The sequence below is a fragment of the Vicugna pacos genome, chromosome 35 (genome assembly GCF_048564905.1).
Source record: "Vicugna pacos chromosome 35, VicPac4, whole genome shotgun sequence".
NCBI lineage: Eukaryota > Metazoa > Chordata > Mammalia > Artiodactyla > Camelidae > Vicugna > Vicugna pacos.
Window position 1 is genome coordinate 18,733,144 of NC_133021.1, and position 144,179 is coordinate 18,877,322.

General features: G+C 39.0%; 2 protein-coding genes and 1 long non-coding RNA gene across 17 annotated transcripts; 2 read left to right on the forward strand and 1 right to left on the reverse strand.

The window, feature by feature from the left end:
• Positions 1-5,009: 5,009 nt before the first annotated feature.
• WAC (WW domain containing adaptor with coiled-coil) lies at positions 5,010-81,162 on the reverse strand. Of its 15 annotated transcripts, none has more exons than XM_072955270.1 (14): positions 81,028-81,156; positions 79,982-80,018; positions 78,265-78,460; positions 37,709-37,815; positions 31,698-31,813; positions 31,036-31,148; positions 26,497-26,805; positions 15,896-16,141; positions 14,354-14,476; positions 13,324-13,472; positions 12,246-12,364; positions 10,626-10,812; positions 9,745-9,872; positions 5,010-8,160 (listed from the first exon to the last, which is right to left on the reverse strand). In XM_072955270.1, the coding sequence occupies exons 3-14, from the start codon at positions 78,401-78,403 to the stop codon at positions 8,091-8,093; spliced, it is 1,806 nt and encodes a 601-aa protein (XP_072811371.1). In that variant the 5' UTR covers positions 78,404-78,460; positions 79,982-80,018; positions 81,028-81,156; the 3' UTR covers positions 5,010-8,090. The 15 variants fall into 15 exon arrangements, with proteins under 15 accessions (XP_072811371.1, XP_072811372.1, XP_072811367.1 ...); XM_072955271.1 differs by having other exon boundaries at positions 78,265-78,477; positions 79,981-80,018; XM_072955266.1 differs by lacking the exon at positions 81,028-81,156 and adding an exon at positions 80,451-80,936.
• Positions 80,494-89,594, forward strand: LOC116277113 (uncharacterized). The gene is made up of 4 exons (XM_072954977.1): positions 80,494-80,504; positions 80,967-81,582; positions 86,075-86,186; positions 88,794-89,594. The coding sequence occupies exons 1-4, from the start codon at positions 80,494-80,496 to the stop codon at positions 88,847-88,849; spliced, it is 795 nt and encodes a 264-aa protein (XP_072811078.1). The 3' UTR covers positions 88,850-89,594.
• A 33,900-nt stretch (positions 89,595-123,494) lies between these two features.
• LOC140691558 (uncharacterized) lies at positions 123,495-137,752 on the forward strand. Its single transcript, XR_012067289.1, has 3 exons — positions 123,495-123,875; positions 136,469-136,604; positions 137,419-137,752. It is a non-coding gene; the product is annotated as an uncharacterized lncRNA (long non-coding RNA).
• Positions 137,753-144,179: the final 6,427 nt, after the last annotated feature.

Genomic DNA, 144,179 nt, shown 5'->3' on the forward strand with positions numbered 1-144,179 from the left:
AATTTCACTTAACGTAACAGCCTCAAGATTCATTCATGTTGTCACAAGTGGCAAGATTTCCTTGTTTTTTACAGCTGGATGATATTCCACAATATTCCACATTTTCTTTATCCGTTCATCTATGGATGGACACTCAGGTTTATTCCACGTTTTGGCTGTTGTGAATAATGCTGCAGTGAACAGGGGAGTGCAGAGAGTTATCTTCAAAATAGTGACTTCCTTTCCTTCAGATATATTTCCACAACTGGGATTGCTGGGTCGTAGGGTAGTTCTAGTTTTAAGTTTTTGAGGAATCTCCATCCTGTTTTCCATCATGGCTGCACCAATTTACATTCCCCTCAACAGTGGCAAAGAGTCCCTTTTTTGCACATCCTCGCCAAAACTTATCATCTGTCTTTTTGATGACAGTCATTCTAACAGGTGTGAAGATAGCTCACTGTGGTTTTTTTGATTTGCATTTCCCTGGTAATTAGTGACATTGAACACCTTTTCATGCACTTTATGCAGGTCTTCTTTAGAAAAATGTCTATTCAGGTCCTTTGCTCATTTAAAAAATTTTTTAATTTAATTTATTGTTTTTGTTTATTTGTTTCAGGGGGAAGTAATTAGGTTTCTTTTTTTTTTTTTATTTTAACGGAGGTACTTGGGGTTGAACCCAGGACCTCATGCATGCTAGGCATGTGCTCTACCACTGAGCTCTACCCTCCCCACCGCTTTGCTCATTTTTCAATTGGATTTTTTCTCCCTGAGTTGTAGGCTCATACACTTTGCATATTAACCTCTTGTCAGATACGATTTGCAAATATTTTCTCCCATTCCACAGTTGTCTTTTCATTTTGTTTCCTTTGCTGTGCAGAAGCTTTTTAGTTCCATGTAGTTTCTTTCACTTGTTGATTTTTGCTTTTGTTGCCTGTGCTTTTGGTATTATATCCAAAAAAAATCATTGCCAAGACCAACGTCAAGGCGTTTTTCCTCTACGTTTTCTTCTAGGAGTTTTATGGTTTCAGGTCTTACATTTACATTTTAAATCTATTTCAAGTTCATTTTTGTGGGTGGGGTAAAAATAGGGGTCCAATTTCATTATTTTGCTTGTGAATATCCAGTTTTCCCAATACCATTTATTGAAGGCATCATTTATATCTTATTAATTTAATTGCCATAGGATGTTAAAATCTTTATTTCTATTTTAATTTCAAAGTAACAAAGTTTTTAATGTTTGCATATTAAATTTGTAATTAGCTCTTACTGAATTTTTTCTTTAAGGTTTTTGTTTTCCAGATGCACATCACTGAAAATAATCAAAATCTGCCCGCCTCCTAACCCAAATTTACAGGTCACTTCCTTTCCTGTCTAGTTCCATTGGCCAGTATTTCCCAGACAGTACTGAAGGTAACAGAGATGTCTTTTATTGTTGCTGACATTGTACAGGGCCACGCCTGGTGTTTTGTCATTGAGCATGATGTGGTGCTGAACGTGATATGCTTTCCTATTCTTTCCTCATGTCTCAGCTCAATGGTCATGTCTTAAGGGATCTAAACCCCTCACCTCCCTCCCTTGGGGGTCTCTAATTTATTACCTTGTTTTGTTTTCGTCATAGCAATTATTTCTGTATTGATTATGCATTTTGCATCGAATTCTGAATTTTCTGTGCATTTACTTTTTCAAAATGTTTGTGATCGTTTTGCCTGCACTTCAACATGTGCTTCCCCAGAGCACTGACCTGCCTGGTATATAGCACTTTCTATTTGACCCACTTCCTGTTTTCTCCCTGCTGGGGGGAAAAAAAAAAGAATGCGTTTCTATTTCCTCCCACCGCCTCACCACCTCCCATCTCACTGCCTCGAGTGCCCCACAGCCCCCCACTGGAGCCGCGTGGCTAAATTGCTTCCCTGCCGTCAGCAGTGCATCCCCTACCTTCTCCCTTCATCTCTTGGTTGCATTTGGTCCATTACTGTTTTCTTCAAGGTCTCGGGCACTTGTGTGTTTGGGGGTGTCTACTGTCTTTGTATTTGAATGACTAAATATAACATTGGGTCACAATGCATTTTCTTAGACATTTTTTAGAACTTCAGAGACAGTGCGGTAAACTTTCATTAGGGAATGTTGCTAACTTGGCAGACTTTCTGGTTGCTTGTTCGGTTGGTGAGCTCAGAGGCCATGCTGGTTATTTGCTGGTTAGCTCTCAGGTCAGTTTCCCCCTCACTTGGCGTCTCAGGGTGGCAGAGAACGTGCCAAGCTCTCCTTCCCTCCTGCTCCCGGGGACACTCTGCCCATGTGGGCAGGCCTGGAAGTGGAGGTGGTGGGGCCTGCGTTTCTCCCTCTGCCTCAGTTGGCACCTTAATGGGTGGGTCGTCTTTTCCTTGGACCCAGCTCCCTGGAGAGAAGCTGCTCCCTGGAGGGAAGCTGCCCCTCTGTCTGTTCCCCAGACTCCCTGCCTGGCTGTTTCATCAGCCTGCCTGGCTTTACCCACCAGTTTCAAATTCTCTCCTTTTGAGATTCATTGGGTGACTTCTACTTTCTGACTGGCCCCTAATTCAGGGCTGATTAGATGTACTAAATGACATCAAAATCTTCTATCTTCTTTTCTCTCCAGCCATCAACTTTTAAAGGTTATAGAACAGGTTTGTGCCTCTTTCATTGATGTTTGTGGAGGAATGTTTTGGTTCTTCAAATGCTCTGGTTTCACTAGGCACTGGGGGTTATTTCAGCTCTCTTACCCTGTAGTGCCACTGTCAGTATTTTACAGTGTCTCGGAAACACTTGTGCACGTGAAACAGGTAGAGATGCAGCCCGAGACCCTGCATCGGCATTTTAAAAATTAGAGCTTCTTCAACCATGGTAATTTTTCCTGCTTATCACTAACAGTTTGAGCTCATAAAGATGATAAAATGTCAAGGCATCCAAATGGAAAAAAAAGTGAAATTAAATGGCCTGTTGACTTGAAATTTCAGAGTGACTCTCTTCAAGTTCTCTTCTTTAATCACTAATTTCTTTAAAGAAAAATGAACACATTACGCATAAATACTAAATTGGGCAATCCTCAGAGCAAATATTTAAAATGTAACTTCACTCATACATGCAAAACTATGTTGAGCACACACTAGGTGCTGGTTTTTCTAGGTGACAGGAAGCCACAATACACAAAAGAAACAAAAATTACTGCCCTTGCATTCTGCCCTTTTCATCCAAGGTAATAACCCTGGACTACCTAAACAGAGTAAGGACACTTGTGATCTTAACACACCCACATAGACTGATCAAAGTGGGCAATTAGACAGAATACATGTTAGAAAAGGAACAAGATGCCTGTTTATGAAGTACATACACGAGCATCGAGTGTCTGTCTAATCTTCAGTCTTCCTACCTGGTCACAAAAGCAGGGAATTCTCACATCCCAGCCATTTTCCTTTCGGAATGGATGTGTATTAAGTTCTTTATCGTGCGACACATCTTAGAACATGACATCTTTTCTGCCCACACTGGTCCTAAAGGTCAGGACGATCTGGTTGGATGTCAAGGCATCATCTGAATCAAAGATACAGGCCTACCAAAGCTTCCTACCTCATGAAACCAGGACCCAGACCCCAACCCCCGCGCCTCCACATCATGCCCTGCAGAAACGGGGCCAGCTCCTGCTGCCATCACCCCAAGCTTATCCCATCAGTGTAGCATCTTGCTCCTCACTACTAACATATAGTCAGAGGAGGCTCTAATTACTACTAGTTGTTGATTAATCTTGCTTAGAGAGATCACATTTCATAACGTTACCAATGAAAATGTGTTTGGAGTTAGGTTTTGGAAACCAATAGTCAATTGCAACAATTTCTTAAGAAAAAAGAAGGAAAAAAAAGCTAGTTGCTGTTTCTTTCCTATCTTTCCAAGGGAAGACTAAAACCAAAACTTGGAAGAAAACACTTTCAGTAACCCTTGTAAATTGTCTTATATTCTGTCCACAGCCCTATAACGTTCATAATTCATTAAACAAATACTTCTGGAGTACTCACTACATGTCAGATACTGTTCTTGTGAAGGAAACTTGAGTACAGGAATAGTGATGCTCTCGTTTATGGGAGGTCACATTTATGGGAAAAGGCCTCTGAGAATGAATGGCCAGCAAGCTGGACAGTCTCTTAGAACAGAACTTTCCAGGCAGAGAAAATGCAAAAACCCCGAAAACGGACGGCAGTGAGCAAGGGAGAAACCAGCGGACGAGATGAGACCGTGGTGATGTTCAGAGCCTTGAACGCGCAAAGCCACGGCAGGAGCTCTGGGTTTTGTTCTGAGTGTGAAACCACTGAACAGGTTAAAATGCATGTGCCATGTGGGGCGGGGGCAGGGGCAGACCAGAGCAGAAGCAAAGAGAAAGGTCAGGCGGCAGTGGCAGCACCGGGTTCGAGGACTGAGGGCGGGGCTGGAGAGGGAAACGTGGTGGTACGGAGCTCTCAGGCCCAAAACGTTGTGAAGGCAGAGCTCGGGGGTCTTGATAATGGATCAAACACAGGGTGTTACAGAAAAAATGGTTGGGGCTTGAGCGACTGGGGGAACCACGGCGCCAGCTACTGAAAATGGGAGCGTGGGAGAGGAGGTCTCAAGCACGATCCGGAGTCCTCTTCTTCAGAGGACCTGCCGTGCCGAGGCAAGTTACACTAAGCCGTTGGGAGCGCAAGGAAGAGGGCAGGGCCGGAGGCAGGCCGGGTGAAACCGACCTCAGAGTGGGGTCCTCGAGGCCCAGGGCCTGGCCAGCGAGCTGCGCAGGCTGCACTCCAGGGCGCTGCCAGCGGGCAGGGTCAGGAGGAAGGGGCACAGCAAATTAGAACAGGATCTCAGAATCCCGACTTGAAGTCAGATTTTTTCATTAGAATCACAATTAAGAAATTATGTGAAACACGACAGGATGCGACGGCTATCAAAATTCCTGGGGCAAAACCTGGCATTTTAAGTGTTCTTCCTCAAATGCAGAAAGCTATGCACTCGTTCAAAACAGACTGTTCTGAAATAACTGCACAAAATAGACAAAAAGCATTTATTACTTTTTAGTGTCATTTGTACACTCCAGTACAAATACAAGAATATAGCCGTATTTACAGGTATTGAAAAGAAATCCGTATATTCAAACCCCACATCTAAATACAGTAGCTTTAAGTCCTGAACTACAATAGTTCTGGTTTGCAGTGAATTATTTCGCACCCTGTCTCCTCCCCTTTGAAATACTCCCTTGTAAGGCTGTGTTTAAACAGAACAGACTGTTTCTGAAATGGGTTAACAATTCTTTGCAAAGTTTTAAGCACCTCCTTTCCAATATTTTACAAGTGTGAAGCAGATATATAAAATTTGGAAGATAAAATCATTCATTTGGGCTATTAAAAGCAGCATGATGTCTTTAAAAAGAGCTGACCTATGGAGTTTTCAGTGTGCTTAACATCTGGAGTTACAGTCCAAGTTTTAAAATTAAAAGTTAGCCACACTAGTTAAACAGAAAACAAAGGGGGAAAAGGTAGCTGGCTCTGCAGGGTTATTAAGACTTCCTAACAGACCCACCTTCACAAAAAACTTCATCACAGTAAGAGTTTTTAAGGTTTGCATGTAACACTACGACTGTCCCTTCTAAAACGCAGAAGTAAAAACCCTGAGGTTTCCTAGGGGCTTTTTATATTTCTGTTTTCAAACTATCTGAACCAAGGTGCCCACCAAAATGAGATAATGGCAACAGGACAACTAGACAAATAATATTTTTTAATATTATGCCTATTTTGGCTACTTCAAGAAGGCTGGTAGCTGGACACCATGTCTGTACTAAAGTGCAGTATTTAAAATAATTCACTACAGAATAAGTGAATCAAATATTTTAAAAAATCATTTCCACTAAATTTTTAATTTTGTTTAAAAATTCACCAGGAAATTTCAAATTAGGCATCTTTTATATTATATATGTGTGTGAGCACTTAGGGATGTAGACATTTTTTAAAGTCAAAAGAATAAGGTGGTAGTCAATCAACAATTAGCAACACAAATCATATTTACCTTAAAACCGCAAGTCCAGTTGCCATCTGATCAGGAGACTGCCCACTACATCAACAATTGCTCACTTCTTTCCAGAAAAGATACAGGACTACATTGACCAGCATTCCTAATGTAACACAGTTCTTCGCAGTTTCATTTACACGCACTAATCAAGTCCAGCAAGTACCAACAATCTCACAGGCGTTAACATTTCATGGCGATATAATTTATGACATTTGTCTTTTCTTACATTTTAGAAGTATCCTCAAGTTACAATGTAAACCAGTTCCCAGTATGATTTTCGTTCTTAATTATGCTGGAACATTTTTGTATTTTAGAAAATATCACCCACACTATCACTTACAGTTTATCTTTTTTAATTTATTGAAAACTTTGAGCGTTATCTTCTATATTTTAAATATGCTTAAAGCACAAGAGCAATTCTCAGAATGTTAGCATGCGAGGGTGTGGTAACAACGTCAAACATCACAACATAAGCCCTTGGTGCTGGCAGTTCTGAAAGCACATGAATACATCTGCCTCCACAGGGGAAAAAAAGGCTCTAAATTGGTAAGATTTTGAAATTACAAGATTTTTCTGCATAAAGAAACCCTTGTGATTTGACTTAATAAACTGGCAGTGTCATGCTAAGGCCATGTGATTAATATTTTAGCAAAGGGGAAAAAAAAAAGCCAAGGTAATTTTATAGTAGCAATAGTTTCTTTTTTTATTTTAATATACTTTAGGAAACAATATACAAAGCTGAGCTTTCCCACCATTTCCAGATAACAGCAGGTAGCTCCAATTACACAAATTGAGCGTTTTGTGATGGCTAAGAACAGCAGTCAGCACCAGACTTGAACAGTTAGCTACAACACAAACATCCTTCAAAATGAAATGTCATAATAGCAAGACAGGTAAACCAGGGCTTAACAAATGACAACCACTTGGGAAGTGACTTAATCATTCTTGTTGAATTTCGTACTTCATTAAATATTCTTATACACAATTTCCTGTTTATAGGTTTTAAACAAAACCTCCCTTTAGGAATTATTTCAATTAAGTATAAATGTTCAACAAGAATAGTTCTGATAAAGAAAACCCAGGTAGTTCAAATTCTAATATGCACTGACCAAAGGAAAAGAAAAATAACAATTTTTGTTTGTTTTAACATGTTTATTACAACAGATACAATTCACATCCGACTAGCTTTGTTTCCTCTTTCCCCTCCCACAACCATGTTCATTGGGCCATTTCCTTATATTTGAGCAATCCATGTACTTTCAGCACACATGCCCAGCAGTACTTTTAAGTCCATTCTTACAGGGTGCAAATGGATTTCAATAATTTATACAAACAAGTGGGTTATGCTCAATCACTGCAATTTTAAGCTACTGTACACAGGAATGGAAAGGTTATAGAAAAGTGCCATAGCAACAGTGCCTTCAGAAAGGAGGAAAAGAGGAGCCTTAAAAAATGGATAAAATCAGATCAAGGATTTCAGAGGGAAATGGAACACACGGGAAATGAAAAACATTTCTCTGCAAAACAAATGGAGAAGCACTGCTCTTGATCATCAGGTGCAAGTGTGGGAACAGGTGTTTCATGATATTGTGTCCACTGCCCGTATGGTTCACAATTGTATCCTCAGACACAGATCGCCTGGCGCTTGCACTGAATTTTTGAAAATGCAAGATTTCTGAATGATAAATTAACCCCCCAAATTTTTTTTTTAAAAAAGCTAATTTTGCAGACAGGTTTACATGTAAAAGGCTAGGTATTTAGCCACCTCAGCATTGATTAGTTTCGGATGTCTAAGCTCTGTTACACATGGCTTCCCATGGCTTCACTCTACAAAACATATTTACAACGTGAAGAATACATCTACAAGAAATCTACATTTCAAGGGTTTTACAAATCAACCTTGTATCTTTCCCCTGAATTGAATCTCACAAGACTCCCGTCCCCTTGTCATTTCTTTTGCCCAGCTTAACGGTCCAAAGTCTACTTAAATGCAGCTCAAAAATGTTAAGATTGGGCAATAGATTTACAGTTCCTGTACTCAATACCATGTGCAATTATTCACATCTTCACACCATGAAGGAATTCTGATTTTTTAGCTTTTCGAGTTCCTTAATTTGTTGTCTCAAAAATAGTATCCTGAAAAATAAAAGAGGGCATTAGAACCCATGTGGTCGTTACAAATGTTACGGAAAAAACAAACTTTTAACTATAAAAATCTCTTTACAAAGAAAATGAGTAACTACTAGTTAAGACGAAGTAAGTTGACTGGTTAGTCTACAGCCAAGACAAAATAACCACGGGAATACATAACATGTGTTAGTATCAGGATGACAGAAGTCAGAGTGCTTCCTAGCTTTCTAACAACTCCCAGAAATCTCAATGTAATGACTGACTTAAAATGTAGCTGTTGACTGTATCATCACACACGCGAAAGCGGCAGTTATTAAACAGGATAAGCTTACACTGCATGTTTTCTGGATCACAATACAGAATTAACTAGCCTAGGACTAACTAGGTGCAAGAGGCCAATCATTTCTGAAGAACAATTCTCAACATAAATAGGTTCAAAACAAACGTTTACAAACAAACAAAAACAAAGCAGAATCAAAGTCCAATTGGCATGTGTATTTAAAATAAATAAAACACACCCCACAGCTAACTAGATTTCCATAAACTTCCTAAATTCGATCCTCTTCTGTGACTTATGACATTTATTGCCCATACTGGTGAATGAGGCATAATCTCGAATGAGGCATAACAGCTTGACATTCGACTGCGGGTAGTCACACGTGACATGTGACTGTGGTATGTGGGATACATGACTGTTTCAGTAAGTGGCAGTAAAGAACAGTGAAATTCCCTGAAAGTCAAACCATCTGTCTAGCAAGCCAGAATCAAGTTTGGTGTATGTTAGAACTACTTTCAGAGCAATCCTAGAGTAAAAGAAATATTCCCAGTTGATATTCAGAAAGTACCTCCAGGTATTTTAGCAGTTGAAAGGTTAGATGAAAACTCAGTTTTCCTAGTTTAATATAAAGCCCAACTTGGTGTTTACTAAATGTCTGTGGTTTCATAACTAGACATGAGATGTCACTATATGTCAATACAGGCAGGACGTGAAGCGCTGCCCTCCTGTCCCTGGGTCTGTGACAGGCACTATTTGTCACGATGCAGACGTCCCAGTCCAGTAGGACACTAGTAGGACCCTACATGAAGAAACAAGAGACAGAGCTTAGGCGGAAACAACTCAAGAGAGCGGATATACATCATTAAACTTCCTGTACTCAGTTCTAAATGTAACTTCCAAGGGATCTACTGCAGACGCAGGACAATGCAAACGGTGACCCGAAATTCCAACTGAAGTGTGTCTCAGCACCAGGGGCCACTCTCAGCTGAAGGGGGACTCTCTGTAATCTGTTGTTATCAACATCTCACTTTTTAAATAAAACGTTACTGGTACCTTAAAGTGTCACAATGTAAGAAAGCAGTCTAATGAAGCATTTACCACCGGTGAAGAGAAATAAAATCTAGGTGTCATTACCATTCACCAGGAATGTTATTAAATTATGAAAACATAGTTTACACTACTATGTAATCTGATATAATATAGCAAAGAGAACTTCCAATTTCAGAAATGAAATCTGATTGATGTTCTTCAGTCCAATTTAGGATATATAACACTAAAAGACATTACAAATTTTATTTCAGTGGAAAACGTACCTTTGTTCTCGCAAAGTTGCTTGAATTTCACATACTCGGACTAAAGATCTTAAGTTTTTTAATTCAGTACAAATTTCTGACATATGAACGCTTCCCATGTTATGGGCTTCTTCTCGCAATCTTGATGCCTATAATTAAAGAAATGAAAATCACATCGAAGTCGTAGAACCAATGGCAGTAGCTGGAAATGTCCTAAGGTCCCTCATCCCAAAGCAAAAATATTTCCTAACTTTTAGTAGCTAGTCTAGTGCGAGAGTCGTAAGATGACTAGTGCTGCTGGCCCCTGAACAGCACAGGTTTGAACTGTGCCAGGCCCACTTACACACACTTCTTTCAATAATAAATATTACCGCACTACACGATCCACGGCTGGCTGGATTCGAGGATGAGAAGTGTGGGTATGGATTTTCAACTGTGCAGAGGGCCGGGCCTCCCAGCCCCTCAGGTGTTCAAGGGCAGCTGCACTAGCATGGCCACAGCTACCAGAGCGGCTGCTGAGAGGAAAAGACACGGGCTCTGAGCCGTCGTCACTGCAGCTGGGTGACCTGGTATAGCCTACTTGGTCTTAAGGGCCTCATTAGTGAGGGGGAAAACGCAGTCTGCACTGGTCACAAGCTCTAGGAAGCGGGGAAAATAAAGCACTCAGCATGGAGCTCAGCACTGTGGACCTGACAACGGGGGCTCTATGTGAAACCACAAAAAGTCACCTCATAAATACCCCGTGAGCACCTACCAAATAAACTGACTACAGACAATCTAATCAGAAATTAGGTGTTTTAAATATAGCTTGAGTTCAATGGTCCAGATGAGATTTTTCTCAAAGCAGAATTCAGCTGCCAGTCATTCAAAGGTGAGACATCTGCTGAGATCACGTAACACACCTGCTTCTCCGCATGATCCGCAGGCCATCCTTGGACATGTTTTATGAGATTCTCATTAAAGTGTGCTGCGAGCGTGGGTGTTAACGCGCACGCAGGCCGGGCGGATGAATTCTGGGGCACCACTGCGGCATTTGATGCATTACTACTAGAAGTATGATTTGGACCAGGTGACGGACTTCTCTGGCTACTAGAAGAGAAAACAAATGAATGAGTAGTATGTTTAAAAAGTGGTTTCCAGGTATCCTAGAAATTGTCTGATACCTTTTATTAAAGATATCTAAATTCCTAAGAAAAATTTGTTACTTTAACATCAAACAAACAGAACCTAAAACCCAAAGTATATTTATACCAATGTACTCCTAGCACACTATGGGGGTTAAGAGCCCTTTAACACAAATGTCAGAGTTGAATTTAAAGTATCAGTGCTCTCCCAAATCTGACAGCAGAACTTGCTGACTTTGTATGCTACAAACACTAAGAAGAAACGGTCACATTTTTAACAGCTGTGGACATAAGGCGCATCTATTTTATCTTAAATACATGAAGATATGGAGGGGAAGAAATACATTGCCTTTGACTCTTTAATACCAGAACAAAGTACTGAATCAGAGGGTGAAATGATGCGAAGCAAAATAAGACCAAAAAAGCAACACTCTAGAGACTGGGTATCTTCTCCTAAAGCTGTGTGCTCTGGGCTGGGGTTTCAGGACTTGGTGGTGAGAACCAAAATTTAATCACCCAAGTTGATTTCCTACCTGCTTCACACCAGACTTGGCTCTGAATGAATTTCAGTTATTTCCAAAAACTAAGTCTCCCAAAGGATGAAGCTTTCATCACTGAGGATATTTAAAGTAATACTGCAGCCTCTAAAGACAGTTTAAAAGAAGACTTTCCCAAAAGTGTTCTGAGCAATGGCAACATTGCTGGAGTTAGGCAGACAGCTTCCCAAAGTGATTATTTTGAAGGGAACAACTCTCATTTGGATGTATATGTTCTGAAATGCTTGTTTAAAAAACAATAAAAACAACAGTTGAATTATTTTGCCACCTCACAGCAAGAAACAAAAATGCAAAAATCAATCAATGAAAATCATTTAAAGTTGTATTTGTTAATTCACAAAGAAAAGTCACAACATAGTAGAGCTTTGTCTGACAGGTAAACTGTACAGGGCCAGAGCTGAAGCTATCAGGAAAGCCTGACAGACACAGACACACACGGACACACACACCAGCTGGAAAATACTGGCCTAGATTTTAGCCGTGAGATTTTCGGCTTCATCAATACACTCAAACCTAAAACTGCTATGAGAAAGTTAACAATAATGAAGTAGTGTAAGACAAGTATCACACACTGTTACCTCTCATCACATTCCACCAAGTAAAATTCTACAGAAAGAGCTACCTTTTCCAAAATAACCCAAGATTCACTATTAGAGACAGTCTACTTACTGTAGTAAGATCTGCCTTTGTAAATTTTATAATACAGAAAGCTAAGGATATCCATGGATTCTTCCCAAGATCAAGTTCTACTACACACATTTATTTATAATATGCAAACACTATGGCAACATGCCACATTAAGGAAAAAACAATGCTGTTTCAATATACAGCCTGAACTTACTTTGAACGCTGAAGACTTCGAGGAGAGACAGGTTCATGACCCTGCTGCTTGTCAGCAGTGATGGGCTGCTGTGTGGCCGACTGCGACACTGGTCCTTGCTTAACTACCGGAGTACTAACCTGAAATGTCAAAATCCGGTAAGACAGGCTCCTACCACACAGGAAAGAAGCACGGGAACTAGACAGAAGCAAAAGTTCTACCAATGAAACTTTTCGATTATTTCTATTCGGTGATTTTTAAGATAACATGAGTCGTCCTAACTGCTCCATAGTAAGATTAGTGTTAGTGACACAGTCACATTTAATCATGTAAACTATGTATGTTTAGAGTTAAAAAAAATTTACTACTTGTCCATATCAACTTCCAAGTTACTCAAGTTTCACTGGCAGCATGCTACAAAACAAAGAACACATATGACTGAGATTTATGAATTTGCAAGCAAGACTCAAAGGTTGTAATACAAAATATAACAGCAACATTGTAAGGTCCAGTTCATAGTCCAATAAGAATAGAGGCCATCAATTTTCCGTGCTCTGATGAGCCACCCATGTTAAGATTTTGCTTGGACAAACACAGGCAACATAACCTTAATAAAATGGGTTCTGCATTCAGAAAGACCTAGGTCTCAAATATTGACTCTATCACCAAAATCAGATTTAATAGGAGGTTTTATTTTCTGTATCTATTAAATGAGGCAAAGGGTAGTTGATGTAAAAGTTAATATAATTTATATAAAGCTCTTAGCACGGCAATTGACTCATTTCTATAATAAAAGTACAGGGAAACTGGAAAACATGCTCTCTCACATCTTTCAGAGTCTGAAAATTCCACAAATAGTAAGACTCAATTAGTATACCCTTCTCTATCCACAGGCCAGTAGAGAACAGAGTCAATGCACAGAAGTGGCTCAAATGCAATCCCTCCTCTATTCCCTCAATGAACATGCATCTAATCTCACTCACCTGTCATTCACTCCACCACTACCTCATTCTCAAAAGAGAGCTTTCTCTCCAGTACATATTCTAAAACATCATGAAATCTGTGTTACCCAAAAGTAGCTTTCCTCAAAGGGGCGTACCTTTGGCTGTGATGAAACAGGAGGAGTACTGATCAGAGGTTTGATGGGGACTGTGTTGGTCTGAGGTGTGCTTATTCTTGGAGACACATACGATCTTGGGGATGACGCATCAGACGTTAAAGACATTGGAGACTGATTAGATGGCTGGGCTGTAAATGAGTAAAAGAAATAAAAAGCCTCGGTAACATATGTGGGGAGATCTCTGTATCTCTCCACGTGCCCCACACCCCAAAGAGAGTGCTTGTCTGAAAGTTCTAACCAAGCTGCTCAGTGGGTCCGCACTGACTAGACGTGCCGTCAGAGATAAGCACGCTCAGTGCGGTCCCCTGTCCCCCCAAGTCTGAACATATTCTCACATGGGAGGCATCCTCTCACCATCCTTACTTCCTCTTTCTTATTCTTGTAATATGCGATCATATGCGATCTTGTAATATGTAATCATGAGACTAGCCAAGGGCTGGCAGCGTCTTTTCACTCCACACTTCAGAGGGAGACCAGGTACTGCTGGCTCAACCGATCAGCCTGCTGAACTGGGGCTGGCGGAGAAGTCAAGTGGCCCTTTCATTTCCCTTTTGCTCCGAGGTGTATCCTTCCCCATTGGATACCATCACGGGGAAGAGGGCTAACTCAAGGAAGGACTCTAGCATTTCTACAGCCTCAAGCCAAAAACCATCTGACACCAACTTGAATCAAACTTCAACTCTTAAAAGATATCCAATGATTCACAAAGATTGAGGGCATGTCATAGTTTACTTCAGCTTTGGAGTAAAATGTCTCATTAACAACTTAAATGCTGAATTACATCTATACTACAGTATAGATTTGATGGCAATGGTGAAAAGATAAATGTCCAAAGCTTGCTTCATCTAAAAAGATAAAGACAAATACTCCTGTGTACAGCAGTGTTATAGAATCGAACAAAATAAAATCATTACTATAGCTAATCTCTTCAAAGACTAACAACATTTGCTCTGGATCCCACCCGCCCCCCCATCAATACCATTCTAGAGTTATCTAAGAAAATAAATACCTTGTGTAGAGAGCTGAGCAGCCTGAGAAATCAGAGAAGTTAAGTTGAAAGCAGATGGTCCAGCAGTGAGAAACTTATGAATTATAGACTGCAACGAGGCTTGTGTCACAGCTGCTGTAAGAACTGTAAACACATTAGATCTTAAATTCAAATGAAAACACAGTGGCTTAAGTAACAATTTGAAATTTCAGAAAGAACCCAGAAAAAAACTGGAGTGTTTCAAACTAGAACTCTCAAAAAAAGTCTAGAAGACAGGAGTAATACAGTGAGTCTAGAGCTGTGAAAGGCCCTCACGAGGCAGAGGAAGAGAAATTTAATAGGCTTATAATAAAACAGTAGTTTCCCTTACACTAAAATTTAGGTATTCAGTTAAAGAATACTCCTCTATGACTTTTAACACAGCTAAAGAGTATTCACTTGAATTTCTGATTACACCACAAACCTACCCATATACAGGGAGGGTGTTCAGCACATTACTTGAAAGTAACTGGATTAAGAGCAGCCATTTCAGCCTACTGCTTTATTGTGTAAGCTCAACACTCACACCCTACATCAACACCCACCCCCAACAATCTTCCAAATGCGGGTATTAAAAAGCTGGGTACTCTGGAGTACCATGTATTTCTGAAAATAAGCTCTTTTACTACTGAGACTTTCTTAGGCTATTGTTTCTTCAAACTGTAAAAGCCCCATTTTTTTCTAGTAAAATGTTTACCTATCAAACAAGAGAATAGCATGGTTATTTTTAAAGAATTAAATAAAAATACAGAAATGAAGAGAAGAAGAAGAATGGAAGGGTAATGACCAACTAGCCTGAGATAGCTCCATTTTTAGCATAAAAGAAGGACTTAACCTCGTGACACTACTATTAAATACATGATGTGAAAATGCACAAAAATAGAAAACTTCTCCATGTTCATGAGAGCTAATGTTTGGATCTGAATGGTTTACAAATTATAACTACATCCACTTTACTCAGACTTCTCTGAGGTAGCTGCCTACATACTTTAGTAGCATACTGAAAAGCAAAGTTGGAATCAACAACACAATTAACTAGGAAAAATAGCATAATGTTATCCCTTCTCAAAAATTTTTAAGTATTTTAAGAACAATCTCAATTCCTACTCTTAGTAATTAGCATATTTTAATATTCCAAATAATTATTTAGCAACAGACAGGAAGTTTTTTAAAATATGCTAGAAATCAAGTGTTTTTGTATCAGTTTAAGCAAATATTCTTTTTTCTGTTATTACTTGAAAAAAAAATAATTCACCATACACATTAAGCTGACAGAACAGTTATCTCCAGTAACTACCATGTACGCAGCAAGTCTTGAAAAACATACAGGAAATCCAAGTACCGCTAATTCAATTACAATACCAAAGGCCCTAAGCTACAGGGGATATAAATTCCAAAACATGAAGTTCAAATTTGACTTTTTAAAATGAAACAAAGACCATTCCTAAGTTGGGTTTTTTACTAATTACACAATTTTGCACAATGCAAATGAACTGTTTTGAAGTTGTTACCATAAAAATTTACCTTCATTTATTTTGGATATGTCCACATTAGAATTATTAAGTTGCAGCGTGGCTTGCAAAGCAGGAAGCAACTGTCTAAGAAGATTTGGGTCCTGAAGTAATGGAGGTATTGGTGACTGTGGAACAGGAGAAACAGGGATTGCTGAAGCAGATGTTGGAGGTGCAGATGTGGGGTTCAGTCCAGAGGCAGAAGATGTGGAAGGAGTTGTGCAAGAGTGTGATACAGATTTGTCTCCTGATGTAGATTCTAAATAAAAAGGAGATAATAAGGCTGAAAAACATTACTTGTATTGAGGAAACTGGAACCAATGTCAAATAAGCAACGTCCACGTGCAGGCACCTAACTTAAGCCATCCCACCTCATGTTTACACAGCAGTGCACAGAGAGACTCGGGAAGCACCTGGCTGACCACAATAACAAGGCAGATAATTTAAACCCTGATTTTACAGATTGGAAAACTGAACAAAAAAGATTCATATCAATTGCCTGAAGTCACAAAACCTGGTAATAAAGCAGTGATTCAACCATCCATGTCTGAGTCTCAAAGTACCATACTCTTATTTATTTATTTATTTACCACACTCTGCCTCAAACACATGTACAGGCATTCCTTGTTTACTGCAGTTCACCTTTATTACATTTCTCAGTTACAGCCTTGTTTTCCCCACCAACAAGCTGAAGGTTTGCCGCAACCCTGTATTGGGCAAGTCTATCCATGCCAGTTTTCCAACAGCATTATTTTATAATTGAAGTATACACACGGTTGTTTTACTCATAATGCTACTGGACACTTAAAAGACTACTATATAGTATAAACATAACTTTTATATGCACTGGAAAACCAAAACATTCATACCACCCCGTTTTATTGCTATAATCGCTTTATTGTGGTAGTTTGGATGGACCTGAACCCACAGTATCTCCAAGGTGTGCCTGTATTAACTACATGTTCAAATAACATTCCATTAGGATAAACAGCACAAAACTGAGTTTCTATGTATCATAAAATAACTTATGGTGAAGTTAAGACCACAGTTAACAGTCTACTTAAATATGACAAAGGCCTTGACACAATCAGGATAAGCACCATGGTGAGCAACCCCAGAATGGATTAAATGTGATAAATAAGAGGAAACTCCTATTCTGAACTTTTATACTCAACAGCTGGGTTAGAATTAACATACTTCCATTCTGGAATTAAATTTAATATAAGGCAATAAACTATATTCCTATTATTTAAAGATTATTAGCACTAAAATGGATCTTTTTAATAGTAAAAAAATTTTCACAAAATTCCACCCTCAGTGTTTAAAAATTTAAAAATGTAAAACATGCGTGAAAATATTATTTGAAAGTTGTTATTGCAAATTATTTATATAGACTTAATGTAATTCAAATTAAAGTCCCAAGAGCATTTTTGGTAGCATTTGACAAACCGATTTTATAACTTATTTCGAAGTGGTATGAGCTAGTAAGACCCACGAAATTCTTAAAGAAAAAGAACAGTTAGTGCCATGCCAGATATAAAAATTTAACATTTTAAGTAAAATCAATTTAAGGCAGATTAAACTTTTACATGTATTTATGTTAAGTCTTTAGAACTAATGGAAACATAAGAAAATAAAATTAACATGAGGATGCAGAAAATTACAGAGTAAAACAACTACATTCAGGGTATCAGTAACGAAACATTTTAAGGAACTCTTATAAATCAAAAAACACAAACTATACAATAGAAAAATGAACAAAAACCATGAAATAAAAAGAATTCACAGAAGAAACATTAATGGCTTAGAAAAGATAAGTTATGCTCAACTTCACTGACAATCAGGAAAATGCAAACTAAAATCAACAGAGTATGCTTTTATGGTCACCTGATTGCCAAAAATTTCAGTCTAACCATGCTAAATGTTGATAAGGAGTAATGGAAACACTTAAAACATCTCAGATAGAGACTAAACTTATAACCACAATGGAAAACAACTTGGCATTACCTAGAAAAAGTGGATGTACACACACTTCACAACCCAGTCATTCTCCTTAGGTGTATACCCTCAGAGAAACTCTGATGTATGTAAATTAGGAGAAATCTTCAAGATGTAATTCTTATAATAGTATTACATTTGTTTTTTAATTCAAGATATTTATAGTCATTCAGCCAAGATTGTAAGACTAGGCATGAACACTTACTAAAGTATGTTTAATTTCCCGTACGTACCCATTTCTTGAAGACTTTCAAGCTCACATACATGTTTATATAACTGAAATAAGACTGCTACTATGATGTAGAAAAGTTTCAGGAACACCACATCTAAATATTATATTGCTTCCAAAGAACTGTGTATCTTCACTTCCAGTTCTAGGAACTAAACGTTCATAATCTCCTCAGCCCCAAAGAACCCGGGAATTACTAGCAAGCTCAGTGCAGAAGAACTCCTCTGCCGGCCTTTTCACAGTGCTACTGCGATGGTCAGTTAGGGGCAACAGCTCTCTAAAACACAGACCTCACAGCTGCTTTACGTGCATTTCAAGGATGGGTTGATCTCTTATGATCCACTCAGAAGGTCTAAGACATTTCCATTTTTGTAAGGCAAGATACTTTAATTGTGCAAGACACGCATTTTAAAGGAGGGCCTGTCAGTCTAGCAGACTGTCTATCACACTCAGCTCTGCTGTTTTGGATCCATGGACCAGTATAAAGGAACGTGAAGGAAGTCAGATTTTCCTTGTGAACACCTGCTGTCAGTTATTACATTTATGAGGCAATTATAGACGAAAGTAGCAGTCTTCTCCTGATCATACACTCCTTAAGGTTCAGTTTAGGGAATAAACGGTTTAGGGGCATCTTAATGATGTTTAGAATGAAACAGCCCCCTGCAGGAACAATTAAATCAGTACTTTTATCCCTCTGAAATGACCCTTTTGTTACTTTTACTGTGGTTTTCTGTCTTTAATGACAGGAGTTGGAGAAAGTTTAACTTGTTTTCAAATTTGTTTTGGTGCTGCTAAATCTATCCAGAGATTTACAAAACTAACACAGGCTTGAAAATTGTTCAGTGTTGCCCTTTAAATTCAAGAAAAGGAAAGCACTCCATAACAGAACACTAATACGTATCACCATAAAGAAATAAAACAACAATGCAAATAAATCTGCTTATTCACTCTGATGATAGGCTTCTTTGGCAGTTTTGTGAGAGGAGAGTGATGAACAGTAAGGAAACCAGCTGATACTACTTAATACTTATGGGGACCTGGAGCAAGTAATATCTCTAAAGGCTAGACTTTCTCTCTCAAAAGGTTTGATGTGTTTAGGAGAATGTGATCATTCAATTCTTAAGTCTGATCCAATTAGATAAAGAATTATTTAAACTCAGATTTTGTCTGTAAATGTCTGAGGTGTTTAAGAGAACAAAATAAACTCAAAAGCAAAATCTGGATCTTTGAAAATAAAGACAAATAAATTTGAGTAAGAGGACTGATGTAGTGTTTTGCATTACAAAGCCATTTCAAAAGGCTCTTGCTTTTTAGTATCAGCCTCTAGTCTCACTCTTTTAAGTGCAAACTTTCCCAAGCATTCAAGTAACCTAGGTCACTTTAAAGCGTATTTTTTCAGTTTTTGGCAAAAAAAAAAAAAAAAAACGAACAACGCTGTGTAACTTTAGCTCTAGTTACTTTGTGTGTGTGCGCCTATGATTTTTAAAGGAGATCTGGTGATCTCTTCCTGAGGAGTTTTAAGCTGAACTGAACCAAGTCACTTTCCTACCTGACATTTCCATGACTCACAGATCTCTAACCAGTTCTTTTAAGGCATCAAGTATGTTATCTTCCAGTTTTAATTTAAATTGTGTTTATTAACTTTGATAAAACCCTTTTCTCTCCCTTTATGCTTGTAATTATGAATCATTCGTTTGTATTTTCAATTTTAACCAGTAGGGGGAGCAACCTACCAGAGACTAGACCTCACACAGAAATGTTACTATAATCTAATTTTTCAGGACTTAAGGTAATACCACCGACCTCTTCTAATTATAGGCAGCCTTTCCAAATACCCAAGGACAGCATAACCCGAAGCCAAAAGTGTCTGACCTACACTTCCCTGAACACCAAACGACTCCTCCTCACCTGCAGTAAGATCTGAAAAGGCACTGCACTTCCAGCGTAAACGGTACTCACTGCGTCTCTAAACATTAACTCCCTACAGTCTTCTGACAGCTGCTGAAATAACACTGCCAACAGGACATGCGAAAAACGCTCAAAGCACTGATGCGACAGTGTCAGTAGCCCGCTTGTTCCACTTTGTATCAGTGACCTAACACAGGAAGGCACATGGAGAAATCAGAAAGGAAAACAAAACATGCAAGTGTAGTAGGAAGAGAGAAAAAAAAGAAAAACCCTAAGACAGCCAAGTGACAAAACCTGGTATGGAATTTAGGGCTTTCATTTCATTTATTTTATAATTCATGCTTTTAAATCATGTGTCTAGAACGTTTCCTATGCATTTAAAATGTACTTAAAAGTAAATACAGCTTTGATGTTCCATAACATAAAGAAGTTATATTTTTGCAACTTGCTTTTTCACCTGGGAAAACCTTCATGCTAACATATACAAAGCATAAGCCTATTTAAAAACGTAACAGATCTCACTGGAGCAAGCTCTGCAATAACCAGCTTACACCTTCCCACCAACCCGTGCTGCTCTGCCTTCCACTGGAAACTGTCACTAACCTTAAGAGCAAAAACAAACCTCGTTTTAATTTCCAGTACTGTCTCAGTAGTCTTTCTTTTGAATCGTAAAATATATAAAATTTACCATTTTGACCACTGGTGTACAGTTCAGTAGCAATAAGTACATTCAACCATCACCACCATCCACCCTCCAGAACACTCATCTTTCCAAACAGAAACTCTCCACCGCATTATTAAACAATAGCTCCCCATCTCCCAAGCCCCTCAGTAAGCACTAATTTGCGTCTCTGTGAATTGGCTCATTCTAGGTACCTCCTGTAAGTGGAACTGTACACTATTTGTCCTTCTATGTCACTTAGCATAACTTTTGTTTCACTTAGCATAAAATTTTCAAGCCCCACCCACGCTGCAGCACGCATCAGAACGTCATTCCTTTCTAAGGCTGAGTACTGCTGCATGGTATGTACCACACTTTATTCTTTACCTGCTGCTGGACATGGGGACTGTTTCCGCCATTTGGCTACTGAATAGTGCTGCTGTGAACACTGGTATATAAATACTTGTTTGATTCTCTGGCTTTCAATTCTTTTGACTATATACTTAGGCATGGAACTGCTGGATTCTATGGTTAATTTTATGCTTCACTTTTTGAGGAACTGCCAAAGTGTTCCACAGCAGCTGTGTTATTTCACATTCCTACCAGCAACGTGCAAGGGTTCCAATTTCTCCATGGCCTCAAAAACACTTTTTTGTTTTTTTTTTAAATAATAGTCATCCTACTAAGTGCGGAGTGATATTTCACTGTGGTTCTGATTTGATGACTAGTGGCGTTCAACACCTTTTCATGTGCTTATTTGCCATCAGAATGCGTTCTCTGGAAAAATGTCTATTCAATTCCATTGCTCATTTTTGAACTTGGCTGTCTCATTTTGTTGTGGAGTTATATACAGTCTGGATATTAATCCCTTATCAGATTATCACAGAAATATTTCCTCCCACTCATGGGTTGTCTTTTCACTCTAGAGTGTCCTTGGATGCACAGAAGGTCTCAATTTTGATGAAGTCCAATCCATTTTTTTCTTCTGTTGCCTGTGCTTTTGGCGTCACATCAAAGAAATCACTAAACAAATCCAATGTCATGAAGATTTTCACTTGTTTTATTTTTTAGCTCTTTTTCGAGTTTTATAATTTCTAGCTCCTACGTTAAGGCCTTCGTTCCATTTTGAGTTAATTTTTCTAACTGTTCTAAGGCAAGGCTGGCAGTGAGAAATTCCTCTTCTGTAATTGCCTGTTCACATCCTTTGCTCATTTTTCTATTAGATTGTCTTTTTCATATTGCTTTGATGAATTCTTGATGTACCCTTAATACACTATTATTTACGTATGTTGCAAATGCTTTCTCCCAATTTGATATATTTTTCAACCTTTGTTTACTGTATCTGTCATACAGAAGTTTTAAATGTCTTATGCGGCCAGATTTGCCAACCTTGTTTTTTTTTAAAGGCAATGTGTTTTGGTCCTGATTAAAAAGGTCCCCCTCACTCCTCAAGTTATAAACAATATTTTCTAATGTCCTTTCATCACTATTCCCCATGCCCCACTGATCAAAACGCCATTTTTATTAAGTTGAAGTGTAATTGACCAAATCAGACTTAATTCCTCCACTAATGTTTTCAGTTAGTCAACAAATATTTGAGTACCTTTATGGCCAATTGGTCTAACTGTACATGAATGTTGAGTAATTCTTAAAGTAGTTTTAAAGCAGCAGAGGACTGAATGCGGCCCACTTACAGCCAGCTTCTACGTGGGCTATAACAGACCACCACTACTGTCTCAACACACATGGGAAAGTCTTCAGGTTCACTTATATTCCACCCCGGCTACAAATGCCATCAAAACACAAAAAGGAAGTTTGTTCCAAGTGAGGAACTCATACCTCATGTGAGTGACTAATCCTCCCTCCCATTAGATTAAGACTTTAAAACCAGCACGTAACTAAGTGACGCTTTTAGGCATGCTAATTTTCTGAGCCCTGGCCTGAGGTCACTGACAGGCCTGCTTCTGTGGCTACTTATTTTTCAAATTAACTTATGCTAATAAATCATAACTCTTAAATATTAAATAAGAAACTTAAAGTCATTAAACTCTTCTAACTCTGGCATTTACTTGGCCAAAGCAAAAAACAAGGACCCACATCTCCTGTCTATTCTGTCATTTTCCAAATCTGGAAAAGAAGGCAGAGTTAGAACCAGTTTAGAATGCTCAATGAGGTGGCAACTGACTAAAATCAGTTTTAGACTTTTATTTTCTAGCACATCAGTTTCTCTGTACTTTGTTACACAGCCGTCCAAGGAAGAAATCTTGCCAACAGATGTTCAAATGCTACCATAACAAACAGATATAAATGTGAAAGGAGGTACCTAACACCCTTGTTTCAGCCCTACTAACATCAGAACTATCTCCTGCAAGACCACAGAGCGCCATAGCTTCTCCACATTTCTGTCCCTCAAGTAAGCCCAGACTGACTGACCTTATTAGGTTCCTTTCATCAAAAGACAAACTGGCATCAAAAAGACCTAAATCTATTGCTGGTATCCTTTAATTAGATGCACAACACATGTAACATTCTTCTTTTTCTCCAAATACGTTTTTTAAACCATGACCAATGCAGGTGCTTCTCCAATCCTCAACACACTCATTATCATTCTTTCAGTTATTTATCCACTTATGACAATTACTTACTGACTGCCTGTTATTTGTAAAGTACCAGGAATAAAGCAGTGGTTAAGACGAACATCCTGCTCTTGCATTATTTAACACAGCATCATACTGCTGAGATCCTTAAACTCAGCTTAGCTATACTATCAGCACTTTAGACCAAGAGACCTCTCTTATTTGAAACATCAACCTCTTAATATAAATTATTGAAGGAAAAGCCAACAAGGAAATCACTATGTTGATAAGAAGAGTCAATAGGCAGCTTAACTTAAATACAGATTCTCCACTGATGAAAAAAATGTATTTCAAATTAATGGATGATTCACAAATTTAGACTAACTGGAAAACAATCTGAAAAGATCCAAATTGTTATACAATTTACTTAAGGAAACAATACTGCCTTCAATTCACATATAAGGGGAAATGCTTACTATTTCCCATATATATACATAAGGTAATTCTAAGGTAATAGAGTTTCTTCCTGTAAGTTTAAAATTATTATATATAAAATTTTCACATAAAGTTTGTGACCAGCAAACATACTTCGTAGAATTTAAACTTGAATCACCCCATGATATGTGCCGTCTTTCATTGTGTACAGTTTTATGGATAGAACATGGATTTTGGAGAAGCTCCATCTTAAACCATGTGTTCAAGCTTTAGCAATGTTCAGGCTAGTCATATAATAGACAATACTTGCCTTCACAATGTTGTTTTAAGGAATAAACTAAAAATGTATGCAAAACACTTTGCATCAAACCTGGTACACAGTTAATTTTTAATTATGTGAAGTCTGTCAGGAACGGTGCTTCAAGCTTGCAAGGGGGTGGGGGATGTGAACAACGTACCAAATGCAATAAATACAATGTCTAACACTATACAGGATAGTCTAACTGAAGGAACTAAAATTATCAAGTGGTAAGTACTACAACAGACAAACACAAAGTGTTTGAGAAACACAGATTAGGAGAGGTTAACTGACACTGAGAACTCAAGAGATCAAAGCTGACTCTTAAAGAGTACTGAGTTCAACAGGATGGGAATGGAGGAAAGAACATGTCCTTTTCAGCAAAGGCTAAAAAAATGAAAGAGCATAACATGACCTAAAAAATGTACAAATTGGCAGCAGATGAATTATTGGGAATGTTAAGAGTGAAATATCAAGCTAGTAAGACTGACTGCAACTAGACTGTCAAGTGTCAATGGACAACAGAAAACCATTAGAAAATTTTAAGCAAGGAAATGTAACAATCACATCTTAATTTCATTATGATTCCGCACTAAGGGGACAGACTGGCTGGAAGGCAGCAGAGCAGTAATCACAAGAGTGTTTCAAGAGAGATGGCCTGAGTCTCAGTAACTAGAGAAAGGATACACACAAGACTGACGAGGAAGAAACCAAGGTTTGCTGATGGATGGGGAGACGTAGGTGGCCAAGAATGCTGAAGAGCATGGAAGAGTTATGGGGACAGTGTTGTCACTGAGAACCTAAGAACTGTGGGGAAAGGACACACTGTACTCTAGGGAGATGTAACAAAATACCAAATTGCTTAGAGAGGGAAACAGATACATGTGAGACAGAAATAAAGATTTGGGAGTCACTTATGTAGACAAGGTAGTCACAAGAATCACTGTCCAGCAAAAGAGAACACACTAAGCAAGACAAAGGAACAAAACACAGTGAAGACTGAACTCTACTGCTATCTGAAGGGCAGGAAGAGACGAGAACCAGGAAACAGAAGAGCAGCAGCATCCCAGAGGTTAGGGAGGAAGACTCCAGAAAGGAGGTAAGAGCTAAAAGGCGTTTGTTAAATGAGCAAGAGGTGAAATGAGATAAAGACCAAAGACCTTTTAAAAGGCTGAAGAATGTTTTCGAAACTGACACGGCTTTTTAAAATAAATTTTTCTGTAACCAAATAATCAAAATTAGCAGAACTGAAAAACCGTAACACCCTTTAGAAAGTACTACTATACTAACAATGCATTTTCTCTCTCAAGTACTCTCTTTTGTAAATTTAATTCTGCATCATGGTAAAGATGACTTGTACAATGCATTTTCTCTCTCAAGTATTCCCTTTTGTAAATTTAATTCTGCATCATGGTAAAGATGACTTGTACATATGAATTTTGGCACAAACCATCTATGAGGACTTTGACAACATTTGGGGTAACCTGCACTATATGATAAAAATATGGTTTACTAATGTGTTAACAACTGCCATCGGGGAAATTCAAATGACATGCATAAAAGGAGAAGAAATTAGAAGCAAAAAAAAAAAAAAAAAAAAAACCTCTGTCAACAAATTAAATCAATATGAACTAGTCAGACAATAGCCCCAAAATTTAAGGACTCATCAGGTCCATGAAACATCTCCTAAACCCAGAGGACATAAAAATTCCTCAATATTTACTGATGCTACTTTGCTAATTAGGTCTGCTAATGGGTATACAAAAATATATTTATTTATTGCCTTTTGATTTCTCTAGTTTCTTAAAACAGTGTAAGTCTGAGACTGGGAGTAGTCTATTCAAATACGCTTCTCCCATCACCCAGTTTCATCTCTGAAGTAGTAGTTGTCACAATTTTTCTTTTAACATTTTTGAACATTCTATGGTTATTAGCACAAAGCAGGATAAATTTTGTAACCCAAATTGTGTTTAACTTCTGCTCTTCAGACTCAAGTCCTAATTCAGACATAAAGACTCCTTATCTTGTAGTCCATATCTTGTGGTCCATAACTCAATTTTCTAATTCACAAACTGAAACCAACAGTTGCATGCTATGTGGAAATAACAAGTTTTAAAATGTCTCTGTTTATATTAATTTTTAATAGAAAATTGAGACAATTTCCTAAACTAAACCATTAAGACAATTATCACAAAAACCAAAAATTACCTTATACAAACATGATGGGACAGTCATTTAATATAAGTTATTTAAACCATTGCTGCTATATTAAGCACTTGACTTCAAATTGTCAAAGGCAAAAAAACAGTTCTGAGGCTTCAAAATTAAAAATTAAAAGAAAAAACTAAATATGGCTAATTCTAGATCTAAATCTATGCAGTAACATTCTGAAAGGCTTTTAAAAAGAATTTATAATTAAGAGTCTTATTTAAGCTAACGGAAATAATGTAATATCATCAGAAACTCAGAAACTACAGTTCAACGTGCAGCATCTAGTAATAAGGCATACCTTTTCTTTCTGTTTTCTGTGCAGGGACAGAAGATGTGGGTGTAGGCAGTTTTGATAAAGTAGATGCTCCATTAGCATCAAATGATTTCTTTGGCTGGTGATCAGACTGTAGCGTAAATGGACTAGAAGGAACAGTGCTTGGGGTAGCAGTTGGATGAACCACTGGTTTGATGGGGTGCTGTACTGGCGTAGAACTACTGTGAGTCTCTGCTCTTGGCAGTCTGTAGTCTCTGTCATTGTGTCTGCTTGTTTGAGACAAAATATTCTGTGGGAGCAAACTACTGGCATCACTGGAATGCTTGTCTTCCACTTTAGTTCAGAGTTCGGAAAAAGAGATGTTGGAATGACGGAAGGGGGAAGAAAAAAGATTACGTTAGAATCCTGTCTTTAACATCAGCTAATTTAGCAACATACTTGCATCTTTTTATAAAACTGCAAGCCCAGTTAGTGTCTGCAGTTTTACTGCTAGCATATAAATATCTAAATATTGGAAGATGAATTTTAGCTTAACTATAAATATTAATCTATACTCAGATTTCAAATGGGCTACTAGTTTGGGGGGATTCTTTAGAACCACACGATAGTTCAAATGAAACATTTTTTAAAAGATCAATATATGGAGTTATAACATTTTACTCAAAAAAAATTTTTTTTAACTAGAAAAAGTAGATGGTCCATTCTTTTAAAATACGGATCTCAGTTCTAATAATTGACCCACAGTGGTTCAACTGCAAAGAAACAGCTTTATTAGCCTGACTTTTTTAAATACTAAAGTAGCTAATTAGTGGGCTCTGAAGTAGTTGCTACAAGGGCTTAAATGACCTTACTTCGGGATGGCTAAACTTATAAGGAACTCCGCATTCAGTAAGTAAATCAATTCAAAATTTTAATAATGCTAACAAATACCAGAGGTTAGCTATAAAATCAAGCTATAGATAATGCCATCTGAAAACAGAAGCCCTACATTTGCAGCAAAGTCAGAAAAATCTACCTGGTATCATCAGTTATATTAAAAACAGATCCTCTTCCAATCTAAAGCCACAAAAATATTTTAAATTCAAAAGTACTTTTGCTTACGCAAAGAGTACAAAAGAAGGAAAATTTCAACAATCACAGTAACAAAATTTATGGTTATCAAAAAAATCTTTAGCCTAAATTAAATACTCTTATCAGTAACTAAAGGATTCAAGCAACTTCCAAGGAGAAAAACATCTTAAGATCTTAGGCATACGATACATAATGGCAGTATTACCAGAGGATGCCCTCCCTGTTGAATACTGTGTCGTTTTTTCCAATTCCCGGTTCCTCCAAGTCTAGAGACCATGACAGCACAAAGAAGGACAATTGCTTAAACTGCAAGTCAGTTTTCAAGTCATCAATGCACAACTTCTACATGTTACATCCAAACGAAAGGTACTGGGTACTGCTGAAAATTTTCAGTCAAATCAAAACAAGGCCTCTTTTGACTTAATGACTTAATTAATGAAATTCAGTGCTACAAACAATGAACATGTTATCTTAACAGAAAATGAACACACAGGCTGAGCTATCACAGCAGTTACAAACACCTGCCACGTGATACTAACTTACCACTAAACTATCAACCTGCATGCACATAAAACTGGAAAAAAAAATTTCTTCTAGAGTTTCTTCCTAAAGGGAATACTATCACAATAGAAGTTTTTAGGGACAGATAGATAACAATATTATCCCCCAATCCACCAACTCTGTCACTTCATTACCTAGCACTTTTATTTCCTCACCAAGAAAACTCCCAGTTCTGTATGACTACAGGCAAAATGTATCAAGTAAATGCGTTCAGATGAAAATTAAAGACACTCCTAGCGTGTGCAAGCCTTGGGAAAAAAAAATCGGCAGGAGCATTACAGCAAATGAGAAGCTACAGTCGCAACAGCTTCTATTACTCACAACTGGAGACAGAATACAGTGAACAAAAGCAGTGAGTATCTGCACACCCCTTACAATAAGAACATTTAGCAAGTGTCTGGAGACATTTCTGGTTGTCACAACTGGGGAGTGGAGGGGTGTGCTACTGGGATCTGTACGTAGAGGCCAGGTATGGTGCTTGACATCCTACAGCACAGGACAGAATCCCACTAGAATTACCTAACCCAGACTGTCATTAGTGTCACTCTTGAGGGACCACAAGTTAAAGCTTTTCTAACGACAGAGCAATCACTCTGGGGCACAGATTAAAGATAATAAAAATCATCAACAGTACAATTATTTCAGCACAATTACAGCAGCCCAGTAATATCAAATTTAAAATTTATCCATACAATTTCAATGTCAAATTGTGGATGAATTATTTGCTACACTGCCCACCCCCCAAAAAAACCTCAAACATACAAAAACACTCAAAGTTTTTCTACCTTTATCTCTTTATATATAATATCTTCCCAATCATCCCCTCCACACATACACAGACATACTTCCTTTATCGGCTGTTAGGAAAGCTTTAAGCCCTAACCTACACGAACACAATGTACTGGACATATAAGGGAAAACTCTGCCAGCATTTTCTGGATAGACAGAGTTAAGCACTTAAATGGCTTACTGACCGTTACTACCACACTAAATACAGCTCAGCTGACCAGTTAAAAGCAGCAGCCATACAGCTACAGCTAAAGCCCTTTCTCCAACATTACTTAAACAGTGTAATATATGATTACATTTCAACACAAACACAGACACTGACTCTTCATTTACACTTTCAGGAATTTATTAGCTAAGGAAGTCATCAGGTAAGTGAGCAAAGAGAGGAGTAACAGCACTGTTTACAGCAGGAAAAAGCTAAAAACCACCCCAGTATCCATGGATAGAGGATTATTTTTAAATGAGGGTACATTCAAAAAATGGAACACCATGCAATGATATAACAAATGTTGAATTATAAAATGACAAGGAAACATATCCTTGAAATATTATTGAGCACAAAAGGTTAAATACAGTAACAGATAATCTGATTTTTGGTGTAAAATACATACATACGTAACTTTTATACACATTTATATGTAGCTAGAAAAAAGTGTATGTTCCCAAGTGCTCCTGAGTCAGAGATGAAAATACTTCCCCCTCTACTTTTAATAACATGCCTGACTTCTGAAATCATAAAGGGGGGGAAAAATGATTTCACTTCTGAAAGAAAAAAAAATGCACGCAGATAATTTAAAAACACAACTCTGATTTTATTTCCTTAAAGATGGTTTATTAAACAGACAGAAACAGTATTTTCACTTCCATTGACATTTCTATCAGATCTCTAATTACTCCAAGAGAGGATGAGTGACTTAAATGATAGGTTATTTTGGAAAAAATGTACATACTAGCCTCTACAATTTTTCCTCTCTGGGAATCATCAGCCACTATGTAGAGAGGTCTGACCCAATAACTAAAAATATTACTTTTACACCCATTTAGTCACTCTTCCTTGATACCCACAATTTGTTCAGGAGGGCCACAAGCTAGGTACTTTTTTTTTTTTTAACCTGGAAAGGAAAATCTCTCTTTTTTTTAGTTATTTGCCAAAGGCACAGTAACTTACAACCCAAGTTTTCTTTCTCAAAATATAATATTCTTAACTTCCTAACTTTGATACTTTAAATCATTATTATTTCCTAAGAATTAAGTACAATTTCACTAATATAAAAAGTAAAATGTTCCAAGGAATACATTTGAAACTTTCAGTCCTGCAGAACTAATTTTTCCTATCAAAAATTCAGTATCCTCTGCTGGCACCAAGTATATCTTCTACTTCTTTGTTCTGAGCTACAGAAGGAGAGTTCAAACAGTTAAGTCTAAGAATTCCCAAAACACATCATCAAATTCTCAAAATTTCAAAATTGATAGTCTAAGAACTCTAAGTGGCATTTAAATTTTATGCTGAGCAAGGGAAGCCACTGGGACTAGAATATGTTTAGTGAAATCTTCAAAGTTTAAATTTTACTTGAATTAAAAAATAAATGTATGCTACCCATATTGCCCCACTTGAACAAAATCTGACCACAAAAGAACATTAAGGTATGCCCACAGGGTAGAGATAATACACAGATCTATGATCATGGTGAAATCCACTTCCAAACAGAAGGATAAATAAGTTCTCACTGGTAACACAAAACACCAACAGGTACTTTATGTCACTTTCTGTATATATCTGTGCTTCAATTATTAGATTGAAACCCAGGGAGTTTTGTAGTGTCCAGTTTAACTGTGGGTAAGGAGGGAGCTATTTTACAAAGAAGTCAATCCACAACATGAAATTTTATTTTTTAACCAACTCATTGGCATTACAGCCATTTTATGTAGTGATGACTACATACCTGTGTACCATTCATACTGTGTACTCTCCCTTTTCCTTTTCAAGAAACAAAATAATGTAGGTTAAGAGGACAGATCCAACGTGATAGAAACTTTTGATTCTATTTATTTTAGTTTACATATATAAATGGCTATGCGCATAAATACATAAAGTAAATGAATCAAACATTATACTGGTTCAAAGAAAAAATTAACACTTACTTCCGCTGGCAAACCCACTAGTGGCTGTTGCTTGCATCACCTCTCTTCTGTAATCCCGATCTTTTGGGAAGCTATTAACTGCCATCTTGTTTGCTTCTTTTTGTCTCTGTTCTCTAAAAATAAAAAATAAACCCATAAAAATTACAACAAGGACAATGAATCTACATTTAACACTTCTGGCCAAATACTCAAAAAAATGGTATATGGAAAATAAAAGTAGTATCATTTAACTGGTGTGGAACATAGGATACAGCAAACAACATTAATGTTTCCCACTGGTGGCAGTATTATACCAATTACTTATATACCATTAACCCTACAATCCAAACCCTAATAATACTTCTACATGTATGAAGGAAAAATATTCCTACAAGAATTATAAAGTACAAACTGTAAGATGTATAAGCGTAGATCAATATAAAGTTTTTAATTAAATATACTGACTGTTCACAAGGCCCTTCTGGACAGTTGCTTATCTGTCCTAGTTTTTTTGTTTTTTAAGGTAAAGGGAAATTATGGAAAACACAGACAATGGGTCAACTACTGCAATTAAAGAGGAGTGATGAGCATCACACTAAAATACTTAAACTTATTAGAATGTTAAGCAGAATCCAAATGTAGAATCAAAAGAAATTCTGTTCAATTAGATTAAGAGCAAATACCTTTCAAGCCACTCTTTTGGTTTTTCCCATTGTGAAACTTCTGTTCGACAATTGTAGTAGTATTTTTTCCCAGAAGAGCTAATATGCTCAGACCAGTCATCTGCAGAATCATAAGGCTTAAAAATACATTTTTAGAAATTAGAAAATGTTAATACCATCACTTGATATGAAATATCAAGAATGTCAATGGTTTTCAAAGCATAGATATGGAAGGAGACTTAGAGGCGCCCTGAAGAAAGATCTAATTACCTGCATATACATCTCGGGAGAACTTAAGTCTATGAAAACCTTCAAGGATAACAATGGAAAACCTCATAAAATATTAATGAGTAGTTTATTAGACACAGGAAGACAGATGTGAAGTTAATGTCATCCTGACTTCAGAAAAGCATTACAGAAGCTCCCCATGATCACAGTTGTAACTGCTGACTGGTTTGATGGGATGAGAGCGCATCTTTAAGGCACGACAGTAATCACATATAGTGTAACTGACAACAACCTGCACGTATTCACTGTTACTCAGTTAAAAAGAAAAGAAAAAAAAGCACACAGGAAAACTTTAATGTAAACACAAAGCTAATTAAAAGTTATGAACTTGTTTCACCTTCAAAAATCCATGAGATGGTCAAGTATTAACTAAATCTTGTCTCACATAATACACTGGGTCAGCAGTTTCACTCATTCTCCCGTAACTAAAACTGGTCTAGCTTCCGAAAGTTCTCAGGTACAGTTTCTTGCTGGGAATTTTACAGGGCACTGTAAAATTACAATGAAATCAGAAAGGCCCAATTCTCATGGAACTAATCTCAGTAAATATAATGTTTAAGTGCCTGCACCAGCTCCAAGAAATCTGGTAGAACCCCAAGCATACGTCTAGATAAATTTCCCTTTTTTCAAAGGAGATTTGAGATTAAAATGAAATAAGGATATCCTCTGGCAGCCCATCCTTCTTCTGGGTTCACCATGGTGCACAGGGACACGATCTTAAAGCTTGAGGAAAGGAACTCTGATGCACTGCCAACTCAGCTTTAACCTTACCACGCAGGAACGCACTGAGAGAACTTACTAGTTGTCCATAGATCACAAAACTAATTAATGGTAGAAGAAAATGATCAAACCCCAGATTTCCAGGTATCTATTATTTGCATTAAATCAGCACCAATTTGGGGGAATGTCATAATAATATTGAGGATAGCTGAATGAGAAACTCTGCTCTCAGGTTTATGTTTCAAAATAATGAAGATAATGGAAATCAGCCCTGTGCTTCCAAACCTCTAAAAAAAAAAAAATTGGTGGAGTTAATTCTCAATTCCTCTAGCTTCCAGAAGGAGGCTTCACCAAACTAAAAGAACCCAATCACAAAAAGCCAAATTCAAAAGGTTATTCAACACCAACCACCCTCTATTCCTTGTTATGCAAGCTGAGCCCCTCTATGGATGTATCTAGAAGATTTGGTTTGTTGGGCAAGTGATTACACAGGATCACTACTTTGGTCTGAAGAGGCAGAAGGAGCTCTGAGGTAGGTGGACAGAAGATACCAGAGTAGATCAAAGTGCTCCAAACCAGTGCTCTTCAAAGTGATGGTTGTGTGAACTATGACCTGCCCTGGAGGAGACAAGGAGCTTGCATCAGAGAATCTATCAACACACGGCTCCCCTAGCCAAAGGTCTTGCTTTAAAACACAAACACACACCACAGCTCAATTAAACAGTGTCTTTCATGACAGTTAACTTTCATTCTGGCACAACCTCCAGGTCAGTTAAAAGTTCACAGACCAGAACCTTGAAGATCATGGGGTCTACCGAATTCTAGGTTAGGACAAGTTAATGTCTTACTTAACAAAATCTGCTCCAGAGTACAGCCTTACAACCATATACTAGTAACAACTTTATCTTCTCCACCCTACCTCTATCCTCAAAAGGAAAAGAGTTAAGGAAAAAAAGAAACTTTCACAGGGTAATTTTTAAAATGCTGATATGCAACAGCAGGTGTTAAATTTTTTTCCCATTGCATTTTTCTCTGCTTTACTGAGGGATAACTGACAAAACTGTAAGATAAAGTGCACACAGTAATGATCTTCTTAAAACTTTTAATTTTATTATTATTATTTTTAATGGAGGTATTGGGGATTGAACCGAGAACCTTGTGTGTGCTCAGCATGCACCTTACCACCGAGCTGTTACTCCCAAGCACACAGTGATGATCTGATATCTATACATTGTGAAAGGGATCTGCTCATCCAGTTAATTAACACAACCGTCTCTGTCACCTCAGTTTTCTTTTTTTGTGAGAACATTTAAGTTCTACTCTCTCAGCAAATTTCAATTAAACAAGACAGTGTTATCAACCATGTTACCATGTTATATATTAGATTCTCAGGTTTCTTGACTTTAAAGAAAGAGTATCTAAAATTAAGAATTAAACAAAAGGCCTGCAAACATTTCAAATTTTCTAAATTAGCCTTGTCGTAGTTGCCAACATGCGCTCTAAGGTTCAATAAATGCCATCCAGGAACCCCTGAGGGACCCTGATATCATTCACAGAATCAAAACTATTTTCATAATAATACTAAGACAATTTTGCCTTTTTCCTCCTCAGTCCATCACAAGAACACAGTGGAGTTTTCCCAGAGGCCACAGAAGAGATCCGAAAGATTAAATGTAGAACAGCTATGAAATTCTAGGCATCTTATCCCATTAAAGGCAGGCATTAAAAGATGTTCGATGTCTATTTTTTTTTCAGAAAGTTTAATAAAATTATTAGCTATGTCGACATGTAATAGCTTTATGATTTTTTAATAAATTATTTTTCCCCAAACTTGGGTTTTAATTTAAAAATTTTGTTTTATTTTATTTTCATTTTGGGGGGCAGGGAGGTAATTAGGTTTCCTTTTTTTTTTTTAGAGGAATTACCAGGGATTGAACCCAGGACCTTGTGTATGCTAAGCATGCACTCTACTACTTGAGCTATACTTCCCCCTTCAGTTTTCAGTTTCAATACGGTAAACATTGATGATAGAGTCCACATAAACAAAAGCTCTCAATTTTTATGACTAGAGAGGTCTTGAGGCTAAAAAGTATGACAATGGCTCTCTAAAACAGCATAAATAGTTACTGAAGCACCAGTCTGCTCTTCCAATTCAAAATGTCTTTTATGACTCTTAGAATGATCCTGGTTTCTTCTTAAATTAAAAAGCATCTTCCTATTTACTTTCTCTCCAAAATAGAGTCCCAACACTTCTTCTCAAAGTTAAACTATGAAAAACAAAGTGTTAATCTCAGAATTTAATTAAAAACTGTTAATAAAGAATAGTTCATTTAATAACAACAAAGATGGAATTCACTGTAACAAAGAATTCTGTGGAGTTCTAAGAGTTCTCTGATTAAGCAGAGTATCTTCAGGTAAGATTGGTTGGTTACAGAGAATAGATTCTAAGAGTCTCAAAACCTCTGGAAGATATTTAATAACAAGAGGAGTTGGAGTATAAATGCAAAGTAATCTAGGACTGAATTTAAAGCACTTCCAGCAAATATAAATTGGTGAACAGTACTTACAAGGGAAGATTCTAATTAACATATCTTTAAATGGAAATAAAAATATTTTTCTAAATAAAGAGCTTCTTTGAATAAAGAGGTCTCTTAAAATCACAAATATGCATAACATAGTCTAAAGCAGCCTACGTGGTGTCTCTAAGTCCTATCATGATTTAGATTCAGAAAGAGGAGGCATTCAACAAGGCCTCGATATTTACCATGAACTAGGTTCTGTGTTAAACACACAATGAATGTTCACCACAGAACTTAGCAGGGAACTACATATGAATGTCTTAATCTACTACAGAAAAAATAAGATAATTTCAACTTGACTTTCAACAGTTAACTTGATAAATGTAAATCATCCATATAACCAAATGTCTGTGTACAGAACTCCAAATAATACCGCTACTGATTTTCAAAGACAGATTTAAAACTTCAAAAGCACAAAGAGAAAACTAAAATCCACTTAAAAAAACTGTATTCCATTTTAACCTGGTTTTTAAGATGTGTTGACCTGAGTTACCTAATACTGATCTCTTTTTTCATGATAAAAATATTTTGTTTTACTCTACTACTCAAAAACTTCCATTAGAAATGACTTTAAAACAAAGAATAAGTCAGTTTATAAGTAACCTTCAGAAATGTTCAAAACCCAACATCTTGGTAAGATTAAATTTACAGTTTGTAAAAATGTCATGCCCACTGGGTGTATTATAATGAAAAAGATCACTATTTGAAGGTTAATTATATACCTAGAGTTGGAATCTACATAAAGGGTAACCTTGATTCTGAAACACATAACATTTAATCCATCTTCAGATTCTCTTCACATGGTGAAATCCCCTAACACCCTTTAGAATTTGGATCTTTCAAGCTTTATCTGATGGCTATTATTCATTCTTTCCGATTTTATTATGTTGATCCATTTCTTGAAAATCAAAATAATCAGAAACAGTTTTACTTGAATATGGAATTTTTTCTTCAAAACAATGTCCACATGGCCTGCCTCTGTCCTAATAGCAAATATCAAATCTGAATTTGCAGTGATTAAGTGCTACTTTGTTAAATTAATGGGGCCATTTTTCATACAAATAGAGATGCTCACTGTAAAATTCTGAGTTTAGGTCTTAGTGAACACAATTTAGCATCGAATAGTGTGATGATAACACCTGTGAAGGTTTATCAAGCTGCTCAGTCTCAACACCACTCTTCTATACTCTCTCTGTTCTGTGTTGCTGGGATAATGCAAATCATATTCTATTTAGCCAGCTGGCTTCCTGTTAAAATCTGCCAATACTGGTCATTAGAGGAAGACTAGGAGGCAGGAGAAAAGAGAAGCCTTGCAGCCACAGCTCATTCCAATTTCTAGCTCTCCACCCAGAATCAGAACCAGCTTATTTCATCAAACCTCTAGAGGTACTATCACCAACTCTGCAGGGCTTCTCTTCTGAGCTATTAGGTTCTGATAACCCTGACCTCTTCCTTCTGCTCCCCAGACCTCAGGGGTCATCACTATACATGTGTTACCTCAATGTTTCTTTCCGTTTTTTCAGTCCACAATACCCGTTAATATATCTGCTTAATCAATCCTGTATTTGAAACTCTGTGCTAAAGTAACTAGTATGACTTCTGTTTTCCTAAATGAACCCTCATTAATACAATATTTGAAACTATTCTAATTCATTTTTATGAAAATCACCAATGTCTCAATTTTCTACGGAAATGTACTACCCACAATGACTCAACAAGGGACAAAAAAAAACAAATCCCAAAGACCTTTCAATACTGACTAAGGTAGATGATCACCCGAATAACCAAGGCAGTATCTGCTGGATTCAACCTACACTTCTACAGCCTTCTGATGCTCTTCCTTCCTATGTTTTCCACACTGCCCTCCTATGCTTCTTAAATTACAGATACGGCACTTGACCAATTATATCCTTCAGTAGCTCTCCCGTCTTTATATAAAATTAATATTCCCCGGAAAGCTACGGAACTCTGATCTGGCCCCACTTATCTCTGTAACCTGAGCTGCTGCCATTCTTTCACTTTCAAAATCCATGCTCTCGCAACACACGATGCTGTTTCACTTTGCAGGTGCTAATCCTTTCTAGGCTACACAATTCCAGACCTCTTCAACTGGGTGAGTTATATTCAATCTGTTGGCTAGCATCACATATACTTTAATACTTCCGTAATCCAAGCTGGAAGGGTGCTCCCAAACCAACATTAACATGCACTGTTTAAGTTAAACCACAAATTTCACAATCTGAAGTTCTCTGTATAACTATCACACTGGTAAATTTTGTTCTATGCAGGAATGCTGATAATCACAAGATGGCATCTTCTGACTATCAGTTCTACTAATAATGCATTTGAACTAATGAGCCAGCCTTAAGAAATGATCAACTTTGATTAAAAATTGTTTTTTGCAATATATTCCAAAAAAACAATCAGGCATGTTTGGATACTTACTGCATCTGAAGTTTTGCTTGGATTATTGCTTGGATTAGAAGAATGTGAATTTGAACTATGAAGAGCACTGTGGTTGTGTGAATTTTCTTGTGGAGAGTAACTGGTCCCTTAAAAAAATAAAAAGCAAAGTAAATTATAAGTAAGTCATACACAAGTTCAAATAAATCTTTCACCTTTTACTAAGAAAAAGAATATATACACATTCCTACAAAAGTATTTGTGAGCCTAAAGAACATACACTAGATGTGGCTTAAAGAACACACACTAAATACATGGCTGATGGCCTATGGAACGATGTTATTTATATACAGATGAGCAAACCCTCATCCTTACCATTTCTGGCAACTTCAGGTTTAAAAAATATATATATTTCTATTAGAGAAATACAAACACAACGTACACAGAGAAAAGGCAAAAAAATTCAACTGAAAACTAAGTCACAATTATCCAGCACATTTTAGCAATTATTTTTCAACTTAGTTTCCACAACTTGATTTTTTTTTTTTAACAATTTTGCCAGATTTCAACAAAAACTGTCAGATTTTCAAGAAGATTCAGGGAAGGTGCTTGCTCTCAAGATTATGAAGGTGACATTAAACCTCCTAACAGGACCAACTTCTCTAGAAATTGCTTAAAAGTAACTCATAAGTTTTATGAGTGATCTACACATCTCAGAGACCAGAGATGATAGTTTTTATTGTGTTAAGAAAAGACAAGATATAAAAATCCAGACTTCATTAATGATACAAGAAGGGTCCACCACAAGAGTCTAATTATTAGTTATCTGAATTTCATTCTATGTATTTATTTTTCAGCATGAAGGTAACAGAATTCAACTCCCCACTCCATTTCCACCCCCCAAAAATGAGCTGGCCAGTGGTATGGAGGCTACACTACAATGAACACAAATGAACGGTGGGAAGAGCAATTTAGATGGTAAAGTGATCCCGGGCATTAATTAGCAGTCAGAACCACAGCTGTCACAGTAGAAATGAGTAAGAATTAACTATTTTAATCAACAGGAAAAACTGCAGGCCTACTTCTGTTTTACTGGGCTTTGCTTTACTGCACTTCAGTTAAGAGTTTATCAATTGAAGGTTTGTGGCAACCTTGAGTTAAGCAAGTCTACTGATGTCATTTTTTTCAACAGCATTTGCTCACTTTGTGTCTGTCATATTTTGAGAATACTTCCAATATTTCAACCTTTTTCATTATTACTGTATTTGTTCTAGCAATCTTTGGTGAGTGATCTTTGATTTACTACTGTAACTGTTCAGAGGCGCTACAAATCACAGCCGTGTAAGAGTACGTGTAACTGATGCACGCGTGTGTTCCATGGCTCTACCATCTCTCTCTCCCTCTCCTCGGGCCTTCCTCTTCCAAGAGACGCAATAGTGAAATCAGGCCAATTAATAACCTTACAATAACCCTACTCTAAGTGCTCAAGGGAAAGGAAGAGTTGCATGATTCTCATTTTAAACAAAAGGCTAGAAATGATTAAGCTTCGTGAGGAAGGCATGTAGGCAGAAAGGTAGGTCTCCTGCAGTTAGCCAAGCTGTGAATGCAAGGGAAAAGTTCTCGAAGAAAAATGAAAAGCGCTACTCCAGTGAACACACAAACGGTAAGCGAGCAAAACCACCTTACTGCTGACACAGAGAAGGTTCCAGTGAGCTGGACAGAAGACAAGCCAGCAACAACACTGCCCTAAGCCAAAGCCTGATTCAGAGCAAGCCCCTGACTCTCTTCATTTCTATGAAGGCTGAGAGAGGTGAGGAAACTGTGGAAGACAAGCCTGAAGTGAGCAGAGGCTGGTTCACAAGGTTTAAGGAAAGAGAATGTCCTCATGACACGAAGCAGCCAGAGCTGATACAGGAGCTGCAGCAGGTTCCCCATCCGGCTGGGCTCATTCACAAAGGTGCTCACTGACGACAGACTATCAATGCAGGGGAAGCACCGCCACTTTCAGAGAGAGGGGAAGCCAAAGCTTCCAAAGACAGGCTGACTCTCTCAGGGGCTAAAGCAGCTGGTGACCTGAAGTTGAAGCCAATGCTCATTCACCATTCTGAAAATCCTAGGGCCCTTAAGAATGATGCTAAATCTACTCTGTCTGTGCTCTCAAAATGAAACAAAGTCTGGATGACAGCATATCTCTTTACAACATGATTTACTGAGTATTTTTTAAAGCTCACCACTGACGCCTACTGCTAAGAAAAAAGATTCCTTTCAAAATATTACTGCTCACTGACAATATACCTGGTCACCCAAGAGCTCTGATGAAGATGTACAAGATGACTGTTGTCTTCATGTCTGTTAATACGTGTATTCTGTAGCCCATGGATCGAAGAACAGCGTCAACTTTTCAGATCTTTAAGAAATACACTTCATAAGGCTTACAGCTGCCATACACAGTGTGTCCTCTGATGCATCTGAGTCAAGTGAACTGAAAACCTTCTGAGAAGGACTCACCATTCTAGGTGCCATTAAGAACACTCATGATTCATGGGAAGAGATCAAAATATCAACATTAACAGGAATTTGGAAGAAGCTGATTCCAACACTCAGGGGTGACTTTGAGGGGTTTAAGACTTCAGCAGAGGAAGTAAGTGCAGGTGTGGTGGACACAGCAAGAGAACCAGAAGAGGAGCAGCTGAAAACCCATGGTAAAACTAACAGATGAGGAGCTGCTTCTCATCAATGAGTAAAGAGGTCTCCTGAGATGGAAGCTACTCCTGGTGAAGATACTGTGAAGACTGTTGAAATGACAACAAAGGGTTCAGAATATCACATAAACTCAGCTGATAAGGCAGCAGCAGGGTTTGAGAGAAATGATTCCAATTCTGAAAGAAGTTTTACTGTGGGTAAAATGCTATCAGACAGCACTGCAAGCTACTACAGAAAAATGGTTTGTGAAAGGAAGAGCCAACCAGTGCAGCAAACTTCCTTGTAGTCTTGTTTTAAGAAACTGCCGTAGCCAATCCGACCTTCAGCACCCTGATCAGTCAGCAGCTGGCAACATCGAGGCAAGACTTTCCACCAGCAAAAAGATTAGGGCTCCTGAAGGCTCAAATGATCAGCTATTTTTTTTTTAGAAATAAAACATTTTAAAATTACAGTACGTACAGTGTTTTAGGCATAATGCTATCGCATACTTAACAGACTACATATAGTGTGAAGAGATTTCATGTGCACTGGAAAACTAAGAAACTTGGGACTCGCTCTACTGCAATCAATATTCACTTCATTGCAATGATCTGGGACCAACCTGCAATCTCTCCAAGCTATGCCTGTAAGTGGATGAGAAAGGTGAACCAGGGCAGAGGATGAGTGTAAGGTTTTATACATCCAAGTGGAAATGGTCAGCAGAGAATTCAGAAGTGGAGCTGGAGGTCTCTTCCATTAGAGGTGAAAGCGAGGGGACTCTTGCCTTCGCCATGCACATAATAAACAAGGAGTATGAGCTCAGAGTAAAATGACAGCATGGCAAGGGGGACGGCAGTGACCAGGATTTAACCTTGGATAGGATCCATCCTGTAGGGGACACCAGAAGCAGATTCAGAGACCCAGTAAAGCTAATGATATGACAAAAGAGGGTTAGTTACTAAGCACCTAGCAAAATGTAGGTGACACGAGAGAGGAAATTTCCCAACAAAGCTGCTGTCTGAGATGCCTGGTTTCTTTATCTGTTTGTTTTAAAATTTATCTTGCTGGATGGTATGTATTCATGTAGAACACCCTAAACATGTTTTTAATCCAGTAGTAATAAATTCTTCAGTAAACATGGTAAGAATAAACACCATCCAGAAGAAATCAGGAAAAGCTCAGTGTGCAAGGACGGCAGGCCTGTGACTGCCATCCTGAGCAAAGCCTGCTTGCACAAGTCATCCTTGGCTGGCACAGTTACTGTTCAGGAGGGTTCGCACAACAAAAACTGGTAAGAGTGGCTCACTGTGCCAAAGTAGTTTGTGCAGACAATATGGTTTATGGTGAACACTTGCTTTCCTACTGAGAATCCATACTTTTCGGTACAAACTAGGCAGAGGTGCCTACTTAAGAATTCAAATCCACTTAAAATCTTGGGTACTTAAATCTCTAATAGCTTCCCTGGTAGGCAGCATTTCACAAGCGTTACAACTCACCGCTGGATGAACAAAGCGTGTGCTGTGTGACTACTGGGGCAAGACCCTCAGCGGCCTGTACCTGGTGTCCTCAAGACCTCGCCCCGGAGGCCCTCTGCCTCTGCCGACTGTACCCGGTATTCTTTCCCGGTTAAGTCACAGCCGTGATAATGACTATACATTGGGTCCTGTGCCTCCTCTTAAGAAAATCACCAAACGTAGGGGGTGGTCTGAGGACCCCAACACACTTAGATACAAAGAAAAATTAATACTCCTCTCAGATCCATGCCAAAATTTGCACGTTTCAGATGAAACTCGTAACACTGTTTTTAAAAATCAGCTTTACAGAAAAATACAAAGAAAGGGAGCTACTGATATGGACTACTAGAATACCATATTTATACAGTACAAGTTGAGATTTCTATGGAAATATCCATAATTTTGTTGGCAATAATAAAGAAAAGGCCAATCTCATTGACTGAAATGATCCTCAGAGTAATCCATTAAGAAGCGTGGGTTAGACGTCCTGACGTTTATTTGCATACACTCTTGAGCAAGATGTAAGTCTATAAAATGAAAGTGCCACTCTAAAGATTTGTCAAAGATATGACAGAAGAGTACCCTGTAAGCGTGATGTGTATTAGAAATGATGTGTATTGCTCTCTCATGAGGTAAAGACACAGACTTCACTTTAGTGTTATTCTTCATATCAATGAAAATTCAAAAGTTGACAAGCACTCAATTAATTAAGCTCTTAACCTCTGAAAGTGATGTCTTCTACCAGCCTGATAGATGTTATCAGGTAACTTTTAGGTCTACTATGTGTGTTTTCAGAGGGCATAGCCTAATAATTAAAAATCTTAAGTATCAAGGCACACTAGCCTAAGACTTTAAAATCAAGAGAAAACTGAATCAGTTGTTAAGAAGTCACTTTCAGAAACAGAAGCTTTATGAATAGGAACTAGATTCCACATTCTATGAAACAGATGTATCTAGAACATAGCAAAACTAATGGCAGTAACTTAAAAGGAGTGAGAAGCAAGATTAAGACACATATTTTAGTGAAAGACTAAGAATAAACTGACATTCTTAAACAGAACCCGAAACTAAGTAAGACAGGAAGCATGATAAAGTAGACAACAGATCCTTAGATTCCAGCCAGAGGGATGCACTTAAGAACTGAAGGCAGGGCTTATTTGCTTCTGCATAACATGACTGTGACAACCTGAACAAGGCTAACTCTCTACTTAAAAAGCTACAATTTATATTACCTTCCAAAGCGTTTGGGGAGGGGGCAGGGTATCTCATTGAGGCCTTTAATTTCTCCAAGTAGTTCTTTCCAAACTAAAGTTAACATGTAAACAGAAAAGCAAGGTCAGAGTAATTAATGACTGTGGTTATGATTTTTCATCGCCATACCTGTAAGTGCTACAAAGCAGTATTTTCTTTGAAATCGCCTATTTTACCTTAAAAACTCACATAAACTTTTATATCCTACCCGATGATGAATTTGTACATTTTGGGATAAGAACAGTAGTACTTTTTAAATTAGTAATACAGTGTAGAGTCTGCGGCTGAAAGAGTAAGCGATGTGTAGATGGTAACATATCCAAGAAAAGTAGAGCCATGCATAAAACCTGAACTCAGACTTTTCAAAGCTAACTCCAGAGATGACTCAAGTACATAAAGACAAGTAAGATCTATGCTGCTGCTCAGTAGTCTCATGGATGCTGTCTGGCACAACAAAGCAACAGATGCAAAAGCTGTTTCCGTGGTCTGGTGCCCTTTATGCTTTCTGTACATTACCAAGAAGGAGGCTTGCTACTTGAAGGAAAAAGAAAATACCTCTCTGAGAAAGTACAATTTGTGGGTAAGTGTGATAAAACTGGTTTTAAGTAATATACTTTTAAATCAACCTTAAGAAATTAAAGTTAAGACTGATGAAGCAAGTTTTCAAGGAAGACTTCTAAGAAAGAGATACTACTGAGAATTACTTGGTTTTGTTTTGGTTTTTTTTTTTGAAGGGGGTGGAAAACGGGATGTTACATTTATGCTTGCAACCTGATCAACCTAAAAAGTGAGCCAAGTTCTCCTGCCCAGAGTATGAACCCAAGGCAGGCATGAAACGGAGATGTGACAACATGACTGGATGCTAGTATCAGACCAGAATACAAGGATCAGCCAACTACAGCCTGCTTGGTGCCTGTTTCTTTTCTACCAATGAAGCATTACCAGGACACAGGTGCAGCCAGCCATCTGAGTATTATCTATAGCTACCTTTGCTCTTTTAATTGTGGCAATGTCTGTGTGGCCTGTAAGACTAAAATATCTATTATCTAGCCCTTTAATAAAGAAAAAGTCTGCCGACTCCTGGACTAGGCTAAGACGGGCAGTTAATACAACAACGCAAGATGCTGACCTTTTCCCTGACAGAATCTTCAGTATTTAAAAAGAATAATCCCTCCTTTGTCATCCTCTAAAACTTCAGAAGTTAGGTCTTAAGAATAAGAAGGATGTAACCTACAATCTGAAAATAGATGAAGCCCTAAGAGAACACTATGGGAAATGGGCCAAAAATGTAGCAAAACACACCTGGCTCAGCCAGAAATAAGCATTAAGAAATTAGACTGCCCTCCCATTTAGGAAAGGAAACTTGGAAAGTGGGAATTATATACAATTCTACATAACCAAACAAGCCTGGGAAATGCAGCTTTTCTAAAGGTGAAACAAAGTTTCCACTCTGTTCAAGGGCAAAACATTATGGCATTTGTGTCCTTATTCAGAACATGACAACCACTAGAATTCCCTACCAAATCCTCATATTTCAAAATTAAATCTTAAAATGCCTTCTCCAAAAAACTGGAAAGAACAAGTTAAGAAATACCTATACATCAAAGATTTCAAGTACATCTATCACCCCCAAACTGCTATCCAAACTAATACAAGCAGATAATAGGTATGACTGAAGAAGGTTCAGCAGTGGACCTCAAACTTCAGAATACTAAAAAATGTAACTTCAAAGCTGAATTTCAGAGAGATTGTGATTCATATTATAAGGGATGGGACCCCAAGACATGAATGTTTAACAGGCACCCTCTCCCAAGATGGTTTTGGTGTGGTCAGTATCCGGATCACACTTTATTCCAAGTGTTTTATTGCCTTCCACTGTCTTTGGTCCTCCTCTCATCACTTCAAATCAGAGACCACAAACATTTAAAAATAAGGGAATCACACAAAGAAAGTCATATATCTGTAATGGGTGTTTCTGCCATAACATAATAAATGTCTTCCTGAAAAATCTTAAATTCTGCAAAACTGCACACTAAAAATAACAGGGTAGGAATAAATCACTCAAAATTATGCAACTTTATCATAACCAGAGCAACAACAAAAACTCGAACAGCACAGGCAAGCAGCTCAGTATAGTTGCAGACTGCATAAGAGGATATTTAAAAAGCAAAAAAGACATTAGGGTAGAAACGTGGCTTGCTGGGGCTGAGAACATGGATGTGAAATTCTAAGCACTGAACATACAATCAAAACGGACAGAGAAGAGAGTGCAACTTGCCACAGAGAGGGAGCCACACACGGCGAGGGGAGCACGCCTGAATTTTCTTTAGGGGTCTTGCCTGTTCAGCTAGGTGAGGGCTTTTTCCTTTCTATTTGCAGGTTACAACCCTGGCTCCTGCTATTCTGATCCACCTTGCCTAGAAAAACAAATTTCACATATGAACCAACACAACTTCAGTTTATACTATGCCATTCTCCAATTTACCAACTGCTCATGAGCTACCTGGTGGTGAAAAGCAAAAGCTGTAGCTAACCAGACTTTGTCTCCGGGGGAGGGGGAACCGGCAAGATGATGGGTCAACAATGGGCTTGCACCAGTCAGTTCCCTGTAGCCAAGTTACTCCCAGTATCCGAACGACAGCCACTAGCCACATAGAGTTACTAAGCACCTGAAACGTGGCGACTCTGAATTAAGATTTGTCGTATGTGTAAAATACATACTGGATTCAAAAACTTAGTACAAAAGGGTGTAAAATAGCACATTAATATCTTTATATTGATTACATAATGAACTACTTTTTATATATACTGGGTTAAATACTATAATAAAATTAATTCCAGATATTGGCTACTAGAAAATTTAGAACTGCACACGTGGCTCACTGGACAGCAGTGCTCCATGTGAAGGTGCATACTGACACCTAGCGAGGGGGGCCAGGCATGCCTACTGTGGATAAGACATTTCTCAAAAAACTGTTCCATATCTGAAAAAAACATCAGCTTATAATTAGCTGAGCACCTAGAGCCTGATTCTGCTTAATACAACCTGGTCAACTTTCTAGGAATACAACTGTTGCACAAACTACTGTACTCATTTTTGTTTTGAACTTTCACCAAGATGTTTACCACTCAGGAAAACTTCATCACCAACAATGTCATACAGTACACCTGCACTTGTATCTGTTACAAATGCTATCAAGGCGATTCCTTTAAGACAGGACCAGAAATAATTAAACTAGTAGAGATAAATAAAAGATGCTGCTCTCACTTTCACGAATTAAGACTTGTAAGACCAGTACTGCTATCCTGTACGTCCATCCCAAATGAATATGTTAAGTATCTTCAGCACAGTGATGCAAAACTACTCTGAAAATTACATAGAACATTATTTCCTTTGGAGCTAATTTCTTTCCTACCCTTACGTGCATAGGTAGCGTATAATATTTATGTTTATCTACAGGATAAATGTGGGGAGTCTACAAAACACTCGAGAAGGTGCACGTGCAACAAGTAAGGTGAGCTGAGCTGGATCCCTTCCTCACATCAGAAACAAAACTTCAAAATGAAGTTTTTATAGGTATAAATCATCACCAAAAGTACAAGCAAGAAAAAAGAAAAACTTTGTGCTTCAAAGGACACCATCAAGAAATAAAGCAACCCACAGGATGGGAGAACACATCTGCCAATCATATCAAAGGACTTTTATCTGGTTCTACTAGTATGAACTCTTACAACCCCTCCCCCCAAAAAGACAGATTTTAAAAGAGCAAAACATCCTAACAAACATTTCTCCAAAGACATACAAATGGCCAAACGGCACATGAAAAGATGCTCAACAACATTAGCCAATGAGGAGAAATGCAAATTAAACCTGCAATGAGATACCACGTCACACCCATTAGGACAGTTATAGTCAAAAAGACTATATAACAAGTCTGATGAGGATGCAGAGAAACTGGAAACCACCTCTGCTGCTGTGAATGCAAAACTCAGCTGCTTTGGAAAACAGCCTGGCAGTTCCTAAAAAGGTTAAACAGAGAATTACTGAATGACTCAGCAATTCTACTCCCAGGTGTACATCCAAGAGAAAATGAAAGCATGTGTCCACGAATGTTCCTAACACCCTATTCTTAACAGCCGATGGATGGAAACAAACCCCGTGTCCCACGACTGATTGACAGACGAATGAAACATGGCATACCTATAACTACAGAACGTTATTCAGCAATAAAAAGGAACAAGTATTGCTACATGTCATAACAGGACAAACTCTGAAAATATTACGCTAAGTGAAATAAGCCAGACACAGGGCTACATATTGTAGGATCCTACTTACATAAAACTTTCTTAAATAGGCCAATTTATAGAGACAGAAAAGGAAAGAAAATGGTTGCACAGAGCTAGGGCCAAACGTGGGGTGGGGAGCAGTACCAGCTATAGAGCTTCTATTTGGATGATAAAAATACACAAAATCTGACTCTGGTGATGGCTGCACAACTGTGAATGGGCGAGCTGTATGGTATGTACCGATTACACAGCAATAAAACCGTTACCAACAAAGTCTACCACACCTTATGCGTGACTCTTACTTGTCTAGGTTGGACAGAAGTCCATAATTCATCACTTCTCATACTCTAATCCTATGAGAAGCTTTGAATAAAAAATGTTGCATGGTCATGTGAATCTGGAAAAAGCTGTACCTGATATTATTACAGAAAATTTAAATGTACTATTAAGGCTCTCAGAATTATTGTTAGTGAATCAACTTCAAACTGGGGGAGATGGGGTTAAGTAGTGATACATGATATAACATGGATGAATAACATACCTATTTATATGAAATGTCCACAATGGGACAATCTTATCAAGACCAGAAAGCAGATCAGCCGTCTGGGAGTGGGCAGGAAAACGGGGAGTGACTGCTAAGAGGCATGGGGCTTTAGGGGAGGAGGGTGATAACTGCATGGTATGTGAATTATATCTCAATTGTTAAAAATAGCCTTTAAAATATTTCATACAGGTGGGGAGGTTGGGTTTAACCTCCACACATTTCACTTAATGAAATGAGAACCACTCATTCATGAAAAGTACTCAATCAGGCAATATAGGCTTCAGTCTAGATTTTGCCTCTACCTTACCAAATAAAAATGAGGAGGTCATCTAATTTCTACAGTTACCGCCACTTGTCAAATCAGGTGCTGGCTGACTGTGCGGCCCTGCAAAAATCCCAACTATACCTGAGATGCTGTATTTACAAGTGTTACGAACTCCTAACCTCTGCCATCTGACTTCACCAGCAGATTAACGGAGATTTTTGAGTAAGATTTTTATCCTCCCTTCTACTAGCTCTTGGTGAGGGCTAAATTAACAAAGTAACAATAAAAGCCTAGAGCTTTCACATCAAATTGCATATGCCTTCAATTCAGTGCCTTACACTTCTATTTGCCTAAAAAAGTTATCAACACATGACTCAACTCTTCAGTGATCTGAGGCCCTTGGTTAATACCACAAAGAGTAAACAGGCAATGAGCATTACAGGGCTATGGAGAATTAATTCCGGACGAAGGATCTCCTCGTTCTTACTGACCCCAGGAGAAATTTGCTGAGCTCACCATATTCTAACTGCTCTCCCACTTCATTCTTACTTCCATTTCAAAACACTCTACAGAATAGTCAAAGGTATCTTTTAAACATGTATCTCAGATTATGACCTGTATTTTGAAGTTTAATGAGTACAGAGGAAAGCCATTCAAATGCCCTGCTCACCACACTTTCGCTATACTGGCCTCTTTCAGTTCTCTGAATGCATGCCCAGTTCTGGATCCTTCGTACATTCCACCTCCTCACCTCCAACTCCCACTTTCTGTCTGCCCAATTCTTGGCCATCCTTCAGGTTTCACCTTAAATGCCTAGTCCTCAGAAAAGCCACCCCTGACCCCTCACGATCTAAAACAAGCCCCTATCACAGCACACCCCTCTCCTTAACAGCTGTTTTTATGCAGTGTAATCAGACTACAGCTCACACTGCTCCCTGTTTTCTTGTTTTTTAATTAGCTGAGTGGCTAGTCTAAGGACAGAACGCATTCCTTTGAGAGAAACAGAATACAGGTTAGTATGAAAAATAACAAGTGGTTTTAGTTATAGTTATCAAATTATCATTAAGATTCTAAAAGAGTCAGCAGGAGACAATGCAGCTGAAAGACTATCCCTCTCCCAAGTTGATGCCTTTAGAGATACAGCTCAGCAGCCAAGGAGAAAGAGGCAGGCTCTGGCATGCCTACAGGTCTCTCTCCTGATTCTAATCAACTGAGCAAGAAGCGGCAGAGTTTGACTTTGGAAGACTCATGGTGCCCCTCAATCTAACAAAGGATGAAAAATGAACAAAGGAATCAAGTATGTGCAATGTCCTGTATGCTTCATAAACTTAGACTCTCAGTTACATTAAGATAGTAAGAGAAACTATAAAGATCTAGGAGATGTAACTGGGTACAATGAAACGGGAGAGTAAACTTCAGCCAAGAGAAACAGCACGAGCAGTGCACACAGGAGGGAAGCACAGAACGACAAGGGTTCAGCAAGCAGTGAGTACAGCCAGTCTGATAGGAACATGAGGTTCCCCAGGATAAGATGAAAGGGGTGCAAAGATAAAGGCATCAAGGGCCTTGGAAATCACATAAGGTAAAAATAGATTTTATCTTCAGGACAAAGAATTCTCACAATAAATAATTAAAAACCTGTTCTTTGCTTCTGAGGTTTTTGGGGGTTTTTTTGGTGCTTTTCAACAGTAGTGGGTGCATCATGAAAAAGCAGATTAAAAATATGTATCTGAAAGGATAACATAAAAGACTAAAGAGGATTCTTTCTAGAAATATGGTTATCTAGTATTTCCCAACTTCAAGCCACAGAATTTCTTCCTTATATGGCTGGCCCTCACCCTTCAGGCGCCAATTCACAAGTTACCCCTAAAAAAGCCTCTCCCTGACCACCTCCTAGGACATATGCCTCCCTCCCTCCGTCATGACCATTTCAAATCATCATTTACTTCCTTTAGAGAACAAATCACAATATGAAATTATCCTTTTTGTCTACTTCATATTGTTATGTCTCCTGTACTAGGGGAGAAACTCCCCAAGCAGAGGAACCTTGCCTGTCCTCCATGCAGTAATTCCTGCAACTACAACAGTGCCTGAGTTCGTCAACAGACTCTACAATAAACAAATGAATGGAAGCCCAATACCTAAAACTGGAGCTGTTTTTGCAATGGTGGTAGTGGGAGGTGAACACTAACTAGCCTTAGCCTGGTCACGTTCTTGGAAACTCTAGGATCCATAAAGTATTTAAAAATGAATGACGGAGATAATCTGCAGAGATTAGTTGTCAGAAGGCTTAGAAGTAGTAACAAATTCTATTTGTCTGTTAACTAACATGACACAGCAAAGGTTTAAGACACTCATTACCTGAAACACACACTGAAAATGTTTAGCTTAATATTTATTTAAAAATTTACCCTCGACTTTACTACCTGTACAACATAAAGAATTGGAAAAGTGCTTTTCCCAAAATTATGAGGTATCAGAAAGTAAAAAGGCAGCATATTACAGCAGAGTTACCTCAAGGAAAACAAAGTTTTCTCTCATAGCTAAGTCATTTTTAGTATTGCTCTTGTGTCTCTTACCAGAGACAGGTGCACATGGACAGCATTTATTCTAAACTTATCTGGTTTTGTGCTGAGTCATCCTGCTTTGTATAGAGACAGGACTGCAGCCTGAGATAAGGTGCCAGTGACCTAACATTGGAAACCTGTGCCTAGGTGTTCCCCAACTGTGAAACGGTTGTCTATTACAAGGAAAAGTAAACACTGCCATACCACCTAAATCAGTTTTAGAAACATTTAAGCGGCATATGCAAAATACTATGAAGTATTTTAAAAATAGGAACAGAAGCTCAGAATGATTAGAGGGAGAAGCTGCAACAGATAGATGAGATTTGCTGATAATGTTTAACCTACGTAACAACATGCCCTGGACAAAGACTACTACATTATCTCTTCACTCTCTCCTCGGCCCCAATCTTCCTGTTCCTCACCACCCTCCTTAGCCAATAACAGCTCTAGCCAGACTTATATAGGTTTACTGAGGAACTGTTTCAAACTTTGAAAGAAAAAGTATATCATCTGTTCCAGAATCAATCACAAAAGTAACCAACTGGAAAATGCTGACAAAGATCACAAGAATCATACAGCAACAGCAGAATTAAGAGGATCCGCAACTACACAAACACCTCAGTCCAGGAATGTACAACAGTTTGAATGTTAATAGTCTTGCATGAATATATATCTTGAATGTTAATTTGTATAAAATACGCTGTCAACAGATAGTGAGCACATTTGATTTTAATGACTTCTAACAAAGCATTAACTAGCTGTAGGAACAGATGGGTATTTCCTTAACATGAAAAAGATAAGCTTCAACTAGGAATGACCTTTACATAATGATCATCTTATCACCAAGCAATCCCAGTTGAGTCTTCTACTAAATCAGCAGCTATCGAAAACCATTAGGAAAAGAAAACTGTAACCTCATAGGCTCTTTTTTTTACATGTACATATATAATGTACCCCAAGATAGAATCACACTACTTTGCATGTGGGTTTTGCTACTTAATATCCAGTAACACCTTTACTACATGTGGTTCTACATCATCATTTTTAATGACAACTTTATACTCCACATTGCATGCATATATCATAATAAATCAGAGGAACATTTATGTTCTCTATTTACCATTTATCTAGGTGTTGGAATTCCCACCCATACCAAAACAGAACCAGCAATATCTAAAGTGAAAAAGAACCATGGGGGATGGGAAGGTGTAGCTCAGTGATAGAGAACATGGCTTAGTATGCAAGAGACCCTGGGTTCAATCCCCAGTACCTCCATTAAAAATAAGTAAATAAACCTAATTACCTCCCCCCACCTCCAAAAAAAAACCAAAAAATAAATCAAGTAAAATATTAAACAAAGAAGAACCATGTAAAAGTCACCTTAAGAGACTGTTTCCAAATTTTAAAAGCCATTAATTAAGTGACTGGAAAAATCTATTTTAACAAATAATTAAATGATTCAGACACTGTAACAATTTGATAATGGAAATCACATTAAAAGCAGATTTTCAGAAAGATGACAGCATAAGAATGTTTCTACATGTGCCCTCCACAAAACCTATCAAAATTAACTTTAAAAAAATCCAACAAATGACTAGTCACAACCCAAAAAAATGGTCCTGACAAATGATTTCAAAACACAATCAAATCCATACTCAAGTACAGAAAAGTATGAAAAGCCAATATCCAGCGCCTCTGAAGTCTGTCAGGACACGTACTTTAGAATGACGGCAGACAGCTGAGAGGAGAAGACCACAGGAATCAGAAGAGAGCCCCACCGCCCTAACCGTCTGGACCCACAGACAGACCTCCGCAAAGAGAAATAATCAAAGACAGAGAAGCTCAGAGAAAACAGAATGAACTGCTACTTTCCCACAATACCACTCTCCTCCTAATAGACACCACCCTTACCTCTTCCCCTGATCTGGACTCGGTTTGTGAATAACCAACTTCTAAACATACAATTAAAATAGTGTCCAACAATCAAAGAATCTAATCACACATTACATATATACATACATATATATATATATATATATATATGCTTAAAACTCAACAGTATGATTTCATCAAACTAAGTACATAGAGACCACCCCACAGAGAGCCTGTGCAGAGCCAGAGTGGTAGTATATAATAAATGGACCAATACTTCAGGAAGTCTCAGGAAACCAGTAACCTCTTAGACAAATTCTGTTCTATCTCAGAGAACATAAATTCTATGAAACAAAACAAAAAAGAGATAAAAGAATACAGAGGAGGAAGGTGGAATAAGTAAGATGAGGAACTCAGTGAAAAAATGAAACCAAACAAAAACCACAGTGGAAGTAATAAAAGAATCAACACGGCTGAAAGCAACATCAACCGTAAGGAACATAACCTGAGAAATATCACAAAATACACTGGAGGCAAAAGGACAGCATTTAGAGATTAGATGACAGTTATGAAAGACGAAGCAAACCTATGTAGAACTAGAGACCCTAAAGAAGAGAACAGAAAACAGGGAGGGCCCCCAAGAGTATAATAAAAGAAAGTTTTCCTGAAATAAAGGAAGACCTCAATCTGGAGATTGAAGGCAGCTCACCATGCACCAAGAAAAAATAACAAAGAACCAATAAAAACTGACACATATCCTCACATCTTGGTGAAGCTTCTGAATTTTAAGCATAAAGACAGAATTCTTTAAAGCATCTAGGCAGCAGAAGCATGTCACTTATAAAATAAAGAGGGGTTGACCTCAGACTTCACAGAAACACTAAATGCCAGAAGACAATGAAGTCATGTCTTACGCTAAGAGAAAAAAAATGGATGTGACCCAGAGAATTATTTTTCCAACCATTTGAATAACAACAGTAAGAGGACATTCTCAAATATTCAAGAATTCAAAAATTACAGTTATACATATTGTGATTCTATTTATGTAACATACTCTGTGTTTTGACGACGGCAGTACAGCAGGCACGGTACTTTGCTATAAATGTCAGTCTAGATTGTGTCATTGCTTTTTGAATAATTTTTAAATGTCTTAAAAATAAAGTGGCAGCAAAATGGACTTCTGTGAAAATATCTAAGACCTCAAGAGCTTGACAAGTTAAAAATAAATTACTTTAGGGCACTATATTCAGTATCTTGTGTAAAATATAACAGAAAAAATATGAAAAGGAATATATGAATGAAACATGCTGTATACCAGAAATTGACACAACATTGTAAACTATACTTCAATTAAAAATAACGAACTACTTTAAATATACTTAAATATAAATTAAGTATAATATAAGCAAAAACGAACAAATAGCTTATTTGTTCCTCTGAATATAATGACCAAATATGAAAGTACAGGTTACCTAGAAGAGTTGCTTATATTATTATCTGAGCAAAAGCAAAGTCAATCTGGTACACTGACTATCACTCCACGTGAGATAAATATTAAAACATTAGCCCCAGTAATTAAACACCTCCCCTTAAAAAAATTCAGATATTTGTGTAGTGACTTAAAGAAGAATGTGATTAGAGAGAGGACAACAGATGAAGATTAAATTCCGGCAACATTAATAGTCTGATGATGGATGAAAAGAAGACGTTTCTACTAGCAATAGTCATTAAAGAGTTAAGCAGCGATTATACTCAGGCATTTGTAACAGAAATGAAAAGTTATTCCACACAAATCTGTACATGAGCGTACAACCATATTAGTAATAGCCCCTAACTGGAAACAACCCAAACGTCCTTCAATAATGAAGGGTTAAACAAAGCGAGGCGAGTCTGACCACAGCCTGCTGCTCAGCAAGAGAACAGAAACACGTGTCTGACACACAGTCCCTCGGTTCTCAAGGGAATCATGCTGAGTGAAAAACCAGTCAATCTCAAAAACTTACATACTGGGATTCTGTTTATAGAACATTCTTGAAATGACAAAATTATACAGACTGAGAACAGACTGGTGGTTGCTAGGGGTTAGGCAAGAGTGGAAAGAGGGAGGTGGCCATAAAAGAGCAGCACAAGGAACCGTGTCCAGCTGCTGCTCTGCGCCTCGTCGCTGGCACCAGTGATCTACTCACGTGATAAAACTGCACGGAAAACACACATGCACGAGTGCATGTAAAATTGGTGAAATCTGAACAGTCAGTAGATTGTGTTAACATCATGTTCCGGGTTGTGACAGTATACTGTAGTTGCCCAATATATATATATATATTTTTTTTTTTTTTTAAAGCAGCCAGCCAAAACCAAATAGCTGGGATTTAAACCCAAGTGTGACTGCTCCTATTCTCCTGCCTGCCAATGAGTACAGGTGGCGTGGCCGTGTTCATTGCCCCTAATCATAAAGTCATTCCTCCTGGAGGTGCTCTTTCGTCACTGCTCCTCACTCTCCCTACTATGTTTCATCACTTCCTACTTACTTGTCTCACCTCCATGGCTTTTCTCTCATTTCATCACCACGGAATCAGTTAGCATCAAAACTTTCTTCAAATGTATCATTCTGCCTTCTGGAGACAACCCCAGTATCAGCCAATCGTGTCAATATGAACTCCACACAACACCTCTTTCCCATTGCTCTTGTTCCTTAAGTTTTCTTTTGAGGTTTTCAAAACACTTCCAGATTTGATGCCATTTCAGAAAGTCTCTATTAAAATAATGCTTTACTAAAATTCTCCTTAAAAATACAAGTCTTGTGGTTGCTATTATTAAACTGCCATAGGCTTGAAAAAGTTAAAGTAACCAAAAAGACTCACGTCAAGGCTCACTGTAAAATTCCCAAACCTGTTTACTGCTGTAAAATATAGCATTTTAAGAGTTAAATTTTAAGAAATATTTTCAAAAGAAAAAAAAGAGTGCCACATTTAACACCCCTCTCCCCCTTTTTAACTGCAAAATCTCACTTGTTTTATCTCCTAAAACACAATCACTATGGTTTGGCTATTAGTCAAAATTGAGGATAGAATTATTAGGTATTACTAAACATCCCAAGTACAGGGGAACAGTCAGATTATTTGAAAAGAACAATGCTGAAAAAATATGGTTCTTTGTGTCTAAATCCAAATAGGTTTTTACTCAAATAGTACCATACAACCAGAAAAAAAGACCCAAAATAACATTTTTTGATTACCTTGTACATGGCAGGAATTGTTACATATTTCAAAGCACATTATTCCATTTAGTCCTCAAGCAAATCTTTGACGGGACAGAAAAAATGTCTATCTTATAGTGCTAAAGACAAAAAAATTTTTAAATAATGAGCCCAAGGCTACAGAGGTAATATGTGAAAGACAAACATGGGTTAGAATTCTTGCCCTAATGCTAATTTTATATTATTTTCATTGTACCACAATGCCATTAATGCACCATGATTTACGTGTAAGCGGCATTTGGTACAGGATAGCCAATACTTAATTAGTTTAACCCCCTCAAATAAGGGATAGACAGAAATGCCTAATTGTTGACAATTTAATTAATTTTTCCTATCTTTCTGATCTCCTGAAAGTATATTCTTAAATTATTTCAAATTCAGAAACAACTATTAACCACAACAATATCCGCTCATTAAATCACCGTATTATTCAGCATCTACTCTGTTCCAGGACAACATGTACCAGACCAAAAAGCATGCTGTAAATGGTCAGATTACTCTTATTTTCAATTAATGTCATTGCCCTTAAGAAACTGGGAGAAAAAACATTTAGAAAATGTTAGAAAAAGAACTTATCTCAAATGTGTACAGCACATCCTTTATCACCATCAGCTCCCAGTTCCTGGCTCTCTGCTCCACCCCCACCTCCCATCCTTAACTCCCTTACCCCACTGAAGCCGTAATAGTTCACCCACCATCCCACCGAATGAAAAAAACTAAGTTCCATAACCCCTTTCCCCTCTTAAGGTCAAAGCCCATTAAAATACACACATCCACACACCCTAATGTAAATTGTTTTAAACTATTCTTTTTTAAAATACCATTTAAAAGTGAACTTTTCTTTTCTGGTATAGTTTTTGTGAAAAGAAAATCTATAAAGGTGTCTTTAAGAAACACAAAATCAAGCTAAAACAGTCAAATTCATGGAATAACAAATGTCAAAATAAGGACAATTACCTGAAACTAATCCCTCCTATGTTTAACTTAAAAAATGGTACCACAGTGATCTCTCCAGCTGTAATTTAAAAAATGGCAAATAATAATCTGTATATATACTATAGTAGTGTGTGTGTGTGTATATATACACATTTATCATCAATAAACTCTTAATAACGTCACCCATTAATCTGTACACTAAATCTCAACACTGATCCAGCAACTGCGCCTCAGCAATTTTTTCCTTTACTGGATGGTTCCATCAGCCTTACCAACATGCTTCAATGCCTCCCATCTTTTAACAGAAAAAAAAAGAAGTCTTTCCTTTAACCAGCCATAGTTTTGTTCTGCATTCCCCTCTTATAGTAAAATTCCTCTATAAAGAGTTTGTTGGTCATTCTTCACTCCCTATTCTCTTAAGGCCACTTCCATCAGGTCTTCGTTTCCCCAAGTTCACTGGAAACTGCTCTCAACAAGGTCACCGCGCTCATTCTCAGTTCTCACAATATCCAACCTGCCAGCTGACTGAGACACAAGGGGTCACACACATTCTGGAAACACTTTCTTCATTTAGCTTCCAGAAAATCTCTCTCCATTCTCTTCTACTCCACTGGCTGCTCCTCCTCAATCTCCTTCGCTCATCCCTCAGGTTCCTGATTCCTCAAGAGCATGAGTATCACAGGACCAGTCCGCAGTCGTCCCTGTATCTCTGTCTATAGCAGGGGTGGGCAAACTCCTGGCTGGTCAAATCTGACCACATTTCTTTACACAATGTCTACAGCTGCATTTGCACTACATCAGTAGAACTGAGTATTTGCAAGAGACTACACGGCTGAAACTATTTACTATCTAGCCTGTAACAGGAAGTCTGCAGACCACTGGTCTTGACTCATTTCTACAGCATGTCAGTGAAATCTAGCCTCATGGTTTTAAATTCACCCTATGTGCTCATGACTCCAGCCCAACTTCTTCCTTAAATTTCAGACTCACAGCCCATCCACCTACTCCACATCTCCACCTGGTGCCTAAACCAGACTCAGATACAAGACAACCACAAAACATAAAATTCTCAATTCTCCCCACACCCCAAACCTTTTGTTCCAGTCTTCTACATCTCAGTAAATGACAATTTCAGCTTACAAACATTTATGCTAAAAATCCTGGAGTCATTCTTAACTTTCAGTTCATCAGTTGATTCTTTCAAAACACATCCAGAATAACACTACTTGTATTGTACCACCCCAATCCAACCACCACTGCAGCTCATTTTCAATTAATGCAATAGTGTCTCATGTGATCCTGCTTCTCTTAGTCACAAAGATTAAGTCACTCCATATCTTACAATGGCTCTTCATCTTACTCAAAGTAGAAGTCTAAATCCTTTCCAAAGCCTACAGAGTCCTACATGATCTGGCACTTGCTACCTCTCTGAGGTCATCTTTCATCACTTCCCCACTCTAAAAACACCAACAGCTACACCTTGTTCTTCAAACACACAAACACGTTCTCACCAGAAGACCTCAACACTTACTGTCCTGGAATATACTTCCTTCCTCCTATATTCATATGCCTACCTTCCTCGTTTCTACATAACACCCTCTCCCTACTCCCAACATTTCTGTATAGCAACCCCTACATTCCAAGATTATCTTATTTCCTCTTATTTGTCTCTGTTTTTCTGTAAGGCAGCACTTTTCTAACTCCTTAGTTTATTATCTATCTCTCCCCAGAGTGTCAGTTTCTTGAGGGCATATTTAACTATCCTTAATATATAGAGAGCCTGGCACACAGTAGGTGCTCAATACATTTACGTGGGCTTATCAGTATCTCAAGGAAAATATCAAGCTCCTCCTGATGGCTTTTTACACAGTCCATTTGTTGTATCAACAAATTCATCTTAGTTGATTTGTACCAATGCACTGTTACACATTCTTCATGCTATGATTTTCTGACATCATCTAACCTTTCACTTCTAGACAACCTTTGACTTTTTAGGTTCCTGCCAATCAAATCAACTAAAAAGCCTATGGTGTATAAAAATTATGTTCCACTCTTTACTCCCCAGGACAGCCTCATCTTGGGATTCCCTGAACTCCTTGAGTTCACCAGATTTTACTGATGTTAAAGCAAATTCAGTATTATTTTACTTGCTTTCATTAATATCAGCAATTGTAGTCTTTGATACAATAAAGTGCAATAATATCCAAGGACAAGAATGGAAAACTATGAATTTATCTAGGTTAGTTCGCTTACATAAAACTTCTTACAATTTATGTTTATAAAAGTAGACTGTTGCACATAACATCGAAGAACAAAGTGGCAGCAGGAAAAAAAATGAAAAATAATTTCACAGAGGCAAAGTTTCATCTCTAAAGGCAGAGCTTGCTAAATATCACATACTTTATGTATGTAATGATAATGTATAACATTAATACAGTTTTATAATACTGTTGTTATACTGCCTCTGTATGTAGTTTTTAGGGACACTGAAAATGCATTAAATTATGCCTAAGAGTTTATTAGTCAATAATCCAGGGACTCAATTTATAAACACCTCAGGCTATACTGTCACCACCTGTTTTTATAAGAAAAAACTGTTTCAAGTTAAATAATCTTGACTTAAGCAAGCAGCCTTTTCAGAAATGTAATAACCAAAGTATGCAATTACCAGTCTCAAGTGTTTAGGACAACTTCCATCTTGAGACTGTTACATAGTAAATATATATAAAAGTGACAAAGTTTTCATTTAACAAAACTATTACTAATTACTAGTAGGCAGGAAACAGTCTTCCTCAACCCCAAATAATCCAGTCGAATCCAGGTTAAAAGCTGAGTGCTAATGTAAAACAGTTCACAATTACTGTAGCAAATACTTCAAGTTTTCTGATGCAACCAAAACACTAAGATAAAAGACATTTCCCTAGAAAGCAGGGGTTTGTAAAAATCTTTAAATACTGTATATATGTTTCTGTTGTTTAATCTAAGGGTATTTCCAAAGTTCTCAAGTGTGAGACACCAGAGACATGATGTCACTAAGAATTAGAAAGTATGTGAGTGCTGACAACTCCAATGGGATCCTATTCAGTCACAAAATTTGTCACACTTGCTTCCGGAAAAAAAAAATGAATGAATACTTCTGTACACTTAAAGGGCCCATGTTCTCTTATAGTATCAAAGTTTTTTAAGTTACAGTTTTCTAAAATTTTTATTTAAATTAAAATATTTTTAAGGTTTAAAAAATGTAAGCTTATCCTAGACTTTCTGCCACTAGCCATGTCGTAGGATTCCACTATAACTCCATTTATATAGAGCACAAAGCAGTGGTTGTCAAGCTTTTATGTGCACCAACATGACTTTGGGAGCATGTTAAGTATGCAGACATCCAAGTCTCATCACCCAGGGTTCCAACTCAAGTAGGGCTGAGTGGCATTTTAAACACCAAGTGAGTCTGGGGCAAGTGGTCCATGAATCACATTTACAAAACAACGGCACGTGTTTCTGACCATGAAAGAAAAAAAAAAGCCAGAATGTTTCTGTAAAATATAATGAATATAGATTTCTGTGAAATATACTGAAGTACGTTCTAACAAGACAAATACTATAGGCAGTATATTTTATAGTTTATGTTCACTTTGGGTTCAAAAAAAAAAAACCCCTCTGTAGACTTCAAATGACTGCAGTGGATTTAGTCTGTAGTTTAGGTATTTAGTCCTCCTAAGGGAGACAAGATTCACGAGAAACCAAGCATCCAAACAATCTGGTGCTGCCCTGGGTAAGAACAGAGAACCACAGATGTCCTTCTGATCACTCCATATCAATTCATTCAATATGTTATCACTCTAGCAATTACTCTTAATCACACATTTTTATCTATCATTTTCAGACTAGCTCAAGGATGGAAGGCAGGCGAGGTAACCAGCAGGAAGGCAGACAGGCCATGACGCGGGAACGTACCTGCAGTGCTCAAGGAACGACGAGAAAGTCGGTGTGGGAAAGCTCACCAAGAGCAGAGCAGCGTCTAGAGACAGAAGGTCAGGGTGGTGACAGTGCAGGGAGTTACAAATCACATGGCCTGTGGGCCACTGTTAAGGACATCTGAGAGCGTTTTGAGCAAAGCAGGAACTTGATATGACTGCTGCACCAAGAATAAACTGAAGACTTGGAAGGCAGGAAAGCAGAAAGACCGGTCAGGAGGCTCCAGATTATTGGTCTGACCAACTGGGAAGCTACAGTTTCTACTGCACAAAATTCGACGACTGGGAAAAGCAGGCTGGAGAGGGGAAAATGAGAGCAGCTCAGTTTTGGACACTACAATATAATCACCCTAAATAAAGTGTTTTATGGGATAACACGTGTGCTAGCCAACCCAGACTGGGGACTGGAAGGTTAGAGAAGCAACCTGTAAACTGAAGCCTGAAAAACAGGAAGGAATCCAGGAGGCAGAAGGAGAGAGAGTCATCTAGAAAGCAAGCCTGTGTGAAGTATCCATGTGGGACAGAACTCCTACTATTTTCAAAGAACTGAAACATACAGAAGAGCTAGAAAAATAGAGATGTAGCAACTTGTCCACTGAAACTTTTGTTTCTATCTTAAGGGCAATTGGAAGGCACTGAAAGATTTTTACATGAAGAATGAGCAAATGTGCTTTTCTTGGAAGACAATTATGACTGCAGTGTAGATAACGAGCTTGGGAGAGGAAGGGACAGTTATGCCACCCCTTTAATTCAGGCAAAATAGGATCATGATCTGAGCTAGAAAAAAATGAACAGATTCGAGGTCTACTTCAGAGCCAAGACCTAAAAGACTCAGTAAGTAGATACTGGGGATACAGGAGAATAACAGCATTAAGTCAGAAGTTAAGCAAACTAAAGGAAACCAAGATGCAAAAAGAATCTAAGTTCACACAACCAGTAAGTGGACAACCAGGATCTCGCCCAAACCTCAATGCTTTTTCCATCACACAGCTACAGAGACCTACACAGCACCACAAATATTTAATCATGCTAGACTATTTGCATTCTGAAAAATCCATTTTCACCAGAAGTAAATTGCCAAATTTAGGTACTAACATTTACACTCTAGTTATATACTTTAAACTTTAGACCAGTAAGGACTCTTCCCTCCATCTTAACTGGCACTCTGTAACTGCATGACACCTGTTTTATAATTCGTAAGTACCTCATCTATTAAAGTAAAAATCAGAAAAGGCTATATATTCAAAATACAAAGAATACACAAGAATTTCTGGAATATGAAACTAGTATTTCTTTCATATTTAAAAGTAAACCCACCAGAAACTGGTATTTGACCAACAGGTTAAGCCTAAAATATTTAATACTCAGTATTTTGAGTCAAAAACGATTATTTCCTGACAAAGCAAACATTTGCAATTGGTGGGCAACTTAAGACTTAATATTAGGCACTGCATTGACAAAGTTACAAACTAAACCATTTTTATATGAACAAAATTAATTTTTACAGCATATACAATACATACAATGAAACCATTATGAGTTCTGTTCGTAATATCCTGAAAAATTTCAACCTTATTTCTCAATTTAAACTTAATGAATACAGAAGAAACTATAATGCTGCTCTATCCTCTGTGCAGTGATGAAAATACTAGGTGAACACTGAAGGGAAATATTCCGAAGGTCCCCACGCAAACAAGCAGCCATACATGCTACACTTCTGGCAGGGAGAGAGTCTTGGTTACGATGGAATGGGAGGACAGACACGTAGCAAATATTTGAAACCACAAATTAAAGCTCAAGAATCAGAAGGTTCTCTTGCACACATTTCAAGTCATTTATTTGGAAAGGACCTTGGAGATTAACAATTTAATCTTGTTGAAAATGGGGACGAGGGGAGGAAAAAAAAAAAGCAGCCAGAAGTCATACAATTTGCCCATGGTCAAAAAGCTAATAACCAGCAAACAAAAACTACAACATCCAGATTTCAAGACTGGTGCTCTTTCACTTTCCCTTTTCTCACCTTAATCCTTGCTGTCATGTTAACAATGCTCCATCTCTAACAGCACAGCATCCTAAAAGATACATATACCTAGATCCAAAAAGGATTTCTCTTACAATTAGAATCCAGTTAATGTTCATAGAGTCCTGGTTCTATGATTCAATGTTTTATTTTTTTAGGCTTTAAACGTTGTTTGATAGTAGTTCTTTAACATAATGCTTTGACATGTATATTAAAAACTCAAAGGCCAACCAATAAGGATTTTCTGAAGTAACACTGCAGAAAATGAAACAGAAGCTCTCTGCTTCCCTGCCTTCCTCCACTGATACCAATTTTAATGATGTTGAAAAGATTAGACACCCGTTGTGTCTACTACATCCAGAGAGGGCTCACAAACCAAAAAACTGAAGCACCACTCTAACCAACAAGCCTTTCTCCACCTGATTTGATCAATCCTGAGCCTAGATAAGAAGAAAAAGCATTAAATGATGCACCATTTCAACATTTACAAAAACAGTGCTTGTTTAAGCCAGAAGATAGCTTTTTTGGAAACCACACATATCCTTAAGAATAAACACTGAGAGAAAAAAATTAAAGGTGACAAATAATGTGATGATTTAAAAACAACAAACATTAAAATACACATACTACAAAAAAAAAGTAGACAGGAAGCTTCAAAGCCTTCACCTTGAGGGGTCTTCCAAGGATGCTGCTGCTCCTCCTGGGAGAGCCTACAGTGTACCACGCAAGCATCTTATCATGTTAATTCTTAAATCATTAAAGATGGGTTTAACTATTAAAAACAATGAGTAACTCAATGCAAATACTGGTAAATAAGGTAGAAGGAAAGTTTATTATTATTTCAGATCAAAAACAGATTGGGACTGAAGAGAAATTAAGAATGATCTGTTACCATGGCTCTTGATTTTCAACAACATATGCATTCAATCCCAAAAGACTTCAACTGAGCCATTGCTGGACTGGAACAGTCTATAAATGAGTTTATAGTTAGAAGTAAGAAGTAAATAATTTTACTGTCAAAACGCACAAGTTCAAGAGCTTAAGTATAACATGTTAGAGCTGCATTCTTCTTTTCTTGATGCAAAATGATCTTCAGTTAACATTTTAGTCACTTTCAGGAATTAAATCACAATACAATGAATCACTATAATTAAAAATAATTAGAGCAGCAATTCTCAAGGGTACAGGAAATGGAGCACCACATGTGAGAATTTCTAGGGAAATTCTTAATTTCAGTAAGCTTGAAAAAACTCTACTGAATATTCAAATATAGGGCTATATTTGAAAAAAAGACCATCACCATCAACAAAAAACCCCACAAAAAAACCAAAACCCAGCCTATTATTCTGCCCAATACACCAGGGAAAGTAAAACTAACATCTCCTTAACTAGCAGGGCATGAATTTAAGAGGATCTGATAAACAATGATTTAGAAAAGGAACAGTCAAAAATTAGTAAAAAGTCTGTAGAATTTTAAATGTCATTTTATTATTCAAATTACATATATTATAGATAAGGCAACAGATACTAGCCTACCAAGGCCACTTAAAGAACTGGTAATAATGTGTTTCAGTTAACATGCCAATTATTTATTGCACACAATTTTTTTGAAGTTTAGTTTCCCAAAAACGTGAAGAAACCATTTGCTTCCTTCATAAACAATACCAAAGCAACTTTAATCCAACCACTCTACAATAGAAAATTCTTATTATTTTACTCTTAAATGCACTTGAAAAACTAACTTTCAATTGAAACCAACTCTGAAGTTCACTGCCACTCACTTGTTTCTCACATGTATCAGATATGTTAAATGGCATTTAAGACATTAGTTTAAAAATACTGAACACCTACATTTATATGCCAGACCCTGATACAATTAAAAAAAAAAAACCCCATAATCTCTGCCTTCTAGGAGCTTACAGTAGGCAAACTGCATATGTAAACAATTACAATTCACTCACTATAAAGGCACTGTTACTAGAAACAGGTTCAAGAAAGGTTTCATACAATAAAGAACTGGGATCCTGAAGAATTACGAGGTTTGCCAAGGAAAAGAAAAGTGGATGGGGGTGGAGAGGAGTGGTGAGGGAACAGTTTGGCTGTGAAAACACAAAGGGGACAAGAGTGTTTCATGTTCCAGGCCTGGGCAAGTAGTTCTACATGACTGAAGCTGAGAGGAAGGAGGGTGGTTGAGAAAAGTTTGGACTCTTGACAATGCTGACTCAGAAGACTTAATTCTTCAAATTTTCAAGCTGTATTTACAAGCAGAAAACCTATTCTGAGATGCCAGCTTTCCAGCATGAACATAACAGTGTTTTCTTTCCATTTCAGTGTCCTCTGTGAATACCAGATAGGAAGATTTCCCAGGTAAGTGTATAAAGCAGCAGGGAGGAAAATTCATTTACTGGGACAATTATTCCAACAAAACAACACAATGAAGACCTACAACATTCAGGCTTTAAGGGTTAATGAAGGAAATATGTTTACATTTATACTCTCAAATTTTTAGTCAGATAGCGATGCATAAGGAAGGAGACAACAGATCTACCAAAAAGATACTGCAATAGTTAGGGAAGGGGCAACAAGGTCTAGAATTCCTAACACAGCAAAGGAAAAGAATCAAGGATAACTTCCCAAGTATGACCCAGAACACGGAATATTCAAGTTAGAAATAGATTTTAAGAATTTATGAACATTATATGAAAAATGCCTAATAAGCAAAAAGACATGTGGGCCTGGAAATCAAAGAACAGGGTGTGGTAAGGCCAGAACACCTCACAGAACACTGACTTTCAGTGCAGGTAAATGAGACTCAGAGATCAGGAAGAGATCCAAACAGCAGCCCACAAAGGAAAGCCAACATAATGTAAAATGGAGTAACCATGAATAAGGAAGGAGAAATCGCTTCAAAGGACTTGAGTAAAGGAGGACTGGAAGGTTTTCAGTGGACCTGGCAACCAAGAGATTATCAGCAACTGCAAAGAGAATCTCAATACTGCAGGGAGAAGACAGGTGGACTGCAGTGGGCTAAATTTAAAAACACAGAAACTTGCATTTCTTAGTTGCACTAGCTACATTTCAAATATTTCACAGGCACATGTGGCTAGTGGCCACCATACCAGACAGCTCAGATTCTGACATTTTCAACCACACAAACGTTCCTTTGGACAGGGACCAACTGACCTAGACTTCGATTCCGAAATGTGAACAGACAACTACAAACAGTAAACATCTGAGGAACCCAGCAACGGGGAGCAGATGTACCAAACCCGAACAGGAAACCTTCTGGGAACACATATTTGTCGTGAGAAAAATAAATTTAATTTAAAATCTCCAAAGTATTTCTATTGAATCAGATTCATCAAATTATAAGGTGCTATTAAAAAATTAAAAATAAATCGCCCAAAATAAAATCTTCAATAGGTGGATAAAATGAAAACAGCTTTAAGTATAATTGCAGTACCAGAAGAACCTGCCATGCGACTCCCCCCAGAGTATAATGTACTCTCATTCACAAAGTATCCTAACACCTACTTTTTACCAAGCAAGAGATACATACGTTAGAGCCAAAAGACTTAACAAAAATTCCAAAAGAGGAAGGGTCAGAAATAGCTTTTCAAAGAGGGGGAGGGTGGCAGGAGGAGGAGGAGGAAGGAGGAAATGACTCTTTCATTAAAGTTTGGTCTTCAGGCTAGAAGAGCCCTAAGCAGAAGTACAAAAAGACCACACTCAGACACTGGGGAAGGAAAAATCCTCAAGACTCTCAAGCTGGGACTGGGAGAGTAGAGGAAAGACACAAGCATTACAATGGAAAAGCTATAAATAAGCACCATGTTTGCTACTGACTTCTCACCTGCAACAATGAATGGTCATCAATTTTAAAGTAGTCAAAAAATAAAATTTAAAAACATACAAGGAAAACTGATTTTAATGTAGCCAAAAGATCATTGTTCATGTACAGAAACAAGACGAAGACATGTCTGGGCATACAACACCTCAGATTACCACTCATAAAAAAATAACAGTTATGATTCTTTACATAAACATAAAGGCAGAGCACATATAGCAAAAAAGCTTTTAATAAGTGAAATCAACTATTATACTGGAAAACTTTCTCATCAAGTGTCAGAAAACAGATCAAAACTAAAAATGCAAAGGATTTATATCACATAGTAAGGTACTATGTAATTCAAGAACTTGATCTGAACAGAGTCCTTTGTACCAAATAGAAAAAATACACTATTTTTCTAAACAAATCTAAAAACATTTTGTTCTAATTAACTAAGTATTTTAAGACAAGGAAAACATTCTTAATTCCAAAAAGCCAATAAAATTAGAATTTAACAGAAAGCCAAGTAAAAATAATTTTTAAAATCCTGATTTACAAGATTCATTTAGAAATGTGAATGCCACACTTCTAAATATTCTTGGGCTAAAAAAGAAAAATCAAAACTGATCACATTTAGGCTTGAATTAAAATGAAATTTCTGTAACTCTGCATCAAAATCTATGCAAGACAAATAAAGCAGCAAAGTTAAAAAAAACTCACATATCAACCCATTCTTTAATATCAGAGCAAGAATCAGAAATTTCCTTATTAGTGAATTTTGATATGGTTCCCATATAGCAAGATTCCAAACAAGATTATAACAGCAATAAAAAAGAAACCCAATGACAAATACATGTCCAAAACCTATCGATCTAGACCCCTATCTTCTCATTTCTCTTGGATTCTCCCAGTATGTCAGGTTCAAGCTTGAGGTCTTTTTCAGCATATCTAACTAACCACTGTGACACCAGAATCTGTTTTTCCCTCAAAATAATCATATCAACTCCAATCCTCTTTAAATTGTCCTTCTACCATCTTAATCCAAATCCTAATCACCCCAAATCTATAGTACAACAAGCAGTGCTAATAATAAATGGCTTTAAATAACCAAAAGTTGGCTCATGTACCCCAAATCAGCACACAAAAGGACAATCTCAAAGCCTAAATGTACAGTGTGCCCACGTAGAAGGATATAAGGGAGGAAAGTAGTGAACAGTGTGTCTTCCCCTAACTGTGCTAATAACATGGTGCTGACGAGGTCAAAGTAAACAGCTAGATGTCCGCTGACAGATGACTGAATAAAGAAGCTGTGGCATATTTATACAGTGGAATACTACTCAGCCATAAAAAATAAAATAATGCCATTTGCAGCAACATGGATGAACCTGGAGAATGTCATGCTAAGTGAAGTAAGCCAGAAAGAGAAAGAAAAATACCGTATGGCATCACTTATATGTGGAATCTTGAAAAAAAAAAAAGACACAAACGAACTTATCTATAAAACAGAAACAGAAACAAACTCACATAGAAAATAGGGGGGAAGGGATAAAATGGGAGTTTAAGACTTGCAGATACTAACTACTATATAGAAAATATATAAACAAGTTCCTACTGTACCGCACAGGGAACTATATTCAATATCTTGTAGTAAACTTATGGTGAAAAAGAATATAAAAACAAATATATGTATGTTCCTATACGACTGCAGTATTGTGCCGTACACCAGAAATTGATACAACATTGTAAACTGATTATACTTCAATAAATACACATCAAAACAAAAAAACAAGTAAACAGCTCATAAGAATAACACCCCCCATAGTTCTCCCACTCTAAAGAGACCATCCTTAAGTCTTTCCATGTACTATGTAATGAACGTATTCTTCACAAGTGCACTTATTAAATGCAGAGATAATTTATTATGATCCTCTCTTCTATGCCAAAATATTCCAATACAACATCTTACTAGTATTGCTTTTTCGCTACCAGAAAAGACAAGTTCTGTGAGTAGAGTACAGGTCAAAACCCTCTGGAAGATGCCAACAGGATCCCATGCTCTTCTGGCTACTGTCATACAATTCAGAAGTAATTAAAGATTAAACCAGAAGGCCAGCACTATCTACATACACCAACCACACTAATCCTAAATTTCTTTTAAAATGCAATTACAGATGGCCCTTGACCAACACGGGTTTGAACTGCACCCGTTCACTTACAAGCAGATTACTTTTTTCAATAAATACATTTTACAGTTACATGACCTGAGGTTGGGTGAATTTGAAATGTGGAACCATGGATAAGGAGGGCCAAGTGTACAGAATTGCAACAGGGTAAGGGGTGCGGGGAGTCAGTTTGCACTCCTGACCCTCATGTTTTTCAAGGGTCAGTTGTACTCCTAAGGGTCAACTTCAAAACCATCTGCCAACACCTAACACCAGCCTGAGTGTACTGACTCCAGTGAAGGGTATTTCCAAAGAGAGAAAAACTAAAACGTTTACCACTGAACTGTCCAGAAAGTCTGATGGCATGGGAATGCGGGGGATGGATGTAGCTATGGAGTAAAAGACATTTTAGCTGAAGTCATAGTGGAGGCTTCAGACACTACCCAAACATATTCTACTGGCCTGTCCAGTTGCTAATACTGGTTAGAAACTTCTCTACTGCTCAGCATTAGTTCCACTCTGGGGCATTAAATACCACATAAGATACCATGGTTACTCATTTAACTATTTAATGTGTAACTGTACACAAATTATACTAGTATCTATGAATCAGGAAAGAAGTGAAAGAAGAAAATTCTTTAAAACTCCAGGAAACACATATGACTTGGCAAACCATCCCTCTAACTTCTAGATTCCTAATGATAAAATTCATATTCCTTAATGTCCAACTCAAGAGTGCCTCCTCCTGTGTGTACTCTCCCTAGACCTGCAGTTCAAATAACTAAATTAAACCAGAAAACTTCAGTTTTCTAGGATCCATCCCCCATTGCTCTGATTCATGGTAATTCAGAGGGAGTCAGACAACTTATAGCTTTAAAAACCTCTCAGGTGATTTGATTAAACAGCCAAATTTGGGGAAATAACCCTAAACGTGTGTTTTGGTTTGCTCTTCCATCTAGCCTAAGAAGTCTCTCAGCTGCAGAGTTCTGGACATGAGCAGGTGGCTAGTCAGAACTGCCCTGCGGCCCTCCTTCACCGGGCTCTCACTGGCCAGACTCCTCAATTGGCAATTGACAGACTCAGTATTTTCCTTCCTAACTCTTGAAGGGAGAAGGTAGCAGTAGCTTGAGACCTAGGGCTGTTTATCTGACATTGGCTTCTAATTAGTCATAGGGATAAAAAACCCAATAATGCATTAGGTACTTAGCTAAATGCTTTATAAGTGTTTCAGATACAGAATTTTCATTTAACTCTACAACAATCCTAGGGGAGCAGACACAAAAACACGGATTAAGTAGTATGCCTGAAGTCACCACCCAGCTACAAGTGCCAGAGACTGGACTTCAATGCAAATCTAACTGAAGGACAGCTTCAACCATCAGCTAAAGAGCTAAGTATTAACATTCTCTAAGCACTAAAAAAGTACACTGGTTAGTCCTCTCATATAGCTTCTGCCAATACCAAGTGTCTGTTGAAAGTACTGTGCAAATATACTAAAAACAAGACAAACAAAACCATAATATGAGACCATTTTTAATAAAAACTCTGCAAAAGCTATTTATAGAATCGTTTTGGTGTTTCACAGCATAAGAATGGGTCTTATGTAAACTACTGATTAACTCCAAATGATAGGATCTGAGGTCATTTTTCCCCTTTCCCTGCATTTCCTAATTTTTCAATAAATATGTACTAACAACGAAAAATTTTAGTGTAAGCAGTACTACATAATTCAAGGGCCTGTTAATTCCAATTGTACCTAGCATAAATATGGTATTTCAGAAATCAAGCATATAAAATACTTTAGAAAAACAGGAACACGTGTCAAGTAGGCCCACGGGTGCTCATATTCTCCAGAACTGTGCTATCCAATTCAGTAGCCACTAACCACATGCGGCAAGCAGCCATGTGAGATGTGGCTAGTCCCTACGGAAGTATGCTATGAGGGTAAAAGACCAGATTGCAAAGACTCTGCACAAAAAAAGGGTTTGTAAAGAATCAGAATCTTATTAAGAGTTTTTAAAATATCAAGCATGTGCTGAAATGATAACATTTGGGGTACATTACGTTATACAAAATATACTACAATTAATTTCACTTCGGTTTTACTTCAACACGACTACTAGAAAACGTGCTGTGCATTTGTGGCCACACCGTACTTCTACTGGGCAGTGCTTCTCTCTGTTACTCACGTGCAGCCAGCAACACGGCCACCATCTGGGATCTTGTTAAAAAGGCAGACCCTTGGGTCCCAGCCCAGAGCTGCTGAACTAGAATGTGCATTTTAGCGAGATCCCCAGATGATTAGGACACACATTCAAGTTTGAGAAACACTGTTCTAGAAAACTGCAGTTTCATTTCCCTGAAATCATCATGACAACCCAACATTCTTTCATCCACCCATTTGCTAAAATGCTCCAAGGTGTTAGGCATTGTTCTAGGCAACAGGAATACAAGAGGGTAAAATCATTAACAAACTTACTCCCTGTTCTGGTGGAACATCTTCCAGAGGACAAGCAAGCTGTCGGCTCAACACTTGTTTTGAAAATGCAGACTTGTTTGGGTGATACTGATTTATCAGGACTATTTGAGCATAACACAAACTTCCCACTTACGACCAATTTCACCTCTTGCCAAACACTAGCTGCACCAGCTGAACCAAGCTACACAGGAATTCACAATGCAGACACACACACCTCAAACATCTGCCAGCTACCTCAGTTCATGGTTGAGTCACACCTCCCACAGCTGGTTACAGCTTTCAGGTAACCCTCCTTCCATCACTCCACAACGCTTCACAAGGTGCAACCCCCTTCCACGAGCTAGTTTCAGGTCTTTGTCAAGGTAAAGTCCCATACTGACTGTACTGTTAATGTACTCCTTCACATGTAACCTGTGTACCTGTATACCATTTAACAAGTCATGCTAAGATTTCAGTAAGGTTCCTCTATTTTTTAATGTCACTGACAATGTTTTTGAATGCTGTGCCCCTAACCATTTTCCCATAAATTCTGAGGTGCAATTTTACAAGGCATGGTAACTTTCAGGAACACATGCCGTAACAGAATGACTGTAAGTAACATCAGGTCACTGTAAGTACAAGGAAGAAACCGAGCAGCGGAGAGGACAGAAGACAGGGCTGGCGTTGCAGAGTGATCAGGACAGGTGAGGCACTGTGAGAGGAGGCACTTAAGCAAACACACTGAAGTGAGACTACACCAAGTGCACATACAGAAAGAGAAACATCCCAGGAACGGGGAGCAGAACGTGCAGAACGAGACAGGAACGAACCTCCTGCAGGGCCCCCCATATGGACAGAGGAGCACAAACAGGGCAAGGAGTGGCAGGTGACGAGGCTGAAGAAATCCCCAGATGCCACGTTACACAGGGTCTATTACAGGTGTTGGTAAGTAAGAGAGTCAAGGGAGGATTTTGAGCACAAGTGATGTAAGCAGACTGGCACTTTAACTGGACCCCTCTGGCTACTTCCTGTGTGGGGAGATAACTGCTCGAAGCCAAAGGGACGCAAGGACACCATGCAGGAGGTGCTTGGAGAGTCCAGGTAAGAGGAGGAGGTAGCCAGGACTACAATAGCTGATTTTAATTATAGACAATCCCAGGCTTACCATGGTCCAACCTAGGATTTGTTGACTTTATGATGGTGCGGAAGCAATAGGCATGCAGCGGGAACTACACTTCTAAGTTTCAGGCTTTCCCAGGCTGGCGGTTCCACAGTCTGACACCCCCCAGTGACTGGGCTGCAGCTGGGAGGCAGCAGAGCTCCCTGTCAGCCACAGGATGAGAAGAGGAAATACCGATACACTTACAGCCATTCCAGACCTGACAACCATTCTGCTTTTTACTTTCAGTACAAAAGTCAATAAATTACATGAGATATTCAACACTTCATTATAAAACAGGGTTTTATTAGATGATTTTGCACAATAGTAAGCTAATATAAGTTTTCTGAACACATTTAGGGTTGGCTAGACTAGGCTATGGTGTTCTGGAGGTTAGGTATATTAAATGCATTTTCAACTGAAGACAGTTTATCGGAATGTAACCCCCCCCATTAAGTCAGGAAATATCTGTACTGAGAAGTGGTTATAGCTGGAGCGTAACTTTAGGGTAAGGAAAAGGTTCTGTGTATAGCTTATCAAAAGCTTACGGAAAGACTTGCTTTCTAGCTTCAACAATTAACAGTAGGCTAAATACTTTAATTGGATTATACATTCATCAGTAAAACAAATAATCCTGATCAGCTTAATTCAAAGGGTTGGAAAAACAATTCAAAAGGGATTTGAAAATTATGAATCATCATATAAATCTTAAAAAGACTCTTGACAGTATATACTTTCAAGCCCTTATTTAACTGGTTTTGAAATGACTGACAAATAGCACCTACAGTACTTAGTATGAGTCCCAGAGCAGAATCCAATTGTAGCTGTGATCCCAGTTACAGAACCCCTAGAAAGATACCCTGGCTTATTGCTGTCTCCACTCTTTCCAGCATCGTAACAAAGTTACACACTACATACACCAAAACCATTCTGTACAACAGAATAAAACAATAAACAGATGCTTAACAGAAAGACATTCTAGAATTTATACATTTTCTGTGTATTACGGACCAAAAATCCTAACTATGTTACACCAAGAACTTTAAATACATCTTGCATAACTGAAACAGTTCAATTATGACTGCCTTAAAAGAGCAAAGTAAACCATTCCAAAATATTTTTGGTTGTGAAACAGAAATCCATTATATCATAAACAACATATAACCACCTGTTTAAAAACAACCAAAATGTTAAAATGTGATGACTACAAGACAAATGACATGGTATGTGTCCAAATATATATGCACAACTGTTTAGAGCATTTGTATTTCCTAAAATTAAAGAAATACTGAAGAACTGAAGAGCTGAAATATTAAGATGGCTAGTCTGCCAACCTTACTCTGTTTAAATGGAATTCCTGTTTTCTGTGGTCTTTTTTTAACTGACCTATGGAACCCAATGCAAACACATCTGCCTAGTTTATTATCTTACTCTATCTTAGACAAATCTAGGTAATATTTTTCCATTTTCACTAGACAGGAAAACACTTAACATCAGTAAATTTTAGATTCTGTATGAAATTTCTAAGTTGTTCTGAAACAAGCCTCTGTCTATGTGGGCTTAACCTGAAAAAAATGGCTTCTTCCTAATAACATTTTAGCAAGCTTTCATGTTAAAACTGATTTTTAAAAGTAGAACACTGACATGTTAACTTAGTCTGGGACTACACAAATACATTGTACCAAGTCAATGCCCTGGGTTTGATATTATACTATACCAATGTAACCAAAGCATTAAGAGGATACAAGCAAAATCTTTATACTAATTTGTGCTACAACAAACACTAACCAAGTAAGCTTCCAATATGCCTAAATGTTTCATCTCTGACAGTGTACACAATTCACCAGAGTAGAGAACTAATTTCTAGAGTAGAGAACTAATGTCACTCTTGGTTCATTTTATACAAGTAAATCTTCCCTCATTTGTAGACTGTGAAACAGGGATACCATGTGTTCTACCTATCTTACAAGGTCAACATGAGAATCAAATGAGACTGTTCATTTTTCTAGTACTTTCTAACATTACAAATGCAAAGCATGTTTTGTATTATTCCAAATATTATTCGAATAACTAAAAGGACATATTGTACAATTATCAGTCTATTATTCAATGGGACAAGATTAAATCATTGCTACTTTTAAAAATATAAAAACACCAATTATCTCCAAATATTCCCTACTGAAAAATCTCCTTCAAATGTTATATTTTCATTTGAAAATTAGATGAATATACATTTCTGAATTTCTCCAGATATGGCTACTAGCAAAACAAAATAAAAACCTACAGTATGTAGCTACAAACTTTTAAATCTTTAGAAACAGTGGTTATAAAACCATGAAGGGCAATTTTACCTTTGTACTTAAAGATACCCGGATTGCTAACTAAGAAGCTATGCAAAATCAGTGAAGCCTCACAGATCAGGGAGCCAATCAAGGGCAGTATTTTTCAATTATCCAATTAAGCTAAGCTGTCTCCTCTCAAAAGATGTTTCTAATAAGTACTGCAAACATATCTCTAAAGTTTCTTAGAGTTAATTCTTAGAAGTATAATGAGAAAAATGGGACAACCCCCAAGAGATTGAAGTTATGTGCAACAGCTTTTCAGAATCCCTGTAAAGGTATCCTTCCTTCCTAGACTCATTTGTACTATCATTCTTAGAGTTACTTGGTAAAATTATCATTAGAACTAGTCAAGAAAAACATACTTGAACGAGCTGGAAGAGTCTGAAATTCCATGAAAGTACAAATTCAACCTGCACTGTATACTCACTTCCAGGGTAGGTGTCAGCTGTACCTTTAAAAACATGTCTAAGCTACAAAAACAAACCTAACAACTGTACCTTAAGATTCTTGCTTTGGTTATTTTTAAACAAATGATTATTTTTCACAGATCATTGAAATAAATAAAAATAACTTATTTCACCAACTTAAAGAACCTTTTAAATGAGTTATACTATCACATAATTTCCCTTAATTACAATAATCTACATTCCCTTCCATAAATCCTAAGGGATAAAATCTCTAATTCTCTAAACTGTACATACTATGTTGGAATAAATCCTTCTTAACTGTAGATTTCTGGTAGTGACAATGCTTCTCAATCCCTGCTTTCTGACTTCTTATAGTATTACCTTGAAGTCCTTTTATGTATTACTCTGAATTGGCACTTTTCAAGGAAATCCAACGTGCCATGGAAAAAAAATCTAGAATTTATTTGGAAAAAAAAAATGCTGTGATGTGGAAAGATGCCAGTAAAGACCAATCCTGGGCAGGGGTTGGGGGAAGCACATCTCACAGGTGTTTAACTTGCTTTGTAAAATGCAAGTTACAAATCATAGCACACAGACCTTCAATTTATTTAAACCATTGTATTTTTTAAAATCCTAAAATAAAAATCATTTTGAAATTAGTTCAAAAATACAGTGACTTGTTCTTAAATTAAGTTGTTACTTACACACACAGAGAGGACACAGATAATCCAATTCACTTGCATTTGACTTTGGACAATGGGTTTGACCGTTAGGTGAATATGTATCTATATGTATATCTGAATTCATATTTATTTAAAGATAAAACTCTAAGGAATTCAAGTGCCTGTAATAAAATTATACATATGCACTTTAAAATCTTAGTTTCAAACACTCATTAGCAATACAATAAAACATCTGGAGTCAGAAAGCACAATGACTAAATATCTATGTGTTAATTGAGGGAAGAATCACCACTTTACATTTTTAAAAAGAACTAACATCAAAGATGCACTCTGAACTCAAGAATGGAGATTCTCCTATTTTTTACAGTATTCATTACTATTCCTACATAGTGTCAGGGAACATGTCAGCCAGGTATATTAGAGATGATACAGACAGGGACGGCATTAGCATTGAAAGGGTCCAGGGGAAGACACGCAAGCAGCTAAAAAGCCAACTAGAAAGTGGGGCTTAACATTGCAAATGACTAGATCAGATCAGAAAAATGTTTCTTACAGAAGGAGCTAAAGAAACATCAGCAAGCAGATGCAAACAAAAAGGAAACTAAAAGCCAACAACAGGTATCTGATGTATACACAGGAAGTAAAACTAAAATCAAAAGGAAGATAAAACAGAACAGAAAAAGTAGGCAGCTAAAACATCACTAGCTCTCCAGAGTCAAAGCCTTTAAGAATAGCTTCAAGGCCAGGATGACATTTTAGCATTACTTCCAGGAATACCACACAGCTGTTAACACAGAGCAGATGCCCAATGTTTGCTGAGTGAATAAGCAACAGAATGTTCTTGGGATTACTTCACCTGTAAAAGAATTTATCAGGCATGGTTCCCTGTAAATGTACGACAGCACTTTCAGAAGTTTCCTAGAGTACCTAAACTGACCTCTTCCCAGGTTTGGGTGTAGATGATAAGAGTAACCGGATCATAATTACGAAGAGAATCTTAGATACTTATCTACAAGGAGATGAAGTGCCACATCCTATTTTGTCACAATCACCAAAATCTTAAAAATAAGGCACAATACAGTACAAACAGTACCTGCCTTCTAAGAGGTAACATTTGTGTAGCGTATTTCATTTCAAAAGTGGTTAGTAATAGAATCTTAACACTATGGAAAGTTTACCCACAAAATTGAGTATACTAATAGTTTAATTTTGCCAAAATACTTCTAACAACCAAACCCACCTGCTGTTATTTATAAACAAAAATAGTTTTACCTGCATAAGTAGGACAAAACTATGCTGTATTCAACAGAACTGTATTTTGCTCCCATTCAATAACCCATCTAAATTATTCCACCTCAATACAATCTTCTGATCACTATTAATTTCCTCAACCCAGTAATTATATACAAAGGAGACCAAAGTTTCTCAGTATCTCGTCATACTTAATATAGCTGATTTCTATCCTGGGGGCAGAAAAGAGAACCAGAAGATGCGGGATTTTTTTTTTTTTTTAAGTAAGCAAAGTATTGAGAAGCTAGTTGAAAATCAGAGATAGAAAGCCTGAGAAAATCTGCTGAACTTCCTTAGAAGCTTACAAGAGCATAGTCAACATGGTACACTTATTTTGATACATGTTACTTATTTAGCAATTTAAGATCTTATAGTGGGAAAAAATAAAGATTCTTAATCACCTTACTGAGATTGGCTTGTCTCTCAATGCATGCTTTAGACATGAAATCTGGTATTTTGGAAAATTTGGGGCACATTAAACCCGAAAAAAATTAAGAGTTTACTCTTCCTCAGCCTCACACCACAAAGAACCTGAGGGAAGTTATCAGCTGAAGATAACAGCAGAATGCAAAAGAAATGAGGCTAAACTTTTGAAAACGTGAATATTTAAATAAATAATATAGAAGTTACATCGATATGGTTTTGGAGAATATATGACTTCTTCTAACTTGTAAACTATCTCAAAAATCCTACTAAGTTTTTAAATCCATAACTTACCATTAGGAAACACATCTGAACTCCTTAAAAAATTCAAGCAGAAACAAGGTTCTCAAAATAAAACCAAATAAACTGAAATCTCTACTTGAAAAGACTTAAGTTCCTTTCTTGGAAAAATGTTCTGATTTCTCTCAACATTAGTAAAGCACTGGCAAACTACATTCATAAAGGCATTCTCTATCAGTCATTGAAGTCCATTTTTAGATGCTCAGATCAGCATCTTATTTCTACAGTAATTTGTTTAGGAATCAAATAAACTAATATGCTGTTGACAACCATATAGTAATTTCCACAAGTTGGAAATAATACTGCCACCTTTTATTCTTATACAGAATTATTGTTTAAAATAAACATGTGAAAGTTTCAACAAAAAAGCTACTCACCACCATCCCTCTCTCTAACTCTGTGAATATGCACATTTTTGGCCTTACTGTGACCTGTGCTGTCACTATATTTGTTTTCAGGACTATCAGATCTTCGCAACATTTTATTTGGTGGTGAAGGATCTGCGGCGTCTCGCATTTTTTCATGTCTGTGATCACCACTACTGGGGTGACTCTTCGATGAATACTTAAGTGCCTGTAAAACATCACCCCCCCAAAAAAGAGAGAAAGAATTGAAACTTTAAACTTCCTAAAGTTAATTTTAGCATAAAACTCAGTATACTGACTTCATTAAGTTTTAAGAATTTCTATCAATAAAATTAAAATTTCCTTTTTCAATTCTGCCTTTAAGTCATTCAGACAAAACCCAAACATTTAAGAGTTACTGTAAGGCTCCTTGTACAAATCATAGTATCATGTTAAGAAAATTTCCTCCATTAATAATCTTGTAAACAGAAGAAATCGAACAGTTAATACATTAATTCCTCAAAAAATTTTTCTGAGAATTAGAGTTTAGTCTACATAGAAATGTAGACTAACTGATGTGCTATATAAAACTATAAGTAAGCATAAACATGATTCTGCAAACCTACAAAAAAAAGGAAAGCACTAGCTTCTACAATTCTGATTCAAATAAAGGATTTTAGACCTAACAACTATTTCTGCAGATGCGGGAAACAAATTTTTGGTATAAAAAAGTTGGCTGATGCTTCTACCCTATCATAATGGAACTCCCTCAAAATAATTTAACAAAGACATTTAACACATTTAAGAGAACCATGATACAGTATTCTTTTAAAATGCACTAATCATGTTTTAGAAGGTGTGATTCAATAGGTTTTAATCTTTTGACTTACCCAAACGTAATGATCAACCTTTTACACATCCCAAGACCTAGGGTTTTTAACTTGAGCTTTAACAACTGGTGCTGGCCAGTAACGGAACTATCAACTTAGAAACCTGCTCTCCTATCCTTTAAGTGATTAGCTGTAGAAAGTACTTACTTCTAGTGTTATCTGCAAGTTAACGAACCATTTATGAGACTTTTCCCCCTCTGGAAAACAGGGGCAACTTCTATCATAATTTCTTAAAACTTTACAGGCCGCCACTGCAGTAACAAAAAAAGGAACCCACATACCTAGAACCATCTACATGAGACTCAATAGCCAAGTTTCCAAAGATCTCAATTCCTACAGGAAAAAAAAAAGCCCCCTAGTACGGCAATTATTTGCACCAAAAACAAATCGGGAAAGGACAGTGACTTACAACACGCTTGAGAATGGCAAATCAATCACTGGTTTCCTCCCAGGCCGTCCAACTCATTTTAATACCTTTACGTTAACTTTTGGTTCCCCAACACGATAAAGAAACATGGTTCAAGAGTCACCTACCACCTCACCCAACGATCCCTTCGCACCCAAATAATAGAGCCAGGTCCTTTCTGGCTGAGAATGCTTTTTTTCCAAAAAAACAACAAAACAAAACAAAACAAAAAAACCCTGAACCTCCTTCAATCACCTGTCAAAATAAGTCACTAAGCCTCGCTGGCGAGCGCCTCGGGAGCCCGATCCCGGGGCTGCCGCGGCCCCACGGTGCTAGTTTCGGATCTGTGGCACCGAAGGGCCTGCAGCGACTTCTGAAGCCTGCGCTCGAGTAGCAGTTCCTCCCTTCCCCCGCCGGCCCCCATCCGCCCCTCCGCCCCGGTCTCGGCTGGTACCTGGTAAGGCTGCGAGTCCCCCCTCCGGTCGTGACAGCTGAAAAACAGGAAGAGAGACGGCGACATGAGACATCCCGCGGCGGGCGGCGAGGGAGCCTACGGGCGCCCCCCCACCAGCGCCCCTCCCCGCGGGAGCCCCGGCAAACGTCCCGGCCATGAGCCCGCACACACACACACACACACACACACACACACACACACACGCCCGCGCCCGCCTCACCGGCTCCCGGGCGCGCCGAGAGGCCGCCGCCCCGCCGCCGGCCCCGCTCCGGGCCCCTCGCTCGCCCGCCCGCCGCCGGCTTGCGCGGCCGCCGCTCCTCCCCAGCGCGATCCGGATCAGGGTTAACAACAAAAATGGCGGCGCGGCCAGCTCCCGATAAGGAGGAACAGCCCCCCCACCCCGCCGCCGCCGCCGCCGCCGCCCCCCGCCCGCCCGCGCCGCCCGGCCCGAAACGAAAAGACAATTTACCCATCACTGAGTCTCTGCTGTTTCCTCGCATACATTACCATCAATGCCCGGCCTGTGAGCGTGTGTCGGGGAGGGGGGAGAGCGGCCGCTAGAGCGGGCGGGCGGGCCGGCGGGAGCGCAGGCGGCGGGCGGGCGGCAGCACCGGCACCAGGGCCCAGCGCGCCCTCGGCGACGCTCAGCACCTCCCCGTTACTGGCGCCGGCGCTCCCGGGCCATCTCCCTCGGCCGACACCACGCTCACTCTCAAGCCCGGGCAGCGGCGAAACGGGGGGAGGGGGGCAAGAAGACGCGTCCGGCTCAGCCCGGCGGAGAGCTACTGTTTCCTAGGCCTCCTTCTCCTCCTGCTCCGCCGCCTCTTCCCCGCCTCCCCTCCTCCCCCCGCCGCCGCCGCCGCCGCCGCCGCCCCGGGTCCTTCTCCTCCTCCTTCTGCCGCCGCCGCCGCCGCCGCTGATGCCGCCGCTCCACCAACTACATCCGGGCTACTCGGCCGCGGCGGCCTTCGGCAACCCTCGGCAGTTTCCGCCGCGCCCCTCCTCTCCCACCCTCGCGCGGCTCCGGAACGCCGCCTTCGGCAAACCTCGACTCGCCCCGGCCTTCCTCTTCCTCCGAGGCCTGCCTCGCCTCCTCGCGACCCGGCAGCCCTTTCCGGTTGCCACTGCTGGTCCTCACGCGCGCGTCCGGCCGCCGCCGTTCCAGTTTAGGGACAGTCCGGCCCTGCCAACCGCCCGAGGCTGGTCCCAAGGGCCCCGGGACGCGCGGGGAGGGAGGCGCCTGCGGGAGCAGGACGGCGGCGCGCGCGAGGAGCCATCGCGGGCTAAATAAGGGAGACGCAGGCTGCTGCGCGTGCGCCCTGAGGCGCGGGGACGGGCTGGCGGCCTCGGGGAAGCTCGCCGGCCGCCGCCCCCGCTCCAGCGGGCTCGGCCCGGGTGGTCGGGAGCCCCCTCGTTGGGCGACGGGCCTGCAGGCGGTGGCCAGGGAGCTTCCTCCGGGAGTCGCGATGGGAGCTGCCCCCTCAGGCCCGCTCCTAGGAGCCGGAAGCCGGGCCTCGGCGCCTGCCTCAAGCCGGACGCTGAGCGCGCGGCCGGCCTCGGGCGGGCTGGGCAGCCCGGAGCTCGGCTGTCGGCCTTTAGAAGTAAGTCACGCCGCTGGTCGCCGCGGGACCGCGAGCTTCCCCTGCGGGGAGGGACGAGTGTGCGTCGGAGGCTGGTTGTGCGGAATGCCAGCAGGCCCTGTGCCTGCGCCCCCGCAAGGTGGGGAGCCCTAGATTCAAGGGGGAGCGCCGCCTGGGCCAGTGATTTAAAACCTCTGATGAGCCTGGAGACGGAGGGGGTGGGTTACTTGGAAAAAATGTTGAAGCGCCTCATCCTCGTTTAATGTTTTTCACCCCCACCCGCGCCCTCCTCACCCTCTCCTTTGTTTCACATTTTTCTGTCTCCTGGTTCCTCTTCGCTCAAATCCAGTCATCTGGAGGCCCTGCATGTGAAAAAAGGCACAGGGAATGCTAAAGGAAACTGCTGCCAATTCAGTTTTCTAGATTACTACAGGAGCAGCAACACTGGCACGTTGGGAGGGGGGGACAAATACACCCCGCAGAATTCAGCTTTACTTGAGGATGGTGGTATTCAGGTGGTTTTCTCTTTGCTCTAAAATCCTTGTAAGGCAACACTGAATGAAAAGGATTGTAATAAACTATGAAGTATATAGCCATTTACTTAGGAGAAAAAGGCAAAATAGGAAAGGAATCAGAAGAAATAAGATGCCTCCAAAAAACAGTATAAAAACTGATTTATTTAGTATCCAACCAGTTACATTATTGTTGCCCTACTGAAGAGATGGAATGATGAGGGGGAAAGGCCGTGAAATCACAACTGATTGAAAAAAATTTAAAAAAAAAATTGTGTAGCCTTATTTGTCACATCCACCTACCAAATATTAAGATGATTGCTGTTGGCGAGGACCAGCAAAGGCTTACCGAAGCTGTCAGTAACTAAGAAAAAAAACCCCAAACACCTGTAGTCTTTTAAGTGCAATTTCCAACACTTCTGTAACAAATACATTGAAGACAAAACATCAGATTGAAAGAGTACAAAAAGTAATACGTAAGTCTCATGCAAAACTTTTTGAAAGCTAGCAGCAAAATGTATTACTAATTTCTTGTTTAATAATTAGATGTCGGCTGAACTTGTCCTATACCATTTGATCAAAAGCAGCAGACTTGGCTGAGCTGTGGAGGAGAGTTCTAAGCAGTGTATAGCCAGTCCTTATTTCCAGATTCCATATTTGTGAATTCACCTACTCACTGAAATTTACTTGTAATCCCAAAATCAATATCCACAGCATTCGTGGACATGCACTGAAAAATTTAACAGGCGCTGCTGAGGTTAAAGAAAAAGCCCTGCGTTACTATTTCAACTCAGTAAACGTGTGCTTTTCACCATATGCACTGTCATATTTTAAGCTTTTTTTTTTTGATACTTTTTATTGGTGGTTTTCCTGTTTTAAGTGCTCCTCAAGCATAGTGCTGAAGTGTTACATAGTATCTCAAAGAACAAGAAGGCTGTGATGTTCTTTGTGGAGAAAACATGTCTTACCTCAGATTCGTTTAGGTTTCTCATTAGTGCTCTTGGCCATGATGAGTTCAGGGCTAATGAATCAACTATATATTAAATAAGATGTCTAAACAGAAACACACAAAGTTATGTATTGATCAGTTGACGAAACTGTGACCACAGTATCTTAGGAAACTAACCCTGTGTTTATCCCCCTAGGAGTAGTTCTGTGTTGAAGGCAACTTTGTAGAACACAGCTGCTTCAGATAATGAGAATTCACTATTTACAAAAGGTCACGCTACACCCATTTTTAAAATCTCATCTCATTGCCTCAGATTCCATTTTCTGTCCTTAAGAATCCTCCTTTGGAAATACCTTTGATCCTTCCCTTCTCTCTTTCTCCATTATCTCACAAAACGACACCCTGCACAATTCGCTGCATGCTTGAGAAAAGCATAACAGCCATGCTAAATGCTGAAATGAGCTTCTGGTGTCCTCACCCCCTGAGGCTGATTTCCCTGATCCGTTTACTCTGCCCCCTTAAATAGCTGTTTACCATCTTCGAAAACTGACAGTACATCCCAGTCCTCCTATTTTGGCTCTTGTTTCTCTTGAGAAAATAAAAGGAATCAGAAATCAGTAACAAGTCCAGCCTACTCCCCACCCTTGCACCTACCAACCTTCCTCCATCTGAGTACACTGCTAGCCTCCAATAATTGGGGCTAGATTGTCAAAATTCCTCTTTAAGACCAAAATTGCCACTTTTCCATTGAGATCCATTTTACTCTTGGAATTGTCCTCTTTCCTTATAAAATTTTCACCCTCTCAATTTGATCACTTTTGTCAACTTACAAACATATTTTAATAGCTACCATGTTTAAAAAAAACAAAACCATTTTTCCCTGCAGATACTACCTCATTGCTCTGATCTGCCCCCCTATACAGAAAAACTTCATCTCCACTTCTACTCTGTCTTGAACCTACAGATCAGACTTGATCCCAATACTCCACTGAAACTGAAGCTTAGGCATTTCAGTAGCCTCCGTGTTCTTAAATCTAGTTTTATTTTGGCTTCATCTCGCTCAACCTGCATTTGACACAGCTGATGACTTTCGTTCCTTGTTTTCCGGGCTCTGAACACTAGAGTACCCCAGAATTCAAATCTCACAACCTGGATTGCTTCTCTCTGTTCTTTCTCCCTAGGCAATCCCATCCAGAACTCTGGCTAAATGAAACACATATTTGAATCTCCAGCCCACACCTTTCCCCAAAACTCTGGACTCACTCACAGTGCTGTTTGAATGTCTAGTGAGCATTGCAAATTTAGTATATGGTAAACCAAACTCCTCTAATTTTTCTCCCCAAACAAATCCTGATCGAGTGTTCCCTATTTCATGAAATGGCAACTCCATTCTTCCAGACTAAAAACTTAGGAGTCTTCCTTGATTCTTTTGTACCTCACATCCACTCCATCAGGAAATCCCACCAATACTGTCTTCAGAATCTACCCAGAATCCAATCTCTGCTCACCACCTCCGTCACATTCACTCTGGTCCAGGCCCCCATCTTATACCTAGACTGTAGCAAAGGCCTCCTAATGGATTTCCCACTCGTATACTTTGTTCCACTTTGTCTACTCAGTCACACAGCAGTCAGAGTGATCCCTTTGCTAGTCAACATCATTCCTGTCTTAAGGCCCAGTAATGGTGGCATCCCATCTCACTCAGGATGAAAGCCAGAGTTCTTAGCGTTGTCTACAAGGCCCTGTGTGAACCGCTCCCACACACATGACCTCTGGTTTCATATCCAGAGACTTTTTTCTTACTCATTCTTTTCCCACCACTCTGTCCTCCCTTTTTCTCCTATACACCAAGCATGTCTGTCTCAGGACCTTTGCACTAGTGCTCTTCTGCCTGACTGCTCTTCCGCTGGATACCTACTTGGCTCATACTATCATTTCTTCTCAAGTCTCATCAGAAGGGTTTTTACTGTGAGAACTATGTAAACAGCACCTCACCACTATCCCTCTCTCTCACCCTGCTAAACTTTTCTCATACTGTTTGCCATATAATGTGTTTTGTTTATTGGTTGTCTCCCACTAGAATGAAAGCTCTATGTGACAATCAGATAAATATTTGTTGAGTGAAAGGACATTTGCCTACAAAAATATATACAAAGAAAATAGCAAAATACTGTAATTGTCAAGAGGAAAAGGCATATGGGTTCATTTTTGCTTGGTCTCCAAAAGAACAATAGAATTATAAATCCAGTCCTGCTGTCAGAAATGAAATGGCAAACAGCTGGATTATTCCTAATACAGGTAAAATATTGTAACATTTGAAATTTTATATAGATTTGCATATATAGCAAATCTTATGCAGACTTTTACATCTTTCTAATGAGAGACCTCAAGTTTGTAAATGTGCAAAAGACCCATATTTCAACCAGTAAATTAACATAGCCAATACAGGGGAGAACTATCAGCCCAGAAGCTGTAGGTGACTAATTTTAATGTGATCCTATTGGTGGAGGAAGAATCAAAAAGTGGCATCCTCAAGTGGTTTTGCTGGAATTTTAAAGGGGTCACAAAATAAAAATGTATTCCCTGAAATTTTCTCAACCTCTTTTCATTTCTGTCTTTTTTTTTTTTCCTCTGTCCTTGCCTTTCTGTAAACTTTGCAAAGTAATAGTAATTAGAAGCATGGGTTTGGGAATCAGAATGACATAATACAAAGCTCTGGCTACATCATTGACTGACTAGCAGTGTGAACTTGGGCATTTTACTGAAATCTCAGAGGTTATGCTTCCTTATCTCTTAAGATTGGCTTGATAGGGTATAGGACTGTTTGTATAAAGCAAATGAAATTATGTAAATAATTTAGCAGTACATGGCACATACGTGCTCCACTGCTGGTGAATATCATTCATCCATTCAAAAACAGCATTGCTGACTTTCCGTGTATCATGTCTTAGGAACATAGTACTAAGCAAATTAACTTGGTCTCTGCTCCTATGGAGTTTTAATTTTTGGTAACTGCAGCACATAACTAAAAGGTGACCCTTTGTGTTCTCAGATTTGTGATGTGTGGCTTTCATTCAACCATGTGGAAAAACAGGAAAACTGCAACAAGAATTACAGTTTAGAAAAGAGGAGTAAAAACCTTCAGGAGAGCACCATATCTCAATGTACGGTGTATCCTTGTAAGCTGGGATAATAATGTAAATAGTATAATCAGCAGGTCCTGGGATTCTTATTGACTCATGTATTGGCAGTAGAGCTAAGTTCTGGATTGACAAACTGGACTGTCTGTTTCTTTCTTTTTTTTTTTTTAATTTCTCTGAGTTATACATGATAAAATGCAGCCAAGATTGAAAACTATACCCTAAACCCTTGGCCTCTGGCAAAACTTCAGCCTGAGATGACCCAACAATTCACTTTCTTCAGTGCCTGGAAGCAGTTGCACTCTGCTGAAGACTGTTGAGTGGACTTCAGAATACACTGATTCCACTAAAATCTCATGAACACCAAATCAAATGGACCCTTAGTACAGCCAGGCAGTCTTACATTTCTCTCTTCAGCTTTCTCATCTTCTCCAAAATTTTTCTCAAACTTCCACTCTCCTCAAACCTGTCCCTCTCACTTTACTAACTCCCCTTCACTTTCAGAAGATAACACCTCCTTCCTCCTAAACTGAAGCCACCAAATGGAAATTTTTTCCTGCCTCCAAATATGCAGATTTACATACATTCAACTTACCCTTCTGTTTTCTCAGCAATTTATTGAGAACCCACTATGTGTTGGGGATACGTAACTGAACAGTACAAACAAAAATATCTACTGTCCTGGAGCTTATATTCTAGTGGGAAGAGACAGACATAAATAAGTGATACGGTAATTTAGAAAATAGTAAGTGCTATGGAGAGAAGTGGAGGGTGATTGGAAGTACTGGATTAGGAGTAGTATTTTAAATAGAGTGGTGTTTGAGATGACATTTAAGCAAAGACTTAAAGGTCATAAGGGAGAGGAGTGTTCCTGGCAAGGGAACAGTAGAAAGCAAATGCCCTGAGGCAAGACTATGTCTGCTGTGTTCAAGAATGATAAGGAAAGCTGTGCAGGTGAAATGTATCAACTGAAGGGGAAAGTATTAGGAAATGAAGTCAAGTAGGTTAAAGGACGGGCTGGGGTAGCAGGTCATGAAGGATCTAATAGGCCATTTTAAGAAGGCTGGCTTTTACTCTGAGACAGATGAGAAGACACTGGAGAGTTAGAAGCAGAGAAGTGACACTGGCTACTGTGTTAGGAATAGTCTCTACGGCAAGGAAGGGTGCAGAGAACAAGTTAGGATACACCACATTGCCCTTAAGTCACCGTTTCAAGACAGGAGTTAAGCCTTATCTCTAAGGCCATTTCCTTCGCATAGGCTTTCCTTTCTCCCTTGCAGTTACTTTATACTAACAATTATCCCTTTCTTGTATACTCAGACTCTTCCTTTCATCTGGATTAGTTTGATTGCTTTTTAAATATGTCAATCCTATATCCAAAAAAAACCCTTCCTTGATCCCACTTAATGCTCTCTCACACCTCTTTAGCCAAACTTCCAGTGAGACTTGTCTCTGGCACCTCAGTGGTTTCATTTATCATTCCTCTATTCGTATTTCAGGTAGTCTAACATCTTCACTCATAACATCACCAAAATAGATTTTCCTGATGCAGTGGTTCATCAACAGGTAGTGCTGATTCTCCAGGGGGCACTTGGAAATGTATGGCAGTTGTTGTTGTTGTTGTTGTTGTTGTTGTTTAACTTTTTTTTGTTGAGTTATAGTCATTTTACAATGTTGTGTCAAATTCCACTGTAGAGCACAATTTTTCAGTTATACATGAACATACATATATTCATTGTCACATTTTTTTTTGCTGTGAGCTACCATAAGATCTTGTATATATTTCCCTGTGCTATACAGTATAATAGTGTTTATGTGTTCTACATTTTGAAATCCCAGTCTGTCTCTTCCCACTCCCCACTCCCTTGGCAACCATAATTTTGTATTCTATGTCTATGAGTCTGTTTCTGTTTTTATTTATTTATTTATTTATTTATTTATTTATTTTTTAGATTCCACATATGAGCCATCTCGTATGGTATTTTTCTTTCTCTTCCTGGCTTACTTCACTAAGAATGACATTCTCCAGGAACACCCACGTTGCTGCAAATGGCATTATGTTGTCGGTTTTTATGGCTGAATAGTATTCCATTGTATAAATATACCACATCTTCTTTATCCAGTCATCTGTTGATGGACATTTAGGCTGTTTCCATGTCTTGGCTATTGTAAATAGTGCTGCTATGAACATTGGGGTGCAGGTGTCATTTTGAAGTAGGGTTCCTTCTGGATATATGCCCAGGAGCGGGATTCCAGGGGCAGTTGTTTTTTGGTTTTTGGTTTTCACTTGTATACGTTTGGTTATGACTTGGGGGGAGGCGGCCAGGAGTGCTTTTGGTGTTTAGTTGTCAGAGTTGCCTAACACACTGCAATGTGTAGGACAATCCCTCACATTTAAGAACTGTCCTGCTCAAAATACCAGTAGCACCCCATTGGAAAATAGTCTTAAGGTCACAAATGACTTCTGTGTACCTGTGTCCAGTGAACATTTTTCAGTCTTTTTCTTGATCTCGCAATATTTGACACTGATAGCTGCTACTCTCTGCATTACCATTGTCTCTTGGCTTCTGTAGTATTATCACATTTGTTGTTTGCTTCTTCTCTGACAGCTCCTCTCATTCCTTGTTACAGACTCATCTTCACTACCAGATGTTGATGTTCTTCAAGAATCAGTCCCTTGGAGGTGAATCAACAAAAATGGTGAATACAGAACTCCCAAGGACCCATCCCTTCATATAAACAGCAAATAAATTAGCACAACCTGTCAGAATCAAATTTATGTGAACTGTGGAAATGAGTCAAACGTTTGAAATAACTAGGAAAACACTTAATCAAGAAAAAGGTGATTGAATCTCAGTAGAAAAATTTGTGTCATTTAAACTCGTCCTGGTCCCATTTTCTCATCCCCAGCTCAGTGGCAGTTTTGAAGACAACAATCTGCATTTCTAGTGTAGGTTCTTGGTCACAGAGGGAGCAGATTGGATTTTGTTCTCGAATAATTGTGGTAGTTTATTTTGACCTGTCTGGTGGTTCCCTGAAGGACTAGTGCAAAGGGCTTGCCTTTATTTTGCTTAACTTGGAACTCTCCCAAGGCAGAGAGGTGACTACCCAGTTTTATTGTCAAAAAATACATGGTACAACATGGATCAACCTTGAAAACCATGCCAATTGAAAGGAGCCAGACACCAATCACATTAACATTTTGATTGGAATTATGTGAAATGTCTGGAATAAGCGAGCCATAGAGATAGATTATTAGTTGCCAGGGACTAGGGAGATGTTAAAGTTGGGGAGTTACTGCTTGATACAGAGTTTCTTTGTTGCGTGATGAAAATGTTCAAATTTAAACATTGTGAATGTACTGGAAGTCACTAAATTCTACACTAAAATGGTGAATTTTATGTTGTAAATGTTATCTCAATTCAAAACAGAGCATCAGTCTCTCTCCTATTTTGTTTCCAGGCACTCGTATCTACTCTTATGGTTTCTGTATACAGTTACCACCTATACACAAATGACTCACTAAATTGTATCTCTAGCCCAGATATTTTTCCTGAGTTCCAGACCTGAATATCCAACTACTCACTTACCTCATACCTCCATGTGAATGCCTCAAATGCATCTTTGAAATGTACAAAACTCAGCTCATTCACTCGCCTTTCAAACTGGGTCATCTTTGAAGGTTTCCTATCAACAAAGGCTAAGAATAGCCCACACTCATTGAGAGTTCAGCACCATTAGGGCTAAATAAGTGCCTTACATTCATCAATTCATTTAATCCTCATAAGAACCTCACGTATTATCTTTTCATGCTGAGAAAATTGAGAGGTCAAATAACTTGTGGCTATCACATACCATGTAAGTGAGGCTAACTCTGAGCAAAGGTGTCCTGACTTCTCAAATCTGTGTTTTGTTTTGTTTTGTTTTAATTGAAGTATAGTCAGTTTACAATGTTGTGTTAATTTCTGGTCTACAGCATAGTGATTCATTTATACATACATATTCCTTTTCATTATAGGCCATTACAAGGTATTGAGTGTATTTCCCTGTGCCATGCATTAGGACCTTGCTATTTATCTATCTCATATACAGTAGTATCTACAAATCCCAAACTCCCAATTCATCCCTCCCCACCCCCTGTCCCAGCTGGTAACAATAAGTTTGTTTTCTGTCAAGTCTATGTTCTTAATGATACTGCTAGATCATCATCTACATTTTGTATAGAATCCTAGAAGGCACCCTTGTCATTTCTTTCCATTATATGCTATATGCAATTCATCATTAGTAATTTGATTTCCTAGCTATTTCTCACTCTGTCCTGTTCCTTTTATCTCTACTGCTACCAGCCTCATCCAAGCCACCATCTTTTGTCTATACGATGGCCTCCTAATTGACCTCTCCATATTCACTGAGAACAACCTAATGAAACGTAATTATAAATATAATTTTGTATCTTCCAAGTAGGGAATTTATATTATCTTATGCCCATGGAGCATTTCCAAATATGAAACAAGTTTGGCCACATAGAAAACCTCAGTGAACTTCAAAGGCTAGTAATCTTAAAAGCTCCTCTTAAGATCTCAGTGCAATAAAATTTGAAGTCGACCAAGGCTACTTTCATTTCTTGATTTTAACTTCTGGTTCATTGTCAGTATCTCCAATGCTCCTGCCTTAATTCTTGGTGATTTTAATATGCACATTGATGCTGTTTCTAATACTTTGGCTCCACTCTTCTTCAACACCTCTTCTCTTCATCTACCTAAGTCACTCCCTTGATGTTTCCCTAGTTGGGCTTTTTATTACCAGTAACTAAACCCTCCATGTTCTCAACATCACACATCCCCTTCTCTAACCCATCACCTCCTGTTTTTCCAGCTCACCCCCTCTAGATATCTGGTTCTTAACAATTCTTAAAACTCATTGAGAATTCCACTATATTGATCCTATCGCTGTTGCACTCCCTCTCACCCTTCTTTCCCTTCTTTACCCCATTTAAATTCCATAGTTATTGATCACTCCCTTGGGTTTTTCTTTTCTTTTCTTGATTCATCATACTCACCTGGCAAAACCATAACTCAAATCAGTGTTCATTTACTTCATTCTGGCTCCATGTAGCTGAACATGACTGAAGAAAAATGAAAGCATTTAAGAGTTCTCACTTTAACTTGTGAACACAAACCCTAGGTGATCCGAAAATGCTGCCAGGCAATCAAATTATATTTGCTCCAAAATTTATTCACTTATCCCTTTTTTTTGCACAACTAGTTTATACAATTCTTCTCTTTGGATATTTGGTACTTTCTACTCCTAGTATTGTCCTCAGTGATAACTTTTCCTGTTAATTTCCTGGAGAAAATTGAAACAGTCAAAAAAGAACTCCTGCCACTATATCTGTCTATCAGCATTTGAACTCATGTACTCTGCTTTCCAGCCTATTATTCTACAAAAACTACACATTGTCTCCACTCTTATCTAAAATCAATATCTTTGGGTACTAGATCAGGGATAAGCAAACTATAGCCTGTAAGCCAAATACTGTTCCTTGTTTTTATATTTTTAAATGGTTGGGGAGTGGGAAAGAATATACAACAGAGATCATGTGTGGCTCACAAAGTATAAAAAATTCACTGGTCCTTTATAGAAAGAGTTTTCTGATTCCTGTACTAAAAATCCCATTCTCTCTCACCTACTCAGCAACACTGATTTAAAAATTCTCCCTTTTCACTCCCACATTAACAAGTTTTTGCTTCCATACAAGATTATTTCCGCCATTATTCAGGCATTCTGTTATTTCTCTCCTTTAAAAAAAAACAAGTACAAAACTGGACCCCACTTCCCTTGCCAGTTACTGTCCCATTTTTTTTGTTCTCCTCTGCGACACAGCTTCTTAAAATAATAGTCTACACTGGTCTCAGATTCCTCCCTTCTAATTCTCACTTGAACCTGCTCCAACCAAGCTTTCACCCCATCACCAAAACTGCTCTTGCCAAGGTCACTAATACCCCCTATATGCCAACTCCAGTGGTTAGTCAATCCTAATATTATTTGACCTAACAGCAACATCTGCCACAGTGGCTCACTCTCTCCACGATACACTTTCTTCACTTGATTTCCAGGACACCACACTGTTTTCTCCTGGCAGTACCAGTGTCTCTTTACTGGTCTGGTGCTTCACCCTGATCTCCTCACGTTGGAGTGCAGAGGGCTCAGTCCATTCTCCATTTGTATGTCTTGGTAGTCCTATCTTGTTTCATGGCTTTCAAAACCATTTATTTGCTGACAACTCCCAAATTTATAACTAACCTTGACTTCTGAAATCCAGTTTCCTATATCTAACTGCCTGCTCAATGTTTCCATTTGGAAGTCAAATGGACACCTGAAACTTTATATCCAAAACCAAATTCCTGATCTTCAACCCTAAACTTATTCAGTAGTCATCCTCATTTCACTGATGCTAATTCTCTCCTTCATGTGTCAATTTTAGTCATTCTTTATTTCCCTCCTTTACATTACATGTCCATTCTATCAAGAAATTCTGTTGGCTTTACCTTTGAAATAGAACCAGTCTAATTACTTCTCAGTTCTCCATTGTCACCCCCGAAGCAGGATAACAATCATCCTTCGCCTGGATGGCTGCTCAGCTGCCTACTTCTTGATTTCTGTTTCTACCCTTGATTCCTGTAGTCTATGCTCAACATAACAGCCAGTGATGCTTTAAAAAATAGATATCATATTGTGTCACTCAGAATTCTTCAGTAGCTCCCCATTTCACTCATAATGAAACCTAAAGTCATAACAGTGGCCTCCGAAGGCCCTACATGAATATGCCCTCCTTACCCCTCTAACCTCATCTCCAGTTCTCTACCGCTACTTGCTCCAGTGCCCCCCTCAGTCTTCAGATACTCTGGCATCCTACTACTTAAGGGCTTTTGCACAAGCTCTTCTACCTGCTCCATATCCTCCTGTAAGTTGTTGCTCAAATTTCATTTCAGTGGAGCTTAATTTAATCAACATATTTAAAACTGCAGCCGCCTTACCTGCACCTATGATTCCCCTTTCCGTGCTGTTTTTGTTTTACCTGTAACACCTATCACATCCCAGCATGCTATACAATTTACTTATTGTATTTTTTGCCTATCTCTTGCCCACTTTGTCTCCATTGCTCACTGATACATCCCAAGCATATGGCTTGTAGTTGATGCTCAATAAATATTTGACGTAGATGAACAAATAATGTTTTTAAGTTGCTTACTAATTTTCCAAGCAATCTACTGCACAATTATTGGATCATAACAGAAGTCAAATTTTGTACAGATTACAAATGGTATACAGATTGAAAAACTAGAACACTTCATATGAAAATATATGAGATATGAACAAAACTTAAATGCAGAAGAAAATGTCATAGCTTTAAAGGAATATAATGCCAAACAAAAATCTTACTGTGATCAGAGATCTGACTTGTGCCTTCTCTACCATCACTTCTTATGTCCATCTCAGTGTGGCTACTGGACTTTCTCTCCCAAGGTTATTGCATCAGAACAATAGTTCTCAAAGTGTAGTCATTGGGCTAATAGCATCAGCACCATGTGGGAACTTGTTAGAATGCAAATTCTGTTTTAATAGGGACTCCAAGTGATTGATGATGCACGCAGTTGAGACTCAATGTATTAGAATCAGGGAGTTTATTTCTTACTTCTTTCCAGATCCAGGTAGAAGATTAGAGCCTAATTTTTTTTTCACTTTTTTAAATTGATGTACAGTTGATCTACAATATTTCAGGTTACAGCAAAGTCATTCAATTATACTTATGTATAAATCTGTTCTTTTCTTAGATTCTTTCCCATTATAGGTTATTACAAAATACTGAATATAATTCACTGTGCTATACAGTAGGCCCTTGTTGGTTATCTGTTTATATATGTCAGTCCCAAACTCCTAATTTATCCCACCTCCTCCTTTCCCCTTTGGTAACCGTAAGTTTGTTTTCTATGTCTGTGAGTCTGTTTCTGTTTTGTAAATAAGTTCATTTGTATCTTTTCTTTTTGGAGTCCACATATAAATGGTATCATGTATTTGTCTGTGTCTGTCTGGCTTACTTCATTTAGCATGATGGTCTCTAGGTCCATGCGTGTTGCTGTAAATGACATTATTTCATCCCTTTTTATGGTTGAGTAATATTCCATTTTACACACCCACACACACACACACACACCTTCTTTATCCAGTCATCTGTCAGTGAACATTTAGGTTGTTTCCATGTCTTGGCTACTATAAATGGTCCTGCTATGAACATTGGAGTGCATGTGACTTTTCAAATTAGACTTTTCTCCAGATATATCCAGAATGGGATTGCTGAATAATATTTTAAGTCTATTTTTAGTTTTTTAAGTAACCTCCATAGTGGCTGTACCAATTTACATTCTCACCAACAGTGTAGGAGGGTTCCTTTTTCTCCACACCATCTCCAGCATTTATTGTTTGTAGACTTTTTGATGATGGCTATTCTGACTAGTGTGAGGTGACACCTCATTGTAGTTTTGATTTGCATTTCTCTAATAATTAGTGATATTGAGCATCTTTTCATGTGCCTGTTGGCCATATGTATGTTTTCTTTGAAGAACTGTCTATTTAGATCTTCTGTTCATTTTTTGATTGGGTTGTTTGGGTTTTTTTTTTTGATATTGAGCTGTATGAACTTTTGTATATTTTGGAAATTAATTCTTTGTTGGTTGCATTGTTTGCAAATGTTTTCTCCCATTCAATAGGTTGTCTTTTCATTTTGTTTATGGTTTTCTTTGCTGTGCAAAAGCTTTTAAATTTAATTAGGTCCCATTTATTTCTTTTTGTTTTTATTCCTGTTCTTCTAGGAGATGAATCTAAAAAAATATTACTATGATTTATGTCAGAGAGTGTTCTGCCTATGTTTTCCTCTAGGAGTGTTATAATATCTAGTCTTACATTTAGGTCTTTAATCCATTTTGAGTTTACTTTTGTATATGGTGTTAGAAAATGTTCTCATTTCATTCTTTTACCTGTAGCTGTCTGATTTTCCCAGCACCACTTATTGAAGGGATTGTCTTTTCTCCATTGTATATTCTTGCCTCCTTTGTCATAGATTAATTGACCATAAGTGCATGGATTTATTTCTGGACTTTCTATCCTGTTCCATTGATCTATATGTCTGTTTTTTTGTGCCAATACCATATTGTTTTGTTTACTGTAGTCTGAAATCAGGGATCAGTATAGCCTGATTCCTCTAGTTTCATTCTTCTTTCTCAAGATTGTTTTGGCTATTTGGGGTCTTTTGTGTTTCCATACAAATTAAAACAATTTTTGTTCCAGTTCTGTGAAAAATTCCCTTGGTAATTTGATAGGGATTGCATTGAATCTGGGGATTGCCTTGGGTAGTATGGCCGTTTTAACAATATTGATTCTTCCAATCCAAAAACACAGTGTATCTTTCCATCTGTTTGTGTCATGTTCAGTTTCTTTCATCACTGTCACAGTTTTCAGAGTACAGGTTTTTTGCCTCCCTAGGTAAGTTTATTCCTAGGTATTTTATTCTTTTTGATGCTATGGTAAGTGATATTGTTTCCTTAATTTCTTTTTCTGATATTTCATTGCTAGTGTATAGAAATGCAACAGGTTTCTGTGTATTAATTTTGTATCTTGCAACTTTACCAACTTCATCGATGAGCTCTAGTAGTTTCCTGGTAGCATCTTTAGGATTTTCTATGTATAGTATGTCATCTGCAAACAGTGACCGTTTTACTCCTTCTTTTCCTATTCGGTTCTCTTTTATATCTTTTTCTTCTCTGACTGCTGTGGCAAGCACTTCCAAAACTATGTTGAATAAAGGTGGCGAGAGGGGTAGAGCCTTTTTTTTTTTTAATTTATTTTATTTATTTATTTTTTCAGGTAAAGTTTTCTTTTGACTCAAATACTTTATCTTGCTTAGGGAGACAAATTAGGTTTATCATCCATGTTAACCAATGTAAAATGATCTAATTCTTGATGGATGTAAATGTTGAATACCTTCTGTTTTTCAAGATGAGGCAAGATGAAAATATTGTACAGAAGAAAATTCACAATCATAGTCTTACATCTGTCTTACAGTTTTATTCTAATTGAGGTTGATAATTACAGACAGATCTTTATAGAATATCCTATTTTATACCCAAGAATGTGTTTAAAAGAAGTACCAAGACCTGTATTGAGAACATCTTAAGGGTTTACTGAAGAACATAAAACAATCTGACTAAATTGAAAGCTGTTTAATTTCCTGTATGGGAAAACTTAATATTGTATAGGGTCAGACGGTGCTTCCAAATCAATACATAAATGTAATGCAATTTCAATCACAATCACAACTTTGGGGAAGTGAATGTTGTATTTGGCAAATTCATAGCAAAATTTATCTTAATAAATGAATTCATAAAAAACTCAAAATCATGAGAAAGGAGAATGATTAGAGGGAGCATTTCATAACATACATTAAAATTTACCAAAAAGCAAAAGTAATTTTGAAATGTACATTATGGATACTGGAAAAGACAAATACTATATGGAATGAAATAACCAGAAGTAGATCCACGTGGTTGTAACAAATCATGGTATTATAGAGGAGACATTTGAAATCGATAGCAAAGTGATGGAATATTCAAAAAATGTTGAAACATTAGTTACACATCTTGAAGGAAAGAAAATTAGATTCCCTCTTCATATCCTACCCCAGAATGAATTCTTACTGTATTACATCTCTGAATGTTAAAAATTAAAGGACAAACTGCTAAAATATGGAATAGTTTTGCCCTAGGATTAACAGGATATGAAACTCAGAAGTTATGGAGAAAAAGACTGATAGATTTGACAAGTACATATTTAAAACTTAATGATGAAAAATGTATCACAAATAAAGTTAAAAGAAATTATGGATTGGAGAAAATAATTGCAATATATAAAATAATCAATACATGTATACAATGTAAAGAACTAATATTAGTAAAAAGAGTGACAACTCAAGAAAGGTAAATAATAGATGAGTCAGAAGAAGTACAAATGGCTGATACACTAAAAATGTTCAATCTTACATATAAACTAAGAAAAAAAATAATGAACTTCCAGTTCTTGACTGAGCACCTACGTGCACGTCTCTTTCAAGGTTACATTTTATTTTCCTAATTGCATCATTATCTTTATCACCTCATTATTATCTTCATTTCACAGATAAGAAAACTAGGGCACAAAGCAGTTCAATTAGTTGGCCAAAGTCACACAGATAATAAAAGCGACAGAGCTGGGGCACTTTGACTCTGGGATCTACCCTCTCAACCAGCCCACCACTCTACCTTGAAATGAATTAAAGCAGAATTTTCAAGTGTGATCTGAGAGTGGGCAAGACCCTTTCAAAAGATATGTGAAGTCAAAACTTTTCATAATAATAAAACGTCGTTTGACTTTTCCACTCTCGTTTCTGAGCGTACAGCGCAGTCTTCCTGTGGCTACACGGTGCGTGATGTTGCGAAAGACTGAGTGCAGAAGCAGATAGGAGAATACAGCTGAGTTCTGTTAAGCTGGCTATTAAGGAGATTGACAAAAAAACAAACAAAGCCACTCTATGTTTTGAACAATTTAGTTATTTTTCATAAAAGTATTTATGTAAACATGTGTATTATTATTTTAAATGAATTAATAAACATTTTAAAATTTTCTCGGTTTTAATTTCTAATATGGTAAATATCAATAGATAAAACCTACATAAACAAAAGCTCTTGGGAGCCCTCAATAATTTTTAGGGATGTAAAGGAGTCCTGAAACCACAAACTTTGCAAACTACCAAAATAAAGAATTACTTTCAGACAACAGACAGCCGGATCAGTTGGGCCTCTAACCCCCCTTTCTCTTTCCCTCGCATAAACAGAAGAGATTCCATGGGGGAATTTGTGGCTTCTCCCTCAAGAATAAAATCTTAAGAACTGTTTTCTAGACTAGGGCAGTGTTTACCAAAGTGTGGTACAGAAAATCATTTGAGATAATACTATTCCACCGTTGCCCATTTCTTCTCCCTGGGCACTAAGGTGTACAAGGACGAACCATCCACTGAGCAGCACCCTGTGTTCAGCAAGGAGCCCCGCCTCAGCACACTGGCTGTGGTAACTGGACCCCCTGCCAGGGAGAGAGCGACTCACCTAGGGCCACCAGCAAGGGATGTCCCAGACGACAAAGCAGAAATCTGCCGTGGCCAGAAGGGCACCTAATTCTGGTTTTCCACTTACAATACTGACTTTTAAAGTTTCCTTTTAAGATCAATTTCATTAAAAAAATTGAATTGATTTAAAGAAAAGCAATAAAAAAAGTTACATATTATATGAACAGGACAATAAAGAAAAATTAGATATTATGTGAATATGGCTAAAGTTCTTAAGTAAAGGAATTTGAGAAACACTGGTCTACTACAAATCACTGATCTGTCTCAGGAGGGTCTTTGATATGGTTGTCGAGATCTGAGAAAAATAGGGCAAAACCTGAGGTAACTTTACACCTGTACTCTAAAAAAAAGAAAAGAACTCTGCTTTAAGAGTGAAAAATCCAGAGGGGAGGGTATAGCTCAGTGGTAGAGCACATGATTAGCATGCAGGAGGTCATGGGTTCAATCCCCAGTACCTCCATTAAATAAATAATAATAATAAATAAATCTAATTACCTCCCCTAACAACAACAAAAAAGAGTGAAAATTTAAAAAAAAAAAGTGAAAAACCCAACCACTTTACTTTGGCATTTGAAGATTTCTAACCTGTACTATTTCTTCCCACAATGAAACCTGATTATTTGTTTCATTCACTTAGACAAAGCTTTTGTTCACCCCCAGTGAGCCTTCTACTGCTACTCAGCCATTGCAGACTTAATTACCCCTGAAAACCTTACGTGATGTCATATCTCTGATAAGGGATTGATATCTAGAATAAACATATAAAGAACTCCCTACAACTCAGCAACAAAAAAGAAATCTGATTAAAAAATGTACAAAGGACTTGAATAGACATTTCTCCAAAGAAGATATACAAATTGCAAATAAACACATGGAAATGTGCTCAACGTGACTAACCTTATAGAAATGCAAATCAAAACTGCAATAAAATACTCCCTCACACCCACTAGGATGGCTGTTGTTTAAAAACAACAACATTGTTGGGGATATGGAGAAACTGGAGCACTTGTGCATCGCTGGTAGGAAAGTAAAATGGTACAGCCACTGTGAAGAACAGTATGGAGATTCCTCAAAAAACTATAAATAGAATTACCATCTGATCCAGCAATTCCACTTCTGGGTTTATGCCCAGAAGAAAGATACTTGTTTGCCAATATTCATAGAAGCATTATCCCCAAAGCCAAAAGATGGAAGCAACTCAGTGTCTATTCTGATACATGGATTAAGAATATATTTTCTACACACACAATGGAATATTATTCAGTGTTAAAAAGGAAGGAAATTCTGACACAGGCTACAACATGCAAGAACCTTGAAGACATTATGCTAAGTGAGATAAGCCAGTTACAGAAGGGCAAATTTTGTATGATTCCACTATATGAGGTACCTATTATAGTCAAATTCATAGAGGCCAAAAGTAGAATAGAGGTTAACGGTGGCTGAGGAGAGGGGGTAATGGAGAGTTGTGTTTTAATGGGTACAGAGTTTCAGTATGGGATGATGAAAACCTGGAGGTGGATGGTGGTGACGGTTGCACAACAATGTGAATGCACTTAGTGCCACAGAACTACACTGAAAAGCGGTTTGAGTGACAAATTTTGTTATGTAAATTTTACCACAATTGGAAAAAACATTACATGAGGAATTGTTACCCACATAACTGAAAGTACAATCTGAATTATAATACCATGTGTCTCATGTGAAATGGATAATAAGACATACAGCACAGATGACTGACTAACGTACCAAGATACTGACCAATCCCTGCTCTCAAAACCACGATACTGAGTGCAATTTGCATCGCACTGCCTACTTCTATGTATGCTCATTTACACACAGATTAAAATCTTAGTCTGATGGACAATTGCTTCTAGGCCCCCATTTTAGGCTTTACTTTCTTCTGCGACCTTGGTAATATTACCATAGAGCAGGCTGGATCCAAGATGAAGCATTCTGTTGTGCCAGGATGCTCCCCTCAAACAGAAGCAACCAGTTACCCAATGAATGTATGAGGCAACTTCCCTCGGCCAGGGAGTGAAAGTGCTGTGGTAACACTTGCCCAGGCTTTACCTATTCAGATCCCTGGTTTACCCAGATTATTTTGCAATGCAAACTTTCCTCTGCCAACTTCTTTTTGCAAAACAGTATAAAACACTAAGAGAATGGTAAGCAGCTTTTTTCTAATGGGAAAGCTGATTCTTATTTTGAAAACTGTTCATCATTTTGTTTACTTCTTACCCATTACACTTTTCCTACGACTGAATGGTTTTTATTTTTTTTAATTTTTTAGAATGTTAAGAACTACAGAAAATAGCAACATTTCTCAAAAAAAAAAAAAAAGGAAGAGTTTATCACCATCTCAGAGGCTTCTGTGTTATCCTCCAGCTATTGAATCAAAGCAGAGGAAAAGCCTTTAAGTGGTTTTTCAGGGGCCCTTTTATAGTCTCCTAAATTTTATTTTATTTTGGGGGGGGAGGTAATTAGTTTGGTTGGTTAGTTTGTTTGTTTGTTTATCCATCTATTTATTTTAAGCAGGTACTGGAATTGAACCCAGGACCTTGTGCGTGAACCCACGTACTCTGCCACTGAGCTATACCCTCCCCCCAGTCTCCTCAATTTTAGAACAATTACATAATTCAGGGGTCTTTGGTAAAGCAAACTTTGCTTATAAGAGTGTGGTGAACTCTAGGGACTTCTAATACTTTTTGCAATGATTTCTTGTTAAAGTAGGGTTTCTCTGGCTCCTGCTGCTAGGAACCAATACCCCCTTGTCAACACCCTCTCCCGACAGATTCTAAGGCGCCATCAGAACATCACAGGATCCACTTCTGCAAAGTCTTCCAAATACGCATTTTCAGGTATTTTGTCCAGATTTTGAATTCCTGGAAATTAGATCAAGGAAGTCATAAGATATGTGATGTAATCCAACCTCTGATAGAATTAACATGGTGCCCAGTTTTTCATGCAGTGTTTAAGGAAATGTTATGATAATTTCACTCATGTAAATGTCTATTATCTCTTAATTAATTCATTTCAAGATGATATGACTTCTGGAGGAATATTCTTTTAAGCTCACCATTGACCTGTATTATGTGCATTTAGGCCACTGCGTTAAACACACTGCAGTAGGGAGCACCCTTTGCACAGACAAGCAGGTACGTGTCCTCGCAGCCCAGCCCAGTAGGGACATATGACCCCACCCACAGGGTTCCAAACTTACCTTAGTGTCGACTGCTTGCCAGGTAGTATGCAACTGTGGGGTCCGAGTTCCCTCCTTTTAAAATGCTGTTTTCCACCTGGCTTTCATTCTTTCTTACATCACAAAGCATACTTCTAGAAAAAGGAATATTCATCAGAAATATAAAGATTTCAAAAAAAAAAAAGGCCATCTTAAATCAACATCTAGAAAAATTAGATTTCATTTGCAAAATTCTAATATGAGGTATAGATTTTTGATGTTTTTCTACATGAAAGTCATTTTCCTGTTCAAAGGAATATTGACTTGTTTATGTAGTGAATAAATGTACTTATGCAACACTACAAATATAAAAGCCCTCTGTGGCAAAGACACTTTCTGCCAATACCTTTTCTTCTTTTCTTTCTTAGTAGACCACTTGGTTTTTAGTGGGGCTCATCTCTGTCTAGAAGACTGTATTTCCTCACTTCCCTGTGGCTTGATGTGGCCATGTGACCAAATCATGTCTGTTAGGACGTTAGCAGAAACAGTGCACGGAACTTCCAGGAAATATCCTTAAACAGAAAGGGCTGTTCTGCCTTTGTCCTTCCTCTGGCGCAACGTGAATGTGACAGCTGGGGCTTGAATGGCCATCTTGCACTGTGAGGCGGAAGCCGTGTGCTGAGGATCATAGATCAAAAGTTAGCAGCATGATTTCCTGACACCGGGGACAGGCATAGTGGCCCTAGAGAAACGACCTCCAAATTTTTATGTGAGAGAGAAACTAATCTGCTATTTTGGTAAGCTACTGTCATTTTGTATTTGTTGTTACTCATAGCTAAGTCTAATCCAGCTCTCAAATATGGAAATAAAGTCTCTTCTTTTGAACATACGTCATACTGTGCTTTAAATTGTTTAATCTGGGCTAATCGTGGCATCTCCTTTTAATGAAGCAATTCAAACCTGAATGATGTTCATGTAGTAAAAAAACAAAGTTAATAATAATACAGGTCACATCAGTTTCTCCTGAGGACATCAGTACCTTCAACATGATGTTCACTTCCTTCAGAAGAATAACGTCTTGACAAGTGGAAATAGATTATCAAAAGCAAATAACTTGCTATGGGTTTAAATCTGCTAAAAAACAAATTCCATATTCATTTTCTTTTCTTTTTTTTTTAAATGGCCCCTCAGCCACACTCTTTTTTTTTTTTTTTTTTTTTTTTTTTTTTTTTTAGTGGAGAAACTAATTAGGTTTACTTCTTTATTCTTAAAGGAGGTACTGGGGATTGAACCCAGGACCTCATGCATGGTAAGAAGGTGCTAACCATTTGAGCTATTACCCTTCCCCCATATTCATTTTCAATTCCTGAGTCAATGCAATTGTGGAAAATTCATATTCTTATGATTTCAGAAGATTAATGTTGAACTAATAGTGAGTGAACTTTGTATTGAAGACGACTGCTTCTTGAGTGCTGAAAATATTTTATTGCTTGACCTAGATGGTGGTTGCATATATAGTTGCTTTATAATTAGTCATTAAACTGTACATATGTTTATGTACTTTTCAGTATTATACATTTCATAATAATAGAGGATTAAAGAAGTGAATTTGGTGGTTTTTCTAAAAATACACCTTTTACTTGTTTTGAAGCAAATATTTTGTTTTTTGACAAAAATAAATGTAAAATATAAAATTCATATTTTTGTTAGTAAATTTCCCAGTACAAATGTATTGCTTTGGTTAACAAATTTTTATTGAATATATGTGTTATTTTAGTCAAAACCATCCAGTAGTTCATACTAAGGATAATTCCAGAAAGTTATCAGACTTTCTCTGTATAATATCTGCTTTAGCTAAACCCTTTAATATATAGGATCTAGTTGAAATATAATCACTTTGCATCTTTTGTAGAACAAGCCTGAAATGAATGAATTAATAGATCAGATTTGGAGGGGGGGTTGCTGTAGGATTGTAAGACATACTTCTGTGAAAAATATACTGTAGTACAAGAATGTTGGTCTCTCCTAGTGTACTTGGAAAAGGCACATACAGTTTTTGAATTTTAGTTTGTTCTAACTATAAAAGAGTTATAATAATCCTTGCCCTCCTATCTTAGGTACCTAAGAACTTTGAACAAGCACTTTATAAACCTATTATTAATAATAATACACAGATCTGATTTAATATGGATGTGGTCCAGACTAACCCAAGTTCTATGAGGTTTTATGTCAGTAGAGGGGGTGTATTAGTTAGCTTAAGCAATACTAGCTGCCTTCGCAGGCAATCTGCCTTCTCAGTGAATTAACACAGTGCATTTATTCCTCCATCCCGTCACAATCCAGTGTGAGTCAGATGGATCTGTAGTGGTTCTACAATTCTGGGAGGTGGGATGCCATCTTAAAGCCCTTTACTTTCAGCTCCACTGATGGGAAAGAGACAACAGAGAACTCACACCTGCCCATCATGATCTTGGACTGAAAGCATCATGCGTCTTTCCCCTCATAGTCTTCTGGCCAGAACTGTTTCTCTAGCCCCATCCCAACTGTAGGGGAATGTGCGCATCTGTAAACACTGACTCTAACAACAAGTGACTTAAAAAGAAGCTACTTGATTTAAAGCAGGAATTCTTTTCTTTTTAATCTTTTTTAAAATTAATAGACTTAATATTTTAGAGCAGTTTCAAGTTCACAGCAGAACTGAGCAGAAAATAGAGAGTTTGCACATAGCCCTCCCCACCCGCACACATATACTCCAGAACTGGCTCCAAATAGAAACACACCAAGTCGCAAGGAAGAAACGTGAAAGAATTTCTGCCTGAATCATGTTTAAGCAGAGAGATGGATAGATAAATAGAAATACGAGCTTAAGGCTTTTCTGATTTTGAGATAACTTCGCAAATAATTTCCAGTAGTTGCATTAAGCTAGTGAGAACATTTTTCTTATTCTTTCTAAGTTTTTTTCTGAATTTTCACTTTAAATATAAAAATGTATTTGAAAATATTAAGTATGTCCTTGGAGTATAAAGAGTAATTAATGATCCACTCAGTCACTTCAGAGAGCACTTAGAGTTGGTATCTTGAAGCATTTTTTGCAATATAATCTGGATTTTTTTTTCTTTTTTTGTAATAGAATCAGAAGTATCATGTGTATTTAAGCTAGGATTTTTTTTTTTTAATGGAGGTACTAGGGAGTGAACCCAAGATATCACGCATACTGAGCATGCATTCTACCACTGAGCTATACGCCTCACCCCCCCCCCCGCCTTTTTTTTTGCAGACAACAAAAACCAACTCTGGCTATAATAAGCAAAATGGAATTTATTGGAAGAGCTTAGAGAATTCCTGGAAAGCTGGGTCCCCCAACTTGGGCAAAGAACAGGAACCAAATTGCTCTCAAGGGTCAGGAAATGAGTTCTCAGCAAAGTACTTTGCAGCAGTAACAACTGTTTGTCAATTTGTAGCTGTTTTCACATGAGTGCTTCCTTGATTCATGCTCAAGGCCTCAAAGAGTGTCTAAAGGTCCCATCCTCAGTCACAGGCTCAACACCCCTATCCCTGCTACTTTTCCACCCCTACAGGCTTTTGTTCCCATAAGGGGAAACCACTTCCTCCCAAAATGATGCACATAGAGGGTTCTTAAAATAGAGATTGGGGTGCTAATGGGACATCCAAACAATAACTGCCCCCGCTATAGTCAGCTGTTCCATGTCTCTCTGGCACAAGGCTCTCTGTGTGTAAACTTTTAGGAAAGGAAATGAAAAAGTGAGATATCTTAGTCAAATTTCTTAGTTTAATTACATATGCTAAATGGAAATATACTCTATAAGATAATACATTAATTTGGAAATTCCACGTAGCTCTTAATTACTTGCCGCTTCTACCCTAATGTTTATCAGAGGAACAAAAACTGAGTAGATAGGTCTTTAAAAAGGATATGATTGATTATACCAGAGGAAGCGCAACAAGGAAAAGAAACCAGAAATTGTGAAGTGTTCATAGCAAAAGTAAGAAGAGGTAGATGGAAAAAAGAAACAGAGGATGAAGAGACAGATCCTATAGAGGAAAAGAAAGGGGGAGCTCTAGAGAGAAAAGTGGGTGCAAGCCTTTGGCAACTTTCTGCTGCAGCCTCACTGCTTCTGCTAACACGGATTCCCTGTCACCCTTCTCTTCCTGTCACTATTACTTGCAGCAGTCCCAGTGAGTTCCCAGTGAGGCAGCCAGATCTCACCCACCCTTCTGGCCCACCTGTGACCCACCAGGAAATTCATCAAAGTGCACCTGTTGAGAAGTACCATGTGAGCATCTTTCCAGTCCTCCCTCACATTCAGAGAAAACAAAATCTTAGGTTTAGCCATTTGGTCTTAATTTTTCCTCGATCATCGGTAAAAGGGACTGTTACAGAACCAAACTTGGGTCCACTCACCCACGTGCAGTAACGGCAACTACTGACACCAGGTTGTGGCGAAGGAATGTGCAGTTTTACTGTAAGGAACCCAACGTGGGGCCAGGCAAAGAGCACAGGCAACTAACGCTCAAAAGGCCCAAATTCCCTGAAGGCTTTCAGGAAAAGGTTTTTAAGGGCAGAGTGAGGGAGAGGGTTGCAAGTACATGATCAGCACATGAACATTCTTCTGATAGGTGGGTGATGAGGTAATCCGGAGTCAACATCATCAACCTTCTGGTTCCAACCAGTCTGTGGTCTACGTGTTTGGGGTCAGCATGCATTTAACTTCTTCCCTCTGGTGGGGGTTTCAATATCTGCAAATAGCTCAAGGAGATGGCTCAGAATATTATCTCTAACCCTTGAGGAGGAGCTAAAGTCTTTGACTTTGTTGAATGGCTAAACTATTATTCTGTTGTCTTGCTTGACTGTTTTCCTTTGTTTCTGCATTTTCTCACTTACCTGATTAAATTTGTTCTTTGGAATTTAGGAAAGGCCTAGGAGGCTAAAGTTTTTCCATAAACAAGAGGTGGGTGGGGGTCTGTCCCGGGTAGGCCCCATGGGCTCCTGCTTGGTCCCAGGACTGCGCGTGACCAACAACTTAACAGCAATGAAGTCCATACAGCCCCTAAATTACAGTCTGCTTTGAAAATGAATGGCTGGATTAGACAAATATGAAAAGTCTAAGAGTAAGATTACCCCAGATATTTGTCTACAATTCTAAGATTGTGATTAAAGTCTGGAGTAGGAAGAGATAGACAGAAAAAAATAGACTGTGATAAAATCTCCCTACTCTGTGTTTTCTCAAAAGAGCTTATTTCTTGTCCCTTTCTTTGGGAGTTACCCTGTGAACTCCCTTTCCATATTAACAGTGTGTTTCAACTGTGGCCAAGTTCTGCTATAGTTTTGTAAATCAACTTTTTTTTTTCTATCAGAGATAGCAAGCATAGCAGCTTTTAAAGAGGAATGACTGTATCAGGATCAAGACTCGAGAAAATTAACATAGGTCAATTTGGCTTCATTTTATAGTGTTTGCTTTTTATAATGTGTATGTTTCTTAAACTTAGTATATATTTTTGTTACAGAACAGCAAAAAATGTAGAGAAGGTTCTATAGCTGGAGAATGTTTTGATAAACATTTTGGCATTTATGAGGAATAACCAAATTAAAAAGGAGAGCTGTAGACTTTGCAAATTCTATTTGAAAATTAATATATATTTGGCAGGTATCCTGGTAACTGGGTGGTAGGCTTATGATAACATTTAATGTAGAAGACAGTGGTTTCTAAGAAAATCAGAATATGAGCCTTGTGTCACTGAGATGGGCTGGTGAAAGTTGAAAAGAAGAATTACAATATCTTAAGCTTTTAAAGAAGCTATGTTTTCTGGATGGATGTACAAGCTTGAAAGCAGGAAGTTAAGAGATAAGCTTGGCTCTGGATTCCCAGAAAAATGAAACTGGAGTGAAGAACATTTTGTAAGATTCAGTGTTAAACTGGGTAGGGGTGTATTTGGCCATCGAAAGTGCATTTTTTCCTTTGGACCAGGAGGCCAGGCTTCGGGCTCTGATGGAAAGGAATGTGCTTCCTAAAGACCCAAGGGAACTGAGAAAAAAATTGAGCAGCTACTTTAAATCCTCTTAGTAGCAGTCATAGTACGTATCTAAACCAACTAACTAAATAGATGGCTCTGGTCTTGGCCTGGCCGAAGAAAGAAGCGGACTAGAATGGAAACTGGTAACAGTTTCCAAGACAGCTCTGTGTGGGAACATGAGTTAATGGCTTTAAGCAACACTTATGTCTATTCACCCCCTTTGTACATAATCTGTGCCTAAGGATGTGCCTGGACTGGAGTAAACTACTTCATCCACTCTGAACGGCTGACAGTGAAGTGGATCTGAAGTGAGCGAGCACACAACAGGACCCCCAGGACACCCCCGACTACCTCACTGACTCTCAGTTCTTTCTAACGTACCCATATGTCCCTTTGCAACATGACTTTGCAGCGCCTCCCATCAGGAGACGCTTTTCACACTCCTTCAACTTGGACTTGACCATGGGACTTGCTTTGGCCAAAGGGATGTTAGCAAACAGAATTCACCAGAGGTTTGACGAGGCCTTGCTCTCTCTTGCTGTTGGGGACTCTGCCCACCCCTATTCAGAAAATATCCAGTAGAAGATGAAAGAGCCCATGGAGAGAGGACCCAGCCATGCCAGCCAACCCAGCCTCTCCAGGTGAGGCCCACCACAGAGAGGGAGCCGAGGCCAGCTAACTATGCATGGAGCAAAGACAGACCCAAATCGCTGACCCACATAACTGTAAGCAAATACCGGGACTCTGTTTTTTTTTCAATTTATGGTAATTTTTACTTATTTTTGGGGGACTCTGTTATGAGTTCCATTTGGGGGATGATTGATTGTACAGTAAAAGCTAGCTAGCACCACTATTGAAAAGTAGACACTAATTATTATTGTTCAAACAGAAAATGTTATTACAACACTGTAAGCAAACATGTATGATATGGGGATAATTTTTTTGAAGACTAAAATAAATCTAATATATCTTTATTTTTATGCTAATTCATTATATGTTTTAAAGAATAATACAATTTAAAGCAGGGGATAAAGGAACTACAACACTTCGCTACAATTAAGTAATTCACAGGATTTCAAAATATAGAATAGATAAATAAGATTGTACTGTGTAGCACAGGGAAATATATACAGGATCTTGTGGTGGCTCACAGCAAAAGAGAATGTGACAATGAATGCATCTATGTTCATGTATAACTGAAAAATTGTGCTCTACACTGGAATTTGACACAACATTGTAAAATGACTATTACTCAATAAAAAATGTTAAACTTAAAAAAAAGTAATTCACTGGAATTCAAATATCCTCAATAATTTAATCCAGGGGCCAGCAAACTACAGCCCTCAGGCCAAATCTGGACCCTGACCTTCTTTTGTAATTAAAGTGTTACTGGAACACAGCTATGCTCATTCAATTACGTATTGTGTCTAGCTTCTTTAATACTCAGTTGAGTAATTGAGACAAAGACCATATGGCTTACAAAGTCTAAAATATTTTATCCTTTACAGAAAAAGCTTGCTGACTCCTGTTCTAGTGCTTGTAAGTCAATAAATGCTACCTAGCATCATGGTCATCATCCCTACTACTGCAGCCCATGAGATGCAGGTGGAAAATAATTTTCCCTTGATGAAAGAGCAGACACCTAAATCTGTAAAATGACTATTCCTGATCTTTACCTGAACCCTGCAGTCGGCGGGTGAAGAGAAACACATACTCTTCTCCTTATCTGAGTAAGTATTAACAAGAGAAATTTGTCTGGGAATAAAATGTTTTTATTTGCCATTGAAGTTCACATATATAATTTTTACTCAAGGTATGAGAAGATATATTTTAAAATGTTTTAAGATAACCATTAACCAAAATCTGCCTAGAATAAAATATGGACTAAAAAAGAAAAAAATTAAGCTTGATTTATTATGTAAAACTAATTGTTAGTGGTGTTTAGGGACCATACTAGCTGTTCTCCAGAATCTTAAATCTGTATTTTAACAGATGAATGTAGTATTCTTGGGTCCTCAGGAAGAAAGGATAATCCAGTAAAGGAAGGTGTGTGTTTTTGCCTCCTTTCATTTTATTTCTTCTTGCCTTTCTTGAATATGGTTATTTGAATCTCTAATTCTGGGAAATTCTTAACCATTATATCTTTAAGTGTTTCTTTTTTTATTTTTTCTTCCTCTTTTTTTTTATTTGGCAGGGTAGTGGGGAGCATCTACAGAAGAGCTAATCTTTAAGCATTCCTTTGCCCCATTCTCTCTTACTTACTTCTGAGACTGGGATTACATGTATATTACCCTGATTCCATGTCTCTTAATCTCCCTTTCACATTTTCTGTCCCATTATCTCTCTTTCACACTCTCTATAGTATAGCCAATTTATTGTATCTCTAATTTTATCCATTAACATTTTCATTTTTCATTAGAAGTATAAAATACTTTTTTAAAAGATTGCCTGGTTATTTTTTATTCCTTAGTCATACGTCTGATACCCTCTTTTATTTATTTAAGCAAATTAAGCTTACTTAGTTTACATTCCAAATCTGAAAGGTTAAACACTTCTAATCTTTTAATTTTGATTCTCTTATCTACTATTTCTTTGACTTTCACTCATGGTGTCTTATTTCCTCTGGTGTTTTGTGTTTTCTGATGGTGAGTTAATATTCGTTGTAAATTTACCTCTTGTCACTCTTTGAAGTCTGTGTTTAAGTTGGGTTCCTCCAGCAAAGATTAGATTTATATTTAGAAGTTGTGTAAAATACTTATTTTAAAAACGCCTGGTTATTTTTTATGGTCTCCTGTTCCTTAGTCATACATCTGATAAGTAGCATGAATTTGTAAGAGGACCTGCTTGTTTTTGGGAACTCTCAGGGAAACTTTACCTAACCACCTGCCTCCATCCAGAGCCAAAGCTGAAATAGTGAAGTTCTATTACTATCTTACCTGAGGGGTAGGGTTGCCAGATTTAGCAAATAAAAACACAGGACCCTGGTTAAATTCTAATTTTGAAAAAACAACAAATAATTGTGTAGTGTAAGTATATATCTTTTAAAGAAATGGATCATTTTGTGGTTCATCCCCTATAGTGTCCCATTTCAGGGTATCACTTTGTGTGTGTGTTGGGGGAGGTCTCTGACCTGACTTTCCACCTTGCATGAGCCCTGAACTGTAGCTGTTTTATTACCCCTCTGGTCTACAGAAATCAGCAAATGCCTTCGAGATAGCTACTGCTTTAGTGCATACTTTTCTGGATTTATTCTTTCTTACTCTTTTTTTTTTCTTTTGTTTTCCATTTTTCTTCTTTCCTTCCCTTCCCTCCTTCCCTCTCTCCCCCTGAGGATTTCTGTTGCTTTACTATTAGTGAGCTTTGCTCTGAACATTAGTGGGAGGAAAGTTACTTAAGACATCGAATGCTTGCCTTTGTTTTTGCCTGAGCTTCCTGTGTTTAGTAGTGCCCGGGGGAAAGCCCAAAATTATCAGGAAGTGAGCCTGTGGGTCGTCTTTATCTTGCCAGTTTGAAATGGTTTAGACCAATAAAAAGAATGAATTTTAAAGCAATATATCCAAATTCCATTCAATCAAGGTTTTTGGAAATGGAGAAATACACATGATTTTATAATATTCAATACCAAGCTCCTTATTTTAGTGTTCATGTTTCTATGGAGTCTTCTCAGTCATAAAGTTAACCAGCTTAAAGACCATTCCAGTTTTCAATTGAGAAAATATACCCATGAGAAAATACAGGTTAAAAAAAAAAAAAAGAAAATACAGGTGGTTTTTATAAATGACAAGTTTATGAAAAGATAGACCCAAGAAATGAAATATATATGATGAGTACAATACAAATTGGAAAATGTTTTAATTTCAACGCATAGGTTCTATGCCTTTTAACCCATTTTTTCCCTTTATGTCAGAAAGCTTCTAAGAGTTCTTCGTCAGTCTTGTAAAATTTCAGGAGGATGTGTCTAAATATTAGTCTGTTACAATGTATTCTGTTTGGCCCACAATGGCCCTATGATTCTCAGCTTGGGGAGATTTTCTCTGTTATTTCTTTGGTTACTGTCTCTGTTCTCTTTTTTCTCTTCTTTTCCCACTCTTTCACCTCTCTTCTCTCTTCCTGGAATTGTATTAGCCCTCTTGGATCCTGCATATCTCTTAATTTGTCAGTCGTATTTTCTTTCACTTTTTTAATCTGTCTGGAAGTTTATGTTGACTTAGCTTCTTAATTGATGAACGTGATCTAAATGGAAAGAAATCAGCGTCACATGTATCTGAATCCTCACTTAGTATTTTATATGTCTGTTGGCACAGTTAAGACATACAAACTGTTAAAATAGTTAATAAATGCTTACTAATTTTCCTAAGTTTTATGAAGAGTTTACTTCTCAGAAAAACCAATGATCTAAAAAGTTTGGCTGATAATGGATACTCATTTCATAAAGGACTCATATAAATAACAAAACTAACTAGTGGCGGAATAGGATTAAAATATATTGACTCCAAATTGAGTCTAAACGAGTCCACAATGGGCAAGTGCTCTTCCGAGCCTACTCTAAAATGGAAATACCCACTTCTAACAAATGTATTTTACTTCTCTTTACAGTAGTAGCAGCTAATGAATCTTTTAATCTACCTACCCTTACTCATTATTCTCATCATCCCAGATCCCACCGGAAATACCAGCCTCTAACAAATACCTGTCTGACTGATAAAGGGTAACAACTAAATACATAGACAAACACTTACAAAGGAAAGATACCTAGTCCATCCTCTTCCTTTTAACAATGAAGAATCCGAATCATGAGGATTAAATGATTTGTCTACGACAACACAGCTAAGAACAGTGTTCCTTAACCCCCACCTTACCTCATTAACCAACAGTCCACTGTCTTAACCATCAGCTGGTGGTTGGTGACAGAGAGATGTGCTTTGGAAACAAGCCAGACTTATTAGAAAAGAAAATGTGGGGCAGAGAAATACTTCTGAGCAAATCACACCAAAATGACCACCAGAGCACTGCTGAGCCCAAGCAACGAGAGACGCCAAGCGTTGGACTCCTGAAGGTGGTCAACTGGGGAAAGGGATGTAGCATTGTAAGCTGTTCCTTAGGCACAGACATATAAATAAAATCAGTCTGTGATGTGGCCTCACCCACACCTACTTTTCTCTTACTCATTCTCTTTCAAAGCCTTTTCTGTATCTCCTTTCCCCATCTCTCCTCCCATCCAGATCTCATTTTAACTAGATTATACTGCCATAAATAATTTTTTTTTTGCATGGCCAGGCAGAGGGTAAAAAGTGCAGAACACACAGGCAGTGTAATTTCCGCTAAGTCCTGGATCCCTTTGACTTAGTCTTGGCTGTATCATTTAATGATTTTTCCCGATGTATTTAATTTAAGGGTAAATTTAAAATAAAGCTTTTAATTTTCCCTTCAGAAGAATTATAAGGTTGCTGCATTATGCACCTCATGATCCATATTTTTGGGAAAAAAAACTTGAAGAAAAATAAAGATTAAGTTTACCATACATTTATAAGACTGGAAATATCTCTAAATATGAAATTTGCTAAGTAGGAGATTAAGTACCTTTAAAGAAGTAATCTTTAAAGAAATGCCTCTAGTATGCAGTTTATCTGATAGAGGCTTAAGTTCCTCTAAAGGAATAAGAAAATAACAGAATATTACTCTCTAATTTTTTTTTCTTCTAAAATATACTTTCTTCTAAATACACAACACTCTGCCTCGATAGAGCATTAACTTGGTGTTTGGACAGTTCCTGGCAGCAGCAGCCAACACATCAGTAATATGAAAGGGCCATTTACTCTCATCAAATTGTCAAAAGGTAATGAAAACTGAGAATTTCTCAGTGGTATTGATGACACATGAGTACGGGCCAATTTATAGTCATTCCATGATCCTATTTTAGTCCTTGTTCATAATGAAGTCACCACTATGTTGTTTCTTTGAAAAATCTCTTATACTTTTGAGTCAATTGACGTTCAATTTGTGAAATGTTTATTTCCATCCTGTAGTGTGATGAAAGAAATTATCACCTGAAAGTGTGAACACATAAAATCATACTTCTAGCTTCTTGAGCTTATGGTCTTCTGGGCCCTAGGAGTTTGCTTGGTCCCTGTCTGTGAGGTAAGAAAGTTCCAGCTCAGACTGTGGGACAATTCAGATCCTCTGTAAGTAGTAGATAAAGAACCCTAAGTCCACAGGATATCAGCCCAGCATTGGATCAGGCTCCAGCTAGTGACAGTTTCTGATCCTTCCCTGCAGTATTTCCAGGAGACTGAGTCCTCACTTATACTTCTGTGCCCCATCCTTGCCTTCTAGTTCAGTAGGTGGGAAACTTGATTGCTGCTTTCTTGCCATGCTTCACTGCCCCCACCCCCTGCAAAGTGGATTCTCCTCCAATCCTCCAATCCCACCCAGCCTAGTGAATGAATTGCTCCTCTGAACATCACTGTACAGTGACTATGTATCCAACAGCTACTCCCAGACCTCCTCTTTCTTTGGAGCTTCTCCAACAGCCTGGCATCTGGGCATCCACCAGTCACTGGCCTTGTGACGGCAGCGTGCAGAGCTAGGGCCCACCACCTGCAAAAACTGTGCCTGTCTGCATGAGATCCTGCCACTCTGTGTGCTGACATTTTTGCAGTGTTTCTAAGTGAGAGAGTCGGCAGAGGGTACTCGGCAAAGAAGCCCGCTCGAGAACACTGGATTTCTAAGCAGTCACCTTAGAGGGGCAAAACCCAGCTTTCTGAGTCTCGTTGATGGCGGGGTTACTGAAGGCCTCAGTGTTCCTGAAAGGCCTAGGACACAGAGGCAAAGACGACCCTTCGTAAGGTGACTTTCCCACTTGGCAGCAAATGTGAAGCTTTCTTGGTCTATGAATCAGCCTCTGAAAATAATCAAGTGAGACCTGTAATAAAGAAGAATATGAAAAGGAATATGTATATATGTGCGTATGTTTAACTGATTCACCATGTTGTACAGTAGAAACTAACACAATGTTGTAAATTGACTATACTGCAACTAAAAATTTACAAAATAAAATAAAATAAGGCTTCAGAGTAACAGACACTAGTTTTAGAGAGTCAGGCGGGCATCCAACACCCAACATCTTGTGTCAACGTCTTTGAGGCAGAAGGGAAGTGATACACCTACTGGATTTTGAAATGAAAGCAGAAGGAACTTTGCTGCAGAGCTGTGGCTTAACATTTTCAGCAAGACATGGATCCTTAATTTGGTCTCCATTTAGGATGCTCTGACTGTGACCCCTGTTCACGGTTAAGTGATTAAGAAAATGATTAAGGCCTAAACCCCACACTTGCCTTCAGTCAGACCACTGTTTCAGGTAGAATCCAGGGGGTCGCTAAGCCTAAATAATGCAAATTACTGTCTGCTGCAGTTGTGAGAACAGGCCTCTCAGGGCTTCTAGTGCAGGGAGATTCATTGACCTCCAGCCTTAACTGCTGGTGTGTTAGCAGCCAGGCCATGCTTCTTACGGGCTGCTCTGGCCATGACTGAGCACAGCAGGGCACCAAGGAGGCCACTCCTGGGAGGCAGTGTTCCCGGAGAGTGTGCTCTTATCTTCTCACGGAAAGAATTTAGAGACGACATGTGGAAGTCAAGAAGGCAAAGCAAAGATTTATTAAGGGAAAGGACACTCTCAGAGAGCGGGCAGACTTAGGTGAGGAGCTGTGCTGAGTTTCTTTGACAAGCTGGTTACACAGGGTATAAAAATGAATGGGCGGAATATTCATTGGGGAGGGAGGGATTTGGGGTCACATCTCCCGATTTTCATCCCAGCTCCACTTTCCCAAGGGAAAGAGAGTTTTTTTGTCCTTATTTAGTCTTGATAGGAAGTGTTATGGCGTCAGTGTGTAAGGGGTACTTCTTACCTGCAAGGCTAATTTTATTGTAATGAGGGTATAATGAGAAAAAGGTTACATTCGAACTCCAGAGAGTCCCACCTTTCTTTGTTTGGCTCCAGGATACTTGTCACCCCAAAATGTGTGGTTTCCTATCAGTCCAGAGGTTCCTGCTTTTCTCTGTCTGCCCAAGGACCCCCCACCCCAAGTTGTTCACAAGATATATGGTTTCCTGCCATTTGGTCCGTGCCCCCCCTTTCTCTGCTCATATCTAGTTGTCTGCCTGCTCTAACTCCAGGGGCTCCTCTGATGGGTGACTTTGGCTCATGGACTCCCTTTCAACCCTGCTGAAATTTTCTTGGAACCACACAGCAGTCTATGGCTTTCCTTCACTCCTTTCTTCCTCCTTCCCTCCCTCTTCTCCCTGCTCCCCTCTGTTCTTCCCCCCTTCATAGGTATCAGACCTGCATCAGGGTCGGCTGGCTCTCACTGCCTTCTCCTACATCCCCCCATCATCCATCACAGGTGTTTTCTACAATAAATCTCTTAGACATCTGCTTCTCAGAAGACCTGGACTAAATCACCAATTAACTCTTTTGTTTTGCATGTGTAATTTAGGACCAAAATAATTTCTGAATTCGGAGCCAGATAGCATTAATTAAAGTGAGGAAGACCTAGTAATGAAAAAATACATACGTGAATTATGAATCTTGGCCAATTAATTCTGTTGCCCTAAACCCATAGAGAAGCTGAATAACTTCAAATCTCCAGAGCAAAGACATATAGATTGGAAGAGCTATTGGAAAGCCACAAGAAACGAGGTGAGAAAAGGCAGTTCTCCTCATCCTAAGTGCACGGGAATGAACTTGTAGAGGAGATGGTGTCACAGCCTAGAACCCATGGTGCTGCCTCAAAGCTTGACTGGGGGTGGACAGGGCTCTGGGGGACATATTGTCCCCTTGTTATCTGTTCACTCATCCACACCATGAAGGCCACTGAGCACCCACTCCACAACAAGCAACCAACAGAGGTCAGGCAAGAGGCTCGCCGTCAAGGCCTTTCCATGTCATCTTGCAATGTCCCTTTTGCTGCGTTAAAACAAAACAAAACAAAACAAAACAAAACAAAACAAAACAAAACAAAACAAAACAAAACAACAATCATCAGAAACCTCAATTAAAGAGCTGGGAGACCAGAAGGGGGTGCTCTCATGCCCTGTGATGACCACATAGCCCAGCAGGAAGAGAAAAGACTCCTTCTGGGTCCTGGCAAGGACTCAGCCAATGACAAGCCATGGACTCTGTTTGCTGCAGCCCTCGCGGTTTCCTTTCCCCTCTACAAAAGCTGTCTCCTTCCCTCGCTGTGCAGGGGCTTGCATGCAGCTCACCAAGGTTGCAGACCCCCAGTTGCAATTCTCTGCTGATCCCAAATAAACTCACCTTTGCAGGAAAAATATCTGGCATTCTTTTTGTTTCTGGTCAACACTAGGAAGACAGCTGTCCATCGATGGGTCTACCTTCACAATCCCTAAGTTTTCAGACTCTATCCAGGAATCTACTTGACTAGTAACTGTTACTAAACTTTTCTTTGTAAATGATAAGTCTATGAGATTTGATTATAGTTTCCTTTTTATTTTTCTATTTGTTTGAAATTTGTCATATTAAAATTCGGTCAAAGTGAAAAATGGTTTCATAGATTAAAAAAATTTTCCATTTTTTTGTGTAGAAATCATTCCACACTTACAGAAAAGCTGGAATAAGAAGGAGTGCACTAAGAACGTCCACATTGTTCCCTCATTGTTAACATCTTACCCTATTTGCTCTGTCTCTTCCTAATATTTTTTCCTGAATTATTTGAGGGCAAGTTACATACATGAAGGCTCTTTATTTCATCAGTGCTCAGGCTTATATAATCAGGCTCATTATATACATCAGTGTTTATTTCCTAACAACTATACAGTTATTAACTTCAGGAAATGTAACACCACACAATGCTTGCATCTAATCTATCATTGGTATCAGCATTCCACTTTCGTCCTTTAAATCAATGATGTCCTTTATAGAATTTTTTCCCCCTCCAGTACAGGATTCAGTCTAAAGTGCAGTATTGCATTTAGCTGTCATGTCTTTTTAGTCTCATTTTAATCTAGAACGTTTCTATAGCTTTTCATAAAATTAAAAAAAAATAATACAGCTCCCCCACCCCCTTTTTAAATAGAATATTCCTACTTTGCTTTTGCTTGGTTTCCTCATGATGTGATGAGAACACAGGTGTGCGTTCTTGGCCAAAATACTAAGTAGGTAACATACCTATCTCGGGATCGCTTCTAGCGGCACGTGACAGTCCTCTGTCCCTCACTGGTGATACTGATTTGGATCACCACTCTGTAAAACTGCAGTTTTCTTCCTTCTTAAAACCAATAAGTAGTCTGGGGGGGAGACACTAAGCTCCCCATCAACATACCTGGACAGAGCATCTTGATGACCCTTGCCTGACCCAGGCTTTACTGTGCATGTCCGGCCTCAGCACAGCCTTCACAGGGACCACTGGGCCCTAAGCAAGATGCCTCCCTTATCCCATCATGTATCTCTTATTATTGTTGATTACTTGTTATTATCAGTATGGACTCCTAGACTACTATCTTTCCCAAAGGTTTATAATGTATTATTTGGGGGCTCAAATTGTCCCAGATCTGGCCTGTGGGAGCCCCATCGAGCTGGCTCCTGTGTCTTTGTGACATTCCATGAGAGTTATTTTTTATTTTAAAAAAACACCTGCATTCTAATAATAAATTCCAATATTGCTAAAAAAAAGATTTAAGCAGATTAAAAAATGCAAATCTCATCTAAAAAATTTCAGGCTGCTTTATACTTGACTTGTAGTGCTTATAGTCCTTTTGTTATAAAGGTCTTTTTTTTTTCAATAAATGAAAATTTCTCAAGTGTCCATAGTACATTCCATGTGCACAATTCTATTTAGGCATGAAAGAAAGGTAAGAGATGGGTAAGCTATGGTCTTCCTTATGTTAAAGAATTGATAGTGTATCTGTAGACAGAAGATTTCTTGGGGATCTTTTAACATTTAAATAACAAATGAAGACAAAGCACCCATGAAGATAATCAGAAGTTAAGTAAAACCTCCCACTTCTAATCAATTGTACCGAATCCAATCGATTCAGCCTTAGTGCCAGTCCTGCCTTCCTGAGCTCTCTCATAAATTTAAAATATTTCATCCAAACTCAGTGAACTAAAGATTGCTTTTAGAAAGAAAATTCTAACTTTAAAGATTTTAAATCCGATATAAGGACTTAAAAGACTGCATTTGAAGTTGCAGCTATACAATATTTCAAATTTGCAATCTGCAATTTTTTTTAATTGCTAGGAGTATATTAAAAAAAAAAAACATATTCTAGAGGCTGCTTGATAGATAACCCATGATCACCCTCAGCCTCAGTCACAGAATAGAATGGGCTTAGCCATTGGCCTAGGGGGTCAGGGGAGGGGGTGTGGCTGATGATAAGCTGCTGATTCCTTTACTAATGCCTTTAAAATTCTGCACAAGGTCATAATCAAATGGAGAACACTCAAAGGCAGCCTTTTCCACTTCTTCCCAAAAGAATATGCTAACAAACATGCTTTTAATAAGTTCTCTTAAGTAGCTTAACTTCTCCTGTGTGTAATAAGAATTGCGTTGCTTTTCTCTCTGATTGATTCATCTATTTCTTCCTACATTTCTTTTTCCCTTCTAATGAAAGACTGAACGATTTCCAATTTAGCCTAACACTGCACACAGGCTCTTTTCATAACATTGTATCTGCTTCCTTCCTCATCTTTTCTCTTTCCCCAGAGCCTAATACAGAACAGTTGTAGCTATTTCTCAATTTTAGTTGCTTTCTGGGGAAACCAATCAGCAAGAGAATAAACTTAAAAAAAAAACATCAGCACCTCTCTCTGGTTTTCTGTTTTTCATTTGTCATTAGACATGCTGGTGGTTACACCTCCTTCAGGAGACAGCAGATATTTATCAAAAGAGTTATACACACATTATAGCAAATTTTACCAAAAGTGACATTTCTATATATCAGGGACTTTCTGCTATTGCATTTCTCCAGGACCCCCCCCTACCCCACCAAAATGCCTTTCCTCTTTCTCCCTGTTTCTTCCCCTTCTTCCCTCATTTTCTCTACTGGAGGTAAAGGAGTTGATCATTTTGTTTCCATTTTTGGTGCTCAACATCAATTCTACCCCTAAGGTGACCTTCACTGCTCAGTAATTACCCAACTTCCCTTCCTCTCCTCCCCTCTCTATATAAGCACACGTGTGTTGGGTTGGGACTTTTTTTCTTTCTGTCTTTGTTGGGCGCCTGGGGTCAGGTGGGAGGTGTTTTATTTGAGGGAGGTTAGCTAAGGCATATTTTTCCACTCCGCTGCTAGTGGAGAAGACAGGAGTTCAACTAAGTAATAACTGTAAAATTGTTAAATTAATGGTCATGAACTGGGGCTCCTTTGACCAGGGTTATTTCCTGATGTCCCATCTTGCTTAGCCCCTGAAGGACATGTCCTATTCAATTGACATACCCCCTCGGACTCCAGGTTCACTGCCCTCTATTGCTAAGCCGTCAATTCTAAAATGTCATTTTCAAAACAGAATGAAACAATTAGTAGTTTAATCATTTAACTTATAACATTAGTTCAATTAACAGTCAACAGTTAGAAATCTCTCAGGGGGAGGTTATAGCTCAGTGGTAGAGTGGGAGCCCAGCATGCACAAGATCCTGAGTTCAATCCCCAGTCTCTCCATTAAAAATAATAATAATAAAAAAGAAGTCTTTCAAGAAATTGTACCATATCTCAGACAGAGTTTTCTATAAGATTCTGAAAGTGTGTGCTATTGTTTTCTGTACAGTGAAGCAAACGTCAGTGTCTCTGTTTGGATTCCCCCAGGAAGCCGACTCTAAGATGGACACGATTGTGTAGGACATTTATGAAGGGGTGGCCCTGGCTTCTCACCAGACGAAGGAAGAGGTAGGGAAGAAACTAGGACTGGGCAGTGGGTGAGGTTGGGCTCTGAACCCACGATGGCCCCCGGAGCCGTCCCATGTGAGTGAGAGGCTTGGTCAACCCGTCACTGGATGTAGGTGGCTCTGGGAAGAGTGTCTAACCGAGGAGGCCAACAGCTGAGTGCTGGCTCCTGGCCACCCTCCCACAGCTGAGGAACTAAGGTCTTTGTTCCTGAAGGGGGTCTGGGTGGTGCATCACAGTGCTCACTGCAACCGGGACGCCCTTTTGCAAGGAGGACACACCATACCATGAGTCTGAAAGTGGAGGGTTCACACTAACCTGTGATGCGGTGGTGTAGAGCCTCAGGGCTGGTCCACGGCCACCAGGCAAGCTCTGACCACAGCCGTCTCAGAGGAGGAAGAGCAGAGAAGGAAGTTTATGCTCACCTCCTCCATCCTCCACGTCTCTCCATTGTTCTGACATCTCTGGATGGCAGCTCAGAAGACCCTCCATTACCCATCCACCCGGGGCAGGTGAAGAATTGGCTTTCTAGCTGGGACTAAGACAGATGTACCTGAGTTTGCACCTCCTCTGGTCTTATACTCGCCCTCAAGCCTCAACGAAACAAGCCCTTCCCCTTCCCCATACGTCAGTCCCATTGACTGTCCCTTTATGATAACCTGAAAGCATGGCCCAAAGTGAGGAAGGGGTGATTTTCCTGGAAATGTTTTTCCTTGCTCCATCCAGTTAACCCTGCACTCAACACCCTTTCAGTGGGGTTCCAGCTCACAAGCTTCCCCTCCAGGTGGGGCACGGTCCCCTGTGCAAGTTCTTTTAACACCCTGGTGGAGGGGGGCTGTCAAAAGTACATGCCACCTTCTGACATTCTGGAATGACTTGTGTTAAACTCATAAATGTAAATGGAAGAACAAGGGAGAACCACTTCAAACCATAAGAAATCGCTCTTTTGTAGAAAGAATGTATTCCTAGTTCCCTTCAAAGTTTTCTTTGGGAGTTGAGCCTCGGAGAGAGGTATATTAGAACACAGTATAGGTTCTGTGACTTGTTTTTATTTACAGGATAACCTTTCACTTTGCATCTTATATAAATCTTTTGGTTTGGAGTCCTGAATAATAATAATATATCACTGCCATTTTAGTCTGGCTAGAACCAAACAAGGCTTTATGTGTATACAGAGCAAAAATAGTGTGAGTGTGTCAGCAGGCGGTGGATGTAAGCTCACATTCATTTGGATCTTGTTTTTTATTTTAAAAATAATGTTAAAGTAATGAGGGAGAAGAAAGCATGGTGAGTACATGCTGCATGATGTGAACAAGAAATAAAAAGGCAAGAAAATTAGCAAGTTATGCAAAGGTGTCTCTCAAAGAAAAAGCAGGAAAAGAAGAACCAAGATTAATCTTTTAACTCTAATTCATAGTATGTGTGATTTGACTTCTGTCTTGCTTATGAAAGAGTAAAGTCATATTTTACTCAACATTCTTTGTTGTTGTCTGAGGGTTCCCACTGAATTTCATGCTGGGGCCACTGAGAGCTAAGAGCCAGTTCTTTCCAAAGAAAGTGCTAAAAACAGCCACAAGCCAAAATGCATTTTATAATCCTTACGTCACTTCTTACCTTGCCTGCAAAAGAGAAGCAAAGGAGAGATGAGGGGAGAGATGTTCAAGGAATTCCATATGTTTTCCATTGTCATATGACTGATAAGCAACAAAGCCACTATTTAATCCAGGCATAGGTTATTCCAAAATTCATGCTCTTTCCACCACCCCTGCCTGACTCCTGAATAAAGTTTCTGAGTAAGCATCAAGAGTCTGTTACTGAGAAAGTGGAAATGAAAAAGTCTAAGAAAATGCCATTTGTCTTTAGGACACAAATGGATATCAGAGGGATAATTTAAGAGACAAAAACTGGAGACTTTTGGTTGAGGACAGAATATTTGATTCGTACAGGGTTTACTTAGTTTGAGGTTTTAAAGTCCTACTTACGCAGTTTTCCCAGGAGTTTGTAGATTGCATCAGATTCTGAAAGATACCCATGTCACTCAGAGCGTTTAAATAATTTACATGCCAAATGATCAGTCATGGAAGGCAAAAACAAGTGGAAGCAGAAACCAGAGACTATGCCAACAGAAGACAAGTAAGGAAGGCAGGTATAAATAAAAGTAAAAAAGAGAAAAGGAAGAAAAAAGAACAGAATAGAGCTAAGCAATTCTTGACACCAATCTCTCTCTTTTTCCTACTTTTCTTTGCCCAGTACTTTGTTAGCTGCAGAGGGACAAATGCCAGCCTTGAGACTCAAATAACTAATATCAAGAAATGCAAAAGGATGCAAGGTCCTTCTTTCGTCTCTGTATACAGCTGGGGGAAGGGTTAGGTTAGGAAGGCACTGAGTTAAAATAGCAGACGTGGCTGAACTGAACCAAGACCTGATGAGTAAGAATCAGAAATTCAAAAGGGTTTATGACTCAACAATCAATGATGTAGCAAGTTAAATACAGTCTTCCCTCAGTATCTGCAGGGTATTTGCGATGGATACCAAAACCTGCTGGGTGCTCAAGTTCTTTATGTAGAATTGCACAGCACACAGCCTGTCCTCGGCATCCATGGATTCAGCCAACTGTGGACAGAATTCTAACTGAATCTGTGGATGTCGGACCTGCTGATATGTGGGGCCAACTGTCTACATTGTTTATAGTACAGATGCATTTTGGATTTAAGAGACATTTGGTTTACTGTCATGGTCAGTAGTAGGGATTTGAATGAGAAAAATGTGAATTGTTGTCAACCAGGTGGCAGAGCAAGTTCTGGGTTCTTTCTCTAGGTCCACCACTGACTGACTTTTTTTTTTTTTTTTGCACCATTTACATTTTCCAAGATATCAAGTTTTTTAATACCCTCCTTTTGCTCACATTTCTCATTTGCACAAATTCAAATGTGGTAGAATAGTTATAAAGATAGGAATTGATTTTAAGAGGTCACTATTCTAATAAAGAACAGATTTATAGAACTGGAGACTTACTAAAACTTAATTGTAAATGAACAGAAGACACTCAGATACATGATGCCTGAACAAGAAATCGGAGTTTTAGTTTTATTATTCAGAACAACACTAGGTTGTGCTGCAGCGACAAGTAACCTTAAAACCTCCCTGACCTCGTCCTAGCTAATGCAGCCCATCCTTTGAAGGGTGACAGGACTTCTGCTCCCCAGACCATCAGAGACTCAGGCTGACACTGGCTCCACTCTCTTGTGACACTGCCACCTCAGCACATGGCTTCAAGGGCACCACAGCAAAGGCACAGTGTGGAGGGATGCGACTAAATCCGGCTCACAACCCAGTGGCCAGAACTGGTCATACGGCCCCGACCTAACAGCAAGGGGCTGGGAAGGAGACGTACCAGGTAACGGTGATCCTCATCTCTACTACGCTGTGCTCTTCGGGTCTGTGTACGTTGAGTCCGTGTTACCATCAATTTAGAAACATGATTAATAGAATTTTTAATTTGAAAGGCACGATGGCGGGGAGGGTATAGCTCAAGTGGCAGAGCGTGTGCTTAGCATACATAAAGTCCTGGGTTCAATCCTCAGCACCTCCTCTAAAAATAAATAAGTAAACCTAATTACCCCCTCCCCAAATTTCTCTAAAAATTTTTTTTAAACAGAGACGTAGGAAGGGAGTTTCTGTGTCACCTGGGGCAGAGTTGAGCTGTGATATGAGAATCCTCACACATTATGGAAGTTTTCACGGTTTAATAATTTGCAGAATCATTAGGGAGCTCAGTAAAGCAGAGATTCCTCATCCCTACCCCTAGGGATTTTTTAATCAGTAGACCTGAAGCACTGTCTAGGAATCTGGATTTTAAAATGGGCGCCTCTGAGGGGTTTGGTCCAGTGGTCTTCACAGTTTGATAAACACAAGAGTGTCGGTTTCTGCCCTCCAACAGTAATACACCAGGGCTTCTGCATGTGTGAGGGTGTGCGAGAGATTTTATTTTGAGGAGTAGAGTACTAAGGAGCAGATGGCTATTACTTCTATCTCACTGGTCTTCACAAGACAAAAGCCTTGGTAGAAATGGAACCCAGACTTCAGAAGTGTGTGGAGAAAAACATCTGAAAATGAAAAGAGAGTATGCAGAAGTATATTGTGAGAGGCTGTGGAGGATGCATGGACCGTGAGAGGGTGTACATTTTGGGAAGAGAGGGGACGAGGGTAATGTACATCCCTAGTGGACCAATCATGTTGCTGGCTGGAGGGATTAGCGTATCTGGGCCAACATATGGTCTGGCGGAAAGAGAAGGTGCTGAGATTGTTGCACAATATGGCAAAGAGTGTTCATGATGGTTTTATTTAGAACCACTAAACTGCAAAACCAAGACAATGCTGAGCAGGGGCAAAACAGCTGAACTCCTTAGCAGTATTGAAAAATGTGATGATTTACTAAAGAAATCACCAGAGATATGCATACATATTATGTGCAGTTTTGGCAGCAATTTTATAATGATGAAAAGTTGGAAATCACCTTAATGTTTGCCAGTTGGAAACTGGTTAAGGACATTTGGCTTCATCCATGGCACTGGGATGCTATATAACCGTGAAATGTTTCTCGGGCATCCAGATAAAAGACAGGGATGTATTAGCAGGTTTACAAAAATCTGCTTCCAGTAATGGAATGAATAAAACAAGATCCACCAAACAAAACACCATCCAACAACGAATCTAGGAAAATTTCCCAACCTCATACCACAGACTTCAGGAAATAGAAATCTAAATACAAAACATCTGATACATCCAAAACACAAAACAATTGAGCCTAAATGGATACAAAATTCTGGGAATCAACCCACAACGCCCTTTTTGGAGTGAACTGCACGACGTGGTGAGAAGAGGCAGAAATTCTGAAAAATCCCACTAAAAATTCCTCTCACTTCAGAGGGACAGGAAATGGGGGCCTGAGTTGGCAGGAAAAAAGATCTGGAATGTTCCACCCGGGGCCCTTTTTCCTCACAGAAAGCCAAACATCAGTCAAAGGTCTTGGTGGTGGGAGAGAGGCCAGAAATGAGCAGCTAGCAGCAGTTTCCTCTGAGGAGCCAGCAGCTGTGAAGAGCAGGCTGGGTGGGGGACAGTGCCCGAGGCCACACCAGGCAAGGTGGTCACAAGGCTCTGCTGGGCTCTGCCTCCAGCTTCGAACAGCCAGAGAGGGGAGATAAACCCAAACCTCCAGACCCACCACCATCCATGGGACAGGGTGGGCTCTCTATTCACTGGATAGAACCTCTAGAAAAGGGTTTCAATCAAATTAAAAGTAAAATGAATGTGAAAATTGTTCCCAGCTTTGATGGCTCATAGAACTGCTCCCCTCCCAACTCTTCTCAGGCAGCTTTGGGATCCACAGACTCATATGATGCTAATACGTGCCCCACCTCCCTCACGCTCTGCAGGGAGGATGCAGGTTGTGTTCAGGCAAACAGGGAGATGAGCAAAAAGACTAGGTGGGTATTATTTGGGGGTGAATAGCAGTCCAAGTAGAATGGCCGCTAGTTCAAAATGACGAAGTAAGAAACCCAGTTTGGGGTCTGTGTGATAATTCTGCCCCTCCACCAAAAAAAAAAAAAAAAAAGGAAGAGGAGGAAAGGAGTGTTACCAAGTCCAAGTGCACGCTGCTCACCAGAAGACAGGACAATAAACGGAGAGATGAGTTATTGGGGCAAGGGGTAGCAATTTTATTCAGAAAGCCAGCAGAGCAAGAAGGTGGTAGGCTAGTGTCCCAGAGAACCATCTTAGGCGTCTTTTATACTAAAAGGGGAGGGGCTGTGGCTGTTGCAAACTTCTTGGTGTCAGAATCCTTTGTTCTTGCAGCTATCCACATAGATCTGGTCACAACGTTGCTATAATCCTCCAACAAGACAATTGTTTTTTGGTTCTGCAACTTTTTAACTCTCTGTGAATGGAAAAGTGTTTTACTTTTAAAAGTCAGAGCCTTGAGAATGTCTCTCCTGTGTATTTCAGGCTATAGGCAATATTCTTTTACAAAAGTGCAGAGCCAGCATGACTGAGCACAGGCAACAGAGCACGAAGGTTAGGAACAGATTCAATATGGAGTCAGGCTTGTTCTTTGTTACAGGAGGTCAAAATGCCTAAGATAAAGAAAAGGCTCACTTTGGAAGAAAATTTCAGAAAACTGCTTCTATGCTTAAGTAAGTTAAAAACAGACATTTGATCAAAATAACAGAATGGTAAGGACTGCAGACCTCGCAGAAATCCAGGACTTCACAGTGTATGCAGTGGCTGGAAGACTCCTCATTGCCTCCCTCTGGGGAGAGGCTAAGTGCGCTTTATGAAGCTGTGAATATTGTTTGAAATCAACAGATAGGAAAGACTATAGGCACTTGGATCGCCAGGGAAGTGTGAACACTGCCGACCGCTTAGGTAACCATGCATCCTTCTTCCCTCTTTCCTGATGGAATTCCCACTGGTTTAGGTGTCCACCCTTCTCCACATAGCCATGCATTCAGAACAAACTGACCCCATCTCCAGGCTCTGTGTACCCACCAGTCCCAGCTCGTCAGTGAATAAGATTGCTCTGGTGACTTATTGGTCAGGGAGAACATATGGCACAGGTCGATGTAATTAAATTGAAAGAACAAGCTTATATTCCATGGCAGGGGGACATAAAGAAGGGACCACATAGCCTTGGTTGCCACTGGCAGCCGTCTAGTGACTATGAGGAGAACAAGCTTGTAGATGAAGCCAGTAAACAGCAGAGGAGAGGTGACAAACAGAAAGCCTCTGGTGTCTTGTCTTTTTTTTTTTTTAAATTGAAATGTGTTAATTTTTGGTGTACAGCATAGTGATTCAGTTGTACGTATATATTCCTTTTCATATTTTTTCATTATGGGCTATGACAAGGTATTGAATATAGTTCCCTGTGCTATATAGTAGGACCTTGTTTATCTGTTCTATATATATATAGTAATTAGTATCCCCAACTCCCAGTGTATCCCTCCATGGCCCTTTCCCACTCTGGTAACCATAGTTTGTTTCTATGTCTGCAAATCTGTTTCTGTTCTGTAAATATGTTCGTTTGTGGCATTTGTATAGATTTTACATGTAAGTGATATCATATAGTATTTTTCTTTCTCTTTCTGGCTTCACTTAGTATGACAATCTCCAGGTCCATCTAAGTTGCTGCAACTGGCATTATTTTATTCTTTATTGTCACTGAGTAGTATTCCATTGTATAAATAGACCACAACTTCTTTATCCAGTCATCTGTTGATGGACATTTAGGTTGTTTCCATGTCATGGCTATTATAAATAGTGCTGCTATGAATGTTTGGGTGCGTGTATTTTTTTCAAATTAGATTTTCCTCTGGATATATGCCCAGGGATGGGATTGCTGGATCATATGGTAAGTCTACTTTTAGTTTTTTGAGGAATCTCTGTATTGTTTTCCATAATGGTTGCACCAAACTACATTCCCACCAACAGTGTAGGAGGGTTCCCTTTTCTCTACACCCTCTCCAAAATTTGTCATTTGTGCACTTTTTAGTGATGGCCATTCTGACTGGTATGAGGTGATAGATACCTCAGTGTAGTTTTGATTTGATCTCTGATAATTAACGATATTGAACATTTTTTCATTTGCCTATTGGCCACTTGTATGTCTTCACTGGAGAAATGTTTGTTTAGGTCTTCTCCCCATTTTTGGATTGGGTTTGTTTTGTTTTGTTTTGTTTTGTTTTGTTTTGTTGTTGTTATTGAGTTGTATGATCTGTTTTATATTCTGGAAATTAAACCCTTGTCAATCATATCATTTGCAAATATTTTCTCCAATTCTGTAGGTTGTCTTCTCGTTTTGTTTATAGTTTCCTTTGCTGTGCAAAAGCTTATAAGTTTAATTAGATCTTGTATGTTTATTTTGGCTTTTATATCTATTGCCTGGGTAGACTGCCCTAAGAGAACATTGCTAAGATTTATGTCAGAAAATGTTTTGCCTATGTTTCCTTCTAAGAGGTTTATAGTGTCTTGTCTTATGTTTAAATCTTCAAGCCATTTTGAGGTTATTTTTGTGTATGGTATGAGGGAGTGTTCTAACTTCAATGATTTACATGTGACTCTAGTGTCTTCATGACACTGCTGAGCCCATCCTACCTCTGAACTTTCTGTTCTTTGGGTGTTTATGCCAATTTCCTTTTTTTTCTATATGCTTCCATATTGCTTGTATTTCTTTTACATTTAGTGGTTATTCTTTTCATAATTCAGAAAAAAAAACTTTATATTTTGACAAGCTAATACAGATGGAAACAAAGATACTGAAAACTATTTAAGATGTAGTATTAAATTTAAAAACTGTTACAAAGTTTTTGATTGAGACGATCTGATTTTATTTAAAAGGTGTACATAATGTTATGTATGCACAGAAAATACCTGAAGGAATGCTTGATAAGGACATTATAATTATTTTTGATTGATTGGATTACGTGTTTTTTCTTTTTGTCACAATTTTTTTTTACCCTATAAAGATCATAGAATGATTTACATAAAGATTTAAAAGACACAAATTTAAATAAAAATTGAAGCACTTTGATTTGTTCAACAAATACTTTCAGTTTTTTTTCCTCTCAGATTTGAGTTGATAATATTTTGCAACTGTAAAAGTGAAAGAAGAAGAAAAAAAGAAAAAAACTAGAGGCAACTCCTCTTCTCCCAATTCCAATATTAAATACAGACTACACCATTTTGTTGGATTCAGGTAAAACTGGCCTCCCCTAAACCCTGCGACTCTTCCAATTACAACCCTGAAAGGTTTCCTCTTTCTTCTCATGGGGGTGAACCTTCTCAACACTGATGGTTTTGGGGTCTTAGCTGATACCAGTTTGCTCCTGCGGGGTTTTACTTCAGATCTACAGCAAATCCAGTGCCGGGTCATATTATGATCAGTAATCAATGCAAAAGATGGCTTTCCATGCCCTGCAAATGAATGCTTGATCCAAAAATCGCAATGGGAAATATGTCTTCAGCGTCTTCCCCTCTCCACTTTAGTGTTCCTCCTCATTTTTTTCTTATTCTCATTCTTAATATATGCTGTATGGCAGATGAAACCATGGATAGTCACTGGTTAAATCCATTTCACCTGTAACCAAATCAAAGTCATTTTAATTGTTACTGCAAAAGACTTGCATGTCCTTCAAGCAGGACATAGCTTAAACAGTAAGATGTTTGCTCGAGTTGTTTTCTAGGAACTTGGTATCAGCTGTGTCTGGTGTGAGCTGAGCCTGTTAAGACTGGATAGGACCACTGATCCTTCAAGTGGGCATGCGTGGGTTTCCACTGGACGACCTTTTAAAAGTTCAGAGGCCAGTGGCTGAGTTATGCCTGAGCAGAATGTGGATTATCACACCTATTTCCAATCCCGTTGCCTTCAGCGAGGTGGCTCCAAGATTCATCTGTCTTGTGACTAATCTCTTTGCTGCAAACCTCCATGTCTCAGCGTCTGGGTATTCTGATCTGGTAACACAAGTATTTGATATACATTAAATATTCTAATCCAATAACACAGGTATTTGATATACATTAAATCATTTAATTCTCACAAGAAAAGCATGGTATCACTAAGACAGTTTTACAGGTAAGTTTTTTTTTTGGCAGGTTAGGGGGAGGTAATTAGGTTTACTTACTTATTTATTTTTTGATGGAGGTGCTGGGGATTGAACCCAGGACTTCGTGCATGCTAGGCATGCACTCTACCACTGAGCTATACCCTCCCCACTACAGTTAAGTCTTGAAGCAGCGTTTCTCATCCTTGGCATTATTAGTATTCGGCACCAGATAATTCTTGTTCTGGGCTGTCCTGTGCACTGTAGGCTGGTGAGCAGCAGCCCTGGCCTTAACCCACTGGATGTCGGTAGCATCCCACTCTCCTCCCACAGGGTTGGGACAATCAGAAATATCTCCAGACATTGCCAAATACTCCCTAGGGGGCAAAATTACCCTCAGCTGAGAAATACTGTCTTGGAGATTAACTTACTTCTGTCTTAGAGGAAGAGTCAGACTTTAAATCCAGGTCTGAATCGAAACTTATGCTTTTAGTCATTATATGCTGCATTGTTTTCCCACCTGCACCTCTGGCATTCCTCCTCCCTGCCCCTGCCTGCTCTATACTCTTCTCCCTGCCATAACCTCAGGCTGGAACTTTCTTCTTGTCCTCATCTGGCTCTGGCAGTTCTGATCATTAATCAAGAGATAGTTGGACAGAGTTGTCCTAAAGCAGCCCCACCTCCAAAACTTAAGTTTCATACATCAACCTCTGATCATAGCCTCATGTTCGCCGCTTTATTGCTCCAGTCCAGGCTCTGTAGGGTCAGGACTTCATCTGCTTGTATGCTGTGGTTTGCCTGGTGCCTTCAGTATAGAAAGGAGATGCCCATATTTGGTTTTGTTTGTTTGTTTGTTTGTTGTTTTGGCTTGTTTTTTGGTGGGGGGAGGTAATTAGGTTTATTTATTTTTAGAGGAGGTACTGAGGATTGAACCCAGGACCTTGTGCATGCTAAGCATACGCTCTACCGCATGAGCTACACCCTCCCCCCGAGATGCCCATTATTTGTTGACTCTCATTAAATTGAATCCCATTGTGTTTCTTCTTTCTTATAGAAAAGATTTTTTTAACCCTTCTTTTTTACCCCTTGTTCAGTGGACAGTTATTTACCAAATAATTACCACATGCCACCTCGTCCCTACTCTCTGAGGATGGAGGTGATTCTTTACACTTTAATGGGGGCTGGTGGTGGAAAATGGGCAGTTACTACAATAGTATAGTGCTCTATATAGGAAGAAGCTTTTTTCTTTTTCTCTTCAGACTAGATTCCAGGTGAATCATCTTCTTCCATGGGTTCTGGACCCCCACCGCTCCTATCAGTAAGACACACACATGTTTTGCACTGGTTCTACCAAAGTGGAGAAATGAAATCTCCAGCTTGAGTCAGACTGTCCGCTCTTATTCTGAATCCTGAACTCTCTCGTTGACCCCACCTTCCAACTGACCAGAAACTGTCTTCCCTTCTCACTCACGTGCTTACCTGTACCTGCACTCACCTGGCTTCCTTCCCACCTCCTTTAGAAGCCAAGATTTCTCCCTGTCCATCTCATCTAGACCTTGCCCATGGAACCTTCTTCCTCCCTCTGTGTTGTCACCTTCTCCACTGCAGATAAATGGACCACATCTCTCCTGTCATAGAACAAAATCTGTCCCCAATGCCTTGTTTCTCTCCAGCTGCCATGTCATCATTTTTCCTTTTCCGCTGCCAGTTCTTTGAAAACGCCATGTTCATTTACTGCCTACATCACCTCCCATCACCCCAACCAGACTCGGGGCCACATCAGACTCCCAGCTGCCCTTGTTAATGCCAACATCTAAGAACCTCCTAGGGGAAAGTCAAGGTTCCATTCTTCTGCACTTGATCTCTCCACGCCATTGGCCTTTGACGAAAGTAACACTCCCCCTTTTCTAGTAAAGGAACTCTACAGCTTCTTCACTTTCGAGATTCTTAAAAAATCACAGCCATTCTGCACAGAACAAATTGAACAATATGCCAATTTGTGAAGAGAAAGTGAGCGCTCTCGCCCTCCAGGTTTCAGTCTTCCCCTGTGAGGAAGCTTCTACATTATCATTTCCGCCACATGAATACACACACTGGGGAGGTTCATCCTCTTCCTCCCCTGATCTCCATTCCCCTTCTTCCTCCCTCCCTTCCTTTGGTATCTTCCTCTCACCTAATGTAACTTTCTTATTCACAGGAGTTGTTAGCAGAGAAGGCATTCTCCCCGCTCTGGGTGGTCCAGTCCCGGTGAGGGGGGTGGACCTTCTCTCCTCTCTCCCCCTGCTCTTCTCTGCCCACGTGACCTGTCTGAGAAAATGAGGGGAGTTCAGATGGTCCCTGATCACCTCGTCCCTTCCCTCCTGTGGCAGCGCTGCTGTGACAGGTCCGCGTGGTGTGGGAGTCTCACGTCGGTGTTAGGAGGACATTTCACTCTCACGCAGACCATGCCTTCTCCGTAAGCCACTACTCCATCCTAAAGGTGGTTTTTGGCTCCAGTCTGCCCTGCTCTTTGTAGTATATCTTAATTTGTTCAGAATTCAGATCAGAAAGGGGGTGAGGTGACATTTATTCAGGCACATGTCAAGGAAAAATTAATAAATCTATGAAAGAAATGGAAATTTTTACTTGAGCCAAATTTGAGGACTGTAACCTGGGAACAACCCCCTAGAAACCTGCGAAAACTGTTCTGCCCATTCAAAGTCAAAACACAGTTACGTAAATTTTTTGAGACACAGGGCTGTACATTAGATGGCACTTTATTGACAGTTTACGTGATCCAGATCTGTAAGCACGAAGTGATGGTCATCGTGACCCCTAACAAGGTGGAGAAGGAATGTTATCTTTAAGGATTTGTCTGGCTGATGCTGGGAGAACATCACTCTTAATGGCTGAGAAGGTCTTTCTGCTGAGAAGGAGGTGTGGTCGATGCAGAATGCAGACACACAGTGCGTGGTACCAGGGAGAATGCGGGGAGAGAGGAGGCCAGAAGGCAGAGGAAAATTGTTTTATGTTTAGGTTTTTCTTGTCTTGCCCTAAAATGTGAAATTTATACACATCTGAACATTTAATGACTTGTCCTTTTTTTTAATCAATGAGGGGAGCCCTTTGCATACTAAAACAGTAGTTATTATACCTGTCCATGTACCTCATGGTGTATTGTCTTATGACTTTGTTAATGGTTTTTCTCGCTTTAGGTAAGTGTCTGATTGCTGTGTCATCAAATACGTCGGTCTCTTCTTTTTTGGCCTCTCCCACACAAAGCTTCTGTCTTCTCCTAAATTTTCCCGTAGTGTTTCCATGCTTATATGTTGACCTTTAATACATCTGAAACTTATTTTTGCACATAGTTTGAAGCAGGGGGTTCCAATTTTTTAGTTTTTTCAAGTGATTAGACAATTATGCCAGCACTGTTTAACAACCAACCTTTTCCTATCAAAGATCTTTTTCTAATACTCAAGAGGAGCCTCAAATTTGACATACTCAACTCTTAACTGTTCCCTTTTCTGCAATCTTCAGTTAATCAGAGGTACCTCCACCTCAGTGTTTGACTTTCATATTTGCCATTGTCACCTGACTACTAGCAATTTCTCAAGTAGCCATAACTTTTACAAACTTACAGCAGTGTTTATTATAGAAAAACTAGAAAATACGAATCAGCAAGAGGAAGAAACTGAATTGATTCATTATCCTTGCACTCGGAGATGACCTGGTGGTCTATATCAGTCTAGATACTTTCCCCTGTTTTCCCCAGTGGTTGTCAAAGAAGGATGGCTGTGTGCTTGTTACCTTCCTTTCACTCCTTCAAATCCACCCTCTACCCCTTGGTTCTCAGCTCTCTGCCCCAGGAGCCTCCCTGTATGAACTACATCAGGTTCCTTTGTTCTCTGGGGCTTCCTACTGGATCTGGCCAAGGGGGACCTCCAGCACATGACTGGAGGGAAGGTGGAGAATTGAATTCCTAACTCCTCAGATGGGCTGCATCCTAAGCGCTCCCCCAGGAAACCTCACTATGTAACTCTCCTGGGTTCTCATAGCTCCCTCTCCCTCATCCCTTTGGGTTTTGGGTGGTAACATTACTCCCCTAAGTGGTTCTCCTGAACCCTACCCATACTTTTATAATTGTCCCTTAATTAAACTCTCCTCAAATTATCCTAATTTGTACCATCTGTTTCCTGGCTGCTACAAGGGGACAATTTTTAAAAATAGATAACACAAGGAATACTTGAATATATTCTTGCTGTTTAAAAAAACTTTTTTGAACAGTACCTATAAAGTGAAAATGTCCACCTTAACTTTCAGTCTCCTAATGGGAGTCCTTGCCTCAGAGGTAACTGTTGTTTTCAATTTGGCAAATATCTTTCCAGATCTTTATTGCCAGCTATGTACAAACAGAGGTTCTTTTTCCTTCTTCCTTTTTTTTTTTTTCCTGGCAGGGGACAGGTAATTAGGTTTATTTGTTTATTGACTATTTTTAGAGGAGGTAGTGGGGATTGAACCCAGGACCTCAGGCATGCTAAGCATGCACTCTACCACTTGAGCTATACCCTCTCCCCTTAAATAGAGATTCTTATGTATAGATTTGGGGAGCGTGTGTAAACGTGTGTTTCCATATGTGATACCATAGTCTATATGTTGGTCCATGCTTTGCTTTGTAAAACTGATGAGGATTTTTCCACTTCAGAACAATATAAAACCTAACGCATTTTAAAGGGGGGGAGGGTATGTCTATACAGTGGGATGCCCTGGAAGACTAGGCACAAGGCAGTCTTTGAAAAATGAGGGACTTTTAGTTAAAAGTTGCAAGAACCCAAAACTGATTCGGCTCTTCTGTTTCATCGTGAAGTGCATCTCTGGTCAGCATCTCGGATGTTCAAGATTATGTCCCAGCATTCATAACCACTGCACTTCTAAATCAGGTCCCCCCACTGCCTGGCACTCAAAGCGAAGTCTCAGTCATAGGAGGGGATCCCCATCCAGCACGTGTGTGGCTTTGAGGGGGTCCCCTCCCCCACCCCAGCACTGCTCATAGTAGAAGACAGGGGGGTGCTGGTCCTCTGCCCTTGTGGGCCCCCTGCAGGGCGCTCATCTTCTGCATGTGTCTGCCCTGTGGCCTCTCCAGGCCTGGCTCTTTCTCAACTGCTACTGACTTCTTGGGGCAAAGAAAACACTTGGCTGTGCTTCCTTGACAGGTAGGCGTGTGGGGAATTGCATTAGGCTTATCCCACCCCTTTGTAAGTCGTACTTTGCAGACATCCCGCTGAATCACGCCAGCTGGGGAGCCCTGGGAGCTCTCCTCTGATTCCCCAACATATCCATGGTCTCTCCACTTGGTCTTGGGCTAGAAGTGGGGAGAGGGACCCTACGCAGAGTGAACATATGTCCTTCTGTGCCCGTTTGCCTGGAACAGTCCTGGTTTGTGCCTGTGGCCCCAGCCTAGTAATTCCTAGCACTTTGTCTTTCTAAAGTGTCCCAGTTTGGGTGTTAACCGATATGGTTGGCCGCCCCCACCTCCAGAGTCTAATTTACCTGTTTCCTTTCTAGCTCTCCTTTTTCCTTCTAACTTAGAGATTCGGTATCTCAGTTCAGCTTGGAAAACCTGACTTTCACCATCACCCCCTATTCTATCCAACCTGGTGTTTTTGGCATAAACCCAATGCTGTGACTCTTTCAAGGCCAGGCTTTTGATTCTGAAAAGCTCAGATGTTTGAGCTTCCAAGACGTATTTCCTCTGCTTCTCTGATGTAATAACCCTTCCCTGGGATATAGAATGGATGTCTCCTGGTTGGCTTTGGTAAAGGGCATTGGGTAAAAACTAAATTGCCAGTAATGAGAAACACGTGGTACAGGAATCTGAAAACATAGCCTCCCCCTGAACTCATAAAGGAAGCTGACTTCTCTTAGAGGGGTTCTCTGCTATGCCTCTCCCCAGGCAGTAGACCTGGAGCTAAGCTGGACTCCCTGGGGAGGCAGTTCCACTGCAGGGACCTGGGTGGGTTGCTGGCCTGGGACCATCTAGGATGACCTCAGCCAACAGCTGGCCAGATGCCAGACCGTTAGAACCCGGCAAAGGCCCCGGAGAGAGGCACACCCTAGAAAGAGGAAGACTCGAAATTATGTGAGTTTACCTGGAATTAGTTGGAATGAAGTTTCTGCCACCCAGTGCAATGGGCACACAAAATAGAAACTCAGTAGACTTGGGGAAAAATAAAGCAAGTTACATTTTTTGCATATCTTAGCTATGGCCTGAGACTCAGCCCTGCTGCATGTTGGGGTTCATGTGGGGCTTATAATAGTCATAATGATGATAGGAATATTTATTGATGGCTTACTACGTACCAAGTTCTGTTCCAAGGGATTTACCTGTGATTTAATAGATCCAATTTGCCCTATTTTACAGCAGAAAATTGATGTGCAGAGAAAATTGAATGACTGTCCAAGGTCAAAGCACATATTGGCCCTACAGGCTGATGACAAACCCTAGAATGGAATTTGAGGCCAGTTACCCTAGGACATGAGGAAACTGGTGTGCGGAGGTGAGGTGAACTTCTCAGAAAATTGTCGGTTTAGAACTATTAGTGGGCTGGGGCGAAAATGCATGTTCTAAAAAAAATTCTAGAGTTTCCGAGTCTCTTCAAAATAGTTGGCAAAAAGAAACCTAGGGGTGGAAGGATGGGTAGAGCTCAGTGTAGAGTGCATGCTCAGCATGCACCAGGTCCTGGGTTCAATCCCCAGTACCTCCATTTTTTTTTTTTAAAGAGGATTTACAAATTAAAACTACAATCAGGTATCACCTCACACCGGTCACAATGGCCATCGTTAAAAAGTCCAGAAAGGATAAATGCTGGAGAGGTTGTGGAGAAAAGGGAACCCTCTTACACTGTTGTGTAGGAGAAAAAAAACAAGATACAAATGAACTTATTTACAAAACAGAGACAGACTCACAGACATAGAAAACAAACATGGTTACCAGGGGGCAAAGGGGCTGGGAGGGATAAACTGGGAGTTGGGGATTTGCAGGCATGAACTATTATATATAAAAGATAAACAACAAAGTCCTACTGTATAGTGCAGGGGACTATATTCAATATCTTATAATGGCCAATAATGAAAAAGAATATGACAAGAAATATATTTATTTATATACATATAAATGAATTGCTATGCTGTACCAGAAATTAACACAATACTGTAAATGGGCTATACTTCAATCAAAAATAAATAAATAAAGCAAAGCAACCCCCACCCCCACAAACACACACAAAAAGTTTTTGCTGGCATCAGAAGAAAAAAAGCATTTAAAGGCTCTTCTGTGAATTCTGAGGTGATCTGAACTTTGATATCTTGTAGCTCCTGGTTCCTCATCCGACCACCCAGGCGGAGGACCCTGGGCTGCCGGCAAACTGGTATCCCCTTAACTGGCCTGCCATGAATTAATTCCTGAAGCCACTGCAGACAAGCTGTGCTCTGAAGGAGGATCCCAGTTCCCAACGCCAGAGGGAGAGAGCATTCCCCACCCCAAAGGGGAGGAGGTTTCCCTTTTTGTGTTGAGACAACCCCTAAAAGTTTCCGGAAGAACCAATGCCTTCTCCGCTTCTCCTGATTTTGTTTAGTGGCAAACGGAACACGGGGTGGTGGACTGTCACGTAGTATCCAAGGTGGGTATGAGGATGTCTGCAAACTGGAAGGGACCCCGAGAAGGGTGGGGGCCCAGGGGCAGCCTGCCCACTTTCCCTGCCGCACCTGCCAGCGGAGGCCCAGAGGGAACTGGGGAGGGGAGGTGGCACGGCTGGGCTCCGGGCTGAGGAAGCCACTTGCAGCAAATGCTCCCCTTGAGGAAAGGCAGTCACTCCAAACTCGCTCATGATCACTGCCAAGTAAGTGAGGAGATTGAGGAGGGAGGCAGCAGCCTTGAGAGCCCCCATGAAGGGTGGCTTGGGAGCGGTGAAGGGAAGATGCCCTGGATGGTCCCTGGGGCCGTCTCAGTGTCCCCGCGAGGACAGGTACAGCCGAGCTCCTCCGTGAGGCTGAGAGCAGTGTGCGTGCAGCAGAAGAGCAGAGGCCCGCGAGAGGGCTCTGTATTCCAGCCAGGACACCCCGAGGACTGAGGATGCCCCAGCACAGAGGCCTCTGGGATCAGGCTTCTCCTACCGCAGATTCCAAGCCTCACCCCTCCCCCCAACTGCCAGAATTCAGATGCAGCCCCAGGAAAGGCAGGCAGGGAGCCTGAACTATTGAGAAATCATGATCTGAACTGGCCAAGATTTCACTTTTGCCACCCTGCAGAATGAGGAGTGGTGGTGGATAGTGACCGTCAGACCAAAAAAATCATTGTGATAAAAAATTTGCATTTCTTATACACTTGAGTTTAAGGCCTTAGTAATTGGTATCCATTCAATTTTAGGAAATTTACTAGAACAGACCCTTTCCTAACAAAAGGAGTACCTGTGAACTTAAACCGGGAAGTCACCATTCCCTGGAAAGTGATGGAAGGTGTTCTGATTTGGCGAGGTGCCTTGTGCATTTTGGGGAGTGACGTTTGTCTTGATTTGGAGTGTGATGAGTGGAGAGGCTTGGCTCTATGGAAATGAAATTGGTGCTAGTTCCTAAGTTTTGATTGCTGTTTGTGGGCAGGAAACAAAGAAAACAGAAGTGTCTGCTTTTTTTTTTTTTTTTTTGCTGTTTTTTGAGGGGAGGGGCAGATAATTAGGTTTATTTATTTCAGTGGAGGCACTGGGGATTGAACCCAGAGCCTTGTGCATGCTAAGCACGTGCCATACCACTGAGCTATACACCCCCCTCCCCAGAAGTGTCTGCTTTGGACAGAGACTCTGGGAGACCCACAGGGAGGTGCAGTGTTGCCAGTGGCCCAGGTGACAGTGTGCGTGGGTGGATCCCAGCACCTCCCTGGTACCCGGAGGTAATAAAAGGGCAGTTGGCAGGGATACTGGTGATCTCATGCAAGGGCAGCGGGCAGCCTGTGGGCTTTAGGTAACAGACTGCAGTAAGGAGCCGGGAGGGAAGGGCAGGACAGCATGCAGGCCATGGAAGGCGATGTTTCCAGGACTTCTGGGTATCAATGCAAGATGCTGGGACCTGGAAACGTAGGTTATATATAATAAGTGTCCTTGATACTTAAGTGTCAGAAAATCCCATCTCTTTACTTTTCTACATAAAATCAAATCTGGCTTAAAGTTCATTGGCCTGGCTAACAGGATAGCCCAGTCGGTCATTTTTGGAAGATTGTCTCCAGGTGAAAGCATTTCTCCTCCAGGTACCAAAATCTCCCAAACAGAATCTTTGAGTAAAGAAGGCAAATGATTTTGGGTAAGTCAGTAGGTGTCATTTTAACTACCACTATTTCCACCCCTTGGGTTCCTGGCCAAGTGTATTTTGGGAGTATTCCTAAGGGAGAAACAGCAACGCTGGAGAGAGCATATGTTGAATCCCTTCATGGTATTTCTCCAGCTGGCATGGGGGCTGGCTGCCAACAGACCATGCCTCTGTTCTACCGAGCTACCTGCTTCTGGAGTTGGGAGACATAATATGATTAAGGAATCTCAAGGGCATTAGCTTATGGCCTGCTTTTTCTCTGTAAAAATGAGTTCCTTAGTCAGAAGTAACATTGTGTAGGAGAACATGGTGGAGTATAAGTCATCCAGCAAGTCTGTAGAGAGAGTGCCGGCAGCAGTGTGATGACAGCCAGGGAAACCAAATCCAAATCCGGAACAAGTGCCTGTTCCAAGGAGATCGGTCGCCCTTTCCCTGATGGAAAAGGTCCAGTGCAATCAACCTGCCACCTGGCAGCTGGCTCCTCCCCCAGAATCCCTCACTGCACTCAGTGGCACTGCCTGTCACTCAGTTGATCAGGTTAAAGTCCTGGGAGTCTGTCATTTTTCCCATTCCTTTACACTCAGAACCCAATCTGCCAGCAGGTACTACTGTTTCTACTTTTTAAATGGCCCCCAAATCTGATTCCTTCTCAACCACCTCCACCTCTGTCACTCTAATCCAAGCCACTGTTGCCTCACCCAGACCACTGCAATAGCATCCCAGCTAGTCAGCTTGCTTCTGATTTTTCTTGTCTACAAACTGTTCTCCACACAACAGTGATTAAAAAAATTTTTAAATTGTGATAAAATACACATAACAAAATTTTTACCATTTTAAGGGGGAGGATATAGCTCAAGTGGTAGAGTGCATGCTTAGCATGCATGAGTTCCTGGGTTCAATCCCCAGTACCTCCTCCAAATAGAAATAAATAAATAAATAAACCTAATTACCTCCCCTTCATAAAACAAAGCAAAAAAACATTTTTTTTTTACCATTTTGATCATTTTTAAGTGCATTTCAGTAGTGTTAAGTATGTTCACATCTTTGTGCAAAAAATCTCCAGCCTCTTTCATCTTGCAGAATTGAAACTCTACACCCTTTAAACAACATCCCACTTCCCCATCCCCCCAGTCCCTGGAAAGCACCTTTCCTTCTGAGTGAATTGATAACTCTATGTACCTCACACAAGTGGAGGTATATGTGCATTTGTCCTTTCGTGGCTGGCTTATTTCACTTAGCCCAATATCCTCAAGGTTCATCCATGTTAACGTGTCAGAATTTCCTTCCTGTTTCAGATTGAATAATATTGATTGTAAGTATATGCCACAATTTGTTTATCCAGAGTGATTTTTAAAAAATGTATGTTAGGCTGAGTTTGTTCAACAAATAAATGTCATGGGAAATAGACAGATCAACCAATTGTAATGGGTGGACAGTGCTTGTATATTGACCTGAACAAAACAACTCTAGAAAGATGTTTCTCAGACAATGGAGAAATTTGAACAAGAAAAAAGATTTTACTAAGGATTTTCTAAATTGTAATTTTTGGTTTTTTGTGATAAGGGTGTTGTAGCTAGGTTTTTAAAAAAATTTATCTTCTGGAGATACCTACTAAAATACTAATATCAATGCTTTACTTTGGAATTTTAAGTACTCCAGAAAATTGTGGCTATATAAGAAAAATAGATGAAATAGGTGAATTGTTAACAATTGTTTGAGTTGGATGATGCATAAATGTAGGCTTATTTTTCTATTTTTGTATATGTTTGAAAAAAATGCTCATTAAAAATTTCTTAAAGTCCCCTACTAATATTATATTGCCTTCTACTTATATAATAACAGACCTAAAGGGAGACACCAGCAATACAATAATAGTAGGGAACTTTAATGTCCCACTCACATCAGTGGATAGATCATTCAGATGAAAAGTCAATAAGGAAACAGCAGCTTTCAGTGACACATTAGTTCCGATTACTTTAGCAATTAGATACAGAACAATCCACCCAAAAGAAACAAGGCATACATTCTTAAGTGCACAAGGAGTGTTCTCCAGGATACATTGTATGATAGGCCACAAGTCTTGATAAAGTTAAGAAGATTGAAATTGTATCAAGCACTTTTCTACTATAATGCTATGAAACTAGATATCAATTACAAGAAAACTGGAAAATTCACAAATACGTGAAGATAAAACATGTTACTGACCAACCAGTGGGTCAAGAAAGAAAAAATAAAAACCTTGAGACAAATAAAATGGAAATGCACCATGTCCTTATGGGATGTAGGAAAAGCAGTTCTAAGAAAGATAAATGCCTACATCAAGAAACATGAAAAATCTCAAAGCAACCTAACTTTACACCCCAAGGAACTAGAAAAGAAGAGCAAGCAAAACCCAAAGTTAGTAGATGGAAGGAAACAACAAAGACCAGAGCATAATAAATAGATATAAAAACACAATAGGGAAAAAAAATCAATGAAACTAAGATCTGGGTCTTTGAAAAGATAAAATTGACAAAGCTTTAGCTAGATTTACTAACAAAAAGAGGACACAAAGTCAGAAATGAAAGAGGAGACATTACAACTGATACCACAAATTTAAAGAATCATAAGCAACTACTATGAACAATTCTACACCAACAAATTGGACCATCTAGAGGAAATGGATAACTTTCTAGAAATGTACAACCTACCAAGACTGAATCATGAAACAATACAAATTCTGAGCAGAGTGATTACTAATGAGGAAGTTGAATCAATAATCAAACACCTCCCAAGGAAACAAAGCCCAGGACCAGGTGGCTTCACTGGTGACTGCTACCAAACATTCAGAGAATTAATACCAATACTTCTCAAACACGTCCCCTAAAAAAGAAGAGAGGGGAGCACTCTGAAACTCATTTTACGAGGCCAGCATTACCCTGATACCAAAACCAGACAAGGCATCACAAGAAAAGTACAAGCCAATATTCCTGGTAAAACACAGATGCAAAAATCCTCAAATATCTGCAAGCCAAATTCAACACCACATTAAAAGGATCATAAACCATGATCAAGTGGGACTTATTCTAGGAATGCAAGAATGGTTCAACATCTGTAAATCAACATTATACACCACCATCAACAAGATGATGCAGAAAAGGCATTTGACAGAATTCAGCATCCATTTATGATAAAAGCTCACAACAAAGTGGGTGAGAGGAAACCTCAATAGAATACCACAGTATAACACAGGCCATACATGACAAGTCCACAGCTAATATCATACTCAACGGTGAAAAAGCTAAAAGCTTTTCCTCTAAGATCGAGAACAAGACAGGAGTGTCCACTCTTACCACTCTGATTCAACATAGTATTGAGAGTTCTAGCCAGAGCAATGAGTAAGAAAACGAATAAAAGGCATCCAAAATTGGAACAGAAAAAATAAAACTGTTACTATTTGCAGATGACATATATAGAAAATCCTAGACTTCACCAAAAAACTGTTAAAACTAGTAAATGAATTCAATAACATTGAAGGATACAAAATATGCCAAAATCAGTTAAGTTTCTATACACTAATAACAAGCAAGCTTCTATACACTAATAACAGAGAATTAAGAAAACAATCCCACTTACAATTGTATCAAAAAGAATAAAATACCTAGCAATAATTTAACAAAGGAGATGAAAGATCTGTATACTGAAAATTATAAGGCATTAATGGAAGAAACTGAAATAAATGGGAAGAAATTCATGCTCATGGATTGGAAGCATTAATATTGTTAAAATATCCATACTACCTGAAGCAAACTACAAATTCAGTCCCGATCAAAATTCCAATGATGTATTTTACAGAAATAAAACAAACAGTCCTAAAATATGTGTAGAACCACAAAAAGCCCTGAAGAGCCAAAGCAATCTTGAAAAAGAACAAAGCTGGAGGCATCATAAGCCCTGATTTCAAGCTATATTACAAAACTATAGTAATCAAAACAGTATGCATTGTCATAAAAACAGACACATAGATCAGTGGACCAAAATAGAGAGCCCAGAAATAAACCCACACACATATGGCCAATTAAAAGAATCAAGAATGTACAATGGGGAAGGGACAGTAACTTTAATAAATGATGTTAGGAAAACTAGACCCCTATCTAGTTTCATACATGAACATTTGCTCAAAGTGGATTAAAGACTTGATGTAAGACCTGAAACCTTAAGCTCCTTGATATTAGTCTTGGTGATGATTTTTTGGATCTGACATCAAAAGCAAAGGTAACAAAAGCAAAAATAAACAAATAGGACTACATAAAACTTAAAAGCTTCTGCACAGCAAAGGAAACCATCAGCAAAATGAAAAGGCAACATGAAGAATGGGAGAAGATGTTTTATATCTCATAACGAGTTAATATCCAAAATATACAAAGAACTCATATAACTGGACATCTCTCCAAAATCGAATTTTAAAACAGACAGAGGGTCTAACTAGATATTTTTCCAAAGAAGACATACAGATGGCCAACATGTCCAATAAAAGGTACTCAGCACCACTGATTATCAGGGAAATGCAAATCAAAGCCACAGTGAGACACCACCTCACACCTGTTAGAATGGCTATGATCAAAAATAACAATACAAAAATAACAGTAACAGATTAGAAGTGCTGGTGAGGATGTGGAGAAAATGGAACCCTTGTGCGCTACTGGTAGAAATATAAATTGGTGCAGCCACTGTGGAAAATGGTACGAAGTTTCCTCAAAAAATTAGAATTAGAAGTACCGTATAACCCAGCAATTGTA

Bases quoted from the DNA above. Each gene is read 5' to 3' on its own strand.
- WAC (XM_072955264.1), bottom strand. From the start codon at position 80,491: ATGGTAATGTATGCGAGGAAACAGCAGAGACTCAGTGATGG. The intron at 31,149-31,697 runs GTATTTGCTCTT...TTTTATTTTTAG, and splicing joins CCAAAAGAGTGGCTTGAAAG to AGAACAGAGACAAAAAGAAG. The intron at 12,365-13,323 runs GTACGCCCCTTT...TTGACATTTCAG, and splicing joins CTGTTTCATCACAGCCAAAG to GTTAGTACTCCGGTAGTTAA.
- LOC116277113 (XM_072954977.1), top strand. The intron at 81,583-86,074 runs GTAAGTCACGCC...TTGTGTTCTCAG, and splicing joins TCGGCTGTCGGCCTTTAGAA to ATTTGTGATGTGTGGCTTTC. The intron at 86,187-88,793 runs GTACGGTGTATC...TCCTTGTTACAG, and splicing joins GGAGAGCACCATATCTCAAT to ACTCATCTTCACTACCAGAT.